Source organism: Anarhichas minor, unplaced genomic scaffold (assembly GCF_050575085.1).
Source record: "Anarhichas minor isolate MPS153535 unplaced genomic scaffold, ASM5057508v1 ptg000006l, whole genome shotgun sequence".
In the NCBI taxonomy this organism is placed as follows: Eukaryota; Metazoa; Chordata; class Actinopteri; order Perciformes; family Anarhichadidae; genus Anarhichas; species Anarhichas minor.
In genome coordinates this window covers 791,720-935,898 of record NW_027466452.1, presented here as the reverse complement: position 1 = coordinate 935,898, position 144,179 = coordinate 791,720, and the positions used below count along the sequence as shown (strand labels likewise).

The 144,179-nt window shown below is 42.2% G+C and overlaps 3 protein-coding genes and 1 long non-coding RNA gene across 4 annotated transcripts; 3 read left to right on the top strand and 1 right to left on the bottom strand.

The window, feature by feature from the left end:
• The first annotated feature begins 4,284 nt into the window (after positions 1 to 4,284).
• Positions 4,285 to 22,723, top strand: dnajb6a (DnaJ heat shock protein family (Hsp40) member B6a). The gene is made up of 8 exons (XM_076078910.1): positions 4,285 to 4,460; positions 15,156 to 15,262; positions 16,628 to 16,737; positions 17,652 to 17,717; positions 19,732 to 19,839; positions 19,939 to 20,085; positions 20,170 to 20,383; positions 21,740 to 22,723. The coding sequence occupies exons 2-8, from the start codon at positions 15,198 to 15,200 to the stop codon at positions 21,843 to 21,845; spliced, it is 816 nt and encodes a 271-aa protein (XP_075935025.1). The 5' UTR covers positions 4,285 to 4,460; positions 15,156 to 15,197; the 3' UTR covers positions 21,846 to 22,723.
• A 6,994-nt stretch (positions 22,724 to 29,717) lies between these two features.
• Positions 29,718 to 55,410, top strand: LOC142933775 (potassium voltage-gated channel subfamily B member 2-like). The gene is made up of 2 exons (XM_076077998.1): positions 29,718 to 30,293; positions 53,389 to 55,410. Exons 1-2 carry the CDS (start codon positions 29,718 to 29,720, stop codon positions 55,408 to 55,410), a joined length of 2,598 nt encoding a protein of 865 aa, XP_075934113.1.
• A 6,668-nt stretch (positions 55,411 to 62,078) lies between these two features.
• rnf31 (ring finger protein 31) lies at positions 62,079 to 121,048 on the top strand. Its single transcript, XM_076078899.1, has 24 exons — positions 62,079 to 62,297; positions 72,218 to 72,416; positions 73,537 to 73,683; positions 79,774 to 79,929; positions 80,309 to 80,365; positions 84,957 to 85,155; positions 87,804 to 87,984; positions 89,288 to 89,421; positions 89,891 to 90,063; positions 92,787 to 93,020; positions 93,115 to 93,300; positions 93,374 to 93,532; positions 93,625 to 93,810; positions 96,340 to 96,546; positions 96,635 to 96,808; positions 100,665 to 100,763; positions 101,402 to 101,491; positions 101,742 to 101,856; positions 104,397 to 104,509; positions 110,499 to 110,609; positions 111,565 to 111,613; positions 113,507 to 113,603; positions 117,484 to 117,649; positions 118,937 to 121,048. The coding sequence occupies exons 1-24, from the start codon at positions 62,236 to 62,238 to the stop codon at positions 118,985 to 118,987; spliced, it is 3,345 nt and encodes a 1,114-aa protein (XP_075935014.1). The 5' UTR covers positions 62,079 to 62,235; the 3' UTR covers positions 118,988 to 121,048.
• Positions 121,049 to 133,632: 12,584 nt separating this feature from the next.
• LOC142934204 (uncharacterized) lies at positions 133,633 to 134,090 on the bottom strand. Its single transcript, XR_012947693.1, has 2 exons — positions 133,960 to 134,090; positions 133,633 to 133,738 (listed from the first exon to the last, which is right to left on the bottom strand). It is a non-coding gene; the product is annotated as an uncharacterized LOC142934204 (long non-coding RNA).
• Between the last annotated feature and the right edge of the window lie 10,089 nt (positions 134,091 to 144,179).

Genomic DNA, 144,179 nt, shown 5'->3' with positions numbered 1-144,179 from the left:
GCCCAAAGTTAAATGTTTTTCGCGATTTTCGGGAAAACCGCTGTGCTAATCTCTCTAGAAAATACATAGCACACGATTCCATCAGGCCGCACGTTTTGATGTATTTTTTGAGCAGGTGTTGGCAACGCTGTATGAGGAGAAGCGCGGCAAACTTTCTGGTGGATAAAGATTATTAAACCCGATGGATTATATTCAGTGTGGCTTTGTAGCACAAAGGCAGTTTTACTGCAGTTTTACTGCCTTTGTGCTACAAAGCCACACTGAATAACAGTAAAGTCTGGCTAAATGTTAAAGTAACATAGAGCAAGCCCAACAGTTAATATGTGGCTTATTATATCTTGTAACTTTAGCATGGACGCATTCTAGAATTAGCAAGCTAGCCAGCTAGCTAGTCAGCAGCTAACTGTTTAACTGAATGCTTCATCCGCACTGTAGTGACTTTAACAAATATCCATTTTATATCTTAAAGCCACTGGGGGGTGAACGGGAGAACTTGTTTGGACGCGTGTTCCACAAACATTTCACTGTCCAGTGCGCTGTCTTTCTTTCAATCCGTTGATCCATTTATTCCATTTGCACATTGACACCCTAACACAGGGGTGTCAAACTCATCTTCACTCTGGGCCACATCAGCATCACGCCCTCAAAGGGCCGGTTGTAAATGTAAGACTGTGTAAATGTAACTACTCCTAACATATTGGTAAATAATTGTCCCTGCAGTTGATTATTGTTTATTCAAGTGTAAAAATATTGTACATGCAGTAATATAAATGTAAAAATATATTTAAGCACATTTCTGTTATAACTTAAATCCTTTTAATTTAGGGTTAAGAAACCCACATTACTCTATCAAAGATCTAAATATTAAAGAAAATAGCAAAGACAAATATCAAACACAAGTTATTACAATAACTTTGTTCAATGCTTAAAATCCTTTCAAGGGTGCGTTTGCACAATCCCACGTGAAGTGTTTCATCTGTTGTAAAGCCACGTTTAAAGTAGTCTTCAATGTACTCACAATACATTTCATGTCAAGTGTACAGTAACCAGCCAAAGAGCTGCTTCTGTGACTGTGTGTTTAAGTATCTCATCATTTTGAGTTTCTATTTCATAATTTTGACTTTCAATCTCATAATTTTGACTTTCTATCTCAGAATTTTGACTATGGGGATATTTTTATTGTCAAGTCTAACTTTAAAAAACAATTTAATTTTATTTTTTATTTTATTTTTTTTTGCTGGCGGATTCGCGGGTCACATAAAATGACGTAGCGGGCCGGATTTGGCCCGCGGGCCGGGAGTTTGAGACCCCTGCCCTAACAGAACACCACAGGATACTTGACAGGTCAATACAACACCTTGAAACTCCATGCTGACACGCTGGCTGACACGCCACATTGACACGGTCGAAAACTGTTAGCTTCCCATCTTCACACCTGATTCTCATTACCAGGCACTTACCTATATGTATTTTTAGGTCAATGTGCCACCCACTGTTCAATGTCAGAACTGCATGTGTAAACCCACCCCGTGTTTCCCTCAAAAACATAAGAAAACAAGAAAACTACACTATGGCTCCAACACGCACACTTGTCACATCATAAAAGAAAGCACATTGCTATTTACTTTGAGTCATCGGATTTTGTAATGTTTCATGTTCTAGAGCAGAGGTCTTCAATAGGGGGTCCGCGACCCTTAGGGGGTCAACGGAGGTACTGCAGTATTGTCCGCGAAATTTTTGGTTGATTAGACAATTAAACATTTTTTTTTTCTTTTTTTTTTTCCAAACATGAATCTATCCATTATTTTAATAGTTCAGTATTGTATGAAAGATAACAGGTATGTTTATGCACGCAGTGGCACTAATAGGCCATCACTCATTTTCGTTTCCAGATTTATGTTTAAAATAAAAACGTCAATTTGAATAGCTTGTATGCATGATTATCATGCATACAAGGCATTGGTATCAGTCAGTGGTGTATAGTAACGAAGTAGAAATACTTCGTTACTGTACTTAAGTCGTTTTTTTGAATATCTGTACTTTACTTTACTACTTATATTTCTGTTGACTTTCACTTTTACTTAACTACATTTTTCAAAGAAAACTGATACTTTGATCCCGATACATTTCCCCTGAAACCTTCGTTACTCGCTACAAAATCAAATCTATCTTTAGAAACAAAATGAATCATGAGACCAACGTCGGGGACTGTGGTGGACCACAGACTGCAACAAGCAGGTTTGGTGAATCAGTGGTCCTAGCTTGCAAGTTAAATCATTGGTTAATCACGTTAATGCGCAATTGCAAACAAGTGCTCTCAAAGCCACGGTGTTTTGATTCCCAGTGATGCCCAGGATGCTAGATAGCGAGCGACTACATTAGTAGAATTCCACTCTACGATGATTTCATGACGGAAGCAGAAATGGAAGCACCTGCTACTCCCGCAACAAACTACGGTGGTGACGAAGACTAACACCCGTGGATCGCTAGCGAGTTAGTGAGCTGAGGAAGTGTTGTGCAGCACTAGTTGGCTAACGTTAGCTAACTTAACGTTAGCTAGCCACCACACCATAGGATTGACAGGAGCCGCGAGAGCGCAGCATTAGGGTTAGTATTAGGGTTAGCATTAGTGTTAGCATTAGAGTTAGCATTAGTGTTAGCATTAGTGTTAGCATTAGAGTTAGCATTAGGGTTAGCATTAGGGTTAGCATTAGTGTTAGCATTAGTGTTAGCATTAGTGTTAGCATTAGTGTTAGCATTAGTGTTAGCATTAGTGTTAGCATTAGTGTTAGCATTATAGTTAGCATTAGGGTTAGCATTAGTGTTAGCATTAGGGTTAGCATTAGGGAAATCCTTCCCAGCTGTGCGCAAGCTGTCTGTGAAGCTGAACACACCTCTACCTGCCTCAGCGGCCTGTGAAAGGCTGTTTAGCATCGCAGGACTAGTCTTCAGCCCAAGAAGAGCGAGACTGAATTCTCGCAATTTTGAAAACCAACTTCTTTTGAAGATGAACAGGACATTTTTCAGGTTCAAGTAATGACTGTGTTGTTACTTTCGGTGCTGCTTTAGTATTGATCATGTTTTGATATTTGAGTCATGTTGTGGATGATCAGATGGAGTTATGGTGGTAGCAGATTCAGCTTGAGCAAAACCTTTGCCTATTGTGTTCAAATCAGGCCTATAGGAGTTCACAAGGCAGGTGTCCTTTCTCACAACACTGACCTGATGCATCAAGTGGATATGTTTTGCTGAACACAACATTATGCATTTGCCCTCTACATCCTCTAGTCGGAATGAGCATACTTATAAACACACTGTTACAACTCCATTATAGTGTCATATTGCTTTTCGGAGAATTATGATGATAAGTTCATAGTAGATGCAAAAGTATACTAATGTACAATATGTTATGTTGAACATTGTTGCTCCTGGATGGATCACAGCCAACACAATTATTTTCAACACAGCTCCATGTCCTTGGTCATGGTGCCACAGCACTTAAAAGAATAAACTTCATAATTCTCATAATTCTGACCCTTTGCTTTTTTATTAACAGCATTTACTTGTACTTTTACTTTCAATACTTAAGTACATTTAATATCAGAAAATTACTTTTGATACTTAAGTACAATAAATATCAGATACTTTAAGACTTTTACTCAAGTAGTATTCTAATAGGTGACTTTTACTTTTACTGGAGTCATTTTCCAGTAAGGTATCTTTACTTTTACTCAAGTATGGCTTTTGGGTACTTTATACACCATTGGTATCAGCTGATAAGGTATGTTTATAAATGGCAGTGGCACGGTCTCCCTACTCACTGTACCTTGCACATGTTTAAAATAAAAACATGAATATAGGAACCTGTGTATTATTTGAATAGCTTAGTATTGAATGCACAATAAAGAAGTATGTTTATACATGGCACCAGGCCCAGTTTAATTTAAAACACAATTTTATACAATATATATAGTCGGGGTCCCTGCTCCATCTCTCTATCAGTTTGGGGGTCCTTAGCCTGAAAAACGTTGAAGACCCCTGCTCTAAAGGCATTCTTTTGAGTTTCCAGGTTAGAGGCACTTCAGCCAAAAATATTGGATTTAGTTACTCTTTAATGTAAGAGTGGATAAAGTATCCCAACATGCTGTCAAAAAAGAAAACTTGTGTGTGCACTTTCAAACTCGGAAGGAAAGGGCCATGGGGAATATCAGGGCACTGTAGGAGTTCACTAACTCAACACCAGATGGCAGTAATGCAACACTAAGGACGCAAACTGCCATTGAATTTCGGAGAAGAAGAAGACGAAGAAGAAGATGGAGTCAGAAACAGGACGTTGCGTCTAATCTGGGAACCTGCAGACTGCTGAACATCAGTAAACCCGAACCTGTTTAGCTCCTGAACAACAGACCGTGTATCTGTCCTGGACGGCCGCGGATCACCGACAGCGGGACTCGAATTGGGTAAGTGTTTGATAGCTCAACGAATGTGGCTACTGCTGTTTAACGCTGCCAAGCTAACGCTGTAACCAGTTTAACGCTAGGTTCGCTAAAGTGAGCGGCTAACAGCAGGCTACCGCCTCAAGCAAAACAATGTCGGTGAGGTGATATTCTTCACTGGGTCAGACCGTGTCTTTCCCGTTCGCGCCGCTGTTCCTTTCTGCCCATTCACGTTTTGCCGGGTAGCAGCAGCGCCTCGTAGTCACAGAGAGATAAACAAGCTAACGTTAGCTAGCGGCACTACTAAAGCTGGAGTCGTCGGGTTTAACGTTCGGCGTTAAAGTCATTCAGTTAATCCTCAAATTAGCGTTCACGTCTTCACGCTAACGCTTTATATGACCTTAAAATGATGTCATGAAGTGATGAAACACGGTTCAGTTGTTGTTCATAAGTATGGAGATTCCTTACTGTGGTTATAAGTTGTTGGTAAATAATACCAACCAGGAGCATGTTATCATGTGAAATGTATTTCTCTATGATTTTGGACAGCATCAATCTTGATGTTGTATTTTGTTTGGCATTTGATTAATAGTTGGAATGCTGTTAAGCATTCCAACTATTGTTCTTCGAATCTTTATTGTTGGAATGCTGTTAAGCATTCCAACTATTGTTCTTCGAATCTTTATTGTTGGAATGCTGTTAAGCATTCCAACTATTGTTATCCTAATTGTTGGAATGCTGTTAAGCATTCCAACTATTGTTATCCTGTTTCTCTTTATTCAACTATTTCTTCCTTACGTTTTTTGCTACTTATCTCCTTCCACATTTTTTAAGCTACAGAAACCGTTCAACTATCAAAATGTTCAGCTCTTTAATGACATTTATGCTATGACTTTTCATATTTCTATCTCTTATGCTTTATGAATTATTAAGCTTTTTGCAATTTTTATTTTGAATGGGATTTCAATGGAGAAAATGTTCAAATCCTCTTAAACTTCTTCAACTTTCAAATCCTTCAACTTCCTCATACTTTCAGCTACAGACACCATTTAAACTTTCAAATGTTGAGAAAACCCTGATCTATTGCCGCATTATTCAGCTTAGAGTGCGTGATGTCACCGCTAGAGTGAAGAGCAGCTTGAGATTCTTGTGAAAAAAACATTTGTCTTTTGCCACTGTGTCCACAATCTTCACTCTTCATGCATCATTTCTGGATGTAGAAGTAGCTAATCTTGTCCTTGTCGTAGACAAATGACTGTGGAATCCCACAGATTTACACATTTGACACAGAAGCCTGTAATTGAGAGGAAAACCAACTTTCTGCTCCATAGAGACCAATGTTAAATTTAGCTTCAAAAACATCTTCCACAGAACACGGTACCCCATTTCTAAATCGCCAGTTCAGCCACATTTTTTACACTACAGACACAATTTGTACAGGATCTGTTCTTCAACTCATCCTTCCTCTCATTTATTAATATCGGAGCAATAGGAGCTACGGTTATGGGAGTTTTGAGGATTTGTTTGAGCGGTGTTTCCCTGTTTAATCTCCATGAAAAGGCTGCAAGGACACAGGTGTTTCTGATTAAGCTCATTAGTGATGTTGATAAACACACTCACAGACACACACGCGCTCCTCTATCTCTCTCTCTCTCTGTGTCTCTCTCATACAGTCATTCAGGTTCTTAGAGATCTTTAGAGGATCCCCCCCCACACACACACCCCATTTTAAAATAAAAGCCCCACAGAGTGAAATATAACTGAAATGCTTGTGATGAAGCCTGTCATTTAATAACCTCTGTTTATGTGTCAAACATTATGATTATGTCTCCTCTCCCCCTCTCTCCCCCACCCAGCCCCACCCTTTCAAAATAAAAGCCTCATGGATTAACTATTTAAACATTAAGCTGAAAATTAGGCTTTTTTTGAAGTAATGAATGCTCTTACTAATACTGCGACAACTACTACTATTGCTGCTAATATTTCTAGTATTACTACTACTACTGCTACTACTACTACTTCTACTACAACTTTTGCTGTTGCTACGATTACTACTGCTATTACTGCTACCATCAATATTATTACTACCACTACTGCTATTACTACCACTACTACTATTACTTATACTACAACTGCTATTCATGCTACTACCAGTACTAATACTACTACAGCTATTAGTACGACTGCTACTAGTACTACTACTACTGCTATTACTGCTACTTCAAATACTGCCATTACTATTACTACTACTTATACTACTACTGTTATATTAAATACTACGACCACTACTACAGCTATTACTACTACTACCGATATTACTACTTCTTCTAAATACTAATACTTCTACTACTAATGATACTTCTACTACAACTACAACTTCTAGTACTACTAATACTACAAATATCACTACTGCTGACATTTTTTAAGCCACAGAAACCGTTCGAATATCAAAATGTTCAGCTCTTTCAGGAGAGGGGTGCTTTGACTTTTCATATTTGTAATCTTTTAACTTTTTGAAATATTAAGCTATTTGCAATTTTCTTTTGAATGGGATCTCTATGGAGAAAATCTTCAAATCCTGTTAAACTTCTTCAACTTTCAAAGCCTTCTTCTTCTCATACTTTCAGCTACATATGACTCCATATTTGTAATCTTTAAATTCTTTGAAATATTAAGCTATTTGCAATTTTCTTTTGAATGGGATCTCTATGGAGAAAATCTTCAAATCCTGTTAAACTTCTTCAACTTTCAAAGCCTTCTTCTCATACTTTCAGCTACATATGACTTCATATTTATAATCTTTCAACTTTTTGAATTATTAAGCTTTTTGCAATTTTTTTTTAATTGGATATCTATTTTCAGCAATGTTTTTGAGATTCATTTCAGCTTTCAGCATTCCAACGCATTTTCAGCAGGAAATGCATTTTCTAGTTAAACTTCTTATATTTCTTCCGCCCGTATTTTGCTACTTAACTCCTTCCACATTTTTTAAGCTACAGAAACCGTTCAAATATCAAAATGTTCAGCTCATTAAGGACACATGTGCTATGACTTTTCATATTTCTAACCTTTAAACTTTATGAATTATTAAGCTTTTTGCAATTTTTTTTTTGAATGGGTTTCTATGGAGAAAATGTTCAAATCCTCTTCAACTTTCAAATCCTTCTACTTCCTCATACTTTCAGCTACAGACACCATTTTAACTTTAAAATGTTGAGAAAACCCTGATCTATTGCCGCATTATTCAGCTTTTTGATATCTTTTATACTTTTTGAACTGTCCCATTTTAACTTTTATGATTTTTTCACTCCTTTTCTGACTTTATAATGGGTGTGTATTGCGCAGCTTAGAGTGCGTGATGTCACCGCTAGAGTGAAGAGCAGCTTGAGATTCTTGTGAAAAAAACATTTGTCTTTTGCCACTGTGTCCACAATCTTCACTCTTCATGCATACTTTCTGGATGTAGAAGTAGCTAATCTTGTCCTTGTCGTAGACAAATGACTGTGGAATCCCACAGATTTACACATTTGGCACAGAAGCCTGTAATTGAGAGGAAAACCAACTTTCTGCTCCATAGAGACCAATGTTAAATTTTGCTTCAAAAACATCTTCCACAGAACACGGTACCCCATTTCTAAATCGCCAGTTCAGCCACATTCTTTACACTACAGACACAATTTTTACAGGATCTGTTCTTCAACTCATCCTTCCTCTCATTTATTAATATCGGAGCAATAGGAGCTACGGTTATGGGAGTTTTGAGGATTTGTTTGAGAGGTGTTTCCCTGTTTAATCTCCATGAAAAGGCTGCAAGGACACAGGTGTTTCTGATGTAGCTAATTAGTGATGTTGATAAACACACAGACTCACAGACACACACGCACTCCTCTCTCTCTCTCTCTCTCTCTCTCTCTCTGTGTCTCTCATACAGTCATTCAGGTCTTAGAGCTTTTTTACAGGACCCCCCCCCCCCCCCACACACACACACACACACCCCATTTTAAAATAAAAGCCGCACACATGATTTAGAGATATACGTGATGCAGTTCAGCCAATCAAATATGGGTATTCTGATAAGTTTCCTGATTCGAGTGACATTAACACACACCGCGACACAAGAGGGAGAGACGAGGAAAGACATGGCAGAGCAGGACAATAGTCATGTAAGCTGTAAATGATAAAACATAGGATAATCTCCAAATGAGAAAGATTGCCAGAGAAATCAGAGTCTCTCTCTCTCTCTCTCTCTCTCTCTCTCTCTCTCTCTCTCTCTCTCTCTCTCTCTCTCTCTCTCTGTCTCTGTCTCTGTCTCTGTCTCTGTCTCTCTGTCTCTGTCTCTGTCTCTCTCTCTGTGTGTCTCTCTCTCATACAGTCATTCAGGTCTTAGAGATTTTAAGAGGACTCCCCCCCCCCCCCCCCCCCCCCACACACACCCCATTTTAAAGTAAAGGCCCCACAAAATTAATTCTAACTTAAATGCTTGTGATGAAGCCTGTCATTTAATAACCTGTTTGTGTTAATCTAACAATATGAGCCCATCTCCTCTCCCCTTCTCCCCCCCACACCCCATTTCAAAATAAAAGCCCCACAGAGTGAAATATAACTGAAATGCTTGTGATGAAGCCTGTCATTTAATAACCTCTGTTTGTGTCAAACATTATGATTATGTCTCCTCTCCCCCTCTCTCCCCCACCCAGCCCCACCCTTTCAAAATAAAAGCCTCATGGATTAACTGTATTTAAACATTAAGCTGAAAATTAGGCTTTTTTAAAAGTAATGAATGCTCTTACTAATACTGCAACAACTACTACTATTGCTGCTAATATTTCTAGTATTACTACTACTACTGCTACTACTTCTACTACAACTTTTGCTGTTGCTACGATTACTACTGCTACCATCAATATTATTACTACCACTACTGCTATTACTACCACTACTACTATTACTTATACTACAACTGCTATTTATGCTGCTACCAGTACTAATACTACTACAGCTATTAGTACGACTGCTACTAGTACTACTACTACTGCTATTACTGCTACTTCAAATACTGCCATTACTATTACTACTACTACTACTTATACTACTACTGTTATATTAAATACTACGACCACTACTACAGCTATTACTACTACTACCGATACTACTACTTCTTCTAAATACTAATACTTCTACTACTAATGATACTTCTACTACAACTACAACTTCTAGTACTACTAATACTACAAATATCACTACTGCTGACATTTTTTAAGCCACAGAAACCGTTCGAATATCAAAATGTTCAGCTCTTTCAGGAGAGGGGTGCTTTGACTTTTCATATTTGTAATCTTTTAACTTTTTGAAATATTAAGCTATTTGCAATTTTCTTTTGAATGGGATCTCTATGGAGAAAATCTTCAAATCCTGTTAAACTTCTTCAACTTTCAAAGCCTTCTCATACTTTCAGCTACATATGACTTCATATTTGTAATCTTTCAACTTTTTGAATTATTAAGCTTTTTGCAATTTTTTTAAAATTGGATATCTATTTTCAGCAATGTTTTTGAGATTCATTTCAGCTTTCAGCATTCCAACGCATTTTCAGCAGGAAATGCATTTTCTAGTTCAACTTCACTCAACTATTTCTTCCGTACGTTTTTTTGAAACTCTTCTTCTTCTTCATTTTTTAAGCTACAGAAACAGTTCAACTATCAAAATGTTCAGCTCTTTCAGCTCATGGGTGCTATATCTCTTCATATTTATAATCTTTTTAAATTATTAAGCTTTTTGCAATTTTTATTTTCAATGGGATCTATATGGAGACATTTTTCAAATGCTCTTACTTCTTCAACTTTCAAATCCTTCTACTTCCTCATACGTTCAGCTACAGACACCATTTCAACTTTAAAATGTTGAGAAAACCATGATCTATTGCCGCATAATTCATCTTTTTGATATCTTTTACACTTTTTGAACTGCAGCAATTTAACTTCTATGATTTTTTTCAGTCCTTTTCTGACTTTATAATGGGTGTGTATTGCGCAGCTTAGAGTGCGTGATGTCACCGCTAGAGTGAAGAGCAGCTTGAGATTCTTGTGAAAAAAAGATTTGTCTTTTGCCACTGTGTCCACAATCTTCACTCTTCATGCATCATTTCTGGATGTAGAAGTAGCTAATCTTGTCCTTGTTGTAGACAAATGACTATGGAATCCCACAGATTTACACATTTGGCTCAAAGAGCCGCAGAGCGACATGAAGTCCAACCAACTGCTCCATTAGACTCCATGTTAAATCTGACCACTCATTTCTCAAAGAAAGCAGACGGTACCAGTTTTGTATATTGCTCTGGAGCTCACATTATTAACACCACAAACATAAAAAATACATCAGCGCGTTCGGCAGAGTCTTATCTTTCTCACGGTATCCATATTTTGGCACTCAGACTCCTGCTTTTTGTTAAAAGTGGTTTTGCTCAAAATCAGTTTACTGTAATGTTTCTTAATCAGTCTGCCTCTAACACCAGGTGCGTCCTCACCATGGCAACCAGTTACACACACACGCTCTCTCTCTCGCTCTGTCTGTCTGTCTCTCTACACACACACACACGACTTGGAGGCATTGTTAGACTGTCTGTCTCTCTGTCTGTCTCTCTCTCTCTTTCTCACACTCTCTCTCTCTCTCTGTCTCTGTCTCTGTCTCTGTCTCTCTCTGTCTGTCAGTCATTCAGGTCTTAGAGATTTTAAGAGGACTTTCCACCACCCCCACACTTCAAAATAAAAGCCCCAGAGAGTAAACTCTAACTGAAATGCTTGTGATGAAGCCTGTCATTTAATAACCTCTGTTTGTGTTTCATACATTCTGATTCTGACTCCTCTCCCCCCCACCCAGTCCCACCCTTTCAAAATAAAAGCCTCATGGATTAACTGTATTTAAACGCTAAGCTCAAAGTTAGGCTTTTTTGTTGAAATAATGAATGCTCTTACTAATACTGCGACAACTACTACTGCTAATATTTCTAGTATTACTACTACTCCTACTACTTATACTACAACTTTTGCTGTTGCTACTATTACTACTACTACTACTGCTATTACTGCTACCATCAATATTATTACTACCACTACTGCTATTACTACCACTACCACTACTACTATTACTTGTACTACAGCTGCTATTCATGCTACTACCAGTACTAATATTACTACAGCTATTAGTACGACTGCTACTGGTACTACTACTACTGCTATTACTGCTACTTCAAATACTGCCATTACTACTACTGCTACTACTGTTATATTAAATACTACGACCACTACTACAGCTATTACTACGACTACTGATACTACTACTTCTACTACTTCTTCTAATTACTAATACTTCTACTACTAATAATACTTCTACTGCAACTACATATTCTACTTCTACAAATATCACTACTGATGAAACTTTTTAAGCCACAGAAACCGTTCGAATATCAAAATGTTCAGCTCTTTCAGGAGGTGTGATATCACTTTTCATATTTGTAATCTTTAAACTTATTGAATTATTAAACTTTTTGCAATTTGTTTTTTTTATTGGATATCTATTTTCAGCAATGTCTTTGCAATTAATTTCAGCTTTCAGCATTCCAACGCATTTTCAGCAGGAAATGCATTTTCTAGTTCCCTTTCTTCTTCATACATAGTTTCTTGCCTAATTGTCCATTTTATTATTCAGTGTGCTTTGTAGCACTGTGCCAAAGCACACTGTATATAATCCATCATTAATAATAATAATAATCATAATGTTTATCCAGAAAGTTTGCCGCGCTTGTCCTCACACAGCGTTGCCAACACCTGCGTAAAAAATACATCAAAACGTGCGGCCTGATCGGGAATCGTGTGCAATGACTTTTCTCAGAGATTCGTCCAGCGGTTTTCCTGAAAATCTGAGCAAAGCATTTCTCCATTCACTTGAATGGGGTTTCGGGGTGAAGAGAGCAAAACAAACACTTAACTTTGGGCCCATATTGACTAGCCATATTTTAACGTAGAAATATGATTCAAAGTTTAAAACGTAGACAAAACGCTGGACGTTATTGAGCCAAATGGACATTTTGATAGCTAGCACAGTTTTCATGAAGTCACAGATTAAGTTTCAGGAACATTTTGGGTCCGTTTCAGATTTTATAATGGGTGTGTATTGCACGGCTCGTTAAGAGGTAGAGTGAGAGCATAACTGTCAGAGTGGAGCGGAGCAGGAAAATATTCTGTGATTTTTCCAAACAAATTGCTCCAGCTCCCATAATGTTTACTCTTTATACACCATTTTGGCCAAAAAGCTTGGAAATGTTGTGCTGTTGCACACAGATGTCTGTGGAACCCAACAGATTTACACATTTGGCTCAAAGAGCCGCAGAGCGACATGAACTCCAACCAACTGCTCCATTAGACTCCATGTTAAATCTGACCACTCATTTATCAAAGAAAGCAGACGGTACCAGTTTTGTATATTGCTCTGGAGCTCACATTATTAACACCACAAACATAAAAAAACGCATCAGCACGTTCGACAGAGTCGTATCTCTCTCATGGTTCCCATATTTTGGCACTCAGACTCCTGCTTTTTGTTAAAAATAGTTAGGGGGTTTGTTCAAAATCACTGATTACTGCAACGTTTCTTAATCAGTCTGCCTCTAACACCAGGTGCGTCCTCACCATGGCAACCAGTTACACACACGCAGGCTCTCTCTGTCCGTCCGTCCGTCTGTCTGTCTCTCTACACATGCACACACAAATGACTTGGAGATATTCAGTCAAAGGCATTGTTAGACCTCCTGTCTGTCTCTTTGTCTGTTTCTCTGTCTGTCTCTCTCTTTCTCCCCAATCTCTCTCTCTCTCTCTCTCTCTCTCTCACACGCCTGTCATTTAAAAACCTCTGTGCATGTGTGTCAAACATGATTATATCCTCTCTCACCCACCCAGTCCCACCCTTTGAAAATAAAAGCCCCACAAATACAAGATTCAATCCAAGAGTATGAATCTAAAATGCAGAAAAGAGAGTAGCGCTATCTCAATTGAACCTGAATGACACTACCGGTAACATTGGCGTGTGTATATATTGCGATTTCTTCGGGCAGTAGAAGCCACACTGTCAAAATTTCTTTAGGAATTTTCTCGTTCTTATTTCAGTGCGCCGTATTGGTTCTAAAATACTTCAATGCTTAAAATCATCAAACTTCACAAGTATTGTTCAGTTGATCGGTGTCCAGCACTGAGTTTTTGATCCGAGGGGTGTTTATATCGTGTACAGTGATTGTAATATACAGTTAGGCACATACAGAGGGAGTGAGTAGGGATCCATAGAATTTACATCAACACACAATTCATAATAACTTCAGTTACTGTGTATGTCATCACAGAGTTATGGAAACATGACCAGTGTGCAGTTAGTTTGTATTGTTTACAGTGATATAAATACAATGTATGTGTATGGAATTATTTTTATAGCGATTATTATTATATACAGTTACTAATAAGAAAAGTCATCGCACTCAAGAATCCCATGGGATTTTAGGACATTGACTCAGTCATCAAAATGGTTCTTGAATGTCCTCGTTGTCCAATTCCTCTGAGCTGCTGCTGTGGACCAGTTCAGACCGACTCGGTGAACAATAGGCTCCGTTCTATACCAGCAGCTACAAAGCACCCCTTTGTTAAACACATAACCATGTGAATGCACATCGAAATGAAACCATCTGAGAAGGAAGCTCCACTTTGACAGCTCACAGACATGGGCAACCTGTGACAAGGGGGCACAAATAGACTCAGCTAGAAAATATCACAAGCCAGAAATGTTGCTTTACCTCGCACACTTAATCATCTGCAGTCTTACATTTTCAATCTTGTAGTTTTGTTTTTAAACTGAGGGGGAGCCTCTCAGCACCCTGATCACATTCGCACAGTTACGTTTTTACTTCTGGCTCCACTGGAGCGATTTGGGTTAAGGGCCTTGCTCAAAGGCACCTCGGTAGTGGTAATGAGGGTCAAAGCGCTGCTTCTTCACTTTCCCCAACCGGATTTATCCTGCTGCTCACAGGCTCGCTTCTCTAACCTTTGGGCCACCACTGCCCCAAAGTAATGACTTAATTGTATGTGCATATAAGTGTAGGAACATGCGTTTAATGCCTGACTTTTTATTACATTTTATTTATTTACTTTCTTATTCTTATTGTATTTTATATAGGAGTCATTTGATTTGTTGATCAATTCAATAATACACTAATTACAAAATAAAAAACGCACAAATTAACTGCATATTCCTACATTAATATTAACCTCAATATATATATTGCAGTAATATTATTAATAATTGTTTTGTTTTTTAAATTATTATTTTTTAAATGTGTGAGCCATTTGATTTATTGTCCAGAAAGCATTGCAGGGATGGTGGTCCTTTATGTTCAGAACCAGTATTACACAATACTAACACAAATATCTTTCCAAGATATAATTATTACACAATGGTAAATGTATGCACATTCACATATTCCTGTGCAATAATCCAAGTTGATGCACAGTTGAACTAACTTTGTGTGTTTTGGGGCCTAATTTGAGCTCTTAACCTATATATTGATATTTATTTAAGATGTATATTTTACATCACTAATGTAGTCGCACACGCTGAAATCATATGAAAGGCTACAGCACTTCCTGTGTGGAACACTGGTCAGCAACTCTTTCTCTCTCTCAGGTTCACCGGGCTCACTGACGCTCCTCCCTTCATCCACTCATCATGGTGGACTACTACCAGGTTTTAGGAGTACGGAGAGATTCGTCCGCGGAGGACATTAAGAAAGCGTGAGTTGATGAAGTTTTTGAAATGTTCCACCTCTGCTGTGATCCTCTGAAACACTTCAGCAGACATCTTGTCCTCCGAATATAGCTGGCTGCTCTACAGCTGATCGATGGCTCTCTATCGGCTGGTCAGCTCTCTACGGAGCTTCATTAGCAACACAGCCACAGAGTGAGCTCAAACTACTGGAGTGATCCATCTGCATCTGAAGGGACGCATTTGCAAAGTTTACAAAGCATGCAGCAGTAAAGCGGCGGTGGTGGAACTGAGATTTAAACTTCAAGCTGCTCCCTCTCAGCTTCATGCAAACTGCACTGTATCTGAGTCTGGTAATATCAGGCTGCTTCCCAGTGCGTTCCATCAGCTTTAACCGTCAGAAAGAGCTGACGTCCAACAGACGGATAGCGATGAACGTTCTGCTGAAACCGAAAAAAAATTCTGGTGAAGTTGCTGAAAAATGTGTTTGGTCTTGATTTGCAGAGGGATTGAAGGTTATTTTGTGCTCATTGGTAAGGTTACTCCTCTACCTTCTGTACTTGTTAGCAGGTACAAAGTCCTTCAACTGTGGATCTTATACAAAACTTCCTTTGAGCTTTCTTTGTCAGCCTCCCTGTTGTGTTCGCTGTTGTTCCTCATCAATCACTGAGCAGCCCACACAATGTTCAGTCCTATACACAAACAGAGTTACAATATCCACAATAAACATTATGCTCAGTGCGGAATTTATAAACGTATATATGTGGACATTCTGGATTGGATGTCAGCGTTTTGGTGCCATTGTAGGTAAAAAAAAAAAAGAAAGTAAAGAGAATTGTGTTATTGTGTGTTTTAAAAGGTTAGTTTGGATTCACTAAAGTCACACAACAACACAAACAGGCTAACTGATGGAGGCAACGGTAGACCTCAAACTCCCCCGTAATACAGGGTCAAATTTGGGTAAAAAAATATTTTTTGTCAAAGGAGTGTACAGGCTTTGAGGAGAGCATGGATAACAGCTTCAGTTCCCCCATAACAAAGGACTGTGTGGCAGCAAGGTGAAGCAGTGAACATATTCTACATATAGCGTACACTTAAACTGATAATGATTCTTTTAAGTGTCTAAAATATGTCCCGTGCTGGTACTCCTCTCTATTCCTCCAAACTCCATCTACTGTATTAATACACTGACGATGGAGAAGAACCTCATAAAACCACACTTCAAATTTAAAAAAAGCAACCAAATGTCTGTAAGACTGTGCAGTGTGGGGCAGAACATGGCTGATTGTTCTCATCATTAGTCAGCAGCATCATGAGTTCTACATAAAAGCTCACTATTTGATCTCTTCAGTCTGGTGCTGTCAATCAACCGTCTTCCCTGTGTCCTCCTGTAGCTACAGAAAGCTGGCGTTGAGGTGGCACCCTGATAAGAACCCAGAGAACAAGGAGGATGCCGAGATAAAGTTCAAGGAGCTGTCGGAGGCCTATGAAGTCCTGTCAGATGGTTTGTATCACTACTCGGGCCGCAAACAAACACCAGTGGCCCTGTTCACACCCGATCACAAGCGGACAGCTCTGAGTACGCCGGTTCACTCCCGGAGAATGCGTCTCCATATACGTCTCGGCGACTAGTCTGTCAGAAATTAAAAGAGTAAGAACGACAAAGACCAGGTCCAATCCTTGGTGTGTTTCAGGCTTACGCAATTTGAGAACCAGCTGGTGGTGAGAAAAGGGAGGAATAGAAAGGAGAGCCTTCAACGTGGCTTCAACGACTCATTTCCCCCGTTACAGACGCCTTTACTCTACGATAAGTTTTGTGATCATGTTTGTCTCAGACCACCTCGGGCAAGCGGTTTGAGTGATCGGACCACGATTACACTCGTATTCAGAGCTGTTGTTACGCCCGATCCAGGGGCTTGGAAGTGCAGCATGAGAACATGTCAAACGAAGAGCAGATGAATGCTACAGTTAGCAATTTTATTTGCTGTCGGCGCTCACACAGCAATGTTGAAATGATTTACAGAGGTGAAGCTTGTGTTTCGGGTTGAACCGAAGGCCAAAACAATGAGCTAAACAAACTACTTCAGAATTCGGGCTCAGCCCTAAAACAAAGAGGAAGGACTAAACCTAACTCCCTCGACTAAGCATGAACAGGAGACAACGGCGTTGAACAGACGGCGATTCACCCCCACAGAACCTTTCACAGAAAGATACAAAAGGTCAGAGGTGGAATTAGAGCAACACAGTAATAGTACATGCAAACAGCAGTGAAAGTACGGCTGTCAACCCGAGACCAGTGTTATTGCCAGGTGTGAACAGGACCAACATGAAGTGAAGCTCATCGCAACAGCACAGGGTCTGAGTTCCTCATGTGTCTGACTTTCTTCTCTTTGTTGTGATTCTACTTTCCTCTTCCAGCCAACAAGAGGACCATGTATGATCGCTATGGCAAAGAGGGACTGACGGGGAGCAACGGAGGAAGAGGTAAGCTTCAAACTTCTGATGAATCAAGTCTTTTTGTTGTGTGAGAACAACTTGTTTTAGTTTGAACTTGGAGGTTAACTTGGGTTTGTGTCACTGACAGGCTCTGATTGTCATGAGTGCCTGACAACATAATGAGAAGAGCCCTACAGAGAAATGAAAGCTTTATCCGGTCATGTGACTTGATGCCTGCGACGAGACTTCTCCTTGAGCGAGACTTTGTAGAACACAATGACAAGCAGAGCAGATGTGGTGAACGCGTCAGGACGGCGTGTTGATGGTGTGCAGTGAAGTGAGGTCACAAAGTGCCAGAGTAAATGAGTCCCATTCACACATTCTCGATGCAGCGTAGGAAAGCACATTACTATCAACAGTTGAGGGACAACTTTGTTTGGATTATTTTCTGTTGCCAGTGTAGCATTAAAGCATGGTGGAATCACCATAGCAACAACACTCACCATTTTCTTCTGTCGTACTCAAATGACCGTGGAAACAGTTCAATGTTTCAATTCGAGATGCTCCTGAAACCATTTGATCTTTTTGCTGCAAATAGAGCTTTCTGATGGTGGATGATCCATACCCGCAGGTATAGATGGTTTTGTTTCATCATAGCAGCTGGTACACGAGGCTCCAGACCGTTATTCATCACCACGTCCAGGAAAACAATTTGAACCGCTGTGAAGTCAGTGTGAAGCATGAACGATTCTAAATATTATCCTTTTGCTTTGTTAGTCGTCTATAGTGGTTATTTGCATAGAATCACACAATTCAAATGATTAGGAAATAACAGATTGTATTATAAGTGGTGCTGGGCAAGTTAACTCGTTATTATCGCGTTAACGCATTCATTAATTGACGCCGACAATTATTTTATAGCGCGTTAACGCATTTTTTTTATTTTGAAAGTCCATGGAGGAAGTATAGATAAACAAACGCAAGACAAGCTAACAGATGCTACAGAGAAGTGGCTACAAACTGCAGCCGGTTAGAATACACGACGTTACAATGTGCACCAGCTGTTGCTCTCCCTGGAGACTACTGGACATCGCTGCGGTAAAGTCAGCAGACACTCAGATCTCCGTGGTCAACTCAGCAGACACTTACATGTTAGTGCACCTATATGCTGACATTCACGGTATACGCATTTAAACGGCACAGATCGGGAGCGAGCGAAGGACTTTGAAAGTTAGCGGAAACAACGTGAGACAACATCCGGTTTCTTCAGACGAACATCCGGTTTTCAGAATAAGATGCCAACAAAGTATGAATTATATTCACATTAAGTATAAAACATGCTACCTGCATCTCGTGAGTTAAAGGGAAAATATGCATATGATATAAGAATGATATAATATAAGAAATATGATCGCTACTGTGTAAAGAGAATACTGCTGTTAACAAGAACCTGATGTGTTTAAAGTGTTTGCAAACCAAATGTTATTGCACTTTTGTTCATATAGCAGTACTTTTAAAATAAAAATGCGCAATACACTACTTTTGAATTCATTATTGAACTTTGCCATAACAATGCGATTAATCGCGATTAAACATTGTAATCATTGCCCAGCACTAATTATAAGCTGTTTAGAGCAAGTGTTGGTGAGTTAATCAGGTCATATTATCAGATTTAAATTGCTTGTGAAAACCTCTTAAAACCAATACTCCATTTCACTGAACATAGCATGAACGCATCATGGTTCACTCAACTGAACCTCCGTATGTTAGCCTTCAGCTCCAGTGCTGCCAATGTCAAGCAGCTCGTCTCCGGACCATTTCAACACTGATTTGTTGTTAACAATGTAACGTTATCTGGGATCGGCGTCTAGAGAGCATGAATGCAGAATTAGACTAGTAGGACCAGTAGAGAGAGTGGGGTTCCGGTGCCAGTTTGATGGAACAGGTGGAGATGGCTGGAATGGTGACAGTAAACGCTTACCCCAGCATTATTGAATGCATCTTGTTATTTCTTTTGTTTTGGTTCGTGTTCGTGTGTTTATCAGTTTTCATCACGTTTTAGGGCATTTCCACAACGGAGACCATTTCCACGAACAGTTCACATTCCGCAACCCAGACGACGTCTTCAGGGAATTCTTCGGAGGCAGCGACCCGTTTGCAGACTTCTTCGGTAAGTCGTACTATATATCAGTGCGTTTCAGAACTACCATTCCTCATCTCCTGCACCAGTTTTAATAATACTTAAATACTTTACGTCCTGTTCCCTCAGGTACAGATCCATTTAGTGATGATCCGTTCTTCGGCAGCGGCCGGCGGCACCAAAGTCGGGGGAATCGCAACCGGACGGGCGGCTCGTTTTTCGGAGGCTTTGTTGGGTTTCCTCCGTTCGGTGCTGGCTTCTCACCTTTTGACCCAGGTAAGACCGGCACCAATGAATCAATAAAGTCCCCACACCACTGTCACCGGTTTAAATGACTCTCTCTGCCCTGTTTATCCCCAGGCTTCGGCTCCTTCGGCTCCATGAGCCACATGGGTCACATGGGTCATATGGGTCACATGGGTCACATGGCACCCATGGGCAGCCTGGGAGGCGGAGGCTTCACCTCTTTCTCCTCCTCCTTTGGGGGAGGAGTTGGAGGAGGAGGCATGGGCAACTTCCGCTCCGTGTCCAGCTCCTCCAAGATCATCAACGGCAGGAAGATCACCACTAAAAGGTAGAGACCTATGGAATGACACCACCTGCACTTGTAGACACACCTTTACCCTGGAGAGAAAACCCAAAGATCCATCCAGTATCGATGAAGTACAAACCAAAGTACACTACAGTACAGTGCATCTTCTGTCCCTTCAATATATTACTATTTTGAAATACATATCCAACAAACCCTGTGGTTTCAGCCTTCCACAGATTAAAACTGAAGCGAGAACAGCTGGTCTGCACTCATCCAGAGCATTAGGTTGTGGAATTTTAGGAATGTCCTCAGCTGGATGAACTGCAGAACAACTGAATGCCTTTTGTCAAAGCTGAGGTCAGAGTCAAAGATGAGACCAAAGATTTGGGCAGGAGCTCTGACAAATTACCCGTCAAGAAGTAGTAGTAGTAGTAGTAGTAGTAGTAGTAGTACATCATGCTGTATTGAAGAAGACTTGAAACTAGAGATTGAGACCATAAACTCATGTTTACAATGTTTACTGAGGTAATAAATCAAGAGAGAAGTAGAGTCATTTTCACTTCCGCATCGGCTTCACTCGGCAGAACCGGAGGTTGCCACCGTGGTGCTAATGTCAGCTCAGTATAGCAGCTACGTGGCTCTCACGCTAACGAGCCGCAGCCGTGCTCGGTTGGGGTGTGTTAGATAAACGTACCTGAGCATCTTTAGTGCCATTTCCACATCACCTTATAGTATCTTAAATGGGTACACCAGCCAATTGAAAGAGAAATACATCTGATAAATTACAACTTTGTTTTGTGCATGTGTTATTGAAAATGTATATACATGTTAAATATTTAATAAATGAGACCAAAAAAGCTAGCTAGCTAAGCATCAGTAAGAACAAACTAAATGTATGCTAGCCTTTCATATTAGATTCAAAGTAATACGTAGACTACAATTATCCGAATAATATGAATATTCAGGCTCCCTCATGTGGCCCAAAGGTGAACTGCACATATACATGTCCAAGAAAACACTATGGAAGAAAGTCAGCTGATTTATTTGGCGACCCTGATAAGATATCCTGCGACCCACCTGTGGCCCCCAACCAGTATTTGGGAATGACTGCTCTGTGTTGAGGACATTCTTCCCCCGTCGCAAAAGCACGGTGGCCATCGCACATCACTACTTAAGAGCACATGAAGAATATTTAGTCTTTTTTGTTGTGGTTTCATTCAGAAATAAATAACGCAACACAACAGCAGTGACGGCACTCACTGTGTGAATGAAGCCATTCAGGAACATTTGCTCAATAGAGACCTTTGTCCTAATAAACATCTCTTTATGGGATGGATCAGGAGGATTTGTGCCAATTAAGTAACATCTGGTTTGAACTTTGCCCCCCCCTCCCACCAGGATCGTGGAGAACGGTCAGGAGCGGGTAGAGGTGGAGGAGGACGGCCAGCTGCGGTCACTAACCATTAACGGCAAGGAGCAGCTGCTGCGACTGGAACACAAGTGAAGACGGAGAGCGCCCCCTGCTGGAGAAGCGTTACCTCAGCACAAACAGACCAACAAACTTGAGCTTGGAACGGAAGGAAGAGGAGGAAGAGGAAAAAAAAGCAACAAAACAATGTAATAATAGTGCTCTACTGTTTGGATGTACATAGTTAGGTTTGTGTTTATTTCCCCTCATGTCCTCTCTCCCTGCTGACTCATTTGTTAATCAAAAGGTCGAATCCCAGGATTTGGACGCAGACTTTTCTATGCATTTTTGTTAATGTATTTCTGAATTGGAGCTGTCCTTATATTTTGGCTCAGGGTGGTGTTATTGTTTCAGTGTTTGGGACCACAGTATTGCTCTGATGTATGTGACCCCCCCCCTCTCTCTCTCTCTCACACACACACGTTCCTGTATGCACTCCACGCAGTGTGTGATGGCACACACACACTGCGTTCAGAAAACAAAGCATGACTTTTGCTTTTTCATCTGAATAGTAAAAAAGAAAAAGTGTTGCGTTTGATTTTTTTTTTTTTATTTTTTTTAAGTGGGCAGAAATGACAGAAGCGCGCGGCCCCCCCCCCCCCTCTGTTTACTGCTTGACTAACCTCTTCTTAGTAATAATTCCTTTTTTATAAAAAAAAAAAAAAAAAATACAATGCTGGTAGGATGTTATGCAATTTTATATGTTCTAATAACAAATGTGTTTTTTTTTTTTTTTTTTTTTTAATTTAATTCTGCATGTACACCTGTTGATGTTGAGTCTTAATGTTGAAGCTGCATTATGATGCACAGATAATGGAAGGCATTCTATAAATGATATATGGATATAGAAGGAATTTTGTGTACTTTGTAAACCAATAAATCTTGAGTTTCATCCTGTTTTCAGGATGCGGAAATCTGACTGATCTCTGATCTGTTAGTCTGCAGCGAGATCGTGAAACAGTTCATGATCCAACCTTCAGTCATCGTGGGTCAGGACCGTGTCGGGGCTCACATTAGAGTTCACTTTGACAGATCTGTTATAAATGTTTCTTGAATCACTGTTTCACACACAGCAGAACAATATTACCAACATTTGTATAGCAATGAAATATCACTAAAAAAGTGAAGCTGAAGTGAAGTCCGATTTGCTGCCTTCTTGGTTGAAAACTTGGTTCAAGCGTTTTCTCATTCGCTCACACTATTCACGCTGGCTATGCAGAAGCCGCTGGTGAACCGGTTCGTGTTGTGGCTTTTGCGTTTGTCATTTTTGAAAAGTAAGATTAAAACTGCAAGAAGACCAACAATGATTTCTTCTGTTTTCTTATCTGCACAGTGCTGATGAATATCTTGTCATCTCATGCGCCAAAGACAAAATTATGGTATTGTCTCAAAACGTCAATAGAACTGTGTGAAATATCAGTTATACATACAATACTAGTTGTATTATAGTTGTGTAGATGACCTTACACAATGCTGAGGTGTCCCTGAATTAGTGAATCTGTCTGAATAAACATCTTCCTGGAAGCTCCACGAAGGACCTGTGGGTCACGTAATCAGGAAGCCTACTCTACCCCTCCCTGTGAAGGTGATCTGGATTGAGAGGAGGCTCTGGGAGGAGGTAGTGAACTTAATGAGGGAATACGATGTCTGTAACCGACCCTGAGGTATGAGGTAGCTTTTTAAGTGTCCATATTGCCATCATTACAAATCCATTGCACATACATACACAGATGTTTTGGGGGGTTAGACTATTCAAGAGAGAATCAGTCCCATACAGTTTGATCAGTGCAGTTGATGATGTAGGAAACATGCCAAAGCATTAGCAATTTGTTCAAAGAATGAGAAGTTGCTTCTATGATGTGGTGGAACAAGTCAATTTGAGAAGTTCAATTGTGATCAGAGAAATGTACCAAAGTGATTATTAGGCCTCATTCTCCCCAGCAAACAAGGCACCACCTCAAGGGGTCTGCAGGATGAGTTCAGTGACTTCATCCACGCTGAAACTTTGGGAAACCATGGTTCATATAAGGTAGGACACCAGAGGTAAAAGCATTGTTTTTTAATGCTATTTAAATGGTAAATGGACTGTACTTGTATAGCACCTTTCTATTCTTCCCACCACTCAAAATGCTTTTACACCCATTCACATGCATTCATACACTGATGGCATCAGAACTAACTAATCATTCACACCGATGGCAGAGCCTTCGGGAGCAATTTGGGGTGTCTTGTCATATTGACCGGTCCAGTGTTTATTTACTTTGTCTGTTTGTGTCTGTAGATTCCCCCTGAATTCACCAAAAGTTACCGATACATAATGCCTCCTTTGTATATTTAAACATAATATTTCAGAGAACTTTTTTTTGTAATTTTACAAAACATTGTTTTTCATTGACTCTGAGCCAGAATCTCCACTTCAGCAGCTCTTACATCCACCAAACGTTACATCATTCATTGCCTGTTTTTATAGCTGTTGACAGTATTTTCTGATGTATTTAAACACAAACATGTTTATATGATATATTCAAAATTATATGATATATTCAAAAATTACAAATAATTGTCTTAATGTAAGTTGTCAAATGGGGAAGTTTAATGTTGATACCGATTAGTTAAACATTTGAGCTTACTCACCTGTAGCAACATAATTGTCTGTCACTCCTGTTAAAACAGATTGAAGTCATAATAACAACGGACATTTGGCACCTTGCTAAAAGTTGCTGAGGCAGAAGCGCTAAAGAACCCCTCAGTCTTAAATATTTGTGTCAGATGTGTGTTTAGCTTAATTCCTTTCTCTCCAGCAAAGCTGACAATATGTAATATTTAAGAACTCAAGCCAAATGGTATGAAGATGCTGAGAGATCAACCTAACTTGTACACTGAAAAGAGATAAAAGTGGGAAATGTAATCTCAGTTTTAAAAGTCTAACAAACATAACATCTTATCTTCAGGGGTTATTATGAAACGCTGTATCATTTACACTCTGCTGCTCTTGGTCAGGTATCTGCTGACCACAGTGTGGAGCTTCTATTGGTGCTGAGGAGAGAAGACTGCTGGAGAACAACTTAACAACTGATGAAATCAAGACAGCTATTCATCTTTCGCACTCTGTAACCACAGACCACGATGGTCTCCCCCATAAACTCTAAACAATATTTCATAATAAACTCACTCCTCTACCTTTGGGTCATTGTTGTGATGTTTTCCAAGAAGGATCAGTTTCTGTAATCTCTAATACAGCATCAATCATTTTTGATTCCAAAAACAGTTTATCTGAGACCTGGCAAACTCTAAACATTTAAAATTTTCCACGAATGTGAATGCTGTAACCCCCCTACGTCATCCCTGCACCGCTCTATAGGAGACAGTCCCCATGGAGACCAATGAGATGGCACAGTTTATATGGGGGGAAGCTCGACGAAGAAAGTGGTCTTTATAATGATAACGGGTTTGAATCGTTTGCAGATAATAACTCAGACATCTCCTCAAAACAAAGACGTTGGTGAAGGTACCTCCACTTCTTCTAGGAATCAGGTGAAAGAAGCAGCCATGGCCTCCTGTTGGCACGACTGTAAAGAAGTCATCAACAAAGTATCATCAGCTTTGACAATAATCTCAGCTGTAGTTTGACCAGTGATGAATGGGACGAGGTTTGGAGAGCTGGAACTAACTCAGCAGGCATGTGTTCTAAAAATCACATGTTTAAATATGCAAATGAGGGATTATCAAATATGTGCTGATTTGCATGAATTTGATAACATTTCATTTTGTCAAACATGTTAGAGTCAAAGGTTTTCACAGAGGCAATTTTGGATATCTCTTTGTATCACTCCATAAATCGATGAGAAGAGGAAACCTCTACGACACAGGAGCGATAGAGCTACGGCTGCTGTCAAAGGCTGAGAAACTAAATACAGGACGTCTAACTTTGTTTTTTCTTCAATAGACTATATTCAAATAATGATGAAGATAGCGTCTTGGTTCTGTTAGCCTTCTGTCGGTCCAATATAGACACATGGTTAACGTGGTACATTCAAACACTTAGTTAGGTTTAGGGACAGCATCCTGGTTGGGCTTAAAACAAATACGTAAACCAAGTAAAACATAACATAAGTGCTGAAAACACTCAAAAAAACATATATATGTTTAATCCTTAATATATATATAAATATATATATATTTTGTTTAGATGAATTCACAGAGCTCTACGGTCAGCAGGAGTTCTAGGTGGAAACAAGCTGTTGATGTGGAGCTGTCCTTGGTGCTGAACGCCTCAATCCAATTACCTCTCTCTCTCTCTCTGTCTGTCTGTCTGTCTCTCCCCTCCCTCTCTCTCGTTCTCTCTCTCTCTCCCTCTCTCTGTCTCTCTCTCTCCCCCTCCCTCCCTCTCTCTCTATCTCTCTCTCACTCACTCTCTCCCACTCTCTCACTCTCTCCCTCTCTCTCTCATCCCTTTATTCTCTTATCCTCCGGGCCGGTAGCTGTTCGGTCCAGCCGGTTCACATTACTCCTCTCTTTCTGTATCTGCTGTGTGTGTGTCTCCTCATGGCTCTCAGCTCTGTGGACACATTTCCCGGGACATTTCCTCTCTTGCGCTGATAGATTTATTTATTTTATTTTTTACTTTTTATTTTCCTCTTTTGGGGGCCAAAATGCGGATCTGCAGCAGTCTGGGTGCTCTCAGGAGGCTTCGTGGATCAGTGGCCGGCGGGGAGACGAGGCAGCTGGGATAACTACCTGAACCGGGTGCTATGGTGGGACCTCCTGGAGGGGCAAGAGTTCAACTTTCACGAAATATCAGCATTGTTACCAGAGGTGGGTTACATGGAGATTCTGTTACTTTACAGATCCTTTTCTAAATATATATATTTGAATAACAGTAGTATAGGCTGCTATTGAGTGTTAAGTGGAAGTAATGGAATAGTGATTTGGTCCAGATATACTTCCTGTCTATCTATTTAAACTTGTTGTGTGCTCAGGTGCGTAATCACGGGTTAAGCCTCAGTCTCCTTAATCTCTTGACAAGGAACTGGACGCTCTCACTCCGGACTCTTGTTCTGTGTTGCATGTACGGGGTTCTACTTCTCTCTGCATATGGTCTGGTTAATGAAGAAAGTGGAAAGGGAAAAAAACTGCCATCTGTACTCTATCACACACTCATTTATTTGTGACAATTAAGTGAATAGTGTTTTTTTTTTTCAAAATCAATATATAAATGATATATATATAAATAGCGAGTTTATGAATCTAAATGTTCATGTTGCAGACATTAGTTGTTTTTTATTTTGGAGGGGAAGGACTGGCACTTTTTAGTGGTGATGTAGCAGCTTGGCTGCTGACGTAGCTGCGTGTCCTGTGTGTCCCAGGAGAAGATAGACGGTCTAAAATTAACTAAGGCAGACTTTAGCCAGGGGAGACGAAGCCTAATGCCACTACTGGGATTTGTGGAACTCCGTTACACAATCAGATAAAGGTCCCGCAGTCAGAGGACTTCTAATGGCATCGGGGGGGCCTTCATAGTCCAACGGGAGACAAACAGAATGCAGTTCACATTCCATTCTTTCTCTGAGACCAGGTTCACATTGGTATTCATTGCATAAGAGTGGCTGTTTAAAGATTATACAGTTTAATTAGAGGATTATATCTAATTAACATTTCCTGGCTTCTGATGAGTCCCCCAGGGTTTAACATGGCTGCTGGATATTTCCAATTAAGAGAAAATGAAATGAAAATACTCAGATTTTGGGAAATCTGATATATATATATATATATATCAATGGCAAATCGGAGTATTTCATATATACGTATATATATATTTTTTTAAATACAAAATGGTTGTGTATATATAAACACTGTATAATAATTACTTATATAATGAGTGCTTATAATTATAGTTATAAGCACTCATAAATATTCAAAATGCTTTGTTTCCAGAATCATAGTGTTTTATAATTCCCATAGTTGTAATATATTATATAATTATTATATAATTACATAATTATTGTTATAATGCATTATAATGGGAATATAAGTTACTCTAAGTGCTCATTGTTTGCTTCAAGTAAATGAAATTGTATTTGACGTGTTTCGTGTGTAAGGATGTTTTTCACTTTATTAAAGCAAACAATGAACACTTAGAGTCTTAGTAATATGTTATTATGATGTTTGACCTTATAAGTCATGATAAAATGCTTGATAATGTGTTGTGATTATTGTTACACAGGATTGTGGATATGTATGAGTGCTTTAACTGTAACTATACAGTGTTAGAAGCAGATTTTATATATACTATAGACATGGGCAATATGACACATTTATTGCACAATATCTGAATAATATGACTCTGAAGTGGAATAAAAAGCCATGGCATACATAGAACTGGGCAGGGCCGTAAACAGACTGTGGTTACACTGGGGCCCGTAGAGAGAGCAGGCGATCTAGTGCTGTACTTAGAGGAAGGCAGTCTCTTACAAGTGGGTCACACTGCGGATGTGGACGTGTGCCTGCGTTCCAAAAAGAAGGCTACGGCTACCTAAGGTGCCATTTGTTATATTTCGCCACTAAAACGCAAACCGATACACATTATGGTTTTCATTTTTTGGGGGGTAAAATAGCCCGTAGGGATTTATGATAAAATGATAGAATCTATAAATAAACTATTTAAAGAAAACGATTCAATTCAATTCAATGATTTCTCATTTGATTTGGTATTTTTGTCAGATACAATGAATAGTGTGAAGAATACAATGATGATTGCTGGGTAATATGTATGTTTATGTTGCCCAATGTCAAGTCTTTTTTTGATCACGTGACAGCACGATAAACAGTGGCTAGTTTTGTGTGTGTGTGTGTGTGCTTCATAACCAGTAATAGTGTGCACTGGGGCCCATTAAAACCAGTGTTACTGCGGCAGGTTCAATGTCTGAGCATGTAGACGGTGACCTCATGACATTGATTATGATATTTTAGAAGATTGGACCTTTTCCAGTGTCACCCGGCCCTCTAAGCTGTTAGGGGAACCCCAAAGCAAACATGTGGTGCTATGCCCCTGTTGACCTCTGCTCTCTCCACAATGTCTGTTGTAGTGGCACAATAGGAACTGATATCATAAGGGCCTTAAAGGGACAGTCCACCTCAAAATCCAAATGACATATGTTTCCTCTTACCTGTAGTGCAATATATAAATCTAGATGCTTTTGCTGTGAGCTACTTGGTTTTGGAGATATCGTGACCTTGTTACTCAAGATAATCCAAAGACTGTTGTTGTGAGCAAATGTCTCTAACTCACACAAACTATGTAGATTGATAAATAGCACAACAGGTAAGAGGAAACATATGCTGTTTTGATTTTGGGGTGAACTGTCACTTTAAGGTGGGCCCTGCTTATAGTCAAAAAGTTCAAGATCTTTGTTATTTCAGCTTTGTATATTGTAATGTATATATAGGGTTGGTGGTATGATCCCAAGCTTGTCCTTGAGCAAGACATAGAAGTACGACTTGTCAAGAAAAATGTTAGTCGCTTTAGTCAAGATGGATGTATGATAATGCACAGGAAAATGATGTGTTCCTTGGGGATCCCAAGTTAATTACTGTGATTGTAAAAGTCATTACCTTTAAAGATGTTGGTATAGTTGCACATCCTGTGGTCACTGAGAAGGAACGACGTCTGACGTATGATGTCTTGTTTTTCCAGCCATGGATCCGACCAGGAGACTAGAGGTCTGAACACAGCCAGGTGAGCTTGGTGGGCAGCGTTCCCCCAAAATCAACCACCGCCTTCAGAATCCCATTGAGCCTCTCGAGCTCCAGACACTCTCTCTCTCACACACACACACACACACACACACACACCACCACCACCACCACCACAACCTGTTCGAGGTAACCCACTCTCACGGCAGAGCAAACATGACAGACAGAGGGAACTTCAGCACGCCCAAACTCAACGCCGCGGCTCCCGTGCTCCCCCCCGAGCCCATCGACATCATCCGCATCAAGGCCCGCTGCCGGCGGGTCAGGCTCAATGTCGGGGGTCTCACACATGAGGTCCTGTGGAGAACACTGGACCGGCTGCCCAGAACCCGCCTGGGACGGCTAAGGGACTGCAACACACATGAGTCGCTGCTGGAGATCTGCGACGACTACAGCCTCCCTGAGAACGAGTACTTCTTCGACCGGCACCCGGTGGCCTTCTCCTCCATCCTCAACTTCTACAGAACGGGGAAGCTGCACATGATGGAGGAGATGTGCGCCCTGTCCTTTGGCCAGGAGCTGGACTACTGGGGGATCGATGAGATCTACCTGGAGTCGTGCTGCCAGGCGCGGTACCACCAGAAGAAGGAGCAGATGAACGAGGAGCTGAGGAGGGAGGCGGAGACGCTGAGGGAGAAAGACGGGGAGGAGGAGGAACATGGCTGCTGTCCCGACAAGAGACAGAAGCTCTGGGACCTGCTGGAGAAACCCGGCTCATCTGTGGCCGCCAAGGTAACGACAGCTGCACACACTCACTCACACACACACACACACACACACACACACACACACACACACACACACACACACACACACACACACACACACACACACACTATAAGTTTGAAAGACGTGGGTATTTACCATAGACTGCATTTAAGAAATAGACTGCCATTATGAAGCCTAGGGTTTGGCGATTTTGCCGTCGTCATCTTGTTTTTTTGCTACCAAAGAACAGAAGTTACCATATTTGGAATGCGGATAAGTGCCGTATACGGCTCTGGTAGTGGCAGCGACCTTTCATCCACAGTAGCCCCGCCCTAAAGCATCCCCTGCTTTATGGTCTGTGTGACTCTAAATGGACCATAATGTACTAAATGAACATCATGCTGTATTGAAGAAGACTTGAAACTAGAGATTGAGACCATAAACTCATGTTTACAATGTTTACTGAGGTAATAAATCAAGAGAGAAGTAGAGTCATTTTCTCATAGACTTCTATACAACCAGAGGAGTCGCCCCCTGCTGGTCAGTAGAGAGAATGCAAGTTTGAAGACACTTCTGCATTCACTCACCTGATATTTACCAGGCAGGGAGGATTTAATGAGAAGAATTTCTTTCCCTTTATTTTGATGGCAAGGCAGGGCAACTTTAACCCTTGCACGGTGTGTTTTCACTTCATGTAAGTTATTTGAAACATTTTTGGTCCCCTAAAAAAGTCTTATTCAGCATTTGGTTGTACTTAACTCCACCCTATCGTGTCACTTCCAGTTCAAAAAACCAAGATGGCCGAACCCGAGGCTTTAAAACCGTAGCCCACAGACCAATTGGCGACGTCACGGTGACTACGTCCTCTTCTTATAAGCAGTATCTGAGACTGAGACATCTGATCGGGTCCGTTTCCTCCTGCCTCTGTGATTAGCAGCCTCATGCAGGTCCAAGTAGAGGCATCAGAGGCCATTAGGGAGCCATGATGAGCCATAATCCTCCTTCAACTGCAAAGTACAGAGACACGGAGGAGGAGGAGGGAGGATTAGTGCTGCGTTATTCTCCTGCGTTCTGGCCTATTAGCACTGTACCAGACTGTGGTCCTCATTAGTGGACAGAGTGGGGGTTTTAAGCTTGAAGGGTCAATTGCAAAACAAACAAAATGTAACATATTTTCACTCTCCTGGTGCTGTAGTTATCCATGCAGATAGTTTGGGTTTATTTGTCCATGGTTTGAGATTTCTACCTCCAACTTAATGCAGTGAAGATGATTGGAGTTCTGCTGGTTGGGCTCACAACATGGAAACATAAGACACTTACACTTAAACTAGAGTGTCTCTGTTACTCTGGATAATCCTCAGAACCAGAGCCGGATCTACGCACACAGGCATTCTAGGGCTCCTGCCTACAAACACACAGTAAGCACTCATAGTCATTCTTTTTTAATAATATTATATTTTGTGACACCGTATCGTTTCTTAAAAACACTATCGGTTTTAACTGATAGTTTACATGAAAAGATGAACTCAGTCAATACTTTATTTAATTTGCAAATATATGCTCTCTCTCAAAGTAGTGCTGTGATGTTGGATCGTTTAATGCAAATCTGATTTACATTAAAAAAAGTCAAACTTTTACTCAGATTTTATGAACATGGCAGAGTGTTTATACTATGGCTGTTTTTTAAAATTAGATTAAAAGAATCACAACATATGGCCTTGCTTTAAGTGTCACATTATGTCTCAGTATATTGAATGCTAACCCCTGTATCATGATATGCATCGTATCACCACATTCTTGCCAATACACAGCCCGAATCCTCCATTATAATCCATTAATCCATTATAAAGCATTTTATAATGACTTATAAGGTCAAGTATCATACATTTCTTTCCAGGATGAGAGTGTATTACAATTCCCATAGTTGTATTACATTATAAACTTTTTACAATGCATTATAATAACTGTCGTAATGCATTAAAATATACTCAATGTCTGTCCTGACCCGTTGCAAACAAAACAAACGTTTTGAGTGTTCTTGTATAGATATACATATAATATATTCTTTCACTTTACGTAAAACACCCAATGACCAGTTAGAACAATCATATTATAACACATCATGACAATGATCATAATACATTATAATGTTATATACGTTTAATGTATTAGCACTTATAAGTATTTACATTGCTTTTTAACAATAGTCATAACACATTATAAAGTATTTTATAATGATTTATAAGGTCATAGTATTATATAATTCCCATACTTATAACTAAAATTACACATTGCTATAAGCAGATTATAACGCATTCTAAGTATGTTTATATTGAATTATAGATATGGGCGTTATAACATGTTACTGTGACCCCTACAACTTATGCTGTGATCTTAATCACAAGTTACGGCCTCGATATAGTTATGAATGATAAACAGTTCAAGTGTTTTATGAGGAAAAATCTGCTGTATAATGTGAGAAAGTCTGATGCATCTATAGCAACATAGTCTCACTGAAACTAATCTTTATTGCACAACATTTTATTGATAAAGAATAGTTTAATGGACGGTGAAAAGGTTCCCACTCACACATCAGTCTCAATAACGTGCCAGCTTTTGACTGTTTCTGGACAAACTGTAGGTGTGTGTGCTTCTTCATAATCCACACATTTGATATCAAATCCTGCAGAGATTTGTTTTTTTGTTACTTACAAATAAAGCTTTCAGCAATAATATCTATTGAGTTTAGTTTCTGTATTTTGGGATTGTTTGAAGACAGGTTCCTCTTGTCCTGGTGGAGTCCACGTGCTTCAATAGTTTCTGTATCTGATGAAAAGAACGACATGTTTTCTGTTTACATGAGTTGATCTTGTTTGTGTTTGTGTACTACAAGCTTTGTGTGGTAGTACACACTGCAAGCTTAGAGGGAAAAAACACATTTTGCAATTTGTTTACCACAGTGAGCTCACTGTGCTTGTTTTATTGTCTGCAGCAGAGCAGGCCGACGGCAGATAGACAGCTTCTAACAACACAATCTAAGCAGAGCATTTGTCCAGTCCTAATTATGGAACAGCATTGGACATTTGTAATCATTTCAATACACTGCTCATGGTAAATCTTTATCACGGCGAAGGAATACAATAAGTTTTACGGAGAAGAGGAGAGGAGAGGAACTATAGTAAGAATGCATTTAATCAGCCCAGTGTCTTGGGGAATCCCATTCCTACTGGAAGATTGAGGAAGATAAGGTCCAGTGTTTAGCGGGTGTGACGATACATGTGGAGGTCAGTGTAGTGAATGTTCCTCTGAATGTGATCAGAACTTTGTCTCTGTTGTTATGTTCAGTGAGTCAATTTGCAAAATCTCATATGATAAACAAACTGTTCAGCAGTGTAAATTAACTGGAGCAAAGGGAAACACTCGCAGGGGGGCTCAGCAGCATGAGTTTGTTTGACCTAAACCACCCTTGGAGGTCTTTCTCCTCTTGTAATACTCATGATTATACCACGTAACTTTCAATAACGCAAGCTCTATACACTACACCATTTGCTCTGATCGAATGCAAAAAAAAAACATCCACATTCAATGTATCCGTGGTATTCTGTTCGGTACGAGGGTTACGAACCGAACAATACGTTTGAATAATACTATTCAATAATAGTACTTTGGAAAATGCAGAAGCTTAATTTGTGGGAAATTAAGTCGGTGGACTGCCCTCCCGTAACAGACAACGGGCTGTGTGACCTTTTGAACCCGTAACAATAACAAAAAACAGCTGAGGTCCACAGGGAGGGAGCTAACTAGCTTAGCGGGGAAACAACAGCAGCAAACAAGCTATGAACTCTCCCCGCAGCGTTTAGCTGTTCCCTACTGATTCAGACAGGGCTAAAGCAATCGCCACACAATCCCCATTTCTCCAGACCACCATGCTAGCTTTGTAAAAGAAAACAGATTAAATTGTCTGGACAATAACTCCGCGATGACGGGATGCTTCGTCATTAACGGACAAGTCAGAATCAATGTAATTAACACAATGACAAGAACAAACTCACAAGAACCAGTCACATATATTTATATTACAACAAAGCAACACACCAATCCAGCAACACTGCAGCGCTACAACACGTATTCCGCCGCACACTGAAGAGCACGAGCCATTCAAATATTATTCATAAAAACGACACGTAACACTACTGCAGATGTAAAAACAAAAGCAGTTGACTTACCAAAGCTGCCTTCACTTAAAGACAAACTCCATCCTCCTTTCTTTGTTGACAAAGTCAGTAACTCCCAAATCCATTTCTCCTCCTTCAGCCATTGAGTGTTAAAAAAACAAAGCTAGGTAAATAAAAAATGAATCTACACCAAGCAAAATGCTAAAAATGTCATAATTTCTCTTACATATGTTTCAACATGAACTCTTACTAAACACTAAGATCTGCTAGCTAGCTTTCTGTTTGACAAAAGTCATGCTGGCCCACTGACCAATCACAGCGCACCTTAATGCAGACGTACTTAGGAGGCTACCTGGGTACCACTGGCACGTCAAAGAATACGCCCAACATGTCAAACTAAAGATCTGATTGGTTGAAGACTATGACAATCAACAATATCGTCCCCATTCACTTAAACTGCAAAGGCTCTCTAGTGGGCATCGGGCCTCTCTCCTTACATAGAGACATAGAGGCTGAATCTGATTGGACAAAAGCTCTCCTTAAAGCAAGTTGTGCTGGAAGCAGAGCAACAGAGGAAGACAGGAGCTGTGCAATGAGAAAATAAGATGATGGGAAAAAAATTATAATACATGTAGTGTATTTGTGACAAATGATTAAATTATAAAATAGCTATAACTTTGTGATTCTGTTTAGGCCAGCAGAGAAGTCTTAGCTGGCCCTGACGGCCCACCACTGACTACAGTGGGAGCTACCAAACTCGTTGTATGCCTACAATGACAATAATGTGTCTCGGATCTTGAAAACGAAAATTAAATTGTTGATAGTAAAATATTATTACCAGAGACACCTCAGGTGTATGTGAGCCACGTTAACAGCTCCCATAGTCTGATCTTTTGTGAATCATAAAAAAAACAGAGTATCTGACAATATGGCCAACAGCAGCACCAAATATATGTGACGTTATGTGATAATGTGAGTTTATAGATAGTTCATCGCTCTATAAATACAGCGGCGCTGGCCTTCAGAGGGCCATGTGACTGCGTTGGAACTGTGGTGTCAGCAGGAGGGAAGCTGCTTAGGCCACTCTGCACTGACACCAACCTGTGACACAGCTCATGTCCTGACCAATAGGAGCACCTCTTCCTGGTGACATTGACAGCTCAGTGCTACGGCTGATTAGAACAGAAGTATTACCTGGCCATTTGGAAAACATGGGACACACACACACACACACACACACACACACACACACACACACACACACACACACACACACACACACACACACACACACACACACACACACACACACACACACACACACACACACACACACACACACACACACACACACACACACACACACACACACACACACACACACACACACACACACACACACACACACACACACAGTTCAGAGTCCAGATGGGCAACTTCCCATTATAGTTTTGAGTTTTATTGGATAATATGAGTATTAAATGTTCCAATAATAGAGATTAGTGCCGTACACTTTACATAATCCATGTAATCTTCTTATTTTTGTCTCTGATTTTATTTATTTTTTGACATGTTTTCTTTGCAATATCTTTTGTGTTGAGGCTCACATACACAAATAGGTTTGTTTAACTTCAGGTCCTTTTCAAACAGTCGCTTAAACATATTTAATGCTTTTGGCTGGACAAGTTAGTCATGTCACAACTGGTAAAAGCAATATTTTAGACTATAGAACCAGCAGTGAATTATGGCAGCACGCCTGCAAACACGGTCACCTGTTAAAAGTGGATACACACACACACACACACCCTGTACTTCTGCCTTGTGAGGACCCACATTGACATAATGCATTCCCTAGCCCGTAACCGTAACCACAACCGAACCCTTACCTAAACCTAAGTCTAAACTGAAACTTATAACCAAGTGTTAACCCTGAAACAAACCTTTGAAGAAGTGAGAACCAGCCAGTATGTCCTCACTCTGTTGGTTAAAAAAATGTATCGTCCTCACTATGTAGCAAATACAAGAACACATCCACACAGTATGATTTAGGAGTATGGCTTAATCTCCTTTGGGGCTTTTACCAGGACGGCTGCTGCTACAAATAGACTAACTGTTGGCAGGGTGGATGGATAGTCTGTCCTGTCCACCTTCTGACCTGCAGAAACTTCCCAAAAAATGAATAATAACAAGATTATTATCTAGAATCCCCCCCTCTGATTAAAAGAGGCAGTCCTTAAAAATGACATCCATGTGGGCTAAACTTGAAACCCTTTACAGATTAATTTTGAATACTGATGAGAATGCCATATAGGTATGAGCTGGCCAGTTATCAGAACCCTATTCAGCCAATCAGAATCCACTGTTCTCTGGTATAACTGTAAAAGAAATCCACGAAATAAGGAACCGGTTGAAATAAATAACAAGACAAAAAAACTGTTTTGGAAGAAGGCTGAAAATTGTTTTTCACTTTAGTCACCTAGGCTACCACTAGTTTTATCTTTTAATATATTTACTCTTATTTAAATTGATTGTGCAAGTAAGCTGTAAAACATGGTGTTAAAAGACATAGGAATCCAAAAATAATCTGCCATAATCAAAACCGATCGAAAAGAGAAAAGACAGGAAGAAAAAAAAAAAGTTGGATCCAACCCGCCACAGGGCTCTGGGGGACGGCCGGACTGCCGGAGTTGCTCCGGGCACGGGAGCTCGGGGGGACGGCCCGACTGCCGAAGTTGCTCCGGGAACGGGATCTTGGGGTGACCGGACTGGGAACACGGGATCCTGGGGACACCGGACCGGGGACACTGGGGTTCTGGAGGACGGAAGTCCATAAACTGGGGCTCAGGGGAATGGAGTGACGGCCCAGTGGAGTAAGGGGGTGGGGGTCGCCGCGGGTCGGAGGCAGCGGCAGCAGGAACTGGGAGCGGCTGCGGCTCTGAGGCGCCAGCGGCCGGGTCCGGGGATAGCTGTGGCTCTGAGGCGCCAGCGGCCGGGTCCTGGAATATCTGTGGCTCTGAGGCGCCAGCGGCCGGGTCCGGGAATGGATCCAACCCGCCACAGGGCTCTGGGGGACGGCCGGACTGCCGGAGTTGCTCCCGGCACGGGAGCTCGGGGGGACGGCACGATTGCCGAAGTTGCTCCGGGCACGGGAGCTCGGGGGAACGGCCCGACTGCCGAAGTTGCTCCGGGCACGGGAGCTCGGGGGGACGGCCCGACTGCCGAAGTTGCTCCGGGCACGGGAGCTCGGGGGGACGGCCCGACTGCCGAAGTTGCTCCGGGCACGGGAGCTCGGGGTGACCGGACTGGGAACACGGGATCCTGGGGACACTGGGGTTCTGGAGGACGGAAGTCCATAAACTGGGGCTCAGGGGAATGGAGTGACGGCCCAGTGGAGTAAGGGGGTGGGGGTCGCCGCGGGTCGGAGGCAGCGGCAGCAGGAACTGGGAGCGGCTGCGGCTCTGAGGCGCCAGCGGCCGGGTCCGGGGATAGCTGCGGCTCTGAGGCGCCAGCGGCCGGGACCGGGAATAGCTGCGGCTCTGAGGCGCCAGCGGCCGGGTCCGGGAATATCTGTGGCTCTGAGGCGCCAGCGGCCGGGTCCGGGAATGGATCCAACCCGCCACAGGGCTCTGGGGGACGGCCGGACTGCCGGAGTTGCTCCCGGCACGGGAGCTCGGGGGGACGGCACGATTGCCGAAGTTGCTCCGGGCACGGGAGCTCGGGGGAACGGCCCGACTGCCGAAGTTGCTCCGGGCACGGGAGCTCGGGGGGACGGCCCGACTGCCGAAGTTGCTCCGGGCACGGGAGCTCGGGGGGACGGCCCGACTGCCGAAGTTGCTCCGGGCACGGGAGCTCGGGGTGACCGGACTGGGAACACGGGATCCTGGGGACACTGGGGTTCTGGAGGACGGAAGTCCATAAACTGGGGCTCAGGGGAATGGAGTGACGGCCCAGTGGAGTAAGGGGGTGGGGGTCGCCGCGGGTCGGAGGCAGCGGCAGCAGGAACTAGGAGCGGCTGCGGCTCTGAGGCGCCAGCGGCCGGGTCCGGGGATAGCTGCGGCTCTGAGGCGCCAGCGGCCGGGACCGGGAATAGCTGCGGCTCTGAGGCGCCAGCGGCCGGGTCCGGGAATAGCTGCGGCTCTGAGGAGACAGCGGCCGGGTCTGGGAATAGCTGCGGCTCTGAGGTGACAGCAGGAGTCGGCCGGACCGGCGGCGGAACACGGGGAGCTGGAGTCGGCCGGGCCTCCAACGGGACACGGGGAGCTGGAGTCGGCCGGGCCTCCGACGGGACACGGGGAGCTGGAGTCGGCCGGGCCTCCGACGGGACACGGGGAGCTGGAGTCGGCCGGGCCTCCGACGGGACACGGGGAGCTGGAGTCGGCCAGACCGCCGACGGGACACGGGGAGCTGCAGTCAGCTGCGGCCCAGCGGGAACGGGGAGTCGCTGCGGCCCAGCGGGAACGGGGAGTCGCGGCGGCCCAGAGGGAACGGGGAGTCGCGGCGGCCCAGAGGGAACGGGGAGTCGCGGCGGCCCAGTGGGAACGTGGAGTCGCTCCTTCCTCCTGTGTCTCTTCTTCTTAGGGGATTGAAGGCAGCTTAGCTCGAGGTTAGCCTTCTGTAAGCTCAAAGGTCCTCCCCTGGCCCAGCGGGTTCCCCAATACTGGGCAGACGGGTGTGGTGCAACGTGCACAAAACAGTGGTCAGCTGAGTCATTCATGGTGAGATCGTTCTGTCACGTCCAAGGGGCAGATCCGGGACTCAATTGCAGACACAGGAGCAAACACGAGGGAGACACAAGACTGGCACAGACAGGGGCACGAACGAAGACGATCTCACCACCAGAACAGGGAAAGCAGGGGAGTATATATGTGTGGGGTGATGAGGAGATTGAAGGCAGCTGGGTGGAATGGGCAGGTGAGAAGGATGAGTGCAATCAAGGGAAACACACACACACACACACAGACAGACACAGAGACACAAGAACAATGGGGGCAAAGCCTAAACCGTGACAGTTAGTGTGGCAGGGGTCTCTGGAGGGGGAGCTGGGGGGGTTAAGCTCGGGGATGGGGGGTGAGAGGGACGTAGGAGTCATAGGAGATGTTAACCCGGAACTCCACTGCGGATAATTAGAGGGAGTAGAGGAGGGAGGGGCCTCAGAGGAGCCTTGTCTCAGATTTCTGGCTGGGCCCAAGCTGCTACCCCTAGTTTTATGAACTTGATTCAATTTAGCTAACAAAGACATTTGATCATTAATGAATGGTTGACAACTATCAGAATTATAGACAATAGCTGGAATAATATTGTATAATATTTAGTGCTGGGCAAGTTAACGCTTTATTATCGCGTTAACGCATTCATTAATTGACAATTATTTTATAGCGCTTTAACGCATTTTTTTATTTTGAAAGTCTGTTGTTCACTGGCAGCGGTGGAGGAAGTCTTCAGACTACGATGATGCAGCGTGAGGGAGAAGTAGAGATAAACTAAAGCAACACAAGCTAACACATGCTACAGAGAAGTGGAGACAAACTGCAGGTTAGTGTTGTGGAAGATGTCGGTCTGAGGAACGTTCTCAAGGTGCGCAGATCGGGAGCGAGCGAAGGGCTTTGAAAGTTAGCGGAAATATTAACGTGAGACAACATCCGGTTTCTTAAGAGTTTTCAGAATAAGATGCCAACAAAGTATGAATTATATTCACATTAAGTATAAAACATGCTACCTGCATCTCGTGAGTTAAAGGGAAAATACATCTAAATTGTGCGTGAAGTGTCTTTATATTAATGAACAGTAGAGCTGCATTCACATGCTCTGACTGTCATGAAGACAGAAGACAGACATGTAGATGAAACGTGCTGAAACATTGTATTCCTGTTGCACAGCAGTGGAACGTTTCACATACAGTCACACACTGAGCACAGATAGTGAAGAGATAGAACTGCTGCTGTGTAAAGAGAACACTGCTGTTAAAAAGCACCTGATTTGTTTTAATAAGTGTTTGCAAACCAAATGTTATTGCACTTTTGTTCATATAGCAGTACTTTTAAAATAAAAGTGCAATATACACTACTTTTGAATTCATTATTGAACTTTGCCATAACAATGAGATTAATCGCGATTAATCTCAAAAATTCCATGCGATTAATCGCAATTTAAAATTGTAATCGTTGCCCAGCACTACTAATATTACATAAAATAAGATGAGATAGAACTCTATTAATCGGAATTCATTAGGATTACAACAGAAGAATAGCAAAGTCCAATAGAATAAAAATATAAACATATATGAACAATAGAATAACAATTATTAAGAGTAAAGAAATAGAACACTAGCAATTAGAGTTAATAATGAATAATCTAAATAATTTGACAAAAACAGAAAAAGTAAAATTCAACAACAAAGATTGAATACAAGAGTAAAAATATGAAGTGTATAAGAAGTGATACTAACACCAGTGCCGAGGTGTGGTGCACCTAGTGGTCTCAGTCTACAGCTGAAGGTAATCTGAAGTGACCAGTGGTATTGTCTATCCAGTTTCTTTGCTTCTTTCTATTTATTTATTCATATGATGTTGCAACACATTTTTAACCCTAACTAGTCAAATACGTGACCTATAAAATAAGATATAAGGTCAATAAGCTTCAAACTATGACGCTCTAGGTTCCCCTCTACTCTCAGGGACGGCGTGTTAGTATTGGCTCATTACATGCATATAGTCTCTTTATAAAATAAACTTCCAGCGCTGGTTTACTTTGATTTTAGGTTTACTTGTGCAACCAAAGTACGTGGTTAGGTTTCGCCAACAAAAGTACTTGGATAGGTACATGGATGTATAAAGAAAAGTGAATACAGCGCTGAAGGCGGGCTCTCCTTCATTACTATGAAAGTTGCTCAGTTGCGCACAAACAGCGCAACAGGACACAAACAGCGGCCTCCTGGGTGAAAGTCCTGTGTTTTTAAATCAACATGTTGTAACCAGCCTTTTGCTGAGCAGAAGATCACTTGTTCATGTTTCAGTCTCTTGCTATACTCATAATATAATAATAATATTTAGGTCACCGTTCACTGGTTTGCACATGTTTAAAATAAAAACATGAATATATGAACCTGTGTATTATTTGAATAGCTTAGTATTGAATGCACAATAACAAGGTATGTTTATACATGGCACTAGGCCCATTTAATATAAAACACAATTTTATACAATATATATAGTCGGGGTCCCTGCTCCATCTCTCTATCAGTTTGGGGGTCCTTAGCCTGAAAAACGTTGAAGACCCCTGGTGTAGAGTCTACATGTGTCTCATTGTAATGTCACACACTTTACACACCTTCAGCATACCAAGATCATTTTTAACTGCAATAGATTCTTATACTGTCTTTAAATGTCATAAATGTATTTGAAGTACAATAATGTGGATTCTACATTCTGATCCCAGATTACAAAGACCAGCAGAATCACATATTATGAACGTTTAACTTTGTCAGAGGCTTTCCAGCACTTGGAAATTCCGTTTTTCAATGAAGATAAAGTTTTACTGGAGCGTCAGTATTGTTTCGATTACTTTAAAAAAATGTTTTTTAAAACAACCTGCCTTCTGTTTTATAGTTTTGGCCATGGTTTCTATAGATTATGGTACCTAGAAGCTTTATTATTTAAGTCTGGGAACAGAGTGACTCTACCAAACAAAGCTTTACAACAGAGTGCATCAGTAAGCCCGTGTGAGGTAGTGAACTAGTACAACAATATTCACCTAAACCACTATGTGTATGTTCAAATTAATGTGAATATTACAGTTATTACTGAGAACTGAGAATCTGTTAAAAATGTCTATTAGATTTCAGAAGGCCACTTCCTGCTTCACCTTTGACTTCATACTATTATTTTGTGCGAATGCACAAAGGGTGAGGGTCTGCTTACATTGTCATCTGCACATAAGCAGTTTATGTAATGTGGTTAAATTAGGGGATTAGTGTGACTGTCTGACTTACTCGCCCTATTAAACTGTGACGATGTTGCGATGAGATGAGGCAGTAAATCTCGCATCAGATTAAAGTGGCCACAGGCAACTTTTCAACCCCCCCCCCCCCCCCCGCCTGCAAACACAACTGCTCATTTTAGAAAGACCACTGCAAAAAAATGTGTCCTTTGCATAGACTGTAAATAAGATGTGGACGTAGTAAAAGTGACGTCTCCCATTGGTTTGCGGACTGCCGCTTGAAGCCTTGAGTTTGGCCTTTTTGGCCTTCGCCATCTTGCAACCAGCAGTGATATGAGAGGGTGGAGCTAAGACATTTTAAGGCAACCAAAAAGGTTACAATTGAATGAACTGAAACACTGAAGCTCTGAGAAAAAAACGGTGAAACGCCGTAGTAGCAACCTGTCAATCACTGTGTAGCCCCGCCCTAAAGCATCCCCTGCTTTATGGTCTGTTTGACTCTAAATGGACCATAATGTACTAAATGAACATCATGCTGTATTGAAGAAGACTTGAAACTAGAGATTGAGACCATAAACTCATGTTTACAATGTTTACTGAGGTAATAAATCAAGAGAGAAGTAGAGTCATTTTCTCATAGACTTCTATACAACCAGAGGAGTCGCGCCCTGGTGGACATTAGAGAGAATGCAAGTTTAAAGGCACTTCCACATTGGCTTCACTCACCTGTCAGACGGAGGAGGTCACAATGAGTCAAAGACGTTTGCTGCTAGTGTTAGCAATAGCTAGTGTTGTTTTGATTCCCAAACGGACAATGACTCATAAATGTTTGTTTATGATTGGTCCCGGCTTCTCCCTGGTTTGTTTTCTGGCTCCTTGCGTTTGTTTGAGTTAGCGTTAGCAACATGTCCGCCGCTACCAGCCTGGCTCTGTCTAAAGCAGGAAACAACCATAAGAATCCCAGTTTGAACTAGAAATCCCGATCTCATTGCTATGAGTAAAACTAGTAAAACAAAAATCAAACCTTCATTTTCCTGAGAGACAGCTCACAGAATTGCATGGAGAAAGGGATGCTTATAAGGAACCAATCAAAACATTATTCTATAGCCATTACATTGTATTATCAACATTAATTTCATAATATTACAGCAAAAAATAAGTACTTTTTACATTACTTTTAAAATGTACTCCTGGTGTTTTGTTAATACCTGTGATCCTATTGTGCAGTTGTGTGGTTTCCCTCATGTAGGCTGTACTGTGCATCCTCTAATGCATTGTACTACATGCAAGGAGCTACAAGCTGTGAAAGACAAAGAACCGTCTCAGCAGTCCAAGTTGGAATTGAGCTCTCTCTCTCTTTGTTAATTTACTAATGAACAATATTTTCAACACTTGCAAAAGTTTTAAAATTCATTGTGAAATCCTGAGTGGAATTCAGGACATTGTAAAAGTCAACAATGAGTCATTGGTTGTGTGTGTAAAGTGTCTCCTTCAGCATTGTGCAGGAAGCATGTTTTCAGCAGTAAGTAGCTACTCAGAGGTCTTTAGTCGACTGGCCCTGTGCCGAGGTACAGTGATGTTTATGCACTGATGTACTGTAGCTTCCCAATAGTGAATGCTTTCATTTAAATGGGAATTATGTATGACTCCAGCAGGAGAGAGGCTGATCCAAAGTGCTTTGCTGTCTACAGCAAAGTTCATCCTGCTGACTGTAAATCTTTTGTTGGCAAATGTGTGTGTAGACTGCTCTGTGGGTATGAGTGTACCACAGCTCCCAAGCTGCTGGGCTGTTCTTTTCTTGTTCACTTTATTTGTCTTCAGTACAGGAGAGACATCAGGGATATTTCCTGCAGCTGATTAATGTCCAACTTTTACTGGGTGACTATGCAGAAGCATAATAGTTGATTAGTATTATTCGTTTTTTGTAGTTAGAGTTACAGCTACCTACACGTTCATTTTAACTGACCTTTTTGTCAAAACTGGACCAAACTTTTCTATTGGTGTCGGTTTTTTAAGCCACGGCAAAGTGCAAAATGTGGCCTGTAACAGACTGGATAAGGCTTGTTTTGTCAAGGAATCACATCCACCTCATCACACCATAGATGCTGCCGCTTGAGGAATATTATGCCTCCTGAATTTTTTGATGAAGTGTCAATTAAAGTTGCATTCGCCATGGAATTTAACAGAAACATCAGCTGTATCATCCAGAAGCTCCATCAGGTTCATCTCCTGTGTTCCTGCGTTCAGCACCACATTTCTTTACCCAAGCAACCTTTTTATTAAAAGGGACAGTTCGAAGTGTGGTTGTATGAGGTACTTCTCCATAGTCAGTGTGTTACTACAGTAGATGGAGTTTAGAGAAACAGACAGGAGTACCAGCACGGGAACAAAGTAATGTAGTGCTGTGGACGTATTTTAGACAGCCAAAAAAATCAAAATCAGTTTACAAAAGTGTAGACTTGTTTCCTGACTGGGAGCTGAAGCTGATATCTATGCTCTCTTCAAAGCCACCAGACTCCATTTGTCGGAAAGAGTCATTTTTCCTCCCATAACAAGGGAATTGCTGGTCTACCTTTGCCTAATTCCATCCGTTTTTTTGTGTTATTGTGTGACTGTGGTCAATCCAAACAAGCAATTAAAACACCAAAGTCACACAATAACACAAACAAATGAGGATCGAGGCAATGGGAGACTAGCAAATCCTGTGTAACGAGAGGTAAAATGACTGTTTTTGTCAAAGGAGTCTCTGGTTCTGAAGAGAGCATAGATCACGGCTTCAGTTCCCCATCAGAAAGGGCTGTCTGACAGCAAGGTAAAGCGGTAAAGATATTCGAAATATAGCGTTTACTTAAACTGATATCGATTTTTGGAAAGCATTTTTTGTCTAAACATATTTTTATTAAAGTAAAAAAATCTGGATTTCTGCTCTGTAAATGTTATGTTTGTCTTTGGAATCAAACATTGTTATAAGGACCATGAATACAGTCTCTGTGACGCAGCAACAAAGATTCATTAAATGACTTTAAACCAACAGAACCAGAGTGGAGTAGCTTCCATTGTGGTTCAGTGTAGCTGTGGTGGCAGTGATCGTCCTGCCTGGAAGGCTAATAAAATACCACATGTGGCTAATTACAGCCCAGTGTGTCACACAGAACACCAGAAGCTTCTCTTTGGAGTAATTACTATAATTCTGTCTTTATTCTGCTCTGTCTCTGTCTAAGCCTGAATGCCATGGCAGTGTTCACATTCTAATGATACACAGACTCTGGTCTCAACATTTACCAAGTAGTCTCCATTTCTCTCAGTAGCAATAAAACCCGTAAAACCACATTTCCTGTCCATAGTCCATCTTGAGTGTGGTGCGCCTGAAGACAAGTCCCCACAGCAGTCGTGAGAACTTACAGGTTATCTGAAAATAACGTATTTAAGGACATGTAACCACAGAGGGTATTTAAAAAGACATGGTTCACGGTTTTGCCTCCGAGTCAAATTTTCCGAGTGTAATTTTGTTTGCTCACCTTTGGAAGCAAAATGCTTTCACTTGAGAAGATAATATACATTTGCAGTTTTTTTCTGAATTAGCGAGATACTTTAAAATCCCGAAGGAAGCTTTGATTTATTTACTAGCTTGATTAAACAGAAGCAAACATGTCCTGCCTGTTCAGTTTAATCCAGCACTGAATGACGTCAGTGCAACTGACCACATAGATCGCCTGAATGCATTTCAGATGCATCATCTTATATCGAGGGAGCGTGCCATTACACTGCAATATCCAGCAGGTCAGAACGGGCTTTAAGTCTGAGGTGCCTGCGCAAAATCCATAAACTGATTATAATAATCTATTACTTTAAGACGTTACTTACAGTATCTCCCAATGCCTCAAACCCAGAGCCCAAAAAAACGATTTAAAAAAACAAAAACCAGCGGGACATGAAATTGAGTGCTCAAGTAAAAGGAGCTTCTCTTGGGATTTTAAGGTATATCGTTAATTCAGAAAAAAAGAGAAGAATATATTTTACTTTCATGAAAACTTTTCACAGAATTCTGAGATAATAATCGAATTAAGTCAGGAAAGCAGAACAGATCAAAATGTCTAAAAGACTAGCTTAATTAAATGTTTTTAAATTGCTCCAATACATGCATATAGACGTTTAGAAGTCTCAAGACAATCTCAGCAAAAGTTCCATGAAACTCTCTTGAAAACACAAGAACAGCTACAAAATGATCAATGGTTCTTTTCAACTATTGCCTCAACTGTTTCCAGGTCCACAACAAAACCAACATGTATGAGAACTCCATGAAGGCCTGCAAATGCAAAAGAACTCAATAAAAAATGTGATCACTGGCCAAACAGATTGTAGCTTTATAGATGAACTGGGATGCAGAAACAGCAGCGGTCCAATAGTTCCTGTCCCTGTTGTTCCAGAAATACCTCCACGTATTGATCAGGGCTTGGGTTTCTCTGGCCAGTCACTCCATCCACTCTTTCATTCCATTTTGTCTTTTCTCTCCCTGTCAATTTCTCAGATTTTCTCTCTTACTCTCGATCCACCCCTCTTCTTTGTCTATGGTTCAGATGTAGATACTGTGTGTCAATATCTTGTTGTTGATATTCATTGTCCCCGGGGGATGAATGGTCATTTTTGTTGACAATAAGACAATTCGACAATTAATCATTTTTAACATGCCGTGTGACCTTGGACAATCACAGTTATGAAAGGAAGTTATGAATATACATGTGTATAGATAGAGAGACGTATAAAATGGCTGGTTCATATGAAGTTTCCATGCAATTAGCACAGGTAAATATAAGGCTGCATTTAAATACCAGTACGTCCTTGGTCCTTGGGCAAAAATGATATAGTTTTTTTTGCTCCAGAAAAACATCAGGATTCATCCTCTTGCAACCATGCATATATATATATATATATATACGTATGTATAGATAGAAAGAGGTCACAGGGTCACCAAAGTCACGCAGAAGTCCACAGTAGATTGTGGGACAGTGGGAGGGATTGAAGCAGCTCCATTAGCATTAATTAAATCCATTTTCCTCAGCTTTTATCTCTATTTAAAGAGCTGCTTCATGACACCTAAATGTGTTTCAGCTGAGTCAAGTTCATTTCTTTGTTGGTGACTCACTGTGATACGAACTCAATTGCTATTGAGCGGTAGAATCTTAAATGTGGAGTCTCCATTAATTCTTCCTCCACTGCACAGCTTCTAAAGCAGCTTGTGTGTTCCTGGTACTGCTTTAAATCTGCCCCCGCGAGTGCCAAGGTCGCAGCATTTGGCAGCCATTAAGCCATTAAGACGCTGCAGGGTGGACACACTTTGATACACCTGTCCTCCATGTCCGTCTGTCCTGTCTCTCCTTGGCTTTCCGTTTGTCTTCTCTCTCGTTTTTCACTTTGTTTCCTTCTGTTTTCTTTGTCTTGCTGGTGTTGCAGTTTTGTCTCAAAAGTCTATGTTTTTTTTGTCTTAAACAAAGGACAAAGTCCCTCAGTGAGAATGAGGATTATGAAGCAGCAGAAATACTGTACACGGTGTAATGCTGTAATGCGCTGTGTCCTTTGACGTGACTCTGATAGGCCAGACGGTCCATCATCCGGAAATGGCAGAGACAATCCTTCCATCAGATGATTTCACAGAAGTTCTCTTGAGTCTGAGGGACAGATGTCATAGCAAAATAAAAAGATATAAAGATTAGTGAACTTAATTAATGTTGATCTTTTGTTCACTGATCATTTCCTGCATATCAGTCACACAGTATTTGCTATCACTGTTGCTCAATCCATCCCAGTAGCATCTAGAATCTAGATGAATAACTGACTCCTCCTTTAGTCTTTGAGCGGTACATTATCAGCATGTCTTTAAATTAAACAAAGGCATATGTATTCAAGAAACAAAGTACTGGTTGTAACTTATTCTAATTAATCACAGTGTAATAAGTACGCTTGAAACAGTAACATATATGATGCATAAATATATGAAAAAGAAAAAGATGCACAAATTCTGCATATTCTGCTGTTACATTATTAATATTGGAATTGGTTCTGGATCTCGTTTGATTACATTTTTTTATATAAAAGAACTCTCTTGGCATTAAAATGATCGAGGAATAAAAACTAAATGTCAAAGTAGGGGTAGTATGATAGTATGATAGGAGTTGAAAAGCCAAAGACAATATTTCTTTTTTTTTAAATAAATTTAATTTGTGATTCCATTTTTAATTGAAATTATTTATTTTCTACCTTATTATATTGATATGTTATATCATTTTAATTATTACAATTTATCATTGAAGACAGAATAAAGAAGTTCAATGAATAATCAAGGTACCGAGTATTGAAATAAAAAGTGGCATCATTGAATATTAGAGCAGTGATGTCATATAATTTCACTTTTTTACAGTTTATTGTTGTTACAGATATAATGTGATAATATGATATTTGTGTCCTGACTTGAAAGTGCAGGTTAACGTAACATAACGTAACATAACGTCACATAACGTCACATAACGTAACAACATAACGTAAAAATGTGACATGACAACTTAACGTAACCTTGTAATATAACAACGTAACATAACAACGTAACATAACAATATAATGTAAAAATGTAACCTGACAACTTAACCTGACAATTTAACCTGACAACGTAACGTAATGTCACTACGTGATATAACAACATAAATAAACACCGTAAATAAATAATATCGGCCCTTAGATGACTTCATGACATAATATAAAGTAACAAGCGTAATATTGATATGTAACATGCTTTAAGTCAATGGTTAGTTTTATTTTCACGCAATATAAGACCAGTGGTCTCCTTGGTGAAAAGCCTGTTTGTTTGAGCCACCCGCTGCATCTCCCACCCACGCTGTGTGGAATTTATAACTCGTCATTTCCTGTATGCAAAAACTTCCAGAGTCAAACAACAGAAATGTCCACATTCAACGTTGCAATGGTTTTCGGAAAAGCAAAATGCAAAAAATGTTTCTGCCAACAGGGCTGTACTTATTATATCTTTATGTAATTGACTTTTATCTCCAAACCTATCATCTTGTCTGGAAAAAAGCAGCCGTATTTAAGATTGATGCTCATTTCATCGCTTATACTTGTTTCCTCTAGTTCAGTCGGAAGTTCTGACAAAATCATGGAGTGTGTCTTTCAATTCCTAATACAATCACTCTCAGTTGTAATCAACTCACCAGGTTTTCATAATGACTCACCAGCACACAGTGCATGAGGCACCACAGTTTTGTTTCATTTAGAAACAGCATGTCTCAGTGTTTCCTGTCAGTCATTATCAGTCTCTTTTGAAATTTATATTTATTTTTGTTATTTTATTTTGGTATAAAGCTTTTCTTGGGGGTGTCCACCTATTGATTGATTCTTCCTGTTGGGGGAGGAAAGAATGAGTAAACACTTCTAACCTCACTCTATCCGTTCTATAGATAGCAACACAATCCTATTACAATTATCCTGAAATGTCCTAGCAAGGGCTGCAGAGAGAAGACTCTCTGCACATCCTTCAGATACCTTGCCCCTGTGAGGACATTCAAGTTTAGCCTTTTGAACAGAGTCCTCCCCAGTCCATTTTCTAGGTGAGCCATCCTGTGAAAAGTACTGGGGCTTCTGATCAGCCATAGCAGGAACGAATACGACTGGGGCAATCTCAAAGGTTCAATAATCACCTGTAACTTAAAACTGCAGTTGGTAACTTTCATAAAAATAACTTTTTGTCATGTTTGCTCAAACTGTCACTATATCCTGACAGAAGTACATGAGACAGATAATCTATGAAAAAAAACAGGGGCCTCTGCCTCCTTTTAGATCTCCTAATGGCATTTACAAAATTCCACCACGCCCGAAGAAAAACAGCCAATTAGAGCCGAGTTACCAACTGTAGCTATAAATATGTAGTACAACTATAACTCACTCTATTCTCATTTTACTCAGCAAGTTGCAAAATATTCAGCAGTTGACACACAAGAGACAGACAGAGAAGGGAATACTGACGTCACAGAAAAAAAACAATAGTTCAACAGAAATCTCATTCAAAATGATCACTATTGGTAGATTGGATTTTAAAGAGATATTCCAGGGATTTAGTATTGTTCTCTTATTATTTCGGGGGACTCACATGGGACAGATTAAAAAAGGAAATGATGCAACAGAAGCCAAAAAACAAGATTTTATTAAATTCCCAAAATGCTGAGTCCTACACTTTCATTAGACCCTCCTTGCCTGGTAACAGTCTGGTCACATCTTTCAAACCCCACACCTTCAGTTTGTAAGAAAGGTTTGTACATGTGTAGTCTCCAAGACCAAGGTGAGCTAATCCTGATGCCATAACCATGACATCAGCAGGGGTATTTTCTCAGACTTGACAAAGCTCCGCCAGAGATACAGTGAACACTTTATACAACTCTTTTCACCTGCTGAGGAGTACTAACCATAAAACTGGGCCATATTCACAAAGGATCCTAGATCACTAGGAGTCCTCCTACATGTCATTAAATCCTGTAATTATGTATTAATTGCAGTTGGTGATTAATTGATGTGCACTTAATGAACTGTGGACAGAGGAGCATTATTTGGTTTGATAAATTCTGTCAGTGCTATTAACTCTATTTTTCCTGTTATGCCGTGTTCATACCAAACGTGAACAATTCGTGCCGCGTTAATCGCGCCATTCTCGCTGGGGACTATTTGTGTTCATTCGCGTGAATCGCGCTGGACACGCCAGAGAGGGGGCGTGGCTGCCGTTCAACTGTCCGCCATCAACCGTGGAAAAAATAACCTCTATTTCTGCTTAGTACGTGTTGTGGAAGTCCCAGATATCCCGGGGAACTAAACGCCGTCATGTCTGGTTCATAACATTGTCCAGAGGAGCTCTGTGGATTTTATCGAGCTGTATTCACTGTGTCTAGCAAGCCACAGGTCGCTGTTTACTACAGCTGTATGAACACAACATAAACTGATTTGGCTGTGATTTAACGGCAATAAACCGACAAAAAGGGACTCCGAAATAACTACGTAATGATGCCGATTTGTAAAATGTCTGAATTCATGTTTAGTTAGTTCTCTCCGCAAGGTTTACACACACACACACACACACACACACACACACATTTATACACATAGTTTGGTCCGGTCTCTGTTGATATGAGGTATCGTAGAGCTCTGGGTGAACACAGACGGCTACAGTATTTATTTCCTGATTCAACAACGGCAGGAAGTCAGTGATGACAGGAGAAATATCTCAACGCTGATAGGCTATCGCGTCGCAGCGTCACGCCATTTTTTCGCCGAAGTTGAAAAATTTCAACTCACACGTTTGGGGCATTTTGGCGTTTGATGCAAATTCGCGTGACTTCGCCCGAATTCGCAAATTTGCGTCAGTCCAGTCTCATCGCGTCTGTGCATAGACTTTGTATGTAATCTACTCGCGCGAATAATTCGCGCCAGGTTTGGTGTGAACGCAACATTAGTAATATTTTTATAGTATTATTTTAATTTTATTTTCTTATCAAAAATATACTGCTTAGTAGTCCTGAGACTTAGTGGCCATCTGCTTATCGGCCGTAAGTCTTACGTGCCTCTGCTCAGCGATCCTAAGACTTATTAATCAACGTTATCATGTTATTTAGCTCTTTTTATTCCACCTACAGGAATTTCAATAATCTCACATAGGAATTTTCACCTGTAGGACTTTCACACACACACACACACACTCACTCACTCTGCTCATTCACTCTGCCTCGTGCACGAGGTTTGCGCTTCATGACAGAAAATCAATCTCCATGCAGTTCAACTCTTTATTTATTCCCTCTATGTCTTTTAAACTTTTAACAATGTGCCAGTCCAATCAGAATTATGTCACTCAGAATTATACTAATTCAAACGTGAATTAGTTAGTGGGGTTCAAAAACACTGTTACTGAATACAAGTTCCTTTCTTACGTTCTTAGGACGTCGCAGGGAACATTTGACACCTTCGCAGCCGCCCTTTCCTCCTCACAGACCGACATCACCAATGCAGAAAGTTTGCTTTACCTTTATGTTGAGCTCATGGCATGTTCAGTCTGTGAGAGAGCAAACGTCGCCCCGCTCGGGCATTGTCCCCGTGGAGTCCTCCTCGTGGTGGCTCGCCAAATGTTGTGTTTTTTTTTTCCGTGGATGAGCCGCTTCTTTGACTTTACCTAACTGCTGGCTCAGTAACTGTTATCTATCTGACTCCTGGTGAGACACCACAGGATCTCACTGTTAGGAACTCAGTAACGAACACCCACAGAAAACAAGAGAGATTGGATTTTCTTCAGTTCACGCAGATTTCTTTGTATCACAAAGTATACAAGTAAACCGAGCTGTCCGGTGTCAACTAACTTCACAATAGCATTGTACATTATTTTATACCTCCATTCTACCCTAAGTCTCTCCCCCCTTCGGCGATGTCCTCCTCCTCCTCTGAACTTTCACCTAGACAAGTTAAACTGTGCACCTCGGACAAGTCATAACATATATATATGGATACATTTCAAATTATGGATATGATTGATTTTACACAAATATACTTCAAGACAAATATATTTTTCTCCCACAGCATCACAGAGCTGTGCAGACTCATCTCCTGTGTAATTGGATTCTATGATAAATTGGTGAGCCTTATCATATGGTCATCATCAAAATATTGGAGTCCCCTGGACTGCTTCTAACTTTTCTTAGAATTCAAAGTTTTTGTGAAAAACTCTAAGACTAAACATTTCGGACTGATACAGCTCTTATTTTTAAGAATTTGTCCCAACTTGGCCAATTAAGAGCTAATTTTAGTTCTGTAAGTGTCTAAAAACACTTACAGAACTAGCTTGTTGCATGCCATACTGGCAAACAAATTTGACCAAGAATCACATGCTCTGCATCATTTGATTTGTCTTTGTACAGATATAGAGTTATGTACTGTATGATACAGTAACCCACAATTTTGTCTTTGTCTTGCAGGTCCTGGCTATGATCTCCATCCTATTCATCATCATTTCCACCATCTCCTTGTCCCTAAACACCCTGCCGGAGCTCCAGGTGGTAGATGAATTTGGCCAGTTCAATGACAACCCCAGCTTAGCCCATGTGGAAGCTGTCTGCATTGCCTGGTTCACCATGGAGTATGTACTACGTCTGCTCTCAGCACCCAACAAATGGGATTTCATCAAAGCACCACTAAACATCATTGATTTGCTGGCTATCCTGCCTTACTATGTGACCCTCTGCCTAACTGAGTCAAACAAGAATGTAATGCAGTTCCAAAACGTGCGCCGTGTGGTCCAGATCTTCCGAATTATGAGAATCCTGAGAATCCTGAAGCTGGCCAGGCACTCAACAGGACTCCAGTCTTTGGGCTTCACTTTGCGAAGAAGCTATAATGAGTTGGGTTTACTTATCCTCTTCTTAGCCATGGGCATTATGATCTTCTCTAGCTTGGTGTTCTTTGCTGAGAAGGACGAGGATGCCACCAAATTCACAAGTATCCCTGCCTCCTTCTGGTGGGCTACCATTACTATGACCACTGTTGGTTATGGAGACATCTACCCACAAACCCTGCTGGGCAAGATTGTAGGAGGACTCTGCTGTATAGCAGGTGTGTTGGTCATTGCCCTTCCCATCCCAATCATTGTCAACAACTTCTCTGAGTTCTATCGAGAGCAGAAGAGGCAAGAGAAGGCCATCAAGAGGAGGGAAGCTCTTGAAAGAGCAAAACGGAGTGGAAGCATTATTTCCATTAACCTAAAGGATGCGTTTGCACGCAGTATGGAACTTACAGATGTGTTGGTGGAAAAGAGAGAGGACGGTAAGTGTCCTGTGGACAATAACCTGTCACCCAGCCGCTGGAGCTACCACAAACACTACTCCAATACAGAAGTGGGTAGCCCAGGCAGGTCCCAACATTCTCAATACCTGGAAGTGGCTCAGCAAGGCTCCCCTGAACGAGTCAAGCCATTGTCTAATAAAACTACCCCTCAAAACCTCAATGCAAAACAGCTGGAAGACGCTTACAATAAGAGAGCAGCCATCCAGAAGCAGCAGGAGAAAAATATAGATGAGCAGATGGAGACGAAAGCATTGACTTCCACTCAAGCACTACAAACTTCACCTGAAGTCAGCACTGCCAGCAAATTCTCCAATGTGGCTGATGATTTTACAATGGAAAGAGGAGAAAGAAGTTCTCTGCTCCCCAGTGCTGAAGGACCTGAAACTGGTGCTAGATACCAGCACATCCCCCCTCCCTTGGATCTAAGTCAGATCAGCACCAAGGAGGTGAACAGGGTCACTGACCTCCAGCCACTGGCCATTATTAAAGAGGGTTTGTATGAGTTTGTGTCCACTCCTAGAGGAAGTGTGACTGGAGATGTGGGTTTGGTGCAACAGAACGTGGAAAGCTTTGGGGTGACCGACAGCATTTGCAGCTCCATGCAAGATCATAGTAGCCCTCAAAAGACAAGAGCCCTCAAGGTTGACTTCATTGGATCCCAAGATGATGTGCTTATGGCGGTGATGACACCTGTAGGAACCCCAGCCTCTGCTGGCTCAGCCAAGCTTGCTCAACTACTTTCCGAAGACATCATGCCCAGGTTTTCTCCTTCTCCTAGCTCAGTAACCCAGGAAGCTAAGTCTCCGCTGGCAATCCTGCAATCTCCGTTTCTGGCCCAGCAATCTGTCAGTCCAAGTCCTAACTGCCAGGGGGGAGGTGAGGGCTCAGCAGCCAGGAGCTTAGAAGGTGAAGGGCAGCTCACAGGCTTAAAGCACCAGGGAAAGAATCACATGGAAAGGTCTGCTGTCGGCTCAGGTAGCAGTGCTAGCCCACTGTCGTCTAAAGCCAGCCCGTTTAACTGCACCCAGGAGCTAGTAACTATGGACGCAGGGGATAAAGGAGAAGGAAGGGGGGGAGCAGAACAGAGTGGGGAGAAACAAGAAAACCACATTGTTCTGCAGAGAAGCGCGACACCACCATGTGAAACAAGCATGTGAACCAGAGAAGAGCTCACAGACAGCGACACCAAATAGATGAGTTGAGGAAAAAAGGGGGATGACGGGATGGATGACAGCAACTACCCAGAATAAACCGCAACAAATATCGCCTAGTGTGAGCACTGTACCTGTTGACAAAGACAATGTGGAAACACACCAAAACAGTTGTTGTAGTTTTTCTGGAGCGATGCACTTGTCACATCCTACAAGACTTTTGGGTTCTCATCACTTTTTTGACAACCACGTCCATCCAGAAACAGACATCTCTGCAGTGTTGTTATTATTATCACATTGAAGGAAGTCAGAAGCACATGCCCACTGTCTGGGTACTATCGGAAAGACACTGTCTCATGTCAGTGATAATTGACTTATTCTTTGAAGACTAAACTGATATGCTGCAGTGCAAAACAGTGACAACTGATAAATATTTTAGGGCTCAGATGTGAGCATAAACGAAGCCTTGTGTGAATGAGGGTGTTGACGACTATCCTGAGAGAGTTTTTGTGTACAGCTCGACAGTTTCCTATTGCTTGCTATTTAGGCCTATTTCTAATAATGGACTAATAACACCTAAGAAAGGCAGAGGGTGGAAGGAAGTCATATTTTTTACAATTGTCTTAGCAAAATTCATCTTTGAAAAAATGTATCTTTAGTCTTTATTCCGTATTGTGGGTATGGCTTACTCACCATTCTCTTAATCAAGGTATTACGTCATTGTAATGATACCCAGGTAAAACACAGCACTTTTATCACTACATTGGACACAAATAGCATTGTATAGTCCAAGATGACATATGCATCTGCTGTATCCTGAACACTGATATGTGTCTCAGTACTTCAACAATGTATGTTCTCATTTTTCAGATTTTTGCTTTTCATTTTTGTCTCTCCTTTTTCTACAATACCTGAAACAGGATCTTGAAGGTGAAAAGGGAATAGAATAGGGATGCAAAGGCTATCGTATCTACTGCTAGACCACTGTTTGTACACACCTCTAGAATGAAAAAATAAATATAAAATGAAACAACTTAGGAAACATACCTATATACTCATAAGGAGACGGGTGAAATTATCAGATATAAAGACAGAGAGGAAAGCGCACAAGGACAGGGGACAAGTTCAAGTCCCTGCTCAGGGACTCCTTCGTCAGTGTCATGCATTTCTACACTGAATGTGTAATAACAGGCTGATGAGGCTTGACCCATTTTAAAGGAACCTCCAAACATGGCTGAGAAGTGTGACCTTCTTTGCCCATCTTTTATCGAAATATTGACTGGCCACTTGCTTAATGGTGTGTTCAGACAGACCTCCTGAATTTAGGAGGTTGACGAAGAGCGCCCAAACATACAATCTGTTTTAGTCTCTGTGAGACTGCTGTCTTATTAAAGGATAATTCAGGTTGATCACAACTTGGGTCTAGTTTTGACATTAATTTATATTGGTAATAATAAAACACTCGACATTCTAATAACTGAGATCTAGAAACACTCTGACATCAATAAAAAGACCAACAGGTCAAGAAACATGAGCAGTCAAACTATCAGAGAGGTTGGAAACAAACCAGCATGCTAGTCACACATATTTGGAGGAGAAAACAAAGACAAATATCCCCTAAACATCCATCACAGTTTACAGACCTACCACATGTAAACCTCGGATATACTCCCAATCGGACGCGTGGTAATTCTCTTTATGCTACTTTCTGGAGTCCGTGTTGCACACATGCGCAGTAAATCACTACGCTACCACTTGTAGCATAGTGTAGTGTCTGCGCAGCAAATTGGGGGTATATGCGGATGTCCCCACAGAGCCTACGATATAATTTTCATCACACAGACCCTGGCGGACCATTGCGTACTTGCGGATGTGGAAAGCATGATATCAGCTTTAGGCCTTCAGTATGCTTCAAACAGAGTACCTGTCTAACTTGAATGGGGGAGGAGGCTGCATCCAACCATTTTGGTAACTTTTCCAAATTGCCAACCCGACAATCACTTCCACAGAGAGGATGGCTTTCTAGTGTGACCATTCAGAACAGAAGAAAAACAGTTTTGTTGTACAAACCAATTTCTTTCAAACCGGTTTTACCTCCAAATAAAGTGGTTTAGTTAATCTGGAACTGTTGGTTTGTTTCTAACCCGTCTGATTATCTGACTGCGTTTTTCTTGACTTGTCAGACTTAGTTCTAGCATTGTCGCCATGTTCCCAGAAATCAGCAAGTAAATTGGTGAGTATGTTATCATAAACAATAGGAAAGATGGAAAAAACTACCAATATAAGACCAAGTGGTACACAAATACACTATCCTTTGAGAAAGGAGGTGCAGGTTCAACCTACTGCCCTTCAGTCCTGCAAAGGCCACACCTTTGGAACCCACTGAGGGAGGTGGCCCCTGAATTGAAGTGAGTCCACACACAGTTTGTACTGCTCTTCCCAACGTATATTCATTTATGATGGCTGGGGGGAGTGTGTCTGTGCGTGGCTGCTGATTGTATTGTGAAGGTAGTGTAAGAGTGCCCTCTACAGGCATTCTTCAGGCACTTGAATGAAAGGACCTGATGCCTCTTTAGCAGTCTGTGTAATCGTATTTAATGGCTATATTTGTATTAGATAAGCTGTGCATTCATTTTAATGCATGCTGACACGTTCAAACGCGCACATTTAATTGTGTGCACAATGTATTACTCACACACAGTGCAGACAAGTCATGAGAATGTGAAACATGAATTCTAAGTGTGCTCCCAAGTATACTTACTCTTTCTAGATGAATATGTCATATTTTTGTTTGCAGTTAAAACAAATTAATTGCACTTTTATAAGAGAAACTTGGAGCTGTGTATTGTTAACATCTCAGTTTATTTAAAAAAAGGGTGCCTTTTCATAAAAAGACAATTTATGAGAAGATGAAAAAGAAACTGTACATTATGGCCAGATTTGTTTTTGTTCTTATTTTTTCTCATTTATCTCTATTTAGCTGATATGTTGACATGCAAATCCTCTGATTCTCAAGTTGTGCATACCTTTACTGCTTTGTGTTCTCTAATCAACTTCAGTCAGTCATCTAAGATTTCATCTTTCATCTCAGAGCTTACAGTTCTAACCTCACTGTGCCAGGAAATTCATTTTTTTGTGGAAAGCAGTGGCTTTGGTTATGCTCAGTAGTGACTTCAGCTTGGATCAGTTTGGTGCTGCAGCACTGTACTAAATGGACAGTGACATTTAATAGGTGTTGGGTAACCACAACAAAGAAAGTCGCCACCCCAACATGTGGACAAATAACAAAGAACCTGACTCCTGTTTTATAGGTCCTGTAAGTGGAAGTGTTGGGGAGCGCTAATTCCTAATTTTACTTACACTGTTTTGTGGGAGCCAATATCCCAAGCAGGTCAGTCGAGGCTGTTGATTAAATAAGAGTGCTTCACTGGGCACAGCGTGATCTCACTGGAAATCCCTTCAAATGATAATGGAGAATATTTTGACATTGTGACGCACAATGCAGCTAAGGGTGACAAATGCTACCCTTATGGCCTCTTTGTACATCCAAAAAACACTGAAAAATAACCAGTAAATAAGCTTCCAAAATTCTTCCACGTGGTCATGACATTTTGTTTTGATCGGATGAGGCTCTGTGGTACGGAAAAGTGTTGCTTTTTCACTGCTGCAGATCAGTGAACATAGAGACAGAGACCAGCGCATACTCGGGAAAACCACGGCCACCGAAGGGAAAAAACGATTAATGCTGCTTTTAGAGTGCTGCCAGAATGAGTCCTTTCAGCACGTCAAAGAATTATTTTAGCACCCTATGTCTACCAGGGAAGCAGTTGATACCTAAAATGATGATGGAACAAGTTAGCTGTCAGCGAGCTAATGTTAGCTATGTGTTAGCAAGTTACTGTAGTTAGCTAAGGCATTGGCAAACACGATACTGCATGGCTTTCTAATGTGACATTATCCACTATAACACAAGTTGCATGCTGTCGAAATGTTTAGTTCAACTCACATACATATAGGTAGCCTAAAACTCACATTTGGACAAAATGCTTGCTGCACACGTACAGATAAGCATACTGAGTGTCAGGATCCCAATGTCTCCCATTCTTCCTGATGATGCCTCATGTCTTATTGCCTGTATCCTCAGTTCTTCAGTTCAGAAGCTTAGATCTGGGTTCTTCACTCTGTTGGTAGTGCATCCCACCACACAGCAGCTTTTAGGCATTTTTTCTGTTGCGTGCTAGCAGACGAAAGAGACAAGGAGGCACCTTCACACAATATGAAGTCAATAAGGAGCAAGAAATTGTTGTTGTATTAGTTGCTCTGTCTCTATGAACACTGCTGTTGCTCTCCTTTGCACAACTTCATCTCATCAAAATCATCCCGAAAAATGTCCCAAAAAAAATCTCCTTTTGTAGTTGTTGTAATCATTTGGGTTTTGTACAGTGAGACACAATCATACAAACCAGACTCTAAAACCTTCTCTCCATCTCTCTGGCCTGCTCTCCTTGTTTTATCATTTCTTTAATGTTCCACTCTTCCTCCATCCTCATGTACTTTTGTTTTGTTTAACAGTAGGCTGTGTGCTGATTAGTCAGTTGCATTATTTGTAAGACAACATAATAATAGTGAATGATAGGGACTTTTGTTTCATCTACCAATATGCAAGACAAATAAATGTGTTCATGTGACCTACTTTTCTGCGTGTGTTTTGTGTCATGTGTATGCATGTGTGGATGTGTGTGTGGATGCAGGCAACTTGGCAAAGTGGGCCCCCAAAAGCTGCACTGTCACGGCATGTCACGTAGTGTTGGCAATTTGATTATTAGAAATGTGTTACATTTGCACCACTAACCTATATGCACAAACATTAGTAAAGTATATGCCACTACTTCATACTCCACTACACTTAACTGTCAGCTACCTTTTAAGTATACTTTTCAGAATAAGAGAAAAACAACCTATGATGAGTTTATAAAAAATGATACACTGTTGAAGATCACAGTAGATTACTACTGTACAACGACAGTCTACAAAGTAGTTAATGTTAGGCCATGACTTGCTGCAACATTATAGTGCTGTTAATATATGATACTGCAGTAATAAACTGACGGGGCAATACATTTTGTAGCATGAACTCAAAATACTTCTTAAGTATGTGCATAGTTGTAGTAGTCCATTAGTCCTAGGATCTGCTTCATCTTTAGCAACAGTGTCCTTCAGCAGGTTTATAAGGTATGAGCAGCCAGCAGTGATTCTCCATCATAAATCACAGCACCTGCTGCGCTGGTTACTCCATTGCTTTCTGATTGTGCTTTCTCAAAGGCGCATAAAGGCCATTGTAAGTTAAAAAAAACAACAACAAAAAAACGGAGAAGGGGAGAAGGGAAGTTGGGGAAAATCCAGAGAAAAAACTCAGAGAAAAAAAACTTTATATTATCTGAGATATTTTCTAAGATTAAAGTCACAATTTCACAGTTTTTTTGTCAAAAAACCTCATCGCTTCACTTTGCAAGATTCAACCTAGTCTTTATTTTAAGATCACAATCTAAGTGAAGATACCAGGAAACAACATCTACAATGTTCAAAACAGATTATAGTTTATTCAGGTATATGAATACACACCTATACACACATTTACACGCCTCCGGTAAACACTGTGGCAACTGGAGACGCAGAGTGCAAAATATATTTATTATATTAGTATCTATTCATAAAAGGACACAGAAAGAACTTGAAAGAAATGCGTATAAGTATCCTTTAGGACCTTCATCTCACGCTAATTTATGACTGTAACATCTCAGAGAATATTTGAGTTTTTTTGCTTCTAAAAATTTTACTCCGTAAATATATATATATTTATTTTAACCTACAATGGCCCTAATTTTCCATTGTAGCTTTGATCGCATTACTATGGCAGATTTAAGAATAGGAATTGAATTTATGTTCCCTGGGTGGGTATGGGTGAATAGGGGGTTAAAACACAACATCCCTCCTCACTACATTTGCTGTAGGATGGTATGTATGCGTGGGGATGGGGGGCTAAAAGGGGCCAAATAGCAAATTATTTGCCCCTGGGCCCCGAAACAGGATTATCTGGCCATGCATGCAGGGAACCAGCATCTACACAACGCACTTCGAGTACAAGTTGTTAAAAACAACAAGTTATTTAAAAAAATGTATTATTTATGTTGGTTTTCTAATTGACCAACTGAGTTTCCTGCCCTGACAGTTTGGATTTCCTGACATAAGGTTCCTCACTTGATACTGTAGAGATGAGCCTTTCTATTTAACCTATCGTAAATTGATACAAATAATATTATTGACATGATAGATAAGAAGGAATACCACATATTTATAATTGGACAAAAAAATATGACTTGCCTTTAATCTAAAATCTAAAATTTGAAGATATCAGTAAATAATATCTAAAATATTCAACTATAAATATGACTAACTGCAAAATAACTACATATCACAGATTTGCATTTTAGCTAGGCTAAATATAATCAAACAATCTAAAATATTTAAATGACATAGCCGTAAAAACGTCCCTGGAGAAACAAATGGGTGACGTCACCCAAGCTGCGACCGTGTTTTGCCCCAGCTCGAGGTGTTATGTGACAGAGTATTCGACACAACACCGGTGTGACCTCATGATTGGGGTTCTCCTCATACATCCATGGATAACACGCTGGACATCATCCACTACCGGTTTGTGGTCACAGTACGTTTTACGTCACCGGCAGACGGACAGACACGTTACTGCTGCAACACTGACCACCTTACATTACGTACACGTTATTTACCGTAGCTCGCCGTAGCTGGGTGTGAATGAAGGAGGACCTGCGAAGAGCAGCACCGGGACTTCACCGTTGCGTTCCTGCAGACTACAGGTAGGCAACGAAACCGACCGCTGTCACCTCCCGTCATACTGCAGACGACACCGATATCCGGAGAGCACAGCGGTACGAGTCTCAGGTGGAACGACGTGTCGGTGTGCAGCTACACATTTGGTAGCTAACCTCACGTGTTTGGACGTTTCTACTAGGATACAGCTTCATATTGTTTCAGAACAGCGAACTTTAATGATCGTTCCAGCGGGTCACTGCGAATCCACGTCCGTGTTGGAGGCAGTGTCTGCTGTTACAAGTCTAGCATTGCAGACTGAGGTCAATCCTATTCAGGGTGGCGGGGCGCTGGAGCCGATCCCAGCTGACATTGGGCGAAGGCAGGGTACCCTGGACAGGTCTCCAGTTGATCGCAGGGGACATGTAGAGACAGACAAACATGCACGCTCACATTCACACATACGGGCAATTTCGAGTCTCCAAATAACCTAAGCTGCATGTTTTTGGACTGTGAGAGGAAGCCGGAGAACCCAGAGGGAACCCTCGCTGCCACGGGGAGAACGTGCAAACTCCACACAGAAGGTGACAGTGCTATCCACTACACCACCGTGCAGCCCCAAATTCATCTCAATTATCATAATTTAAAGATTGCATAAAAGGAAAAAAACGCTCTTTCGTTTTAGCATTAAATCATTAATGCACATGGCACAGATGGGATCTGCTGTATTACAGGCCTATACACTTTATTACAAAGCAACATATTTTATGTAGGGATGCATAGATACTGCATAGATGCATCTAACCCGGCAAATTACTCTTTCATTCATTCATTCATGTGCAATATCAATGTATATGTGCAATATAAAGACGTCCTACTTCCTAGCTCATATGTGCAATAACGTGTATCCAACCACTCAATCGATTCAATTGTATTTGTTTTGTTTTTATTTTCCTGTTTTGTTTTCTGCTGACTTCTCTTGTTGCACTGTCCACTTTGCTGCTGTAATTCTGCCAATCTCCCCGCTGTGGGCCTAGTAAAGGATTATCTTGTTTTATACCGATACTGACCCAAAGAGCTAGGTTGGGTGTCGGTGACAATGAGGCTTTGAATAGATATTCAACGCACTTCTCTGTTTAAACACCTTACACTATTAGATACTGGAATTAAAATTTTCTGTTTATAATTTGACCATTCTGGTGCTGAGTTAAAATGATATACACAATTGTAATTGTAATTATAACATTTTTTAACCAAGTTAATGGTGCATGATTTATTATTTTATAATTAATAGTAGCATGCAAATAGTTTGGAAAATGTATAGCTATGTAGGGTTCTTTCCACGATGTTGTCAGACACTTGTAATATCAGTCTGAGCCTGTCAGTGGCAAAAACAAGCACTTTTCGTGGACGTACATTTATGGTGAAAAGTTGCCCGATATAATTACATTGCAGACCTTTTATCGGCTGCTGGCTGCAGCGGCCTTTCTCAACATTGGACCAATTTCAGAAAATGTTCTCCCGATTAGTCACCTCGACACAATCACATGGGACAGTAGGATCCAGGTTGTGAAATACCGAAGTAAGCCTTTACCTTTTCTCCGGCGCAATCATCAGGTCAAAATCTCAATTAGTTTAGTTTATGACCATGGTCAATGACATTCATTCCCATCAGCAAATTTGTGTTGAGCTGTAATTAAGAAGTGCTAGCATGACAACATACAGGGCGGACTGGGGGAAAAAAGTGGCCCGGGAGTTACTGTCAGACCGGCCCACTCAATACATTTTTTTATAACATTTGGATCCACCAATTTGCCTGGATGGACACATGGAATAAAATGATACTGGCTATTGTAACACTCCAAGGTAGGTGTAGTTTGCGAGATGAATATGCTTAACTCTGCGCCAAAGGTATAGCGCATTAGTCTATGTAAGAGACCATGAATAAACCGAAATGCGCCCTAATTGCGCGGTATCGAATCCTGCTCGTGCCGGTTTTGACTCGTGATCATCTAGAAATATGTACGTCAGCAACTAAAATAACCATAGGCGGCCTATATTAAAGCATTGGTGGAAAGTTGATTATATTTTCTTTTATTAATCTGAATCTTCAAAGTAGTCGAGTAAAAAGTACAATATTTGCATTTGAGGTGAATTGGACTAGAAGTATAAAGTAACATGAAATGTAAATACACAAGTAAAGAATAAGTACCTCAAAATTGTAATTAATTACTGTCCAAACTAAGGACCTTATGTGATGATGAAGCAAACAAAGAATGTGACTAACAGGAGGATTATTATTTATGAACATAGTTTAGAGTTCAGAAAATCCTCTCTTGGGTAGATATTCAAAGTTGTAATTTTTTTGAGTGAAGTTGTAATAGCTAAATAATAATGAGGAAGAAGATGAAGAAATCAACACAGAAAAGTCAGTTTTATATTTTTTAATATAGAAAAACAACAAAAATGACGATAATAAAGTGTAACATAAAGGACTTAAGGTATTCAATTCAATTTATTTTCGTACAGCCCAAAATCACAAATTTGCCTCAGAGGTCTGTACACGTACGACATCCTCTGACCTTTGACCCTCACAGTGACCGTTGTAAAGCCAAATCATTTAACAGTGCAAAGAATTTGAAAACACACACACAGTTCCAAACATATTAAGTTGTTGGAGGGTTTTCACGTCCTGGCTTTTTTTTCCCGTAACCCCGCTTCTTCAGCATCGCCCTCCATTCTTCAAATGAGTGTCAGACTCTGGACAGTACCAGCTCCCAAAGTACTGAAGGTGTGATGTGGCTTTCTGTCTTTGTTGCACTTTCTGCAAAGGATCACGTCTGTCTTCTTCACGTACTTTCTCTTGACGGTTCCACTTTGCTCCATCTCTTTTCTTCTTTTCCTGTACTGTTGAGTACTGTAAGGAACAGCTTGACTGGATGTGTGAGTTGAAGGTGGCACAGCTGAAGGTAAACTGGGGTTGGGGGAGTGGAAAAACATCATCTGTGAGGGTCCAGGTGCGGCCATCACCTGTGAGGGTCCAGGCACTACAGGAAGCCCCATAGATGGGAAAAAGAAGGGGAAGGAGACGGGCGGTCTCTTCTTGAGAGTTGCTTCTCCTGCAGTGTTTGGTGGCAGGAGGTAAAGGTGGGGCTCAGCCAAACTGCCAGAATGCAGAGATGGCCCTTTCTGCAGAGCCGCAGGAAGCTTCTCTGGTCCTGCTGAGGGTGCATCTGGAGCTGGGATACCCTGCTGCAACATGTTTTTTTCAAGTGATTGTACCTTTAAGCAGTAATACACAAGAGTGATCAATTGCTATGTGATCATGACACAGCAATAGATCACACCCTCTTATGTATGCTTGCTTTTGTAAAATAGATTCTTCATTTAGATTTCCATTTCATGTGTTGAGCCAGCCATCATGCTATGAAAACAGATTACAGCTGGAATGCAAAACTGACTAATGGAAGCGATGCAGAAAACATGCTCTGCATAAAATATTAGTATATGAAGCATGCTCATATACTCACCACTGTGTGACTGTTGCAGCAACCAACTAATCAAGGTAGTTTAATCTTTAACAATGTATCTATAATGCAATATATATATATATATATATATATATATATATATATATATATATATATATATATATATATATATATATATATATATATATATATATATATATATATATATATATATATACTGAGCTTTTTTGTATCCTCGATCTTCAAAGTAACAGGTAACTGAAGTTATTAATTACATGTAGTGGAGTAAAAAGCACAATATTTGTTACTGAATTGTAATCGAGTAGTAATGAAATGAACGTTACTAACAGGTGTCCAGTAACGTTGTTACGTTATTGTAAAGGTTACGACTCACAGACAAGAGTACCCTTTCATTTTATTTTAGGTCTTGTCATGCTGTATGTAACATTACTTTATTGTAAATGAATGAATACATAAAAAGAAAAGTAAAATAACAGTAATGGCGGACAGTCCCACTTAACGTTAGCTCGCTACGGTAATCAACAAGCGGGTTAGTTTGTTAACTCTGTTAGTTAACGTTAAAGTAACCCGACACAAACGTAATATCAGTAACGTTAGACCAGCTAAGTATCCTGAGTACTAAAATCGCTATCTGTAATGTAATACAGTGATGACAGGTGACGTTCGTTAGGACGCGTTTCATCGTTAGTAAAGAGTTACCGAGCCACGGGTCATTCATTCAAATATCGATATATCTCAATTCATTTATATTGACAGTAGCTATAAAGGATGGACTTACTTTCGAAATGTTGTTAAGATGAAAAAGAATCAGGCGGCTCGTCCTCCACCGCCGAATATAATCATCTTCGGTCGTCCTCGTCATTCACCGTGAGTGTTCGCGAGCTCGAAGACGCCGATTGGTCAATTCTTGGTTGATTCTTGGTTGATTCTTGGTTGCGATACGAGCACCGATTGGCCGCAGCGGACACTTCCTGGTTGATTTGTGGTTACAGACTGAACGGTGATTGGCTTTCACAACCAAGAATTAGGTCGACTTACGAGCTACATGGAGCGCCAGTATCAGATGGTTATACGTATAACTACAGAGCCTTAAGGAATGAATGTCAGCAGAGAAAGACCACACAATAAAGAAACTGGAATCAGAGGGTAGATTTAGTATGAACTATATTGTAGAAATGAACAGAACAGAACATACGATGGGGTGTGAACATCAGTGGTATCAGTAGTGTTGCATGCTGGGTGTGTGTAGGGGTGTTGAAGGTGCATAACAAAACAATAAGTTAAGTAACAGAACCTAAACTAACTCTGCCAGCCCAGGTGCATTATAGTCACATGGTAATAAAAAACAATATCAGTATACTCATGTGTTATTATTACCTCACTACATGAGTCGTTTTTGCAGCAGCTCACTCTTTTCTGCAACACCATCTATGACTTTCTCACTGTCCAGCATCTGCAAAACATTTGTCTGAGTGTAGCCATCAACATAAAAGCCTCCAGGTGCTGTTGAGATAGTGAGCTCCTGAGCCTGTTTTTGATATATTTCAGCGTCGAAAAGCTTTGCTCGCATGCTACCTGTGTGACAGAGGGGGTAAGCAGGAACCTGTATGCAAGGCCTATGATGTGGTATGCATCTGTCAGGAGGTTGTACTGCTTCAGAACTCGGTAGCAACAGATTAGACAGTCCTTGCAAGATGAGCACTTTTTGTAAACCATCTCTGCCTCATCTTCAGCATCCTCCGGCCCGGGTTCTGTTGTCTTGGTTGTGTACTCCTCAAATACTGATGCCTTCAGCCTATCCCACTGTCGTGCCAGACTTTTGAGCTCGCTCTGTCATCAAATGGCAGCAAACATTTGCTCAACTCTTGGAGTGCTGCCTCTGGGAAACTATCGCCGTAAGATGTTACCTGGCTGAAGTTTTTGGGGTCCAGAAGTGCCAGATCAGCATACAAAGTGCCATTCTTGAGGAAACGCTGGTGCATGCTTCCTGCGACTGTGTCCATGATTCGATTGTGGACCTCAATCTTGTATGATGTTTTGGCATCAGTCACAGCCTCATCTTGGGACATCTCTCCAGGCATGGATTTCTTCCCCGTTTCTGTGGCAGAGTGGTCTCCACCTCCAGCTCAGTCTCCTCACTCTGCTCCTGTAGTTGATTGTTGGCCCACTGGACAAATTTGTCGGCCGCTGTCTTGACACTCTGGAAATCTCTGGTCATATCCTTCAGCTCTGCTTCTGCAGCCGCAACCATCCGATGAGCTGTCAGGATGTCCATTCCACTTGTCTGAAGGTATTTAGAGACTGGTGACGTGACCTGAAAAATTCGCAGGAAGATCTGAGCTGTAAGTATAGTCTCATACTTCAGAAGCTGGCCGATGTCCGTGTGCATTGACTCGTGCCGTGGCATTGATGGTCTCTCCATCTTGAATGGCTGAGAGGGTGTGGAGGACATCAACACATAGCCCTGTCTGGCTTTCCAAAAGAGCCAAACACCTTTGTCACAGCTGCATCTTTGGACCACCAGCGCGTTTCTCCTATCGAGGTGAGACGTCTGCGTCTTGGGTCTTTGCTCTCCTTCTCCCAGATATTCATCCTCTGGTAGGACTCTCTGAAGAAGACAGCGATGTTGTTCATCAGGGAAAAAAGAGAGCCACTTGCCAGTACACACTGTGTTGTGTCTGACAGCACAAGGTTTAGGATGTGTGAATAGCACCACACATGGATTTGAGTCGGGCACTTTTCGGAGAGCAGTGCAGAGAAGCCTTTATAGTGGCCTTGCATATTGGAGGCCCCTCAGTGGAATTTCCAATACACCGCTTCACATCCAGATCCATGGTCTCCAGCACGTCATTCACAAGTTGGGCAAAGTACTGCCCAGTGGATGCCTCACATCTGATCACAGCAACTAGTCGCTCATGAACAGTGTCTGTCACATACCGTATGACAACAGAGCACTGATCGTGGGCTGTGATGTCCTGTGTGGTGTCGATCTGGACCGAGTACATTCCAGATTCCCGGACTTCAGCAGCGATGGTAGTTTTCATTAGGCGTTGAATGGTGGTGATGATGTAGTCGATGGTCGTTTTGGATAGGAGAGTGACAAGGGCACCTCTACCTCCTCTTGAACCAGACTGGTCTATCTGCTTGCTCTTTTCGATGCAGAGAGTGAGGTGTTCCTTGAGACAGACGTCATACTTTCCCAGTAAAACTATCATTTCCAAAAAGTTATCATGGTCAATGGTGTCGTCATCAAGGGTGTATGCTGCCTCTCCCTGCTTGCCTCTGTACCTCAAACCTCTTTTGCCAATGAGCTTCATCACATCTATAATGCGCTCCAACACTTGTCACCTCCTGCGGACTTGCTCTCTGTGAAGCGACATCTGAGGTCCCATGAGAAGGTCCTGGATCGTGCTTCTTGAGGATCTGAGGAAATATGCCTCAGCGCAACCTCTGGTGTAGGTGACTCTTCTCATGCTCTTCAACTCTCTGGTAGGGCTGCACAATTAATCGAATTTTAATCGCGATCACGATTTTGGCTGCCACGATTAAATGAGCATGATCATCTGCGATATTGACGTTTAAAATGCGTGCTCTGCTACACATCAAATCAAGGGCTTCCTCAACTAACAGTCAGCCGACCACCAGGGGGCGAACGAGATGGGAGGTGTCATGCGCGCACCCTGCAGACTCCGCTATTAGTAGAAGAGTAGAGAGACAGACAACAGAGCAGACGGTCACGGGTGTCGTGTGAAAGCTAAATCTAATGTCAGGAGCAGAAGGGGAGGAGCTAGCCCCTCGAAAAGGATCATCATCCGTTGTCTGGAAGTTTTTTGGATTTAGGCCAAGTGATGTTAACCAAGAACAAATCATATGCACAGAGTGCGTTAGAGTTGTGTCTGCGCCGCATAGCAATGCAACTAACTTGTTCAACCACCTGAAAAACCACCACAAACCACAGTACGACGAATGCATTAAGACCAAAGCTAACGTTACCTCACTGAATCTCCGTCCATGTCCAACGTTAACCCAGAAAACCATAACAGCGACCCTGCACAGCGCGACAGCGTATCCATCCACCTCCCAAAGACACGCTGGAATAACGGATGCAATCGCATTTCATTTGGCCAAAGACATGTGTCCAATAAATACTGTGAGCAACACATATTTATTTTTTGTTTGCCCTTTATTTTGGGTAAAAATGTTATTTATATTTTGCTTCAGGTGAATAAGAACCGTATAAGTTTTATTTTGATGTAAAGACGTGTACATTAGCTGGAATGTAGCACAACATGGAAGTGAAAGCAGTGCTCTGTTGATTTAATTTTGGGTAAAAAGTGTTGATACTATTTTATTTATAGTTTCCTTCTACGAGATGCACTGTGATAAGGACCAGTCTGATGCAAAGATTTGTACATTAGCCAGAATGTAGCACAACAATGGAAGTGGAAGCAGTGTTCTTGTTCATTTAAACGTGAAAGTGCAATAAAAAGATGTCCCTAAAATGAATGAATAATCGTGATAAATAATCGTGATCGCAATATTGATCAAAATAATTATGATTTTGGCCATAATCGTGCAGCCCTGCTCTCTGGTGTACGTGTGTGAGGTTGGACATGCCAGTGATGAAAGAGCTGCTTTCTCTGGGATTAGCAAAAGCCAGACAAAGGGAACAGAAGAGGGCTTCTTTGTCTTGACTGTATGATAGCCATTTTCTGTTTGTGCCATCTTTGCAAAAAAAAAAGCTCTGCACTACAGCCTTGTCTGCCTTCTGTTGGGGGTGAAAACAGAAGAAGAGGTCTAATGTGTCTGACTTCGGCCTGGTGAAATAATCAAAATCTTGGCCTTCACTTTCTGTGTCATCATGCCCTTGGCTTTCTCTGTCATCCTAGCTGCTATCCCTGTCGCTGTCATCTTCAGCCTACATGAGTGGTAAGTAGGGATTATTATGTTAGTATGTTAAACCATTGACACAACACTATCAGCAAACTATGGTAGTATTTAGTATTAGTACCCCAGGTGAAAAAAAAGTACACTTAAGTACATTCAATTTAAGTGTACTAAGTATACTTTTTTGTACTTAACTTTCCACTATTGGTTAGTACACTCAAAGTGTATTAGATAAGTATACTTGAAATACATGTGCTAAATTGAAATACACTATTTTTGCACTTAGTATATTAAAGTACAACTTACGGTGTACCATAAGTTGTACTTTAATATACTAAGTGTACGTTTTTGTACTAAAATTGCACACACTGAAGTTGTACTTAAGTACATGTAAGTATACTTTTCTGTACTAATTACTGTGTGGCCCTGGGTATTAGCTTGGCTCTGGGGCCCCTGGCTGCTGCTTCCAGCAGCAGAATCATCAATCTAGATAACATATTAACATTGTTTATAATGTTAGTGTTGTGTGTAACATGGTGATTTTAGCATAACAAGCTAGCTGGTTAACTTAAGTGTTATTTGACATAAGTTATTAGAAATTATAAGGTTGCCCTTTTTACAATTACCACCATGGATAGCTTGCTCATCGATTGTAAGCAGGTGACTATGGCTAACATGTTAAATTAGATAATCTCGATGATGACAACAGCGCCAGCTTGGTTATTTGACCAGATCATAACGGTCTCAATTTTGGACATTTATCTAGCTAACGTTAGCTAGGCTAGCTTGTAGGGAATGTTACCTCATCTGTGAAAAGCAAGCTAACATTGGCCAAGTCAACGCCACAACTTACCATCATATCACTGTCACCAGTCGGTGGTTTCCCAAATAAGTCAGACATTTTTAAATATTTTGATGCACCTTCCTCCAGACATCTCTTCTTTTTTTTCCTGAGCTTTTCAGCTCCACCTTTAAAGGATTTACATTTTGGTGCCGGTGCCATGCTGTCGGCTCGCGCTCAAAAACGGCTTTGTCTGCGAGCGAGTGACGCAAGTGTTGAGTAGGCTAGAGTGATTGACATTTAATAACACCTAAAACAAAGTTAGACTGACGGAAGAGATTAGATGAGTAAAGAAGATGGAAACCATGAGTGTGAATACAGATCGCGAGGAGTAGTATAAATATCAGTCAGTGATTATTGACTTTAGGTATTAGAGTAAATTTAACGTGTTCTGTGAAGCATAGAATATAGTCGTGGCCGGCGATGTCAGAGGGAGGGCCGGTTGGTGATGGAGGTGGGCCGGTATTGGACCAGCCCAACCCCGTCGGCCTACCGGGGATTTCCCCGGTATCTCCTATGGCCAGTCCACCCCAGACAACATATATATTAAACCTGCTGATCATTCGCATGTCACTGTTGTTATTGTGAGCACATTAGCATGCTGATGTTAGAACTGTCATTTCTCTGATATTTAGATAACACAATCTTTTACAAATGTATGTGACTTACTGTAGATGCATACAGCCACTGACTCTGTGTGTGTTTGTTTACTCGTGTGTGTGTGTAGAATGCCATCTCTGTCGGAGCAGCTGCAGGAGGTGCGGAGTCGGGCTGAAGTGTGTCTGTTTTCCGGTGGCAGTGTGGTGGAGGTGCGGGTCGGGGTGATGGCTATGGCTAATCTGCCCTTACCGTCCTGCTCCAAATACTGTCACATCGCCGCAGAGACCATGGTGATAGAAAACAGCTTTGGCAGCAACAGGAAGGAGGTGAGAGAGAGAGCAAGTACACAATAACCCAACCTGGATATACCTGTTTAACTTCTATCCAGACAGAGAGACCAAGGTTGGGATTAGGAGTGTGGGTAGGGATAAAACGATTAATAGGTCGGCCGAATAATGCCATTTTGAGATATTCGGCATCAGAAGATGCCTGCGCTCAGGAGGCCGATTAGCAAACAATGACTGCCCTCAGTGTGGCTGCTGTGGAACAAACCAGCCAGAACCACTGAACAAACAGTGTTTATTTGTTTGTATATGTAAGTTTGCTGAATTTGGGATTTTCCTTAGTTGTCAGTTATAATCGTCAAAATTAAAAGAAATAAACATTTGAAATATATCAGTCTGTGTGTAATGAATGAATATAATAGACAAGTTTCACTTTTTGAATGGAATTAGTGAAATAAATCAACTTTTTGATGATATTCTAATTATATGACCAGCACCTGTATATATACAACTTTATAAGCTGTGATATCAAATAGCTTTTGCGGTTCCAGACAAATTGTATTTGGTGGAAAATAGCACAAAATGGCTCTTTGGATTGTAAAGGTTGCCGACCCCTGACTTAAGCAAACAGAGACAGTGCAGACAATAACATTCATTTAAGTTCCGCAATTTTTCTAAATTTTATTCAATTGTTGTATTTTATCAGATGCAAAAAAAAGAGAAGAAAAACATGATATCGGCATTATACATCGGCTATCGGCTGTATTGCCTCTCTCAATATTGGTATCGGACCAATTGGGTATTGAAAGAGCTGAGCTTACCGGAGCTTCATGGGGATCAACGCAAATCCAGTCAGAGCTCTGAGGAAGCGCTAGCGGCACAAAAAAGAGGGCACAGAAATGATATTTATGTATATTCAGCGCCATCAATTATTTTGATTTTTTTGTTTGTGTTGACTGGAGGAATCCCAAGCTTAATTGTAATACACTGTACAGTATGTATTTTATGAGACACGGGGGTTATTACTATCATCTTACATTTTTCATGTGGCATGTGGAGATGAATAAGGGACAAAACCACTGTGGGTGCGGGCGGATGAACTATGAACTTGAACCTTACAACTTTTTAACTTGTGGACAAATTTCCTGTGTTTCTTCCTCAGACCCTCGCATCTCTCCAGTGCTTGTCTACAGCATTGAACATCCTAGAAAAGTACGGCTGTAATTTGACAAATCCCAACAGGCCAAAGTACTGGAGGACCGTGAAACACAACAACCCAGTGTTCAGGGCCACCGTTGATGCTATTCAGGTAACATTAGAAAGTACAGTAGAGTTATAAAGTACAGTAGAGTAAGTGTAATCGACTTAGTATATCTTTACGTACAAGCCTTCATCACATATTAATGGCATGTCAGTCTACCAGTTGCTTGTATTCCCAAGTCTACTATATTGACTGACTGACAAATGTAAATAGTTAGCAGAGACATGAGCTTGTTCATTGTTCTCACTGACTCCTCCATTTGGCACCGAGCGTTCATTGTTCAGATGGTGAGCAGCCCTGAAGATGTTGAACCTCCCCTGATCTTGTTCCAGTCCTGTCCTGAACCTGTCCCATTCTTATCCTGATCCTGTCCTGATCTGGTCCCAAATGTGTCATTATCAAGCAGCGACCTCTGGTGCTGAGAAATGAAGCCACCGCTGGAAGTGCCTGAAACTGCAGTTCCTCAAATGGCCACTTGAAGCTGGCACCAGAAGGGAGTCAATCCCATAGACCAGGGGTCACTAATAGGCAGGCCACGGTCCGGATCCGGACCCAGACGCCGTTGTATCCGGACCCTGGACCTAAAACCGATTGATAATTGATAATTATTCAATTTTGACAGAGCGTTTCTATTTTAACCGGCACAGCTTTTACAGCCTTTACAGCACTCCAGTGGTCCAGGAAACACACCGACCAATGGGTTGTAAATCACATCACGTGATGCAGCTCAGCCAATCAAATATGGGTATTCTGACAAGTTTCCTGACTGATTTACACGCACGGCCCGGGGCTGAGACGAGGAAAGAGAACGAAGGGCAGGTGAATAAATACGTGAGTCAGAGCAGTTATTTCACATGACGTTCTCCAAAGAGAGAGAAGTGGTCAAAGAGACCAGAGTCTTTAACCAAGAATGAACAGACTCTTATAGGTTAATTATTCCCAGGGGCAGTTTATAACCAGTGTGTCTCATATATTCAGAGACCGTGACGATTATTAAAAGCGGTAAATGAAGCGACACTACGAGACAAAGTACAACTCTTTTGAGCAAACGTTCCCACTCACATCTAAATGAAGACACAGAAAATAAACCTAAGAGCCCAATATGATCAGAATCCTAAGGCATGAATTCACTGTCCAACAATGATGTTAACAGAGAGAATAGAGCTGAAACAAGTGGTTTAATAGCCACAGATAAAGTCCATGAACACTAATTTCTCTTCTTAGAAGATGAGAAAAATATAATTTTGTGGCTTTTTATTGACATCACTTCACACCTGAATGAACTGAATTTAAAGCTGCAGGACAATTCAGTGAAATGCATTTTTCTAAAATGAATTACTTTATTTTAAGATGCACATTTATTAATGTATTTCTATGTATTAGTTAAATTTGAAAACTGAGAATAATAATTGTTAAAATATAATTGATGTGTACTTTCTTTATTTGATTTGACAGTTGTTGACTACACAGAGACGTTACTACTACTAGGCTTCTTGGATATATATATATATATATATATATATATATATATATATATATATATATACACAGTTGTGTGAAAAAGTGTTTGCCCCCTTCCTGATTTCTTATTTTTTTGCATGTTTGTCACACTTAAATGTTTCAGATCATCAAACAAATTTAAATATTAGACAAAGATAACACAAGTAAACACAAAATGCAGTTTTTAAATTAAGGTTTTTATTATTAAGGGGGAGAAAAAAAATCCAAACCTACATGGCCCTGTGTGAAAAAGTGATTGCCCCCTAAACCTAATAACTGGTTGGGCCACCCTTAGCAGCAACAACTGCAATCAAGCGTTTGCGATAACTGGCAATGAGTCTTTTACAGCGCTGTAAAGGAATTTTGGCCCACTCATCTTTGCAGAATTGTTGTAATTCAGCCACATTGGAGGGTTTTCGAGCATGAACCGCCTTTTTAAGGTCATGCCACAGCATCTCAATCGGATTCAGGTCGGGACTTTGACTAGGCCACTCCAAAGTCTTCATTTTGTTTTTCTTAAGCCATTCAGATGTGGACTTGCTGGTGTGTTTTGGATCATTGTCCTGCTGCAGAACCCAAGTGCGCTTCAGCTTGAGGTCACGAACAGATGGCCGGACATTCTCCATCAGGATTTTATGGTAGACAGCAGAATTCATGGTTCCATTTACCACAGCAAGTCTTCCAGGTCCTGAAGCAGCAAAACAGCCCCAGACCATCACACTACCACCACCATATTTTACTGTTGGTATGATGTTCCTTTTCTGAAATGCCGTGTTACTTTTACGCCAGATGTAATGGGACATACACCTTCCAAAAAGTTCAACTTTTGTCTCGTCAGTCCACAGAGTATTTTCCCAAAAGTCTTGGGGATCATCAAGATGTTTTCTGGCAAAACTGAGACGAGCCTTTATGTTCTTTTTGCTCAGCAGTGGTTTTCGTCTTGGAACTCTGCCATGCAGGCCATTTTTGCCCAGTCTCTTTCTTATGGTGGTGTCATGAACACTGACCTTAATTGAGGCAAGTGAGGCCTGCAGTTCTTTGGATGTTGTTCTGGGGTCTTTTGTGACCTCTTGGATGAGTCGTCGCTGCGCTCTTGGGGTAATTTTGGTCGGCCGGCCACTCCTGGGAAGGTTCACCACTGTTCCATGTTTTCGCCATTTGTGGATAATGGCTCTCACTGTGGTTCGCTGGAGTCCCAAAGCTTTAGAAATGGCTTTGTAACCTTTTCCAGACTGATAGATCTCAATTACTTTGTTTCTCATTTGTTCCTGAATTTCTTTGGATCGCAGCATGTCTAGCTTTTGAGGATCTTTTGGTCTACCTCACTTTGTCAGGCAGGTCCTATTTAACCTTCTGGCTACGAGTCTCCCCCATTTGGGTGCAATCTGGCTCAGCACCCCTGAAAATATTGTTCGGAAAATAGCCTTATTGTTCGTCAATATTGTGGATCTGTCCAGTTTTTTTTCCGGATTAAACAGCAACGTATGGGCAACACTATCATATAAGTCACTTTTGACACACTCCAAACACAACTATAGGCTACTCATATAAGCATCTATAAATCGTGGCATAAAAGCATGAAATCCTGGGCAGAAATCAGCGTTATGTCTGCCTCAAATCAATATTTTCACCACGAAGCTAGCAGCTAGCCGGCTTATCCGTACATCGTTTAGCATTAGCATCAGGCAGAGAAGACGTACATACCGTCGGCTCTTCTCTCCGTAGACGCACCGCAACGCTGTGACCGTACAACGGTCCAATGCCACTGGTCTTCACCGGAAAAAATCCATGTTTTTTGGTCAGGTTTTATGAAATATTAGTACAAAAACATCGAAAATGCTCCGGTCCCGAGCTACCGTCATGGCCGCGAAGCGCATCCTGTTTATGCCGAGCCGGTTCCTGTGGAAGGGGGGTCAACCCAGCTCGGGCCAGCGGTCAGACTTTCGGCCAATGGAATTTTACGCACGGGGAGACGCCGCACTATTATTGGCTTCATTGGCTGAAACTTATGTCAATCAATACCAAACTCGTCATACGCCTTCCTGAGACTATGGCGCGTCGAAAGGAGGGCTTATTCACTGAAATCGACCGATGATAGGCTGAGATAAGTGCCATACACACACAGGGACTGAGAAAATCCTATGGCTGAGAGCTCTGATGATGTCAGGAATATTTGGATGTATTGAATAATATGAGTGATAAAAAAAGTGAAATATATAGTTATATAGTATATAAAATTAGAATAGAGCATGAGTGAGTACAGAATTTCAAGCCGAATGCTCATTTCTCTGACCTCCTATTATGCTGGCCTGCTTCACTCAATCTAAGTCAAATGAGCTTAGAGAGACCACAACCCTGTTTGCTATGACACAGTAGTGTTTGTAGGATTCATTCTGCAATAATTCCAAAGAAATATCAATGAAAGTGCTTTTTTTTCAGTCGAATCTGAAAGTTTTTCAACTTGAGCTGTGCCATTAGTGTTGCAGTGTTTAACCAGTAACATATACACAATATTTACACAATATTTACACATCTCACAAGTGTTACCTGTATAGACCATCAAAATTATTAAAATAGACCTTGTAGTTTGGGTAGTTTACTCAAAAGAGTAGGAGTATGCAATTTTCGAGCAGGGGGCTAAAAATAGGCCTAGTAGGCAAAAGGTATTAAGTGATTTCTTGATTGAGAACAGGTGTGGCAGTAATCAGGCCTGGGTGTGGCTAGAGAAATTGAACTCAGCTTTCCAAAGATGTGATAAACCACAGTTAATTTATGTTTTAACAGGGGGGGGCAATCACTTTTTCACACAGGGCCATGTAGGTTTGGATTTTTTTTTTTCTTAATAATAAAAACCTTCATTTAAAAACTGCATTTTGTGTTTACTTGTGTTATCTTTGTCTAATATTTAAATTAGTTTGATGATCTGAAACATTTAAGTGTGACAAACATGCAAAAAAATAAGAAATCAGGAAGGGGGCAAACACTTTTTCACACAACTGTGTGTATATATATATATATATATATTAGTGCTGGGCAACGATTACAATTTTTAATCGCAATTAATCGCATGATTTTCTGTGATTAATCGCGATTAAAATTTTTAATTGTTATGCGGAAAATGCATTAATAAGTAATGTAATGTGCACTTTTATTTTAAAAGTACTGCTATATGAACAAAAGTGCAATAACATTTAGTTTGCAAACACTTTAAACGAATAAGGTGCTTTTTAACAGCAGTGTTCCCTTTACACAGTGTGACAGAACGCTGGAGACTGTGCAGGGAGCGTGTTCAAAAGGCAGATGTCTCGCAGCAGCGATCATATCTCTTCACTATCTGTGCTCAGTGTGTGACTGTATGTGAAACGTTCCACTGCTGTGCAACATGAACACAATGTGTGTCTTGTGTCTTCATGACAGTCAGAGCATGTGAATGCAGCTCTACTGTTCAATATATCAATATCAATATAATGCTGTAACTCCGAGGTGATGATGGTGACCCAGCAATGTCCAGTAGTCTCCAGTGAGAGCAGCAGCTGCTGCACGTTGTAACGCCGTCGCTTTAGTCGTCCTCTCCTTTCATACAACTCGTGTATTCTTCTGGTGACGGTGCGTCTTGAGGCTCATACGTGACGTCATTCGTTGCGATCCTAACAACGTTCCTCAGACCGACATCAGAAACAGACGCCACTTCACGTGACGCTACAGAGGATGTACCCACAGTATACGTCTCTGGTAGCGAGCGACCTGTCGATCACTGTGTAGCCCCGCCCTAAAGCATCCTCTGCTTTATGGTCTGTTTGACTCTAAATGGACCATAATGTACTAAATGAACATCATGCTGTATTGAAGAAGACTTGAAACTAGAGATTGAGACCATAAACTCATGTTTACAATGTTTACTGAGGTAATAAATCAAGAGTGAAGTAGAGTCATTTTCTCATAGACTTCTATACAACCAGAGGAGTCGCCCCCTGGTGGACACTAGAGAGAATGCAGCTTTAAGGCACTTCTGCATCGGCTTCACTTTTCAGAACTGAAAGTTGCTGCCTGTTCAATCCCCATAAACCTGCATGTTAAAATGCCCAACCTTACAGCAGAAATAAACATGTTTACAGCCTCGTACAAAAAACGGTTTTGGTCTCTATAGCTAATGAGTAATAAGTCATTTTTATTAGTTCATTTTTAGAATTAGAATTATTGATGCATAATTAAGGGTGTAGCCGTTTGAGTGCCAGGTGGGTGTCGTCTCAGGTCACTAGCTGTCTGCACTGCTACACACACTCTGGATCGCCTCAGCTCCCACGACGACCCACGTCTTTGCCTATTTTTAGAGTTAGCCTGTGTTGTCACTGCCAAGATTGAGGAGCCCCCACTGGTGGCCACCTATGGGTGACATTATGGAGACTACATCCATATTTCATACAGTCTATGCTTTTTATACTGGCCCGTAACTGCTACAATTTTCTCACAATCCTGTCCCTTTTACTCCCGATCCCAAGAGAAGATTCCTCGTGCTGACTGACAGAACCTCTACATAAAGAACCTGGGGAGGTCCACCTTCATACTCAACTGTTTGGGAAAGTAAACCAAAAACAAGTTGAGGTCACATTACATCCCTTTTGTTCTTTCTGCACCCAGGGAGGACGAGCAGTGCTCTGTCTCTATGGTTACTCCAATCAGCAGCCAGACGGGCTCAGCTTCCCTGATGATGTCACGGATCCTGATGTGGGCTGCGTTGCTGCGGTAACGCTAGAAGTGATGAGTCTGAGGATGGAGCTCGAAATGCTTATTAAGGTGTGTGTGTGTGTGTGTGTGTTTGCGTGCGTGTGTGTGTGTGTGTGTAACTCATGCATGTCTATTAACTTCTTACACTTGATTGGTTTTCTTGGGGAAGAATGATTCCTCTGCATCTTCTGTCGCCAGCAATGGCATAAGCATTCTTAATAATTGCGCAATTGTTTGCTGCAGCAAAGTTCTTACTTTGTCAAACTGTCCTCAGTTTGCTGTAGAGCCAGAGAAGGCTTTGAAATCTTTATATTTTATGTAAGTTTGTAGTCATGAACTGCTTTATTCCAAGGCACTGCTCTGGTATGTGTGTATGCAAAGTGCAGTGACTGTTTTGCTTGACTTTGAATACAAAGCATTAATGATAACGTATTTGGTCTAATCCCAGGAGGCTCATCCCCACCCTGAATTCTACGAGAGAATCATTCCTACACTAAGACACAAGGTAGAGTCATTCAGATTACCATCATATCTATCTTCAGTTACATGTTTCAAAGAATATACTTTGTATAGATTGGATTATGGGATAAATCAATACTGCATCAGACTAGGAATTGTATACTTACACCTATAATAGATGCTCTTCTCCAAATATAATGATTGAGACTGGCAGGGAACGGAGTTCAATACGCTCGACATGACATGACCACCAAATGTCATTTCAGTTCATTGCAACTGACTGAAACTTTTTTTTCCAGTTACATACAGCTTTGTTTTACACCTATTTCACAAAGAAAACAGAAGACCGGACGTGTTTCTTCAGACCAAATGATTTATTTTTCATCTACCACTCCTATTCAGCTGTAGAGCATAACACTGAGGATCTGAGGGCTCAAATTCCTTCCCAGTATCACAGGGTAAACCCAATAATGTCCACTACTGATTACTATGTTACATTGTTATTAATGTACATGTTTATGTTGTCTAGATGCAGGTGACCAAGCTCTGTCCTCCAGCTTTGAAAACATAATTTCATGGACAAAATTTTAATGGCAGACAGAAGAATAAAAAATGCATAACAATTGGGCCGTCCTTGTTTTGTGCAAAAATGTGTTGTGAAGTTTATCTGAAGTTAATATGAGGCACCAGCAGTCTGAGTTGGACAAATCAAATGGATATCTTCCAAAGTAACAATCTTTTTAGAATGAAATTGCTTTTTTTTCCTGGACATTACATTACAGTCATTTAGCAGACGCTTTTATTCAAAGCGACTTACAATAAGTCTATTCAACATAGGTATTCAAGAAAACTACTAGTCACCAGAAGTCATAAGTGCATCTCCTTTTTTAAACAAACATCTAAGAACCAGAGCAAAAGTACAGTGCAGAAACAAACTAATACAAATACAATAAGTGCAACAAACTAATATGAATACAATAAGTGCAACAAACTAATACGAATACTATAAGTGCAACAAACTAGTATGACTACAATATGTGCTAAGTGGAAGGCTCAGGGTAGTACTTCTTGAAGAGGTGGGTTTTCAGCCTGATGAAAGATGGGCAGTGACTCTGCTGTCCTGACGTCAGTGGGGAGTTCATTCCACCACTGTGGGGCCAGGACAGAAAACAGTCGTGACCGGATCGATCGGCCGCAGGGACCTCTGAGCGACGGGGCAACCAATCGCCCCGAGGCAGCAGAGCGAAGTGGCCGGGCGGGGGTGTAGGGCTTGACCATGGCCTGGAGATAGGAAGGAGCTGTTCCTTTCACTCCCCTGTAGGCTAGCACCAGAGTCTTAAACTGGATGCAAGCTCTTACAGGTAGCCAGTGTAGAGAACGGAGAAGGGAAGTTGTGTGGGAGAACTTGGGGCGATTGAACACCAGGCGAGCTGCAGCTTTCTGGACAAGCTCCAGAGGTCTGATGGCCGACACCGGGGTTCCGGCAAGTAGAGAGTTGCAGTAGTCCAGGCGGGAGATGACAAGAGCCTGGATTAGCACCTGCGCCGTCTCGTCAGTGAGGAAGGGGCGAATCCTCCTGATGTTGTAGAGCAGGAATCTGCAGGAGCGTGTAACCGATGCAATGTTTGCTGAGAACGACAGTTGGTCGTCCAGGGTCACACCCAGATTCCTCGCAGTCCGAGTTGGCATTACCACGGTATTGTCAATGGTGATGGACAGGTCTCGGTGCGGGCAACCCTTCCCCGGGAGGAACAGTAGCTCGGTTTTGTCCAGGTTGAGCTTGAGGTGGTGTGTCGTCATCCACTTCGAGATGTCAGCCAAGCACGCAGCGATGCGTGCCTCCACTTGAGAGTCAACGGGGTTAAATGACAAGACCAGCTGGGTGTCATTGGCATAACAATGGTAAGAGAAGTCATGCGAGCGAATAACAGAACCCAGAGATGTTGTGTAGAGCGAGAAGAGAAGGGGGCCCAGGACTGAACCTTGTGGAACCCCCGTAGTCAGCATGCGTGGTTCAGACACGGCCCCCCTCCATGTCACCTGGTAGGATCGACCCGTCAGGTAGGATGCAAACAGGGAGAGTGCAGAGTCTGAGACTCCCATCCCCTCGAGGGTGGAGAGGAGGATCTGGTGGTTCACTGTGTCAAACGCCGCAGACAGGTCCAGGAGAATCAGGACAGAGGAGAGAGAGTTCGCTCTCGCGGCGTGAAGCAACTCTGTCACCGCAAGGAGGGCTGTCTCAGTCGAGTGACCCACTTTAAACCCGGACTGGTGGGGGTCCAAGAGGCTGTTCTGGTGGAGATAGGAAGACAGTTGATTAAAGACAGTACGTTCAAGTGTTTTGGATAGAAAGGGTAGAAGAGAAACCGGTCTGAAGTTCTTGACATCAGAGGGGTCAAGTGATGGTTTCTTCAGAAGGGGGGTGACTCTGGCAGTCTTGAAAGCCGTGGGAAAGCATCCTGAAACAAGAGATGTGTTGATGAGGTGGGTGAGGAAAGGAGTTCAGTCGCAATAGACTGAAGAAGAGGGGAGGGGATTGGGTCGAGGGAGCACGTCGTGGGGCGGTTAGATGTAACAAGGTTGAGGACCTCGTTAGGGGAGAGGGGAGCCAAATAGGGTAGGCTGGGGCATGGCGAGGGGAGGGAGAGCTGGAGAGGGTAGAGAGGGAGAGGGTGGACAGGGACTTTGAGAGAGGGAGGGAGAGGGTGGACAGGGACAAGGAGGCTGAGAGAACGAGGATCTGATATCGTTTACCTTCTTGTCAAAGAAGTTGGCGAAATCGTCAGGGAGAAGGGAGGAAGTAGGAGAAGGGGGAGGGGGGGGGGGGTTGGAGGAGTGAAGAGAAAGTTTCGAAGAGTTTTTTAGGATTGGAAGCAGAGGTTAGGATTTCAGAGCGGAAGAAAGCAGCTTTAGCAGTAGATGGAGAGGAGGAAAACGTGGAAAGAAGAGATTGGAAGTTAAGAAGGTCCTCCGGGAGTTTGCCTTTTCTCCATTTATGCTCAGCCTCTCTTAGGGTCCGGTCCGTCTATCAGTACGCACTGAGTCCGACAGACATGGGGCAGGTGGAGTTGGCCGTGCAGGCCTGGAGGTAAAGGGACAAAGGTTGTCCAAAGAAGAGGAAAGGGTGCCGAGGACAAGATCAGTAGCAGTATCAGGGGATAGGAGAGAGAAGGATTCAGGGTGGGCAGAGGTAACAGAAGAGGAAAGATCAGCGGGGGAGAGGGAGCGGAGATGACTACGGGTAGAAACCATGTGGGTAGGTGGAGGAAGTAAGGGGGGAGAGGGAGTAGGACATGAAATAGTGGTCAGAGAGCTGGAGGGGAGTGACGGAGAGGTTAGCAGTAGAACAGTGTCTCGTGAAGATAAGAGCCAGCTGGTTGCCAGCCTTGTGGGTAGGAGGAGAAGAGGAGGGGTAAAGGTCAAAGGAGGAGAGGAAGGAAAGAAGAGGTTCTAATTTATCAGTCTGGATGTTGAAGTCGCCGAGCAGGATGAGTGCGGAGCCATCGTCCTGGAAGTGCGAGACTAATATGTCTAGCTCCTCCAGGAACTCACCAAGTGGTGAACTCACCTGGTGGGTGATACACAACAGCAATGGTGAGCTTGACTGGATAAGTGACAGTAACAGCATGAAATTCGAAAGAGGACGGGGAGAACTGTGGAACAGAGACAAGAGTGTATTTCCATTTTGGGGAAATTAGCAGGCCAGTACCACCACCTCGCCTCGCAGCTCTGGGAGTGTGAGAGAAAGAGTACACATCTGATAGAGCTGCGGGTGTGGTGGTGTTTTCTGGTGTGATCCAGGTCTCAGTTAGAGCAAGAAAGTTGAGGGAGAGCAAGGATGCGTAGCCTGAGATGAACTCAGCTTTCGGCACTGCCGACTGGCAATTCCAGAGCCCCCCTGCCACCACTCGCTCGCCATGAGCTGAGAGAGTAGGACAGATGAGGTTAGTGGGGTCACGGCACCTGGTAGTGGCCCAATGTCTACGTGACCACCGGACAGAGGAACGGACAGAAATAGGATGCAAACACATGGTAGACAAATAGAAACTCCCCAAGTACACACTCGAGAAGTCAGGCTTGACAAAGTCGCCCTGTTGCCTTTGTTCGCCTGACGCTTCTTCTTCTTCTTGTTTGAGGTTTATTGGCGGTTGGCAAACAATGAATTAGTGCACGCCTGACGCTTCAACCACCAGCAGTGGTTAATTACAGCTACTTACTGATTGCTCATTGTCTGCCAGGAGTGCAGGCTCCTCCTTGGCAATTGGCAAAGCTATTCACCAGGTGAGACTCAATCACACCTTCCTCAGACAAGCAGAAACTCACAAAGCATTCACAACTGAGTACAGCTATAAAGACCACTAGTAAAAGCAAGAATAAAATACTTATTATGTTCCAGGTGAGTCAGGTGGACAGTGTTGAGCTGCAGTGAAAGGAGAAAGGAAATGGTCTACTAAAAAGTATTTTTAAGATACTCACACAGTCGGCTGAGCTTTGTCTAATGAAGCCATTGTGTCTGGTGAAATGTTGGTAATAGTATTACATCACACTGAACGGAGCCATTTCTTATTTGGAAGTTAATGATGACCCGTCGTGCCGATTTTTCAAGTCAGCTTTGCCCCTCTCTTCTCTCCTCTTAGGATGTAGGTCTCAACACTGATGCTGTGATCTGCCACTTCTCCTCCACTTCATGCCACTCAAGTGGTCAGACCAAGTCTCTGGCCTTCCCCCTCCACCATCACTCTTCCAGGGTGAGCAGTCGTGGCCAGTCCCTGTCCACCAACCACCAAAGTCTCCGGTCCATTCAGGTCTTTCCCACCTCCTCAAACAAGCACCCAGGTGAGGAGAGAAAACACGCTTTTACTGCATCAACTATCTTGGTTAGCTATGGATTTATGTATGCTTGTTTATCTGTCCATTTATAGACAGACTGCATACTGTAATAACTGCCACACACACTTATCAGACATTTCCCCTTGCTAATTAAGAACGTGGTTTTGGTTTTACACATTGAAACATCATGATGAATTACATAACATTACATTACAGTCATTTAGCAGATCCAAAGCGACTTACAATAAGTGTATTCAACATAGGTATTCAAGATAACTACTAGTCACCAGAAGTCATAAGTGAATCTCCTTTTTTAAACAAGTATCTAAGAGGATAAACCAGAGCAAAAGTACAATGCAGAAACAAACTAATATGAAGACAATAAGTGCAACAAATTAGTATGACTACAATAAGTGCTAAGTGGAAGGCTCAGGGTAGTACTTCTTGAAGAGGTGAGTCTTCAGCCTGATGAAAGATGGGCAGCGACTCTGCTGTCCTGACGTCAGTGGGGAGTTCATTCCACCACTGTGGGGCCAGGACAGAAAACAGCCGTGACCGGGTCGATAGGCCGCAGGGTCCTCTGAGCGACGGGGCAACCGATCGCCCCGAGGCAGCAGAGCGAAGTGGTCGGGCGGGGGTGTAGGGCTTGACCATGGCCTGGAGATAGGAATGAGCTGTTCCTTTCACTGCCCTGTAGGCTAGCACCAGAGTCTTAAACTGGATGCGAGCTCTTACAGGGAGCCAGTGTGGAGAAGGGAAGTTGCGTGGGAGAACTTGGGGAGATTGAACACCAGACGAGCTGCAGCTTTCTGGACAAGCTCCAGAGGTCTGATGGCCGACGCCGGGGCTCCGGCAAGTAGTGAGTTGCAGTAGTCCAGGCGGGAGATGACAAGAGCCTGAGAGAGAGTTCGCTCTCGCGGCGTGAAGCGACTCTGTCACCGCAAGGAGGGCTGTCTCAGTCGAGTGACCCACCTTGAACCCGGACTGGTGGGGGTCCAAGAGGCTGTTCTGGTGGAGATAGGAAGACAGTTGAAGTGTTCAAGTGTTTTGGATAGAAAGGGTAGAAGAGAAACCGGTCTGAAGTTCTTGACATCAGAGGGGTCAAGTGATGGTTTCTTCAGAAGGGGGGTGACTCTGGCAGTCTTGAAAGATGTGGGAAAGCATCCTGAAACAAGAGATGTGTTGATGAGGTGGGTGAGGAAAGGAAGGAGTTCAGTCGCAATAGACTGAAGAAGAGTGGAGGGGATCGGGTCGAGGGAGCACGTCGTGGGGGTGGTTAGGGGAGAGGGGAGCCAGATGGGGTAGGATGGGGCATGGAGAGGGGAGGGAGAGCTGTGGGGGAAGAGCTGGAGAGGGTGGCGAGGGTGGACAGGGAGAAGGGGGGCTGAGAGAAGGAGGATCTGATATCGTTTACCTTCTTGTCAAAGAAGTTGGCAAAATCATCTGTCAGTAGTTCAGTATCCCTCCAGAAGCAAAATACACACTGGAGTGAAAACTTTGACTGGACTATTTATATCCTTGAGATGTGATAGCCACTCCCCTGCCACTTAGCAGAGCAATTGACCAGGTGAAACCAAAATCACACCTACCTTGCACAGACAGGAACTGCAAAAGTATTAACACTGAAGCAGCCTAGGTACAGCTAATAACAACTTGTAAAAGCAAGAACAATAACTTGACGTGTCGTAAGCCTGGTATATATTCCCCATTCTGCAGACAGCTGCGGACTTGTACTAGTTGCGTGGATTCGCAAGTGGTTCCACTCATACTCCAGTTGAGGGTCCGCATCAGTCTGCACAGCAGCTGGATTTTCGCAGATCAGACGAGAATCATGTAATTACAAATCACACCAAAATCCATCTTGTCAGGCTTCAAATAAGGCATTTGTGTCCGGCAATCCTGGACCAGTCGGCATCCTGTGAGAGGCTACAGGCTGCTGGGGGCGTTGCTTATGTGCTTGTGAGGACACGCAGAGGATAATATTTGTTCTAAACAACAATGGCGGTTCGTGAGAGGGTTAACGTGGATGCTGCAATAGCGTCAGTTATATCAGAAGTGGAGGGTATTTCTTCATCGGGAAAAGAACGCAAAGAACGACACTGAAGGCTTCTCTCCATGGAAAATATGTTATAGCTCTTCTTAGGCAAGAGTTTGATTGACAGATGGTTCATCCAGTCCCCCGCCAAGTATTTTCTGAAAATACCTGCCTTTTTCTAATCAAGGTAAAGCACCATAATGTTGTTTTACCAGGAGTTCGACGTCCTTTGGATGACTTTGTACTCACTTAAAGACAAACTTTATAAATGTAGGTAACGGCACTCCTCCTAGCACAACCTCTTTTCAAAACAGATTGTCATCATCTGGAACACACACTCACCGTCCTAACACCTAACACCATCATCCAGCAGCTAGGCCTGTTATATGCTGGCCAACGACTACATACTGTAGATATACTTTAGCAACCGGAGAGTATTGGCATGGAACAGAGAAGATATCCACATATACTTCCTGTTTGTGTGTTTTTTCCAGTGTTTCTCTTTTTCACTAGAAAAGTATCTTGATTTTGTGGCAATATAATCTGTGATTTGGCCAAGATTCATAGTAAAAAATGACGCGACAGTGTTTGGTTGAGCAAATTGTTCTCTCTGTTTCAGAGAACTGCACTATCTGTGGGATATTCCGCATCTCTGCCCACTGCCTCACCTGCCTCCAGGGGCTCTGCTCAGAATGTGACAGATTGTACCACTCCTACCCTGAGAGGGCCAACCACCGGCGAACAGCTGTCTTGTCATTGTCATCAGTGTCAACATCATCCCAGAACAGGAAAAGTCAAAGGTATGAAATATAAAATGGGAATACTCTGATTCCACTGTCCACAGCAGTGATGGTTCTGAATACTTGACTTGAAAACTAAAAGTTCTCAGCAGGTGTATGTCATCATTGCTGCTCAGCTGCCCTCTTTCCCCATCTGTGGTTTGGTGCAGATCAGTTGTTGTCGTTTCTATGCTGGTTAGACAGGAAGTTAATCATTCAATTATTTTTATTTAGTGCATTTAAATTAAATTATATTAAAATGAAATGCAAATTGCTGATTTACATTTTCATCTGAATTATGGTTGGCTAACCGAGCTGCCAAACAAGCTCAACCAATCAAATGATGTGGGTTACAGACAGGAGCGGTGTTTCCATTCAATTGACCCTTTTTCTAAGCCCCGTCCCCTGCTGCTACTCCATCAAGCTGTCAGAGCTACCATGGAGCCCACACTGTCACTACCTGCACTCACTGAATACATATATAAAGTGATTCAGAGAGAAGCAAACGTATGGGTCAATAATATGCATTTGAAGGAGAATCCAGGATGTCTAAGTGATTCAGCAGTGAAGACATGTTAAAAAGATAAAGATAGAAGCTATAGCTACATGTCACAGTGTAAACGTGAACCACCACATCACCTGGAGATCCAGACAGACGACAATGAAATAAAGGAACAACTGTTCCTCTTTATTCACTGTTACAATCATTAAATAACATTCAGTATATGTTTAGTAGCTAGCATAGCATAGAAGTGCTAACATTAGTTTATGATATGCTAACATACTTTGCTAATGCTAGATCCACAGCTTTTTAAGGTAGAAATGTAAAGTTTTAGAACTTTACGTATATCTCTTTCCAACCTCTCCGGGTAACGAGTATCACTATCACACGTTGAACCATGACGAGCTCCAAATCCACTAAACCAGCCTGAAGATGAAGAACATCTGAAACCACTGATGAGAGTCTCTGGAGCAGAGCTGAGTTATCTGACCCTGTTCAGAGCTGGCAGTCTGCATTCGGGACTTTCGAAGGGTCAATTGTTTAAATTTAAGTGAACTTGTGAAATGCCACAAAAAAGGACCTCAATCAAGCGCTGTTGAGGAAGTCATTTAAAATATGTGAATGGAAACACGGCTAGTCAGGAATATGGTTGATGTTAAAGCTGATCACAGCAAAGTCTAACAGTGTAAGTCAAAGTGTTGGAACTGAGTGCTTGTATGACTGATAAGTGTGTGAACAGAACCGATGTGTATGGATATGCAGTATAATTAGTCCATGCAAACTGACACAGCAGTATAACTGTCCCCTCTTCCCCTGTTTCAGTTCTTCCACCTGGCGTTGCCTCCACTGCACCAAAGTCAACTCCATCCAGGATGTGCTCTGTGAGGAGTGTGAGCGGCCTCGCCTGGAGCTGATCAGCTGTAAAGCAGATGAATCTCAGCCTGCCACCATTACTGGTCTGTGCTGTCTCATGGTGCATCCCACAGCTATCCCAACCAGTCCAGTATCCAAACCCACCTCCTTATTCTACTGCACTCTAGTTGCATCAGTACCATGGAAACTGCGATAAAATCAAATAAATACAACTAATACTAGATTAAGTGAGTTGTGTATATATATATATATTTATACAGTCTATTGACTTTGAAATGCTACATCTTTGCCAGCAACCGGTACATTTTTTTCCTGCTCTTTTTTAACTGCCTGTATATGTTTGTGCATACCGGCCTGTTAAAGGAGACTATCATTTGAATACCAGCTGTTATTTTTGAATTTAAACTTCATCTTTAATCTCTTTTAACCTTTTATTGTCACTTGACAATGGCCAAAAAATTGCCACCACAGCCAAGGTACTTTTAAGTTGAGGACGTGATTGAACTGAGTGAGGTTTGTGTGTGTGTGTGTGTGTTAATGTGTTCTTCTCAGAGTGGCAGTGTAAGAGCTGCACCATGGTGAACGCAGCCAGCAGTATTCTGTGCAAAGTGTGTGAAAGACCTCGTTTGGCCACACGACCTCCAGTGACCCCGTCACACCCACCCATCACCCCCCCCAGACCACCAGCACCAGTACTGGGCATGCCCGGTGACCCTGACAGCCAGGTTAGTTCACTGTTTGTGTGTGTAATAGTCATCGAGCTTGGTCTTAGTCAGGATATGACTTCTAAATAGTATCTCTATTTTTATATTGTTTTATGTTCATAATTGTTTGATTTAACCCTTTAATGCGTATGATCATACCGGCGGGATCATTCTAGTAAATGAATCTGAGTTTAGATGGAGCCTTTATGACATTTTCATATTCAACATGATGCTGATGTGCTGATATAGTCTGGCACTCTGAGGTGGTCTGCTAATACTTTGGAGCAAAATTGGTTTGTGGAAACAGGAAGTTTCTCAAAGACACTCTGAGGTGGTGAACTGACATTTTAAAGTCAGATTGGACTATGGAAATCTATTCTTTATTAATAACTAATGATTCACACAATTCAAATTTTTCGCTGAAATACAGTTGTTTATTTTTAGTTGTATTTATTTATTTATTATTGAATGCATCTGAAATTGCCTATCATGTTCAGTGGAAGGTGTCTTTTATTTGTAAGTCTCTTTTTTGAAGCGCTCTGATCTGCGATGCCTCGTATACACACTAACTCACGTACTGCAAAGCAACGCGAGGGCTAGTTTGTCGAATCTTCCATCTCTGTTCCCGACCTCAACACGTAGATACTCGCTTTGGCGCTCCACTTCTTGTGTTCTCTTCAAGGTCATTTCATGTTAAAAAAAACACAGGCCTCATACGTCATACACCCATATGCGCAGGAGAGCAGTCTGGATGGATGGGGGGCCACTACTACAACTTGTACCCCATTTTTGCGTTATTTAGTCATTTACTACATCCAACTCAGAAGAAGCCGCAATACATTGAGTCTGTTTGATTTGACCCTAGAGGCTAGCAGTAGCATCACCATGAAGTTTACATTCATGGTTTAGCATGCCTCGTCAATTATTGGACAGATTGCCTAATTTGGTAAACACATTCATGTTCCTCTCCAGATAAATTGTAATAACTCTGACAGAACCTCTTACGTGTCAACATGTCCAATACTTTGGTTTAGTACCTCAGTTCTGTACGTTTAGTGCAGATTAGCAACTGTTAGCATGCGAACACACAAGACTAAGATGGTCGACATAGTAAACATTATACATTATACACCTGCTGAACACTGAACATTGCCATTGTGAGAAAGTTAGCATTTAGCTTAGCACAGCTGCACAGAGCTGCTAGCATAGCTATAGACATTCAGTGTTGTTATCAAATCATGTGTGTCTCAATCCAATCAAGTAAACATTTAGAGGTAAATTCAGTCTATCAGTGGCATTATACCTTGACCGGTTTTGTGTTTTACATTGAGTTTTCCTCCCCAGACAAGTCAGACGAGTCCATAGTGTTGATATTTGGTGCCTGCGTTTTGAATTTCTCACTTACTGCAAGCATGAAAACAAAATGTCAGGGCAGCTAGTGGCACAAGAGACTGTCTCCCAAAGCCACATTACATACATCCAGTGGCTGTCAAAATGTCAGCTTTTATTGTTCCTTTAAATCAGAGTGGATTAATTAGGCTTTTCTTTTACATATAATTAACAGGAGAACAATCTTAAATGTCATTGTGAAAACCATTTAATCTGTACTACCCACAATTACACCATAATATAAAGCCTGCATACATTGCAGCAAGGGAAATTCAAGAAAGTCATAATATCTTATTTTTGAGATGATTAAATCATATTTCTTCTTATCCAAGAAGGTAAATGGACTTGCATTTATATCGCACCTTTCTAGTCTTCTGACCCCTCTAAGCTCTGTACACTACATATCTACACTCACCCATTCACACCCATTCATACACTGATGGAAGAGGCTGCCATGCAAGGTGCCACCTGGTTCAGTGTCTTGCTCAAGGACACTTCAAAATGCGTTCAAAATGTGCAGTTAACACGAAAAGATTTTCCGTATACTGAGTGCCTCTCTCTCTGTGTCTCTATGGCTCTCTCTGTGTCTCTTTGCCTCTCTGTGTCTCTTTGTCTCTCTCTGTGTCTCTATGGCTCTCTCTGTGTCTCTTTGCCTCTCTGTGTCTCTTTGTCTCTCTCTGCATCTCTCTGTGTCTCCATGCCTCTCTGTGTCTCTTTGTCTCTCTGCATCTCTCTGTGTCTCTATGGCTCTCTGTGTGTCTCTCTGCCTCTCTGTGTCTCTTTGTGTCTTTTTGCCTCCCTCCACGTCTCTTTGTGTCTCTCTGTCTCTCTCTGTGTCTCTCTCCGGGTCTTTCTCCCTCTCCGTGTCTCTCTACATCTCTGTGTCTCTCTGCCTCTGTCTCTGTCTACCTCTCTCCGTGTCTCCCTGTGTCTCTTTGTCTCTCTCTGCGTCTCCCTGTCTCTCTGCGTCTCTCTGTCTCTCTCTTTGCCTCTCTCCGTGTCTCTCTACCTCTCTCTGCCTCTCTGTGTCTCTCTGCCTCTGTCTCTGTCTACCTCTCTCCGTGTCTCCCTGTGTCTCTTTGTCTCTCTCTGCGTCTCCCTGTCTCTCTGCGTCTCTCTGCCTCTCTCTTTGCCTCTCTCCGTGTCTCTCTACCTCTCTCTGCCTCTCTGCGTCTCTCTGCCTCTCTCTGCGTCTCTTTGTGTCTCTCCATCTCTGTCTGTGTCTCTCTGTGTCTCTCCATCTCTCTCCGTCTCTCTCTGTGTCTCTCTGTGTCTCTCTGCCTCTGTCTGTGTCTCTTTGCCTCTCTCTGCATCTCTTTGTGTCTCTCCGTGTCTCCCTGCGTCTCCCTGCCCAGTGGGTGTGTCAGTTCTGCACCTATCTGAACTACTCTCCTGCTACGGTGTGTGAGATGTGTGACCTGGCTCGTCCGGAGCCCGCCCCCCTGCCCGCGAAGCTCCGTCCTCCCTCTCCGGTCAGACGGGTCCCCGCGCTGACGATCAAACCCAAAGAGCCCGCCCCCGAAGACCTGGACTCCTGGAGGCAGAGGCTGATGAAGGAGGAGGGACTGAAGCTCATTCAGCTGATCAGAGCAAGTCAACTTCATCACCTGTCAATCAACCTCGGATCTAGAATACAAGTAATGTCTGCATTCTACTGCGTCTGTCCTTTTCTCTCTGTGTTAGGATGGGGAGAAGAAAGGAGTGAGTCCAGAGGAGGTGTACACAAGCAGGACAGTAGCAGGGGACAGCAGCATCCTGCCGTGCAAGTGGTTAAAGACGGAGCTTCCTCTGCTGTTAGACCTGATCAGGACGTCGGTGGCAACCTCTCCCCTTCAGTCTGCCTGTGACCAGAACACAGCAGAGCGCACAGTCAGTATGATTCTCTCTGTACAATTGAAGGCTTTATGTTCCTCTGTTAGCGATTGACCTTCCTCTAACACAGAGCAGGTCGTGTGAAGCTCCTGCTGAGGATGCCGGGAAAGAGGCGGAACCTGTGAATGCAGTCCAGCTGTCCAGAGCGGAGGCCAAGCAGGCCTGGCTGACAGCAGGGGGCGACACCGAGCGAGCTGCCAGTCAAGCTCTGAGAGACAGACTAGCCAAGGTCTCCGCGACAATTACAGTTTCACGACAACATTCGGTCGGTCTCCCTTTACTTCGAGAGATGGTGTGATGTTTTTATTCCGTACCGCTCAGGTGAAGGAGCTGTGTGCGCTGGGCTTCAGCGACGAGGCTCGCTGCCATGAGGTCTTGAGGCAGAGCGGCGGTGAGGTGAGAGGGGCTCTGGCCCTGCTGCAGCGACCACTCCTGGAGCCCTTCCACAAGCACATTTGGAGTGACAAGCCCGAGCCTCCCGTGGACATCCATCACCCTGACAAACAGGTGCAGGCATATTCATCAGGCCTGGGTCCAGTCCCGTTAATCTTCTGTACTCCAAACCCTCTCGGCTGGATTGAAGAGCATGATTGCCAAAATTACACCTTTTTTCCAAGCAAGAAGCTGTGAAAACCGACATTATTGTCAGATTTCCATCTTTCCGATGGTACACATCATGTATGATGATCGCTTGCTTCAGAAAAGGCAGCCAAAATCTAGCTTAAAATTGTGATATTTCATCTAAAACATTTTATTCTACATGTCTCATTTAAAATCTGGCCTTAAATAAATCGTTAACTCAAACCAGATATTAATTCTGCACTCCTCAGTGCAACTAGGAAGCCATGATTGAGTCGGCTAAGACCTACAGTCCCATGACAAAAGCTCTGTAAAGCTTGAACTGCTGGCTGCTGAACACATGCGTTGAGGAGCTGACAGGAGAGGCTGTTAGGAGAGGAACATGTTGATGGGAATGGAGGCTCTATGTGCTATGTACATTGAACTAACATTAGTAACACTTGTGGGGGAATAGATTCCATTGATTTCCCATTTTTTAAGAAATTCAACTTTTTTATGATGTATGCTAATATAACAGCCTTAATCTGCACAAACAACATTTCTGAGTTCTCTCTGCTTCTAGACATGATTGTGCTGTTTCCATAGAGGTGCAGGACTTATATGCTGCAGGCAAATATAATATTTGCAATTGCAATTCAAGGCCACAGAGAGTGAAATGTGAAAAAAAGCTGATAACGCATTACAATTTCTAAAAATGACTAGACCTATGTTATATATTTTGTTGAGTTGTGTACTTACACTATCCCAAATTCCATTCCATTCCCCAAACCGCTTATCCTATTCAGGGTCGCGGGGCGCTGGAGCCGATCCCAGCTGACATTGGGCGAAGGCAGGGTACCCTGGACAGGTCTCCAGTTGATCGCAGGGCACATGTAGAGACAGACAAACATGCACGCTCACATTCACACATACGGGCAATTTCGAGTCTCCAAATAACCTAAGCTGCATGTTTTTGGACTGTGAGAGGAAGCCGGAGAACCCGGAGGGAACCCACGCTGCCACGGGGAGAACGTGCAAACTCCTACCCAAATGTTTCCAACAATCTTCAAACCCAGAGAAATATGTCATCTTTACTTTAAAAGGCCATTTTACTAACATTAGCATTAGCAAGTGATAATGTTTGCAGGTTTCGGAGCACTCGTTCATCGAATGCTTCCCTTAACATGAGTATAATACAGGACAAGACTTGAAAACACTGTGGATAGATTATTTTTGATGACTTTAAAATACTAACTCAGAGGATTTGCATTGATTTGAGGATTTAACATAATTAATAGGTGTTGAAATCAGACTCAAGCTCCGGATGATAAAATGAAATCAAGGTAACAGTACGTTTCACTTGGTGGCCAATCCATGGTGTCAAATCCCCTTTGAGCAGGCGCCAGCGTAGTGGCTGCCTGCCAGACTTAAGCCACATTTCTACAATACACTTTTTAGACCGTGGTCATTTTTATGCCTCCAAGCCGGCAAAAGTCGTGGCCAGTGACTTTTTGTCGAGCGACGCAGTGCGACGCTAACTTCCGGGATGGCCTGCAAAAAAATGTCTTTCCTGCAGCGGTCCTGTCTATCTATCTGCCTGTATGTATGTGTGTGTCCTACGTGTGTAGGCTTGGGTATTGCTGGGGACCCAAGGACTGGCAGTGTCAAAGTTGGTGCAATTTGACAAAATATTAGCAAGCTAAACATGCGTCTTGTGCTCTGTGTAGCAGCGGGGGCGGGTCTTCGGGGCTCTGCGGACAAATCAGTCAGGCGGCGGGTCATTGACCACAGTTAACTTTTGCTGCTGGATGCATATACTACCATAACAACCTTACTCTTTTTCTGCAATCGTGCCACAAGGAGGGAAAGTATTTGAAGTCCTTGTTAATGCCAAAGGTGTCACTGTAGAGCTATGTTTGTATGAAAGTACAACACGCTGCAGAGGAGAAAGCAAGTTAGCCATGCTTTATCATGCCAAGTTCATCCATGCTTATGTATGATTATTCAGTCATCCACCTGAAAGTCCCAGTGAAACGGAAGTCAGAGCGTCCTGAGCTCCAGTGCTCACAGTGAAATGGAATATTTGAGTGTTCTAGAGGCATTTAAATCAAATCCTGTGCATTTGATTGGGCTGCTGAAAAGTGGGCGGGCTTAGAGTTTAGAGCGATAAGGAGATGCAGATGAACACCGCCTCCCTCCATGCCGACCGAGCTCGCCGCTGACCTGCCAGCAAAACTCCGCTGGTCGGGAAAATGCAGGGAAAATGTATTTATTAAACATTAATGTTGCACTGTGTCTGTGACATGGGTGAAACTGTTCACTAACACGGTCAACCCTAACAACTTTATGATAATATGTCAATGTTGTGTTCTCAGCATCTTCTGCTGCCCCAAGTGGTCATGGCTGGGATAGCTGATTGGATTTGTGAAGTCTGGCCTCGCTGTAGTACCCTACATAATTCCACTACGTGTCTTCCAGCGCATATGTCGGAGGTTACTCGCGGTGTACGATCTCCCCAGCTGGGGTCGCTGTGAGCTGGCACTGTCGCTGCTCCTGGAGCACAGCGCCCCCTACTCACTGGAGGACGTGGTGCAGGCTGTGCGAGAGTCCCACGACAGGGAGTTCATCAAGCGAGTGCTGGCTAAAGAGTGTCCCATCTGCCTCTCCATCTTCCCCCACAGCAAGGTACTGAGACGGCAACAAAAAAATCTTTGTATGAGTTCTACAGCGGTGAAGCATGTCTGAAGTCATGCCCCCCCCCCCTCTCTTTCAGATGCAGTCTCTGACGTCGTGTCAGTGCTCCGTGTGCTGTGGTTGCTTCCAGCAGCACTTCACCATCGCTGTTCGGGACAAACACATCAGAGACATGGTGTGTCCGGTCTGCTGGGAGCCTGACATCAATGACCCTGAACACCTCAACAGCTACTTCTCCACCCTGGACATCCAGGTAGGGTGGCAGACCAACCAAGGATTGTATGAGGGAGGATAAGATACAGACTACTGGTGCCTGGTCACGCCAGAAAGTGGCACGACAAAATTCTGTTTTCTTGTGTGCTATTTGCACATGTGATTTTTTGCTCACGTGCAAACATTTGGTGAAAAATCTTCCCCATTCCATGTAAATGAGCCTCCTTGCAAAAACAGTCCAATTCACAAAGATTAATAGCCACATGCAGTCAGTGAAATGATCAGCTTCAGAAAGTAACTGAAGAGCATTTATACTGACAGAAAAATATATTAAATCCCACATCAATGTTCTCATTCACGTTTAAAGTCCTTGCCTGACGTTTGGAGGAATGCCTCTGCTCCTCGTCGGTCAGGACTTGTAGCTCTCCATCTGCAAATGTCATTTTTCTTTTTCTCTCTCTATTGTTCTGCCTGCATTCTTGGCGCAAATGCAACATTCTTATTTTGCCACATGAATAATTGCACTCAGCTGCAAACCCTTATGTTTGTGCTGTGATATTATTAACCCTCATGTCTTTATGTTTGTGCTGTGATATTATTAACCCTCATGTCTTTATGTTTGTGCTGTGATATTATTAACCCTCATGTCTTTATGTTTGTGCTGTGATATTATTAACCCTCATGTCTTTAGTGAATCAGACATTGACACGGGGCAGATAGTGGTTGCAAGTAATGCCCAATTCCTGTTTCTATCATTGGCCGCAATTCCACTCGTGATTAGTCGTCGTTATTTTTTTTTTTTTCAGGAGCAGCAAATGCTTTGCACAGTACATCAAACTGTATTATTCCTACATATAGATAAGGAAGAAATACAAGAGATTTAAAAAAGCAGAATAGTTCAAAATAGAAGCAGCAGTTGGCGAGATATCCTCACTGTCATTCCCACGGTTTAGAGCTGGGCTATTCAATTAAAGTTCAGCCAGGTCATGTTGGAGAGAATTCCCTCATGCAAAGGTTGGGAACATCACAATAATGTCTAACTTGCGCTATGATTTAGTCCCATATTAAAGTAGCCAACAGTTGTATTAACATCTGTATGTAGTCAACAACTTCCTTTCAAATCAAATAAAGAAAGTTCAATTAAATCATATCTCATCATATCTCAACAATATTCATTGTCAGATTTCAAGTTGAACTGGATGAATTCTAAATAATACATACTTTAATAATAAATAAATGCTTTTCTCTCACTTCAAGTAAAATAAGGGCTGGATTAAAGAATAAATTACACAACAGAAAGCTTATAAAAAATGTGCTTCATTTTAGAAACATTTATTTCAGCTTTAAATTCAGTTCATTCAGGTGTGAAGTGATGTCAACCAAGAAACCCACATTATATTATTCTCATCTTCTAAAAAGAGAAATGAGTGTTCATGGACTTTATCTGTGGTTATTAAACCACTTGTTTCAGCTCTATTCTCTCTGTTAACATCATTGTTGGACAGTGAATTCATGCCTTAGGATTCTGATCATATTGGGCTCTTAGGTTTATTTTCTGTGTCTTCATTTAGATGTGAGTGGGAACGTTTGCTCAAAAGAGTTGTGCTTTGTCTCGTAGTGTCGCTTCATATTACTGCTTTTATTACTCGTCACGGTCTCTGAACATATGAGACACACTGGTTATGAACTGCCAATGGGAATAATGAACCTATAAGAGTCTGTTCATTAATGGTTAAAGACTCTGGTCTCTCTGACCACTTTTCTCTTTTTGGTGAACGTCATGTGAAATAACTTCACTGACTCACCTATTATTCTCCAACTACTCAATCTCTCTCCCTGTCTCCACCGTGTGACAGGGAGATAGAGTGTGTGTAAATCTCACTTGAGTCGGGATGTTTATCAGGAGAAAAAGTCTTCAATAGTACAGAGTGAGTCGTATAATACCGAATACTGAAACAAGAAACATTGAGGAAAGAAGTCTGTCTTTAAAGTATTTAATGTCTGGCCAGAGAAGGCTTTCATCGTATTGCAGACTGCAGCGCAGACTGCAGCATCATTGTGTGAGCTGAAAAGAGTAACCTAAAAAAAAAATCTCCAGCAATTGCAGCATTTCCTGTTCAAGAGAATTTAATTTAATTTTTTTAAATGTATTATACTATATTGATCCCTTTAAGGGGGAAATTTGTCTCTGCATTTGAGGGAGCAGTGGGCTGCCAATGACAGTTCAGTGTATTGCTCAGGTACACTTTGACACGTGACCCATCCCAGTCCCAGTCAAGGATCGAACCGTTGACCTTCCGGTTGCCAGACAACCCTCTTAACCCAGTGAGCCACGGTCACCCCTAACAACATGTTATGCATCTCTCCATCCTTATTATCAGAGTTTATCAGGATCCTCTGTGTTTCTGAAGTCAGTGCATTGAGTCTGAGTGAGCTGCTAGTCAGACATGTCCTTCACACCATTCCTGGGCCTCGTACCAGAACACATGTGGAATCTCCCCCTTTAACTCTGATTGTGTGGGAGACAGAGAAACAGAGACAGCAGCAGTATTTGCTCACTATACCATTATACATAACTTCTCCACTTCTCTAAACCATACTTCCTCTAACCTTTCATCGAATCCACCTAACACATGTGAAGTAAATCAGCCTGCATGTGACATTCTGAACATTTTTACCTCTAATAGTTAACGTGGCTTGTGGTAACTTTCTAAAAGTGTGAGTGATGTTTGTCTAGTTTCTAATGTGTGTATTAAATGTACAAATTTGTCATCTAAAGAATCTAAAGTTAACTCACCCTCTGTGTTACAACACAATCATATCTCACATATATAGTTTCATTAGTGAGTAAGGCACATAAACTAAGTCACAGTAGAAATGTACTAGCAGAGGGAAAACTCTCCATCACAGAATACACTTATTTGATTGGCTGAGTAGCATCACGTGATGTGATTTACAACGCATGTAATTGGTCGGTGTGTTTCCTGAACTGCTGAACGAAGGCTGGAAACACTGCGCCGGTTAAAATAGAAGCCTTCCGTCAAAATGTAATAATTCTCACTTATCTATTGGTTTTAGGTCCAGGGTTCAGACCGCGCTCCGCCTACTAGTGAACCCTGGTTTAGAGCATTAATATAGCAGCAACTATTTTACCTTTATGTTCCGTTTGTAACTACGTTATTACGTAACTATCTTAATGCATAACTACGTGAATATGTAACTACGTCAGTACATAACCACGTCAGTACGTGACCACGTTACTTACTATGTAACAAACACTTATTACAACCCTACAATGATCTTTTCTAACAAACCCATAACTTTTACTCACAAAACCTGGTGTTGAACGAGGTGAACCCTAACCCTTGTTAAGTTATTTATAAGCTGCATACGTAACCACGTCACGCACTATGTAACCTTAACATAACCAAGTGGTTTCCTTACCGAAACCTAACCAAGTGGTTTCCTTACCTAAACATAACCAAGTGGTTTCCTTACCTAAACATAACCAAGTGGTTTCCTTACCTTAACATGACCAAGTGGTTTCCTTACCGAAACCTAACCAAGTGGTTTCCTTACCGAAACATAACCAAGTGGTTTCCTTACCTTAACATGACCAAGTAGTTTTGTTTCACAACTTAAACCATGTGTTAAAAACTGCCACCGTGACCATTTCACAACGTTAAATACAACTGTCTTATATGTCACTTTGGGAGTCACTGGCAGACGACCTATTCTGTTGTTCAGGTATGAGGACGTGTTTGATTTTCATGAGTAACATCGGTGGAGTGTCCCTTTAAAATATCAGCCCATCTACAAATACATTTCTATGCTGACTGGGTCCCTGCTACCTCTCAGGGATTCATCTCTAGGTTGTATTGTATTATGTTCTTCAGCTGCGTGAGTGTCTGGAGCCAGAAGTCTATGAACTGTTCCATAAGAAGCTGACAGAGCAGGCTCTAATCAAGGACCCCAAGTTCCTCTGGTGCTGTCATGTAAGTACACAGTGAGTCGCTCTTAGATTTGTCAACAAAAAGTCACATTTTTAGACTTTGAAAGCTTCGATAACATTCAAATCTCTATTTTCATGGCGGTGCTATGACCAGCACAAGCACTGCTCAAACAGATTGGTATTTTATACCTATTATAGTATTTCAATATAACATTTCCTAACCAGTAGATGTGTCTGAACTGGCGTCAAAATGTTATGTTTAATGTAGTTAAAGCAGCAATGTCAGTAAATCAGATGACGTGACAAGGTTAAGTGGGACCCGAAGTAGATTCAGTGACACTGTACATGTTTGTTATTTCACCAGTGTGCAATCAGTTTAGTAAAGTGCATATTTATATTAAAATAATTAGCTTTTATTGTAAGAATGTTTATCTAACACATTTCCTCTATTGTTTTAAATCACCACAACTCAACTAAATACCGGGACCAATTACCCAGGCATGAACTTAATGACTTAAAAGATGATATTTAGTATATTCTCTATAGTCATTGTTTGCAAATTTAATGTAGTTAACGACAACAGTTAAAACAATGTTTTCTCAAAGCAAGTGTATTCATATTAGATCATTCTTCTTTCTCCTGTGTCCTCTTGTATCCTCTCCTCTTGTTTCCTCTCCTCAGTGTTCATATGGGTTCATCTATGATGGAGACCAGCTTAAAGTCACCTGTTTTCAGTGTCGTAACAGTTTCTGTGCTCAGTGTAAGAAGCCTGTAAGTATAATGTGTCTCTCTTTCTCTTCTGTCTGTATCTGATATAAAATAATATAAAAGATATCACTAACCAAAAAATCGACTGAACTGCCCGGAATATGTTTTTAGTTTTGTTACAATGTTCAACACAGTGGACCAATTTAAAACTAACGTAATATTGACTTCTCTTTAAAGCTTTGATTTCACCAGGAGGAGGATAGTTGGTGACCGTGGGAATTGGTGTAAATGCATGTCTCTGTATCGTCTGCAGTGGGAGTCTCAGCATACAGGTCTGTCCTGTGAACAGTACCAGTCCTGGAAGAGAGAGAATGATCCGCAGTATCAGAGACAGGGCCTGGCTGGATACCTCAGAGACAACGGCATCAGTAAGCACACACATCTCTGGAGGAATATTTTTTATCTAGCAGCGGATATGCTGCTCTATTTTAGCAAGGGGTGCACTTTTTAATAGATATGTGATCCATGTAAAACAAAATAGCATGTAGTAGACACTATTATTTACTCTAACCACCTCTCATTGAGTCAATGTGCAGGGTTTGTACAATGCCTTGAAAGTTGAAACATTTTTTTATTTTAACAGTTATATTAGGATTATGCTTGAGGTCAGATATACTCCTTGAAAACCGCTTGATGCTTCAGCATAATCTGGTGTTTCATGTTCACTCATATAAACCAGAAATCTTTTATTTTTGAAATCAAACAATCCCGTCTGCAGACGCGCAGCGGATCCGAACCCTAAATGAGAAAGTAAAAGAACTGAATGAGTTTCAATGAGCACTAACATTCTCTAATGTAAATATTCTTCTGGGATAATCTGATCATTTTGTTCATTTGATCATTTCTGTTTGAACAGATACAGATATTGCTTTACTTTAAGGCAAATACACAAAGCGTTTTTTTAAATGATTTCAAGGCTATGTGTTCTTTGACCCATTAAAGATACAAACAAGATGAAGTTATATTCTTGTGTTCACTCGTCATTAGATTAGAAATTAGAAGTCCTCTGTTGACCCTTATTTTGTAAATTACCATTCGTTAATGGTGCAGTGTGTAGGATTTATCTGACATGATCATCATCGGTCCCACATCCCTCATTAAAACCAGTCACAACTTCTCCTCACCATCGACAACTCCACTCTGTCTCCCTCCCCACACATCCGCAACCTCGGAGTCATGTTTGACAGCAACCTCTCCTTTGAACACCACGTCAAACAAATCACCAGAACTGCCTTTTTCCACTTAAAAAACATGGCCCGTCTCCGCCCATCACTCTCCTTATCTGCTGCTGAAACTTTGGTCCACACCTTCATCACCTCCAGAATCGACTACTGCAACAGTATTCTTCATGGCACAGCATCCAAAATCCTAAATAAACTCCAGTACAGCCAGAACTCTGCTGCTCGCCTGCTCACCCACTCCCGTGATCACATCACCCTGTTCTCCAGAATCTCCACTGGCTCCCCATCCAACAACGAATCCAATACAAAGTCCTTCTCCTCACTCATGAAGCCCTCCATCATCAGGCCCCCTCCTACCTCACCGACCTGCTCCACCACCACACTCCATCCCTTCGGCTCCGCTCCTCTGATGCCTCCTGTCCCTTCCACTCAGGACCAAGTACCGGACATGGACAGAGCCTTCTCCATAGCTGCCCCCTCCCTCTGGAACTCCCTCCCCAAACACACTCGAGACTGCACTGACCTCTCCATGTTCAAATCACAAATCAAAACCCACCTAATCAGAACTGCTTTTAATGTGTGACCGATATTATGTGTTTTATGTTTTTAGTGTTTAGCTTTTTATGATGATTTTAATGTTTGTAAAGTGTCTTTGAGGATTTTTAAAAGCGCTCAATAAATAAAAGGTATTATTATTATTATCTAGCGGTCAGGTGGCAGATTGCAACCAACTGAAACTTCTACCATTTGCCAAGTGTGTAGGAGGAGAGCCTAGAGCGAGTGTTTAGTTTGTCCATTCTGGGCTACTGTAGAAACATGGCGGCCGGCCCAATGAAGAGGACCCACTCTGTAGATATAAACGGCTCTTTCTACGATTCTTATTTTTAGGTAATTATACACTAAACAACATACTAACATACTTATTAATATCATATTCCATTCATGCCAACAGATCCCCCTAAATGTTACACACTGTACCTTTTCAATAGAAATGTTCAAAGCATCCCGTCAAATTGTCAATGTACATCGATTGCTGTGAGTATAAATGTATTCTTTATTTTTCGCAATTGCATTCATAGTAACACTTAAGATGTGATGATAAAGGTTTTGAGAATGTTTGGTTTAGGTGACTTGAAAGTGCTCGACTTTGACTCTTGAAAAGCCGTGCGAACCCTGAATACAGTTTGTAAGCGTTTGCTTCATAGAGGGCGGGTCAGGTGAGGCTAAACAGATGGCGGTCAGGTGACATGTACTGGTAACTCCTCCCTTTGATCAATGCCTGGCTCAGTTTTGGTAGTGAGGCAGCTGGCCCTCAATTTCACCTTCACACAGGAGTCACAGTGGTTCATATCACAGCCCAGTTTAGTCAGTAAAAGAAAGAACTTCAACTTTTCATCCCATAATCATTACTTTTTATTTTATAAGTTAGATCTTTTCATCTCATAATATGACTTTTTATCTCATAATTGTGACTTTTTATCTCATAATTATGATTTACCATGCATGGGGATATTTTTATTACCAAGGCTAGGTTTTCCTCTTATTTTGTTTTACTAGCGGACATGGGCTTCCGTAGTTTAAATATTCATTCGGTGAATAAATAATCTGCTTATTGTACACTAGTTTTCCTCGATGTGCTGACACTGCCTCCCTCCTCTCTCTGTTTTCCCTCTTCCTCTTTCTCACCATTCACATCCTGGCTGTCGCTCCTCCACTCCTCCCTTCAGCCTGTCCTAACTGTCGCTTTCAGTACGCGCTGTCCAAAGGAGGCTGCATGCATTTCTGCTGCTCACAGTGTCGTTACCAGTTCTGCAGTGGCTGCAACAACCCGTTCCACACTGTAAGTCGGACTCATACTGCAGTCCTGTTTCACGTTTTCGTACTGTAATTATCAACATAGTGATGGAGAAAGAATTGTGATTTATTAGATGTAATGGTGGTTCACATAGCACTGTTTATTACTACCCAGTACGTATTATTAACGCTTAAATTGTGTGTTTCAGTCAATTAATCATCAGAATAAGCAAATGCCTAAATCACCCCATACAGAGGCCGTTATCCCAATTAGTGTGACTAACACATTTCTGCCTGCAGGGATTATCATAAAATATCAAAAATAATTCATGAATGAATTAAGTCTCAAATAATAGTCAATTCCAAAACAGATATCTACGGAAACCCAGAGAGGCAAGTGAGGAAATCAGAAATAAGATTTCCTCAGTCTGACCTCTGCGCTGTTCATGACTTAAAGGCAGGGTTGTGAATCTTCTTCAAAAACATGTTTTGATACTTTAGTTGAAAATCTCATTCACAAACCTGCCATGCTTGATAAAAGTCATGGCTTGATGATGTCTACAAGCCAATTTTCACTCTAAGTCAAAAAGCCACCTACTGGCAAAAGGATATCAGCATTATTTGACAAACAATATCCGATTTACATGACATTCACATGATGTTGTCTCCAGTTGATATAGACCCTATTAGAGCACTTGATGTGGAGCAACATAATGCATGTTCTATTTCATCCTTACTGACCGCCAGAGGCCCTGAGGAGACTCTGAGGCCCGATGCCAGGTGCCCTCGACCCCAACGTCGGGTCAAAGATGAACTGCTATCCAGGGCTTATGACACAGCAGCGCTGTGGACCGTATCGACAACTCCCTCTCCCACCTCATGCTTGCCCTCGCAGCTTCTCTGCAGCAGGCTACTTTCGACGCTTCCGCCTCCAGCCTCAGTGATGCTTCATTGCAGGCGTTTGCGCTCATGTCGAGGGAACTTGGATGTATGATGTCCACCCTGGTCCAGACTCGCCGCCAGGTTTGGCTGGCGCAGTCACCCCTGTCTGAGACATGTAGGAGGACCCTCCGTACTGTCCCAGTGGAACCTGGTGAGCTGTTCGAGTCAGCTGCTATACAGGAGCTTCAGCGAACTGTTGAAGCTAGCCAGACCAGGCAGCAGTTTTCTGGTCTTTGCAGGGACATGCCTACACCCCGCAGACCTAGGGGTCCCACTTTGGCCCCCCAAGGCCGTTTTTTCAGCCTCCAGCTTACCCTAGTAGCCGCCACAGGCCTCGCCGGACCGCTACCCATACAACCCTACCTACGTCCCCCCCAGACAACCTCCGAACTTGGGGACTAACAGTCGCCCCCCGCCCCCCCCCCCCCCCCAAAGCCTCCAAGGCAGGGGGGCCAGGAGATTTCTCCAGGCCGGATTTCGTTTTTTTCTCCCAGCAGCAGATTTCCAAGGGAGAGTGGTTCACGTCTAACGACGCCTATTCCCATGTTCCCATGGTGCATCACCACAGGCAGTTTCTTCATTTCGCCTTTTAAGGCCGCCACTTTCAGTCCAGGGTGCTTCGATTCGGACTCTCCCATCTCCCCATGGGTGTTCACAAGGTGTGTTACTGCTGTCCTTTCCCCCTGCAATCACAGGGCGTGAACATACTGCCGTACTTAGACGACTGGCTGACCTGGGCGCCATCCCGGCTTCAGGCGCCACAGGACACTGCTTGCCTTCTCTCACGTGGCCCGGTGGGGCCTCAAGGTGAACATGGAGAGGAGCTACCTGAGCCCTTCTCAGAGCATAACCTTCATTAGTGTCGCCCCAGCATGTGGACAACAACCCCCACAACCTCTCCCCCTTCCGAGGGGGCAGACGGTTGCCCTACATCCTTTTCTCCGACTATTGGCTAAACTGACAGCTGCCTCAACTGTCGTTCCCTTGGGTTTGCAGATGGCTGAACAGCCTTCACTTGGATGCCAAGTGGCACAGATACAGGGCAATAATAGTATCAAAACAGTGCCTACTCACTCTATCCCCATGGAGGGAGAGTGCATATCTGGCAAACAGTGTCCCCATGGGTTCGGTTCCATTCCGCCGGGAGATTGTCACAACAGATACCTGCCTCTCAAGGCGGGGTGCAGTGTGACAGAACAGGGCTGCTTGGGGACAGTTGTCTGCTGTGTTTTCACATAAACCATCAATGGGGCACCAGATCTGCAGAAGTTACTACGGGGATCACCGTGCCCTTCTGACTTGGGCGGCCCCTCGCCTGACAGCCTGCGGGCAACGTACCCACCAGGAGAACGGAACCAGGTTGTGGTTTTCCTGTTTCGTCACAAGCCTCCACCGGGAGAGTGGCGGCTGCATCCAGACGTGTTGTTGATCCACTGCCCCCACTGGGTCTCCCTGACGGAGAGGACCGGTCCTCTGGGTCAAGATGCCCTGGCTCACACGTGGCCAGAGGATCTTCTTTATGCCTTTCCACCATTCCCTCTGATCTTGCTAACGCTTGTCAGAGTTCTTCACCAACAGGAGGGATCTCCTGTCGCAACTAGAAGGTCAGATTTGGTATCCCAATCCCTGCTGCCTTCAACTATGGGTCTGGCCACGGGAGGGCCCGACCGGATGATGAGTGGCTGCATAGAACCAGTCAGACTGACTATTCTGAATGCCAGCGCGCAATCTACCTGCCTGCAGTACAAAAACAGGTGGAAGCTGTTCTCGGACTGGTGTGCGGCTCAGAACAAGGTCCCAGTACAGTGCCCCGTGCCTGCTGTACTGAGTTTCTACAGTCCCTCCTAGATAAGGGCCGGTCTCCCTCTACCCTTGGAGTGTACGTGGCCGCTATTTCGGGGCAGCATACTAAGTCGACAATGACACAGGAGAGAGCCACAGACTGGTGTCCCTCTTCCTAAAAAAGGGGCTCTGCGGTTGCGTCCCCCGAGTGCCCCGAAGGCCCCTGCATGGGACCTACCCTTGGTACTGGACACCTTATGCTTGTCTCCTTTTGAACCCCTGGCACAGGCGGAGCCGAGATGGCTATCGGCCAAAACATTTTTCTCCTTGCCGTCAATTCAGCTCAACGTGGGGGCGAGCTGCATGCCCTGTCGGGGTACGAGGTGTACGAGGTAGTTACTGTGCTTCCTCGTGACTCTGTTGCTATAAGTCATCCAGTGTTAAGCACTGCCTCTGGCGGTCAGTAAGGATGAAATAGAACGAAAGTTACTAATGTAACTACGGTTCTATGAATCCTGGATGACCGCCAGAGTTCTTGGTCACTCGGAATCCCGTGAACTCGCGAGAAGATTCCATAGGACTGAACTCAGGATGACACCGGAACTTATAGACGACGGGGGTCATCCGAGGTCACAGGTGACTTTGTTGATATAAATATTCGACCTGCGCATGCGCGAGACAGAAGATATCCAGTGTTAAGCACTGCCTCTGGCGATCATCCAGGATTCATAGAACCGTAGTTACATTCGTAACTTTCGTTTGTGTGTGTTCTCTAGCACCACATAGTGGATACAGGAACTAGTCGAATATTTGCACTACATCATTTCCAGTGTCACACAGTCCACGCAGGACAAATATGTTGAACTCTGGGACGCGTTGTCTGATGGTCGAAGACATTCGCGCCCGCGTCTGCCAGCGTCCCGCCAGTTCCCCCGAGACGCGGGAAGTTGCGAGGGCCGCTCATCGCTGCTTGCAGATTTAATTTTATTTTTTTTTCCAAAGCTGCCTTTTTTTGTTCATCTGTGAAAACAGTTGAAATAAAAACTGTGTTGGCAAGTTATGTAACATTACATATTAATCATCATAAGTCAGAGGGTCTCTCCACATTCTCTTTGCAGTCCATCCAAAGAAGACATTTTACCCAAAAAACACAAATGTCAATGTGGTGGCACGAGATGAAGAGTCTGTAGAATTCATCGTCCATGGGATACAACTGTCTGTACAAAATGACATGGCACCCCCTCCAAACGTTTTTAAGATATTTCAGTCTGGACCAAAGGGGTGCACCAGCCGACATTACCAGAGTTGTTGTACCAAATCTTTAGACCTGCACAAATATTTTTACCCACCAGTAATTTAGCCCAACATGAAATTAGTTTCTCTAATTTTTGCACATTTAATTTGAGGCAAAAGATGTTTATGAAAGATGACATGGGGTACACTTGTTAACAATTAAATATATAAGTATTTCAATAACCATCATTTTTATTTTTCTGATTGTGTAATAAATTAGCAAATATCTTTGTATTTTTTACTTAAAAGTATAAGAATAAATTAAAGCTGCAAGCAGCATTGATCGGGCCCTCGCAACTTCACGCACGTCGAGGGTACTGGCAGGACTCTGGGTGAACGTACTGCGAGGGCTGCTTCGTCTAAATTTTGTAGTGGGCGCTATTGAGCCGATTTGCCACTCTGAACCAATAAAATCATATTATATAACTACATTTTGGCCTTTAAATCTGTTCGCCAAGTTTGCTTATGTTTCGAGCATTTCTAGCCTCTCAAAATGACCTTCGCTTTTCACGGCGAAGACTGCATCGCCATGGCAGCGGCATTCCACGAAACATCAAAAGCTTCATGAACTGGCATTATGAACTTCTTATATTTGTGTGGAACTAATTTGATGTTGGTCTGATTTACCTACTAAGAGAAACAAGCCAAAGTATAAAGACTTTAACTTCCTGTTACCAGTAGGTGGCGCTATGACTATGATTCAAAATTGGCCTGCAGATGTCTTCAGGCCTGGAGTCTAATCAAACATGTGAAATCTGGTAAAGATCTGATGATGTGGAGTCGAGTTACATCAGTTTATTTCGTCATGGCGAAGGATCGAAATTCGCCGAGCCGCCACGTCGCCACCCTTCGACAACTTCTTACAATCTTCACAATGAAGCATTATCAAGGTCTTAAGGCTTTTCTGACAAAACTTTAGGGGGATCTGATTAATCTGTGAGGAGCAGGATGTCAAAGTACAAAACTTACAACTTCCTGTCGCCAGATGTGTTCCGGGTCAGGATGTTATGACATATGAGAGATTTGGAGCAGATTAGACAATGTACGGCCGAGTTACAACAACTTCCTGTTTCATGGCGAATGGTGTTTTTTTGACGCCACGCCACGGACACATAGTTGGATAACTTTTTGATCTTTGAGTAACTTTTCACTGCCAAGGTCTCAAGAGCATACTGACCAAATCTGAAGTCGATCGGGTCAAATCTCTGGGAGGAGTTTGTTAAAGTATGACGCCTTGAAACGGTCACAAAACGTCATAAAATTCAAAATGGCCTGTTGGGTTTAGGGCATACTTTTTTGTACGTCCCATCAAGTTACATATACCAACCAAATTTTATACAGCTAGGTGGAACCGAAAGTTGGGGCTACGCTCTAGGTGGCGCTATCGAGTAATTTTGTCCGACCTTAACCCAACGGCCCAATTTCCTTGTTATTTTCACCGATCCTAAATTTTGAAGAATAGACGTGTAGACCAAGCACCTCTTTTTCCCCTTGAAAGACGCAGAATAATAATAATAATAATAATAATAATAAACATTAGAATAACTATAGGTCCTACGCTCGGGCCCTAATAAACATGTGTAATGAGATATAGACACAACGTTATTAAGTTCTTAAAAGTTCAAGACTCAGAGGGAAGTCACATGTTCAGGCTACAAACTGCAAGCTGGTACAAATGATTAGGTTTATTCAGATTTTTTCTTTTGGCTATGTTGTCGGAGTCTCTAAACATTAGTCCTTAATTTAAATACATTTAACATTTGTCTAATCATTACGTTGTGCTGCCATGAATGACAGTGTAACCTACTTAAAGGTCTAAAAGAACGTTGGTGTATTGGGTCTGGAAAGGCGCTTGAAAAATATATTGTTATTAAAAGAAGTGAACTTTTCACAGTTGGTTTAAATGCTTCAAACACATTTGTTGTAAATGCAACTTGAGGTTACCATAGAGATGATTGATCTGACTTCCCTGAACAAGTGACAGGTGTCTCCTCCTCCCTCTCCTGTTGTCCTGTCAGACGTGCGCAGTGGACGAGTGCAGTGTATCTGGATTACATGCCCATCATCCCAGAGACTGCCTCTTCTATCTGAGAGACTGGGAACCTTCCAGACTGCAGGCTTTACTGCAGGTACACACACACACACACACACACACAACAACAACCGAATTGATGGCAGAGAACTCCGCTGCAGGGAGAGTGACAAGTGTCCTAATAGCAAATGTTACTTTACTTGATGTAAACAAACCACGTCAGCTGTGAGCTCCACATCAGCCTAGTGATGTAACCGTTTAAGAGAAGACTGACTTGTGCTTGTTATCTTCTGATTTTTGTACTTTTTTAAACAGCAAAACACATGATTTGTATTGTTTACTAAAAATGACGTACAATATTGCCACCAGCAAGTAGGAAACTTTCAGGTGATCTCCCTCCAGCCAGCTGCCACCTTATTTAGGGGTTCGTATTGATATGAGAAGTTATCGGATAGAGACCTCCTCTTTCCATCTTCCCGTCAGCTGTTCCTCGTCCATTGCCGGCTTTAAAAGTGAGCTACAGGAATGAATAGAAACAGTGCGTCCTAGAAAAACATTAAAACATCATTTCTGCCTTCACCCCAGTATTTAAAAAAAAAACTTTACAGTGTTACACAATTCAGCCATTGTTGCTTCAGAAAACCTTTTAAAGGTGCAAAACACGACATTTAGAAAATGCATTGACGAATTAGAAAAGAACAAAAAACATGAAAAACAATATTTGACAAAACACAACAAAACAGAAAACAATATTTCAAGTTCCATTTCTTTTCTGTAGTGTTGTCTGTTTTGTTTTATTGTGGTTATTGGAAAGGTCACTGTGTTTTCTGTTTTGTTGTCATATTTTCCAAAATGTGGTTGTTTTTGGTTTGAATGTCTTTGTAAAATGTTATTTTGCTTTATATGTTGCTGTTTTGTGAAATGTTGTGTTTTTGATGTTGTGATTGTTTTTGTCCAATGTTCTTGTGTTTGCACCTCAGGGCTCACCGTAGTGAACTGTGTAGAACAGATTAATGTGAGTAACCTCTGCTCTCCTTCTCTATGACTCACAGAATAACGGAGTGGCCTTCAACACTGAAGCCCCACCTGGAACACAGACAGGTAGGCCAGAGGGTTGTACTACGACATAGCCAGGCCTTCTTTGCGTTAGCTGGCTTGACACCTAAAAGCCACAAAGGTGGTTATGAACTTCCTCAGTTAACCAGGCTGTTTTCATAAAAGGCTCATATATCTAATCATGTACAAGCAAAGTATATTTATATTGAACATCCAAATTGCACCAACTTCGACACTGCACATCTTCGGGTCCCCAGCAGTACACCCGCCAAGTGTGAAGTAGATCCCATGAGCGCTTCTCGAGACATGAGAAGGACACGCATACATTCCTTGCTTTAGAGTTAGATGGATTGGTACACATTTGGAACAGACATTCATTCATTCATAGACATTAACATATTTAAAATGCCCAAATAAAGAATTAAATAAAGTGAAATGCAATACATGTTGTAATATGTATTTCCTTTTATGCATGCATTTACTTTGTCATCATCAAAATGAAAAAAACTGTCAACAATCACAGCTTGGGGGCAGACCATAGATGTAAATATCTATCTGTAGTTTATCTGTGCTGACATAAAGTGATGGCAGCCATGATAGCCACTCTTTCTATATCAGGTGCAGCCTGATCCATGTCCGATCCATGTCCCCACTCAGGATTCATTTTAACTAGCGTTATCATCAGGTCAACATTTTAAGTCTAATGCTGCGTTCACACCAAATGCGTATTCGCGTCGCCGGTCAAAACGCCGGGGACCATTTGTGTACATTTGCGCGGATCGCACTGGACGCGCCGGAGAGGGGGCGTGGCTTATTGCCCTGAAAGCCGTTCAACCGTCCGCCATTAACCATGAAAAAAATAACCTATTTCTGCTTAGTACGTGTTGTGGAAGTCACAGATATCCCGGGAAACTAAACGCCGTCATGTCTGGTTCATAACATTGTCCAGAGGAGGTCCATGGATTTTATCGAGCTGTATTCACTGTGTCTAGCAAGCCACAGGTCGCTGTTTACTACAGCTGCATGTACACAAAATAAACTGATTTGGCTGTGATTTTATGGCAATAAACCGACAAAAAGGGACTCTAAAATAACTACGTAATGATGCCGATTTGTAGGCTACTTGTCTTCTCAATGGAGCGGACGGATCGGTGCTAGGCTATGCTAACATTGTAGCAGCTCCACCAACAGTCAGAATAACGTCATGTAGACGTAAATACGGCAGCGTCTATTCATTGTTTGTACCATATGGTTTACACACACACATTTATACACATAGTTTGGTCCGGTCTCTATTGATATGAGGTATCGTAGAGCTCTGGGTGAACACAGACGGCTACAGTATTTATTTCCTGATTCAACAACGGCCGGACGTCACTGATGACAGGGGGAGCAACTCAACGCTGATAGGCTATCGCGCCAGGGCGTAATGCGAATATCTCGCAGAAGTTGAAAAATTTCAACTTGCGCGTTTGGGGCGATTTGGCGAATTTGCAGCGCGATTGACGCAAATTCGCGCCATCGCAAATTCGCGCCGCGCCAGTCTCATCGCGTCTGTGCATAGACTTTGTATGTAATCTACTCGTGCGAATAATTCACGCCGTGTTTGGTGTGAACGCAGCATAATACTTAAAATACCGTTTATGACCAAATACCTGAGAGGGACATCCCCATCAGCCTCAGCTGTACTTTGTTAGCATTCTAACATGCTAAACATCTCACCCATTCCCATTCATCTTCATTCTTAATTAAGTGTAAATGGATAATTAATCTTAACCTAGGCCATAAATACATGTCTCTTTTAATAATGATGAGAAACATAATATCCTTTCCAGGGCATTTGCTCTGTGTAAGTCCTTCTTTTGTTCTTCCTGTTTCCATTTACTCCTCTGGTCTTTGTCTCTCTATTTGTTTTTCTTCATGCCTCTCTTTCTTCAGGTCTGTGTGGAGTGGTAGAGCAGAAGGATGAGGGAGGCCAGCAGCCAGATTCAGCTTGCGGAGCTCAGACCCAACCTGGACATGCTGGTCTCTGCGAGTAAGATTACTTTATACAGTATTATCTCCAAACAAGGCATGTTATATGTGCTACAGTACAGTATGTATTTTAGGGCCCTGAGTTGCCGCCTTTGGTCTCTCTGTGAACTTTTATAATGTGCTCCACTTACTTACTTGTGTGATTTGGCACAGACTTGTTTTTGTAGTAAATATTACATACAGCAGGTCTGCTCTGTCAGCGTTGCAGCTGATTACTGTTTGTACCAGCTGTTCCTCAGTTCAACAAAGCCGATCTCTTTACATGATTAACACATTGCTAACTCAAAGAGTTGCAGCACGTACATTAGTTCTCACACAGAGATGAGTTGTTCCTAAATATTTACACCCAGGTGTAACTGTTGAGTAGCTAAATGAGCGCTAACTTGCTAATATCTCAGCCGTTTAGAATGAAGAAGAAGAATTGGTAAGATTGAGTATGCCTGACTGGACTTGGGCGATATGATGAGATTATTGTTGAATAGCCCAAAATCACAAATGTGCCTCAGAGGGCTTTACAATCTGTACACATTCAACATCCTCTTGTTGGTAAACAAAGAGGAGCGTGTTTGAGTTCTCAGCAAACATGAAAAACTAAATTATTGACATCAATAGAATTATTAATGTCAGTAAGATTATTAGCAATTATTAATAATAACGGGGCTCCACCCTGAGAACAGGGACCAATAACCAAACGATAAACTAAGTCTCATAATTAGTGTTCACTCACAATGTCAATAGTCTGAGTACTATGACACATTCAGAGTGAAAGTGAAGGTTTAAGTTCGAGCACAGACCACATATACAGATATTATCACAATACATGCACAAGGTAATCACAGACAGCTGCTCTTTAAAATATAACAGAGTTTATTACGTTCTAATAACATTGATCAAAATCAAATAGTATTTAAAACTAACAACTACTATATATTTATGAGCACGCTATCTAAAATCAACAAACAATATGTGGTCAGAGAGAGTGTGTGTGTGTGTGTGGTAAATGGACTACTTGTACAGCGCTTTTCTAGTCTTTCCACTCAAAGCGCTTTCACACACTACTTGTCATCATTCACCCATTCACATACTGATGGCAGGGGCCACCTGCCTATCAGACTAACTCATTCACACACAGGATCCAAAAACAGAGTCTATGGCCAAGAGTTGGGGGTGAATCAGAGTTGTATGGTTTCAGGGACAGGCAGAGCTGGAGCACAGGAAGTCATGTGGTGTCTGTCGCTCTCGTCCAATGAGATCGCAGCCCTGGTGTTTCATTGCTATTCAGATCTAAGTGTGGTTTTTCGTTTACCGGGGGAGGCTGTTATCTTAACTGCAATCAGGCTGCTGACTGCTCTGCAAAATAAGAAGGCCGAAGTCTCTTTGTTCCAGCCACATGGCAAAGGCCCAACACTCTGTCCCGCTACAGAAAAAAGACTCCCCCAAAAACCCTTCAACAGGGAGAACAAAGGGGAGAGACCTCAGGGAGAGCAACAGAGGAGGATCCTCTATCAGGATGGACAGAAGTGTGATAGATGTCATGTGTACAGAATGAACAGCATAACAGTTACAACACATCCAATGCATATTACAGAAATGATTCATATATTGTTCAACATGATGTTGGTTGGCCTCTCTTTCGTTTCTTCTCTTGCTTTCTCTATGCATCGCCTCACTGTTGTAACAGTAAGAGCATGCTAGCATACGTCCGGCGCGGTACCTTATTACCATGTACAGAAGCCCTGACTCCAGCCGGAAAGATGTCCGCTCTCGTTAGCTCTCGTTATACAAGAAAGCTAATGCGACCATTTGCCGCTTCTTTAGTTCTAAACAAAATGACAAAAGAGAGCGAAAGAATGTGAAGAAGTGATTTGTAAGCTGTGCCATTAACAAGTAAGTAAAGATGGAAACACCGCAAATCTCCTGCTCCTTTCATAAAAACCCAACATCCAACAGAATAGGAAAATCTGCCAGTAAACCCGTCCACAAAGAGCAGCCGGACCGAACCTCCTCCCACGACCATCTATCAACCCTCAGTCATCAGGGCTTTGGGAAGGCAAACGAAATGTAAACGTGACAGTCAGCGGTGGCGAGACTGTACATGGAAAATAAATGGTTTCCATCCGTACAATTGAATGGGCCCGTTTCAGCCACTTTGTGTAAAATTGCCAAGCAGTTGTTTTGCTCCTGTCACATTTTACTCTCTCACCTTGATTTTCACTGCAATATATAAGTTCTTCACCTCTATGGAAACAGAACAATCATGGCTAGAAGAAGAGAGAACTCAAAAATATCTTTAGTGCAGTATAACACATTTACCATGCCATGAATAATTTTAAAAAGAAACGAACAAGTTGAATTTATTTGATAATACATTTGAGCAAAATTGGAAAACGATGAAATCTATTATACTTCCAAAAGTGTTACCAATGATGGAAAAAACATGGAGGCTCCACATGCGATTTACATTGAAATATTTCCATTTTTACAACCTCTACGTACATACAGCCTCTCCTGTACTCTCCTCTCTGCTCTGTGTTCAGCAACCTGCAGTTTAGCTAAAGTAACTCTTGGTCTATTATTACTAGTGCTGGGCAACGGTTACAATTTTTAATTGCGATTAATCGCATTGTTATGCGCAAAAATTCAATAATGAATTCAAAAGTTGTGTATTGTGCACTTTTATTTTAAAGTGCTGCTATATGAACAACAGGTCAATAACATTTGGTTTAAACACTTTAAACACATCAGGTTCTTGTTAACAGCAGTATTCCCTTTACACAGCAGCAGTTATAACACAGTTATAATGATTCTGATCATAGATATTCAGCCGGTGTTCACAACTTTATCTTCATGTGTAATAGATGATATTTAAATGTACTTCTTGAAAACTGCAAACCTATCTATGTCATGTTGTTATGTTTGTTAAATTGTCAGTAGTGATAACTAAATGATGGTTATTATACATATTACAAACAAAACACTTTAAAACTCTAAAACAATAATTTAGATGAATCATTTATTTTTTGCTTTTTTGGTATTTTGGTCAGACACATAAGCAACGCTGGTTACCGTAATATGTGTGGTATTTGTTATGTGCGTTGGTACATAGAGGGTGATAAGAAGCTGTACATGGAGGGACTTAGGACCCAGGGGAATGTAGGTGAAGCATGGAACCTGTAGTCTGTACCATGGCAGAAACCTGCATGAGGAAGTTATGCTCATACAGAGTTGCAGTTAAGAGCAGTTTGTTCTCACGTGCTTATATGTTTATTTAAAAACACGACAATATGTATTTTGATATTGTCTCGATCCTGTAACGAGACGATCGTGCGCACAAACACAGCTGTTCACCGCTCGCTGCCCGGTTCTTGTGGTAAAAATGTCCGCTTAATAATAAATATAAAAAAACTAGCGATAATAACGCGCTAACTTGCCCAGCACTAATTATTACCTATGTGCGTCTCTTCAGCACCTTTTTATAGGACTACAATGTTTTATGTCATTTTGCAATATCATCAGTAAGGGATTCAATAGCAAAACAATTAATATCTTTTGGTTTCATTTATTTTACAACCAGTATTCTGCCGCGTTTCAGCACAAAGCATTTAACGGTTGACACATCTTTCTCGACGCCTGATCAAAATTCAGTGTAATAACAATGATAACTGGCAATATTTAAAATGACAATTCACAAAACAGCACAATATACCTCTAATTCCCAATTCTCAATAAATAATGTTGGTAAGGTAAGCAAACAAAGGATGGCCAAAACTACAAAAAATAGTTGTGAAAAGAATACAAGGAATCACTAAATCTCATGCTGACTAAGTGTTAGCATCACACACAGCTTCCTGGTGATAACACGGTGTTGCACTTGTGTCCAGGAAGCATTACCGGGAGTACCTGGTCAGCCTGATCAACAGCCACTCCATCGACCCCGCCCCCCTCTACAGCTCCAACGAGCTGCTGCTGGCCTGCAGGAGGTACAAGGTGGACGACAGCCGCAGGGACGGAGAGGACGGCTTCACCTATTTCAGTCGGCTGCTCCAGGTGAGTGTCTGTGTGCGCACACATGTTTGCGTCAGTTGGTCCACCACTTTGGTGCAGACGTAAATATCTTAACAACTAGATCCCCAGAGAATAATTCCTAAAAACTGGTGATCCCCTGACTTTTGGTGAGGTTGATATTTTGAGTCAAATGTCTGGACAATGACTGTTGGATGGGTTGTCATGGCATTTAGTCAGACATTCATGTTACTCTCGGAATAAATTGTAATCACTTTGGTGATCCCCTGATCATGATATGAACGCAGCATCTGTCGGCAACGGGACAGTATCGCCTTATCGGGTTTGAGCGGGCTTTGGTTGCAGGCAGGTGAACAAAAGGAGAGCAAAGAGCTGAAATGCAATCTCAGAACCCGACAGGTATTGTCTGACGACGATTTCGCTTTTTATCAGCTTCAAAATAAACAGCTAACTGAGTGTAAACTGGCAACTTGTGAGACAATCCAGTCATATCCAGAGACTGTATATAAGAAGTGGACGTAGCCATCGTGAGGTCACCCATTGGTTCGTGGACTTCATGGAGCTTCGAGTTCTGCGATTTGGCCGTTGTCATCCAAAATGACGTCCGTTGTCATGTTGTTTTTTTCACAACCAGTAAATGGAAGTGACCATATTTGGAATGCAGAGGAGTGACTTACAGGCGCCGTATACAGCTCTGGTAGTGGTAGCAACCTGTCAATCACAGTAAGCCCCGCCCTAAAGCATCCCCTGCTTTATGGTCTGTTTGACTCTAAATGGACCATAATGTACTAAATGAACATCATGCTGTATTGAAGAAGACTTGAAACTAGAGATTGAGACCATAAACTCATGTTTACAATGTTTACTGAGGTAATAAATCAAGAGAGAAGTAGAGTCATTTTCTCATAGACTTCTATACAACCAGAGGAGTCGCCCCCTGGTGGACACTAGAGAGAATACAGGTTTTGAGACACTTCTGCATCGGCTTCGCTCGGCAGAACCGAAGATGCTGGCTGGTTATAACTCTATTCTCACGTTTCAAGTTGCCAATTGGAGTACAAAAACAATGCATGAGCAGACAGCTATCACTGGATTACTTTGGTACTGACAAAAACTTCAAAATGTGAATATTCTCAGGCATTTTCTGCACTCGATCATGATGATCGCCTGTTTTCGTAATATCTTGTTCCTACATGGTCATAATATTGTTTTCACCAGATGAAACTACCATTTTTGTGGATACATGCTGTTCAATCTATGATATTTAGTTTTGATACAGTGACACTGACATCCCTTCGTGTCCTTTTGCAGAAACTGATGGATGAAGTACCGCTCGGTGACAAGGTGCCACGCAAGAAATAATGAATCACTTCCTGTTTCCCGACATTGACCTTTCAATTGAGCGACAAGACACTGAAATGGCAACAGTTTCCTTTAAGATCTGGAACTGTAAATGTTAACTTGTTTCCAATGATCTCTGAAGCTCTGAGTGCTTTTGATGAGTTTCATGTACACATTTGGTTTTCGCTGAGATGTTTAATATAAATCCATCTGGTCGTCAACTGGCTCAGTTAACTCCAGTTTCCTGTTCCAGCTTTGAGCTCATTCACATTAATGAGGCAGCTTTCTTAACTGCAAACCAATCACGTCAGTTCAACATCAACAGAAAAGGGCAGATTATTGTATATAGGACAAGATGAAACGGTTAAGATTAAAATAAGCAGCTAAAGGTAGATATGAAAAATCTTTGTTTCTACTAAATTATTCAACATCAATTTAGCAATGTTGCATTTTTAGTTTACTGGGAGCTAAAGAAGAAATAGTTTACAATCAGTATCCAACAACAATTGTGATCTTCAGTGGTGTTTTAAACCCAGAGAAGCATTCCCTCTGTCTCTGATACCTTTATCTTGGACCTATAAATGTCTCTGTTGCTCTTTATTTCTCGTCACTTTATTGTAAACTCAGCACTTTTGTCATGATTTGTTTTTCTTAGGGTGGAGAAGTCATGAACCGTCCTACTCTACCTCTGATTGACTTGTTGCTTTTGTTGGCTGGGTGGTTTAGGTCAAAGATGCTCTATAACAAAGTGTTCACGTTCACTTCTCCCATTGGAGTTAATAGAATCAGGCAGGGGGCGGGGCGGTGGAGAAAGCCATGTGACACAGAGGCAGGAGGCTGACTCCCAGTGGGCCGTCTCCTCTGAACCGTCTCTGGTTAGGTTTAGGCACGAGGAGTGAGATTGGTTAGGGTTAGTGTGGGTCATGCCTTCGCACTCCTGCATCCTGTAGACATGGACAGCGATATGACCAGTCAGGCTGTTGGCACATTTTCATCTGATCCTCTGAACTGAATCCTAACTGGAGCGTTTAGCCATGCAGCATAAGGTTACCGTGGCCATCTCCTGAAGCAGCTCTGTGGTACCAGAGAACCTGTGTTGAGCCCAAAGATAGCTCACTAACCCACTCATCTCACTCCATGATACAGGCTCCAGGTCTCCAATCACAGGCCTGTGTTCACTGCACGGTTTTTATTTTTTATTGTGTGTAAAATGAAATGTATTTATTTATTGTGCATGTTTAAACTTGACATGTGAGTATTGTATCGTAATCGGTTTGAAAATGTTCACAGCATTTACGGATGACTTTGTTTTTTGCATTAATTGTAATTGTGTAAGGAAGAGCTGCTCAATGATACTCATTTGATTGGGTGCTGCAGTAGTGAACTCGTGTTGAACAGGTTTGTCATTTGCTGAAGATGTAAAAACGAATGATTTCAATGACTTGCTTTGTTTCAGGAGACTGTTATTCTGTAGAATAGTTTTTAGAGTGGTAGAAATGTAGCTCTAGCGTAAGTTCAGACAGGAAGACGATACTCTTCATGCCTGAGCCCGTAGCTTATTCACCATACATCTGCCATCACTCCTCATGCAGGCACACACATTATGTCCTTGCTGTTATGGTTCAGGGCTGTCAATCATATCAGCTGTCTAGATCAGCTGGTCTCTCTATCCAATAGCACAGCGGCACTATTACATGGTTATTCTATCATGTTGCTGCTGTCTCTTTAAATATGATTGTCTCTCTACCTTCAGTACGTTCATGCCGCTGTTACGCAGCCCTCCACCTCCCCATCTCCTCCACTCTCTGCAGATTCATCAACTCATCTTCCATCACCACCAGTGTCTGGACTCCATGGGGGGGTTTATATTGTTGCCACTCAGGGCAATCACAACTCGATCACAAATCTCCTCGTCGAGTTCAAGCGCCAAAGAAATTCTGTGTAACTCATTAACGCATCATCTGTCATAATAAATGTTAACCACTATTCATTGACTTGTCTCTCCTGATTGAACTGAGAGATGAGCCAGAGTGCATGTGGTGGTCTGTACTGTATTGTAAATAAAAGCTCTTTCAGGCCATATCACACATGGTTGACTTGTCATTGTTGATGATTTGTGATGGTGTGCTATGCGACTACATTTAATCAAAAAAGTGTTATTTGCTCAACCTCTGTCCATAAGGCAAGTAACGATGTAACAGGAACACCTACAACATGGTGGTCAAAAGGTCAAAATCTCTACATGTGTTCTGTGTATGGCGTTTTTTTAGTCACTCAGGTTGTTCACGTTGTGTACAAGGCAGCAAGGAAATGGACCCACATGCAGAGAAGCAGACAGGAACAGTTGAGTGATGTTAGTGGTGAAATGATGATGCAAAAGCTTACAGGCAAAGGCAGCAGGTCCAAGCAGAAGTAGCCGAGAACCCACAGGTTCACACAACATCACGGTTGCTCCTCAATTGGTCTATTGAGCTTGTAGGGTTCCGGAGGTTCACCATCAGGGGAATCCAGGCTGGGGACCATCAAGAGAGACGGGAGGTGGCCTAACCGGCCTGGGATGGCTTATGGTACCTCGAATATAACCCTCATATATTACATCAAGTCATTTCCCAACATTAATAACCTTTCAGTGACACCGTAAGAGCCGTAATCGCTTTGTCACATGTTTAGTACTTTATACATTTAGGCTGAGGAAACGGGCTGTGTCATTTTTTTCACTTCCTCTCATCAGTAAATCAATCCGAATGTACACTAGCCTTTCAGATTAGATTCAATATTATACGTAAGTTACAATGATCAACACAAGAACACACGTTCAGGCTCCCTCATGTGGCAACGGTGTACTGCAGATATACATGTTATATAAAAGACTATCGAAGAAATTCTGCAATCTTATTAGCGACCCTAATAAAATCTCCTTTGACCCACCTGTGGGTCCTGACCCAGTGTTTGGGAGTGACTGGTTGAGACGGATGCAGGAGGACTGGTTTTACACAGTCAGTGGGAACTTTGAAAGAGTCTTTAAATCTCTCCAAATCTTGCGATTCTTTGTCATTTTATTCATGAACATTATGTAATTCTCCACTTTCCACTGTTATCATCATCTTCTTTGATTCGTTTTTTGGAAGATTGCAAAGCCAACTTTAGGGTGCAAACAGGAACAGGAACAGGTTTACGTTAGTCTGAAATACACTTTCCAATGCTGACTACAAATATATCTAAAATGTCTATAAAGCATATTATTGTTTGGTTTTTGCTTCAACTGTCAGTTGTGTTGAATGTTTAGACAGGAGCTTCTAACTGTCACACACATGAAGAAAAGGATGTTAAACAGACCAACTGAGAGAAAATATTCTGTGTGCTGAAGTCATCATATAGAATGCTGTAAAATAAAAATAACACATCATATAATATGTCATATAGTCTAGTGTGGCTCAGTGGTAGAGCAGGGTCGTCCTTCCATCAGAGGATCGGCGATCCCCGGCTCCACTAGTCCATGTCCATGTGTCCTTGGGCAAGACACTTAACCCAGAATTGCTCCCGCAGGCTGTTTCTGGTGTATGAAACAGCCTGCGGGAGACTGGTGTCTGGCCGATGCCCCGCAGCGAGTCTGAAGCCCTCCCCCAATTCACAGCCCTTCTGTCCAAGCAAAGTCAGGTAAAGTCTCATGTTTCACATACTTCTCCCCATCGATCAGCTCAGTGATTGGCTGAAATCCGATAGGCTCCTCCTTGGCCTATGACCCGTTGGTCCAGCCTCCTCAAAGCAGCACACACCAACATCCTCGCTTGGCCACCCTTCACTCATTCATATGGGCGTATCTGAAAACCCTATCTCCCCTAATACTTAATACATTTCAGCAAATCTTCTTCACAGTGTTTAATTCATTCAGTGACTATACTTTTTGGTTTAAAACTTTTACGAGTAAATATACTGTAACATATAACATCCACCACTAGGGGTGCTATTAAACATACTAGAAATGCTTTTGAACTTAAATTGCTCACACTGGTGAGGGCCGACACTGAATCACTACATGCTAAAATGTTGCGTCGACTAACTCGCCCACTCCGGTCTAATTCCAATTCAACAGTATACACATTCAAACAATGAGTTGTTCTCTTATTAAACGCCTCTGTGTAGCTCAGCTCAGCTACTGCAACAAATAAAAATAAAAAGAAGGACCTCCTCAGGTTTGCTCCTTTAATTGAGGGTCCTGCTGATGATTGGCCAGCTGTCTGTGGGAACCAATGAGCAGCATGACTGGACCTCACAGGTGGAAACCAATCATCTCGTTAGCAGCTGGAGAGAAAACATGGGAGGCAGAGAGAAAGAAAAGAAACACACACATAGTGCTGGGCGGTATGACCAAAAATGTGTATCACGGTATTTTTTAAGATTCTGGTGGTTTCACGGTATTTCACGGTATTTATTTTTTTCCTTGACTGTGTTTTTATACAGGTTTATAGAGGCTTACTCTACTGTCAGGAGTACATAGAATATAAAACATGTTAATGTCATCATGTATGAAGGCTTTGCTTACTAGAGGGTGTGCTCGTTTGTTCCTATAATGTTGGGATAGCAGTTTGGCTGAAGTAGTGTTGCTCCGGTCAGACGTGAATCCAGTGTTTTAATCATTGCTCTGAGTCGTTCTCCACTGTCTGTAGCGGGACCAGGTCCTTGCATAGATGGATAGTTATTGCGTTCGTAATGTCGCTCCACCGCTTGCTTTTCTTGTCATATGCTGCCTCGAGCTAATGCCTCTACAAGCGATGTGTGACCCTTTGGCTTCACTGTTTCACTCGCGTTAACGTTACTGGTTGACGGCCTCGAATCCGACGGCCGTCATCCCACTCTTGGTATTCCAGCACATGTTTTCTGCTGAGGTGATGGAGTAAGTTGCTCGTGTTACCACCAGCGGCAACAACAGTGGCTCGACAAACGTTGCATTATATAGTCTTTTGGACGTCGGACTTTTTAAAACCCAAAGACTTCCAAACAGCAGACCCAGCTCCTCTCTTGGGCTCAGACTCTATCGGTGCATCTCCGGTCTGTCTGTGTTCACCCTGCATCGCTCCTTTCTGTTCTGTAATGTAGCGTTACTGTAGCGACGGAGCCTCTCCCAGCATGCAGTTCAGCGGTGTAATTTTATAAATGTACAATTATTAGTGTTACAAATTGTTAATGTGTCACAAACTGTTGTGTCATGGTGTTTTGCTCTGTTAAAGAGCGTTAGTTGTGGGTTATTGTTGTTATAAAGTGATAACCATGACTAGGGGTCCCTCTCAATACGCATAAGACGACTAGCTCCGACCGCAGCACCCTTAGCAGCGAACAATATATTTTGCTGCCTGTTGAAGAGCGACAGCAGTTGTTTCGGCTGTGCGTATGACGGTGTGTGAAAAATTCATATCATACGAGAAATTAAAACCGGTATACTGCCCAGCACTACACACACACACACACATAGAGGCTCTTTGCTCTGCCTGGAAATGAAACACACATCAACATGAAGCTGTTCTCTCGTCCACTGACTGAATGATGTTAACTGATCTGTCGTCTCTGCTCTTGTTCTCTTGTCTTTTGTCTTTAAGAAATAAAAGATTCTATTTTCAAATGTTGTCACTTTCTCATGGAAGTTTTAAAATCAGGAGCCGAGCATCGACGCTGGGTTACAAACCACTTCATATATCTTTATAACATGTTGACACATAACAAGGCATCCTATAATAGACTCACATCACTGGCGATCAAGTCATCTGTGTCACCTGCATTAATGTGTCACCTGTGTGTGCTTCACATATCACGGCACCATCTGTGGTTGAAATGAAAAATACAACAAGTTGTATCCAAACTAACTGAAAGAATTCAAAATGTATTTGAACAGTTTGATGCCAACTCTCCCTTTTAAAACAAATTTCAGTTCTGGATCGATCAACTTTTTAAATGTTAAATGAATAAAAATGGTAACAAACTACAAACAAGTATCCCAACCAAACCCACTGACAGAAAGACTCTGATGACGGCAAGCAGTTTTAATCCAAGACCACCGAGAGAAGCTCTTTCTACGGATTGTGAAGAATTGAGAGACTTTGATATGAAATCAGTGGATCTTCTAAAAAAGCAGTTTTTTCTTCTGACCGGACTGATTGTTGTTTCTCCAGAGATCCAGAAGAACAGATCTTAAAGATGTTCTACTTTCTTCAGGTTTGGTCTCACAGGAGTCACGTTAATGCAGGAGATACATGTGATGAGATTCTCCTATAGGAAGGATTGTTATGAAGCCTTATAGATACATTATAATGTGTTATGATTGTGCTTGTAAAGCATTATAGACATGACCTTTATATAAAGTGTTAAAGAATTCTTTATTAATGATTTATTAAATATTGTTCTGGTTGGCTGGCAGCCTTCAACAACCTTTGCCTACTAGGCCTATTTTTAGCCCCCTGCTCGAAAATTGCATACTCCTACTCTTTTGAGTAAACTACCCAAACTACAAGGTCTATTTTAATAATTTTGATGGTCTATACAGGTAACACTTGTGAGATGTGTAAATATTGTGTAAATATTGTGTATATGTTACTGGTTAAACACTGCAACACTAATGGCACAGCTCAAGTTGAAAAACTTTCAGATTCGACTGAAAAAAAAGCACTTTCATTGATATTTCTTTGGAATTATTGCAGAATGAATCCTACAAACACTACTGTGTCATAGCAAACAGGGTTGTGGTCTCTCTAAGCTCATTTGACTTAGATTGAGTGAAGCAGGCCAGCATAATAGGAGGTCAGAGAAATGAGCATTCGGCTTGAAATTCTGTACTCACTCATGCTCTATTCTAATTTTATATACTATATAACTATATATTTCACTTTTTTTATCACTCATATTATTCAATACATCCAAATATTCCTGACATCATCAGAGCTCTCAGCCATAGGATTTTCTCAGTCCCTGTGTGTGTATGGCACTTATCTCAGCCTATCATCGGTCGATTTCAGTGAATAAGCCCTCCTTTCGACGCGCCATAGTCTCAGGAAGGCGTATGACGAGTTTGGTATTGATTGACATAAGTTTCAGCCAATGAAGCCAATAATAGTGCGGCGTCTCCCCGTGCGTAAAATTCCATTGGCCGAAAGTCTGACCGCTGGCCCGAGCTGGGTTGACCCCCCTTCCACAGGAACCGGCTCGGCATAAACAGGATGCGCTTCGCGGCCATGACGGTAGCTCGGGACCGGAGCATTTTCGATGTTTTTGTACTAATATTTCATAAAACCTGACCAAAAAACATGGATTTTTTCCGGTGAAGACCAGTGGCATTGGACCGTTGTACGGTCACAGCGTTGCGGTGCGTCTACGGAGAGAAGAGCCGACGGTATGTACGTCTTCTCTGCCTGATGCTAATGCTAAACGATGTACGGATAAGCCGGCTAGCTGCTAGCTTCGTGGTGAAAATATTGATTTGAGGCAGACATAACGCTGATTTCTGCCCAGGATTTCATGCTTTTATGCCACGATTTATAGATGCTTATATGAGTAGCCTATAGTTGTGTTTGGAGTGTGTCAAAAGTGACTTATATGATAGTGTTGCCCATACGTTGCTGTTTAATCCGGAAAAAAAACTGGACAGATCCACAATATTTTCCGAACAATATTTGCAGATCTCCTGAGCCCGAGCGCCCCCTGGCTTATGTGAAGTTGAGAAACTCAAGGCTGTTTATTAATGACTACTAATATTTCTAACTGCTGACATGATGATTTATTATTATAAAGTGAGACACACAAGCATTTTTAACCAATAAATAATCCTTATAAAATGATTTATCAGAAAGTAAAAAGTAAGTAAATATATCTGCTGACAAACTGAAATAAAAAAGATTCACACACAATAAACCTGACGAGTATCTGTGATATGAATGTGTCTGTTAGATGTGAACTCTTGTGGACTCAACGACTGATCCGATGACTGCAGAGAATGATGCACTTTAATGAGCAACAGAGCAACATTGCTGGAAACGTGAGGCTCTAACCTCCGTAGTCTTTCATGTCACATGGACAGACTGTTGATTTCAGGCTATCAAATACGACTTCTCCATCACTCCTTTATCAGGTCATCATCATGCAGCTAATGAAAACTGACTTCATTTTTAAGTCTTAATATTTAGCTAAATATAAACTTTATGTCACGGGAGTTCACAGGTAGGACCCAAACGCAAGACCACAGGAGACAGAGTCCGATGTAACAGATTTTATTTTGAAGGTGTGTGAAGGTGTGGAGCCCATGGCTCGACACCGGAGGGCTGGTAGCTTGGCGGTGTGATGTCCCGTGGCTCGACACCGGAGAGTACGCAGATCGACCAGTACTCGAGGCAGAAGACAATACGGACTGACAACCCAGGCCTGCAAGACCAGGGTTGATATGCTGCTGGGTAACGAGCTAGATTGTCCGCAGCTGTGCATCCATCAGGGCGGTGGCAATGGGAGGTGTCTGGAGGCAGGCCCGAGAAAACAACACCAAGCACATGGCACAACAAAACAAACAGGGGAATGACAGACACATGAGGAGAGGAGATTGGGGGGAAACAGAGGTTAACACACAATGGGTCAGGGATCCTGACACTTAACTGTAGCAAATCATAAGAAACTCATTGTAAATGAATAGTTTGTCAAAAAAAACGTATTTTTTGCAGAATATTAAAGGAAATGTGTTTTTATTTCAAGGTGAAGTTAGTGGCTGTGACAATAGGCTGGATCTGCAGTGGTAAGAATCTGCATGTCACAGTTCTTTCCATATCACAAGATTGTATGAGACTGGCTTGTAACGTCTTGCTGTCAGTTGTTGCCTTATTGACAGCCCCTCTGATCCATTATCTTGGGTTCTAATCTGAGATGCAGTCTGCATTGTAACACTGCAGTGGTGGCTAAAGAGCTCCGTTTTCACACTATTGCTTTCGGATGGTATCAGCTGTCAGCGCTCCTTGCAACCCTTAACAGGCTTTCAGGAAACATGTGGAGGAGACTTTGACCCAGCTGAGAGGATCTTCCTGCCGTCAGCAGGTTTTTCTCTACAGGACGCTGGCAGCTGATGGAAAAAGCCCTTCAAGTGACACAGAACAACACAGATCCCATCTCAGCACTCTACATTCTCCCAGAACCCCCCAGCTCCTCACCTTGCCTGACTTTCCTCTATTCCACGGGTATTTAATACAAATTCAACGAGGTCCACTTAGAGAGAATTTCCTCATGAAACATCACAATAATGTCTAACTTAACGTCTGTTGTCAACAACTGATTATCAAATCAAATAAAAAAGGTTTGATTGAATAATATTGCAGCAATATTCATCTTCACTTTTCAAATTGAACTGGGTGAATTATAAATAATACATAATCTAATAATAAATACATGTTCAAGTAAAATAAGGACTGTATTTAAGAATACATTAAATCACAGAAAGCTTTTGAAAAATGTGCATCCTAAAATAAACTACTTCATCTTAGAAGAATTCACTGAACTGATTTGTCCATGTCTGCAGCTTTAAATAAAGTTCACTCAGGTGTGAAGTGATGTCAAGTAAAAAAGCCACGATATCTATATTTTTCTCATCTTCTAAAAATAGAAATGTGTGAGCATGGACTATCTGTGGTTATTAAACCACTTGTTTCAGATCTATTCTCTCTGTTAACATCGTTGAACAGTGAATCCATGCGTTAGGATTCTGATCATATTGGGCTCTTAGGTTTATTATCTGTGACTTCATTTCAGATGTGAGTGGGAACGTTTGCTCAAAAGATTTGTGTCGTAGTGGCGCTTCACATTACCGCTTTTAATCATCGCCACGGTCTCTGAACATGTGAGACATACTGGTTTTAAACTGCCTGTGGGAAGAATGAAGCTAGAAGAGTCTGTCCATTCTTGGTTAACGACTCTGGTCTCTCTGGTCTCTCTGTCCACATTCCTCTTTTTGAGAAATAACTTCTCCGATTCACGTACTTCTCCTGTTGGGTCTGTCTCCCCATCTCTCTCTCTGATGTGTGGGTGTAAATCTCACTGGAGTTGCAACGCTAATCAGAATACACGTTTGTTTCTCTGAGCAGCATCACGTGATGTGATTTACAACGCATATAATTGGTCGGTGTGTTTCCTGGACGGCAGAACGAGTGCCGAAGTGTTCCGTCAAAATTAAATCATATCAGTTTTAAGTCCAGGCTGGACTTGTTACACCCTTCCAATAAATCACCACCGTAACGTCGTTTAGGGCCGTGTGTGTGTGACCCTGTGAGCTGTTTTCTCAGATCAAGAATTCACTGACCATCTGCCAGAAAGAAGTTGTGGCAGCTGGCCCGAATAAAGAAACTGGGGCCCCTTTCTGGAGCCAGACCTGGGATTAGAGCTGGCTGGTGAGGCTCTGGTTTCCGGGACATCAGACGGTTCGACCAGGAACAACCCGAAAAATCGGCATAGGGCCGCTGCCCTATGGGCCCACCACTAGAAGGGATATGCGGAGGGGTGATTGGGTAAAAGGGCTAAAGGGCATTCTGTCCTGTGTGAGTTTTCATGTGTACCTTTAGATCTGCGTTGCGCATAGATCTTTTATCACAAACTGAGCAGCTGAAAGGTTTCTCTCCTGTGTGGGTTCTTATCTATTCCTGAAAAGTCTGTTCAGTCAGGAATACTCTCGTCATAGATTTTAACCATTTATTGCAATAAGTGGAAATACAGTTAAACTTGGCGATGATGGCTCCGATGCAGGAAAACAGTAAACACACACAGAGATGTTACAGAGAAATTGTAGTATTGAGCAACTAGTCTCCTGTACGTACACTTTTTGTTCCTGCCATCATTCCCTCTTACTCTCCCTGTGCACCAGGGACATGCGGCCAGGGGAGACAGGAGAGGCAGAGCCTCACCTGTCATCATGAAAAGTAAAAAACAAATAATGATAAATAATATTTCTCTACTGATCTGTGCTATAAATGTAATTTCTGTATGATTTCAATCATTTTAAGCATTTTTATAGTCAAAATCGCTGAATTTGCGCATGTCCTGTGTTAAACAGAGAGGAGACACGTGAGGTGAGGTTGAGCTGGCAAACTGGGTTGAGCGCGTGGCTTTTGCTTTCTCATTGTTTGTCACCACTGTATTATTTGTTGACACTTGTATTATATGTCCTTTCTTTCCATAGAATAGGTCATGTATTTCACGTATGTGTAGAATATATTCAGTCTTGCTGATTTGACAGAAACCGCAGTGAAACAGCACAGAGGGGAGGCACACAGTACCTCTGCCTCAATGAAGGGGGCGTGCGAGAGCCCACGGGTCGGGTTCATGCTTGTAGTTCCGTTACTCTTCTTCTACACTTCTCTTCTTCTTCTTCTTATATTTTGCTTTGACCGCAAACATTTAAGATTAAATATCTAAGCTTAAACAATTCTCAAAAAACAGGGAAATATGACCAAATCAACAGCAATCCAACGGCGGACAGGTAAAGTAACCTTTTATGTGTTTGTTGTTCTCTTTATAAATCCGTGGTTGTTACACAGATTCTCGCGGGTGGTGCCCGCGAGCGCTCCGCTTCTGAAACAGGTTGGTGGGGCAGGTCGCAGATCGCGGCGCACACGCTCCTGGTGCATTCAAATATGTACCTTACCTAAAGAATGCTGATATGAAATATGAAAAACAACCAGTAGTCAATGTGCAAGCTGCCAATTGAATGGTGATTTAAGATACTCTATATTGGGTTCATATATTTGTAAATCTGACTCTGAAAGAGTCAGTGCCTCACCAGCCACGAACCTCATCGCACGTCACTGCTGTGCACAGTTACCAAATAGACATGCAGACACAAAATGTAAAGACACAATGCACCAGCAGCAATGAGGTCATCAATAGTTTACATGGCAAAAAAGTGTGGCACTCCCCAACATTGTTAAGTATTCAAAGAACCTGCATCCTCCATAAAGTGCGGCTGAGATGTGATCATGTGGGCAGTTATAGTTGACTAATGTACGTAAACCTGCCACCGTAGAAACAGTGGATAGAACCTTCAGAAGCAGCCACAACGTAACCGTGGATGTGCATCATCGGTGCGCTCCGTTTCTGAACCAATAGCACTCCACCTTGGTAGTCAGCCGTAGAGAACATCCATGTGAAGATGATGAAACTGAAATGTGACGATAACAACAACTATAAAATTCCTAAAGACATTTTGACAGTGTGGCTTCTACTGCCCGAAGACGTCGCAATAAATAGCTACACACGCCGATGTTACCGGTAGTGTCGTTGAGGTTTGATTGAGATATCGCTTTTCTCTTTTCTGCATTTTAGATTCATCCAATACTCTTGGATTGAATCTTGTATTTGTGATGGACAGTCCACAAATGGCTCCCGTCATTTCTGTGCTGGACATGTACATCTTTGTTTGAGAAGTCTGGAAATGATGGGAGCGTCAGCTCTGTACGAACCTCATTCTGAGCTTCATGTTAAGATACAGTTACTCTATGGGGCTTTTATTTTGAAAGGGTGGGACTGGGTGGGTGAGAGAGGGGGAGAGGAGACATATTCATAATGTTTGACACACAAACACAGAGGTTATTAAATGACAGATTTCATCACAAGCATTCCAGTTAGAATTCACTCTCTGGAGCTTTTATTTTGAAATGGGGGGGGGGGGGGGGGTTCTCTAAAAATATCTAAGACCTGAATGACTGTATGATAGAGAGAGAGAGAGAGAGAGAGAGACAGACAGACACAAAGATAGAGAGAGAGGAGAGAGAGACAGAGAGAGAGACACACAGACAGGAGGTCCATGCTTCCATGTCATGTGTGTGCGTGTGTAGAGAGAGAGAGAGAGAGTATAATATAATAATATAGATATCATATAATAATATTCAATATAATATAATAATATATATATCATATATTAATATTCAGTATAATATAAAACACACACACACACACACACACACACATATATAATGATTTATTTATAACTATATATCCATTTCTCAGACTTCATGCTTCATGTCCCTCACTCCCTAACTGTCCGTGCTGGATCTGTCCCCGTTGTTTTAAAAAGCTAAATACATTATTAGCATGACGTCATCCAGCTAGCCAAACCTGTCTGGTGTACAGCTAGTACAGAAGCTTCGCATGTACTGCTTCCCTTTCCTGCTAGTCTGATGTCTGATTGTGGGGTCAGGCTGATCTGGGATCAGCAGAATCTCCGCCAAAGTTCTCCTCTCAAACGGGTCTTGGAGGAGTAGTGCTCGCGCTGGGGCACGCGCTCGCCTGTAGAGACTTCTCCTGACGAGAATGCGCAGCTTTGGGCCAAATCTATTTGAGGGCGCTGATTGGCTAAATTGTATGTCACTCATTTATATCTTTAATCAGCAATTGGCTAAACTGCTTCATAGACCCCTAGCTGCGCGTTCTGAGACGTGTCGTGCACATAGGCGGAGAGGACGAGCAGGAAAAGCATATATTTTGCGCAGATATCATATTTTACACATATTACTGGGTACATGTGGTGTATGTGTGGTGTGTGACCTTGATGAGAGAGTGCAGTCGCTTTGCTGCTTGCTCTTGCCTCTGCTTGCATTTTCTTGCTTCAATTTGCCAGATATATCACATATATCACTCTTCAACGTTTGAGTGAAGACAAATCCAGAAAGTCGTCGAGATATTTGGGTTGTTAGCTAATGCTAACTAGCAGCTAAGCTAAAGCTAAGTAGCAGCAAGATGCCTCCCTTCTCCACGGACGACTACTACAAACTCCTGCAGGAGATTGCAGTCTTGGAAACAAAAATCCACCGACTAGAAGTGAACGTGGAGGTAAATGGACTGTGTGGGAACGATACCACTTTACCATGGACTCAAAACACTGGACAAACGCAAGCTAAGACACAGCTAACTAGCACCACCAGGCCTACCAAGAAACAGGAGGAGAGAGCAGATAATGAATCTTCAAATGGTAGTCCTCCCTGGAACTCTCTCGGTGCAAAGCCGAAGAGAAAATCATACCCTCAGGATGTGGGAGGACGACTAACAGGCAGAGCCCAGCGCCCTGAGATTTGTGATGCGACTGGCTGGCCTGCACTACCACACAGGCAGAACTCCTCCTCAACCCCTGCACTCAGACGGACAAAGCCAAGGACCGCTGAGAAAAGTAAAACCTGCAAAAAACCTCCACAACAACCAAGCTTACAACTTCAAAACAGATTTGCTCCATTGTCGCAGGATCCTAAATCTCCATCTGATGACCTGGATAAGCAGCTATCTCCTCAAAGCAGGGTAAGAACTGAGAGTAAATGTGAGAGTAAAAGGCTGCAGGCAAAGCTAATGACTGGGCCTGAGACTCTGATTGTTGGTGACTATGCTGTAAAAGATGTCAGAACATTGTGCAGCAAGAATACCAAAATACTCTGCTTTCCGAAAGATATGGTCTCCAACATGAGAGACAAAATCCTGGACATCGTGGCTGACCATCCCACGGTGAAAAACATCATCGTGCATACAGGAAGCTGTGATATTGTGAAACAACAGTCTGAAGTTCTGAAGCGAGACTTTATTGATCTGTTAAACACAGTCAGCTCTGTGAAGGCTGAGGTGTTTATGTAACCTCTGTTAGATGTCTCCTGGCTAAATGAATCTCTTGGAGCTGGTCAGGCTTGTGGTAACAGCAGGTTTATTCCACATCTGCATCTGCATTTATGACAAAGGACAACATAGAAGAATGGGTCATCTTGCGGACAACTGCGCATGCTCTGTCTAGAAAGACGGCATCAAGTTAGTGTTAGCTAACGTTAGCTGTATTGGAGACATTTTTACTAGCAATAAAACACATAAAAAACGTATAGTTAACTTAATAAAAACATGGAGAATATTATCTAAGACACATAATATTCAACAAAATAAAGCCAGCTCAACCGTTATGTACTTTTAAAGTTAGTTATCATTATATTGTCCACGGACATTCACGGACCCGTTACCTTTCAGTAAATCCTCCGTTGCGTTCAGGATTACCCATAGTCCTTTGCGTCTACCATTCAGTGCAGGTACACATTTACAACAGCAGGTGGCGTACTTTTCCCATTTAGCGGGATTTAACCTGAACCTCTTCAACTATGTTACATTTATCAGTGGCCCTCTTCCACCAGTCAGAGGAGGAGATGAAGGATTCAGCAGGCTGTTTGCACTGAACAAATGGCTGTCAACTGCATGTACTGACCATTCAGTACATTTTATCAACAATTTCTACCTTTTCTGGGAGCGCAGACATCTTTTTAAGGCACATGGAGTTTGCTTGAACAAGTCAGGGGTGAAACTGTTTACCTCTAACCTATTTTTCTCCCTGCGTCATCTGTTCCCACTGCCAAGGACAAGACACAAGAGGAGTCTAAACAAGAGATAACCACACAGCATCACCATGGAGACCTTACGGGAAGGATGCCCCCGCCTAGCGACAGCCAAAAGGAGGAGTCTCCAACCTCATCATCAGGGACCGCCTCCGATCTCCCACTTTCCCCACCCTTCCGAGACGAGGAGTCTTTACCTCCCTCCCCAGCACCTACTTCCACCCCCCAAACTCCATCCAGGTCCCTTTCCACTCTCCCCATCCTCCCCCCACCTGGAGTTCACTGACCACATGAAAGAGCTGGTCATTGCTGCAACCAAACACACTCCTCGCCCCACTCCTCGACGTACAGCTCCAGCCCCACCCCCGAAACTGGCTCCTAGTCCTCAGCCAGTTTTGACACAATCGGCGAAGTTAAAGCACCCTGCCCTTCCCCCACCTCCACCTCGGCTCCACAACCATCCTCTGTCTCCCCTACCTGATAAAGGCAGGGCAAGGCAGGGCAGGCCGGTGCGGAGGACTCGGAGCTGGAGTGATGTGATCCACTATCTTGGATGCTATGATTGATATCTTCTGGGTCCAGGCTACAAGGCTAATGACACCAATGACTCTCTCCAGGAAAAGTCGGGGCCCTGTATGCAGCTAGCCTTCTCAATTCCTGTCCTGATAGTTCATAGAAAAAGAAAGGTGAGGCTGCGAAGAAACAATAGTAAACCTGCAAACTTATCAAACTTAACATACATTCCTCGTCAGCCTGTCCAAATAAATTGGGCAAAGAAAGCTTTAACCACATTAAACTTAGCTTTATTAAATGTCAGGTCTCTGCCAGGAAAAACATTTTTAATCAATGATTTTATTGTTAGGCACAAACTAGATATTTTGTTTTTAACTGAAACATGGTTAAATCAAGATAACAGTGCAGCTGTTCTTATTGAATCAACACCTCACAACTTCAGTTTCATGAGTGAAACAAGAGCACATAAGAAAGGAGGTGGAGTTGCTATTTTATTTAATGATTCTCTTCAATGCAAGCAGATGTCCTTTGGTCATTTTAGTTCTTTTGAATATGTGGCTCTGAATTCCACTCAAGCTTTATTCCTAAACATTTACAGACCGCCTAAATACTATGCAACCTTCTTTGATGAGTTTACTGAACTGCTGTCTATAATCTGTATTGATTTTGACTGTGTTGTTATTGTTGGTGATTTTAATATCCATGTTGATAATCCCCAGGACAGAGGGTCTAGAGAACTATGTGGTGTCCTTGATAACTATGATCTGACTCAACATGTGACAGGATCCACCCACAACAGGGGGCACACTCTGGACCTAATCATCACCAAAGGTGTAAACATTTCCAAGGTTGCTGTGACTGATGTTGCACTCTCTGATCATTTCTGTGTTTTCTTTGAGAGTGCAATCTCCTTGCACACAAATGTCCAAATCGAGGTTGTGACGAAGCGTTACATCTATGAAAACACCAGTGAACTATTTATTCAGAAGTTCTCCTCCACACCAGCCCTCTCTGCATCTCAGTCAATGAGCTTGTAGATGGCTTCAATTTTAAAGTTAAAAATGTTATTGATGCCATTGCACCCACTAAAGTGAAGGTTGTCTCGGGTAAGCAAAGATCTCCTTGGAGAAATGCTTCACTGGTCAAAATAGAGAAACGAGAGTGTCGGAAAGCTGAGCGCAGGTGGCGAAAAACTAATCTCCAGGTTCACTGTGACATCTATAAAGAGAGACTTCGCAATTATAATTTGGAACTTAGAAATACAAGGCAGTCCTTCTTCTCTGACATCATAACCAAAAACAATAACAATACACGCGCATTATTTGCTACCGTCGACAGGCTAACAAACCCTCCAGTGTCGGTAGCTGCTGAGCTCCAATCCACCTGGGCATGCAATCAATTTGCCTCCTTTTTTACTGACAAAATTCAGAAAATTAGACAAGCAGTCAGTGCCTCCACACCAACCACAGGATATGTGTTGTCCCCTTCTCTGAATAACATCCATTCAAATGTCATGACACAATTTCATTCAATCGACCGTAGAAGCCTGGAAGACATTATACAACATCTGAAGTCATCCTCCTGCTGCTTGGATATTCTACCAACACACTTTTTCAAAAATATTTCAAACTGCGTGACCACTGATCTTTTACAAATTGTAAACACATCCCTTCTCTCAGGTGTCTTCCCACAAGCCCTAAAAACTGCAGTTATTAAACCACTCCTAAAGAAGGCTAATTTAGACTCCGCAACAATGAAAAATTATAGGCCAATATCAAACCTCCCATTTTTAAGTAAAATAATTGAAAAAGCGGTTTTCCAACAGCTGAACAACTTCTTGGCCGTAAATAACTGCTTTGATGTTTTCCAGTCAGGCTTTCAACAGCACCACAGTACTGAAACTGCTCTTGTTAAGTTTTTCAACGACATCCACTTAAACACAGACAATGGCAGAAGTTCAGTCTTAGTATTACTGGATCTCAGTGCTGCATTCGACACGGTCGACCATGCCATACTCCTAGAAAGACTAAAAATCTGGGTGGGACTTTCTGGCACAGCACTTAACTGGTTTGAATCCTACTTGAAGGACCGAGAATACTTTGTGTCTGTAGCTAATTACACATCAGAGCTGACTAAAATGACATGTGGTGTTCCCCAAGGTTCAATACTGGGGCCTCTTCTGTTCAATATCTACATGCTCAGATTATGGAAAACAACTAAGTGTGTTATCATAATTATGCAGACGACACACAAATCTACATAACTATGTCACCAGGGGACTATAATCCCATAAAAGGGCTGGGTAACTGCATTGAACAAATCAACAACTGGATGTGCCAGAATTTTCTTCAATTAAACAAAGACAAAACAGAAGTAATTGTTTTTGGTACCAAGGACGAACGATTGAAAGTCACCGCTCAGCTTCAATCACTGATGTTAAAACCCACAAACCAAGCCAGAAATCTAGGTGTAGTTATGGATTCAGACCTCAACCTGAACAGCCACATCAAGACCATTTCATAATCAGCCTACTATCACCTGAAGAATATATCAAGGATTAGAGGACTTATGTCTCAACAGGATTTGGAAAAACTTGTCCATGCATTTATCTTCAGCAGACTGGACTACTGTAACGGTGTGTTTACAGGTCTCTGTAAAAAGTCTGTCAGAAAGCTGCAGCTGATTCAGAACGCTGCAGCTCGAGTCCTCACTAAGACGAGGAGGGTGGATCACATCACTCCAGTTCTGAGGTCTTTGCATTGGCTTCCTGTCAAACAAAGAATTGACTTCAAAATCCTGCTGTTGGTTTATAAAGCACTGAATGGTTTAGGGCCAAAATACATCTCTGATCTGCTGCTACCTTATGAACCATCCGACCCCTTAGGTCGTCTGGGACCGGTCTACTTTCTGTTCCCAGAGTCAGAACTAAACATGGAGAAGCAGCGTTCAGGTTTTCAGCTCCACATATCTGGAACAAAGTCCAGAAAGCTGCAGGTCTGCTGAGACCCTCAGCTCCTTTAAATTAAGATTGAAGACTTTTCTGTTTGCTGCCTTTAATTGAACCAGATTCAATTAATATATTAATCAATTTCCTGCATTTCTGCATTTTACTACTGTATTTTATTTCTTACACTGTTTCTTAATGTTTCAATGAATGTTCTTAATCCATCCATCCATCCATCCATTTTCCACCGCTTATCTGGGGTCGGGTCGCGGTGGCAGCAGGTCAAGCAGGCCGACCCAGACCTCCCTCTCACCGGCAACATGTTCCAGCTCATTCTGGGGGATCCCGAGGCGTTCCCAGGCCAGCTGGGAGATGTAATCTCTCCAGCGTGTTCTGGGTCTTCCCCGGGGTCTCTTCCCAGTTGGACGTGCCTGGAAAACCTCCAGTGGGAGGCGTCCAGGAGGCATCCTAATTAGATGCCCGAACCACCTCAGCTGACTCCTTTCGACGCGAAGGAGTAGCGGCTCGACTCCAAGCTCCCTCCTGATGACCGAGCTCCTTACCCTGTCTCTAAGGCTGAGCCCGGCCACCCTACGGAGGAAACTCATTTCGGCCGCTTGTAGCCGCGACCTTGTCCTTTCGGTCACGACCCAGAGTTCGTGACCATAGGTGAGGGTAGGAACGTAGACCGAGTGGTAAATTGAGAGCTTTGCCTTCTGGCTCAGCTCCCTCTTCACCAAGACGGTCCGGTGCAGCGCCTGCTTTACTGCTGCAGCTGCACCGATCCGTCTGTCGATCTCCCGCTCCATCTTACCCTCACTCGTGAACAAGACCCCGAGATACTTGAACTCCTTCGCTTGAGGTAGGCACTCCGTCCCCACCTGGAGGGAGCAATCCACCGGTTTCCATGGCCTCAGATTTGGAGGTGCTAACTCTCATCCCCGCCGCTTCACACTCGGCTGCAAACCGCCCCAGTGAATGCTGGAGGTCACGATCCGAGGAGGCTAACAGGACCACATCATCTGCAAATAGCAGAGAGGCGATCCCGAGACCCCCGAAACTGACATTCTCCGCCCCCAGGCTGCGCCTAGATATCCTGTCCATGAAAATCACGAACAGGACCGGTGACAAAGGGCAGCCCTGGCGGAGGCCAACACCCACCGGGAACGTGTCTGACTTATTGCCGAGAATGCGGACACAGCTCCTACTGCAGTCGTACAGAGACCGGATCGCCCGTTGTAACGGGTCCGGCACCCCATACTCCCGCAGCACCCCCCACAAGACCCCCCGAGGGACCCGGTCGAAAGCCTTCTCCAAGTCCTCAAAGCACATGTAGACTGGTTGGGCAAACTCCCAGAGCCCCTCCAGTAGTCTTGCGAGGGTAAAGAGCTGGTCCACTGTTCCACGGCCGGGACGGAATCCGCACTGCTCCTCTTGAATCTGAGGTTCGACAAGTGGTCGGAGCCTCCTTTCCAGCACCCTGGCATAAGCCTTCCCCGGAGATGGACCTATAAGCAAAAATGTGTCCAATTTGATTTAACAAGTCAAAAACGTAATTTCGTACATTATATGAAATTGTTATTTTAATAAAATCTGAAGTTATACTACTGTACTGTTTTTAATTGAAAAAGGGGGTTCGAAAAAATTACAATATTATCAAATAATAATCTTTGATCTGCAAAAATGTCCTTCATTGGTTAGCTAAAAATTAATCTATCTGTCTGTTGTGCACTTTATTTTCTATTCTATTGTAAATTTTAATACGTTTCTATTTCTTGCACTGTGTTGAATGTTGTTGATTGTTTAATGTTATTGTTTAATGTTATTGTTTATTGTTAAATCTTACGCACCACCCGCCATGACAAATTCCTTGTAGGTGCGAACTTCCTTAGCAATAAACGGTTCTGATTCTGATCCTCTACTGCACACGTGTCAAACTCAAGGCCCGCGGCCGAATCCGGCCCGCCACGTCATTTTATGTGGCCCGTGAATCCACCAGCAAAAAAAAAAAAAATATATATAGTTTTTGTTTTTGTATTTTTTTTTGGAAAAAAAAAAATTAAGTTAGACTTGGAAATAAAAATATCCCCATGGTCGAAATTATGAGATAGAAAGTTGAAATTATGAGATAGCATGTTGTCTGTGTACCGACATTAAAACTATCACAACAGGTGGACAGGAGAGGGAACAGCCCGTAAAGAGGTTTTCCAACAAGTGATTGAGTTGAAAAAGATCGACAAATAATCCCAAAATGTCCACGAAGAGAAAAATGAATGCAGAGGGAAGAAAATGTAATTTAAGATGGGAAAGCGAATACATGTCTGTGCTTCAGGGAGAAAAACGGGTTTGTCTTCTGTGTTATGATGCGTGTCGGTGATGAAGGATACAATTCATGTCGGCATTTTGACACCAAACACGGAGCTAAATTTAGCCTACAAGAAAAACATAAAATTGTCCAAGAATTAAAAGGCAGACTGCAATCACAGCAGAATATATTTACAGAAGCTACAGCCCAGTGCTGCTAAAGGTATGTGAGCAGGTGAGCTCCGACCAGATACAGACTTTTACAAATGTCAGTTTGTGAAGAAACACCATCGCAGACCGAGTTCAGGAACTAGCAGCAACCTAACAACACAGCTAGCTAAGAGACGAGATACATCATCTATCAATGTTTGTAAGAGGCTCAAGGCAGACCTGACTCTCAGTGAGGAGCTCTTGGATGTAGCTGCCATGCACGGGACGACGGCAGGGACATTAGTGATGCAGAGAGGTGACAAAAATAACTTTGAACAAAGTTAATGTAATAACTTGTTTGATGATATTTGTCTTTGTTATTTTCTTTAAAAGTTTGATCTTTGATAGAGTAATGTGGGTTTCTTAACCCGACATTAAAATGATTTATGTTATAATAACAGAAATGTGCTTAAATATCATTTTACATTTATATAACTGCATGTACAATATTTTTACACTTGAATAAACAATAATCAAAGGCAGAGAGAGTTATTTAACAATATGTTAAGAGTAGTTACAGTTATACAGTCTTACAGTTACAACCGGCCCTTTGAGGGAAACCATGATGCTGATGTGGCCCGGAGTGAAAATGAGTTTGACACCCCTGCTCTACTGATTACTCTACACCAGGGGTCTTCAACGTTTTTCAGGCCAAGGACCCCCAAACTGATAGAGAGATGGAGCAGGGACCCCGACTATATATATTGTATAAAATTGTGTTTTATATTTTAAACTGGGCCTAGTGCCATGTATAAACATACCTCTTTATTGTGCATTCAATACTAAGCTATTTAAATAATACACAGGTTCATATATTCATGTTTTTATTTTAAACATGTGCAAGGTACAGCGAGTAGGGAGGCCGTGCCACTGCCATTTATAAACATACCTTGTCAACTGATACCAATGCCAATATCAACATTGTCAATATAATCATGCACACAAGCTATTCAAATTGATGTTTTTATTTTAAACATAAATGTGGAAACGAAAATGAGTGATGGCCTATTAGTGCCACTGCCATGCATAAACATACCTGTTATCTTTCATACAATACTGAACTATTACAATAATGGACACATTCATGTTTGGAAAAAAAAATAATAAAAAAAAATAAAAAATTGTCTAATCAACCAAAAGTTTCGCGGACCCCCTGCAGTACCTCCGCGGACCCCCTGTTGAAGACCTCTGCTCTACTGTTTTGTGTACATTTTAGCATGGTAGTTTCATTAAACTGAACATGTCAAATATATTCCGATGTGAATACTCATCAAGTTTGCAATATTTTAATTGATTTCTCATGTTATACATGTTATTTATGTTTCTTCATGTCATACAATATTTTTGCAGACCATATTTATACACTTATATTCAATGCATAGCGTTCTTTTATTAAAATAGAATTCAAGCTGCATTACAGAATGTAATACTATAAAATCTCATTTTATCTAATTTTTCATTATAATAAAATAGCACTATTCTGTTAGAGTAAATTATTAAAAGTTTTGCTTCTTACATTATTTGTTGGATCTTCTTGGTTCTATTAAGATATTTGCATTCTACAATACAGGTCATGTAGATTTTGTAGATGCTCGAGATTGTCACATTGTTCATTAAAAAGAGGAAGTCGATCAAATGGTCACAGCTCTGCCCCTTCTCTCCTGCCACTCTATCTCTCACTCACCTCATCAGCTCATTCAGTGCACCTGTTAGTCACACCCACCTCATCAGCTCAATCACTCTCACCTGCTCACTCTGCTGCACCTACTATTTAAACCCCAGGCTCACACACACACTCACTGCCAGATCGTTCTCCGCATTATGCCAGACTTTCCCGTGTTTACCCTCTGCCTGTTTGGACTGCTCCGCCTTGCCTCTGCCCCGGGAAATCGCCATAGCCTTCTGTCCCCGACCACGAGTATAGCCTCTGCTTCCTCTGGTTTCTGTCTGCCTTCTCCCCTGACGGCTTGGCGGTCCACCGAGTGGATTTTTCCACGTGAGCTGATCCGAGCCTGTTGTATCTTCTGCCTGGAATAAAGCTTCGTTCAACTATTCCGTGTGTTCGTTGAACTGCTTCTGGGTCCTTACCACCCTGTTACACAAATAATGTAACATTGTAAATGCAAAATTAGGTCCGAAAATGTGTCCATAAAAAGTTGGACTTGTTAAGATTAGATTAAAATATAATGCCAAGGCAGACACCACAGTTCACAAGGGTGTCATTCAATATTGGTCAAGTTGAATTATGCTTAATTATCAAAAATATAACGTGTTTATGGATAAAGACCTCAAATTTGGTTGGTTATTACATAATGCACCTCATTATATCATTTTATTAAAAAAGTTGAGCAACTGTCTGAGCCCCAGTCTCTAGTGTCCTGTTCCCAGTCTGAGCCCCAGTCTCTAGTGTCCTGTTCCCAGTCTGAGCACCAGTCTCTAGTGTCCTGTTCCCAGTCTGAGCCCCAGTCTCTAGTGTCCTGTTCCCAGTCTGAGCCCCAGTCTCTAGTGTCCTGTTCCCAGTCTGAGCACCAGTCTCTAGTGTCCTGTTCCCAGTCTGAGCACCAGTCTCTAGTGTCCTGTTCCCAGTCTGAGCCCCAGTCTCTAGTGTCCTGTTCCCAGTCTGAGCACCAGTCTCAGACCAAAGTCCAACGGCCAGACTGAGCATATGAACCAGGAGATAGGGACAGCCCTGCATTGTATCTCATGCTGTGAAATATTCCTCATCTCGATAACTACTTTTGGTAGTACTCTCCCAATGTCTGCTCCACAGCAAGAACTGGACGCAAATGCCCTCTTGGTCCAGACTTTTAATCATTGCTGCCGCTGGATGCAGGCCCAACCTACACTCCTCCACACCTCTGACCACTAACAGAAGCGCACCGGTCGCTGCTACAGTCTTTCTCCCCACTACATCCCTGGAGAGAACATATGACTATACATGCGAGACTTGACCCTCAGAATGGTCTCCAGGGATTTAGCTCACCGGTTTCTGGGTAATCTCCAAGGTCATCAACGCTGCAGTCAGCCTCCACTTTCCCAGATCCATGCAGAATCGCCCTACCTTCCATGTCTCCCGGTTCAAATCTGTCAAAGAGAACTTGCCTGCCTTTGAGTTGGACTTCTGGGTTCAAGTTCATCATTTTCCAAAACCTAACTAAGTGTTTTTTTTTTTAATTCACAACGTAAATCCCACATTTACCGCAATAGTAGTGGAGCAATTTTTAAGTTTTAAGTGTCTTGCTCAAGGACACATCGACATGCAACTAGGAGGGTGATGGACACAAAACGGAGGACTTTCCTGTCCTTATTAATGCTTATTTTGTTCTGCACAACTATTGGGAAGTCCGCAGATAAAATGTAAAGGAACAAAACAGTAATTGCTCTCCAGTAGGAGAAAAAAACTTCCCACGAAATGTGTGTTTGAGTTCATAGAGGAAGATTTTAGAGAAGATCTTAAGTATCAAACACGACCTTTCATTATTAAAGACTACTTTATTACTCTGTTGTATTTTTTTAAACTAAGCAACCAATCTACTTCCTGTTTACATCGGCATCTTTCATCTTTCTGTAGCTCCTCACTCACCTAATCAGTTCATTCAGTGCACCTGCCAGTCACACTCACCTCATCAGCTCATTACTCTCACCTGCTCACTCTGCCCCCTTCACTATTTAAACCCCTGCCTCACACACACCCACTGCCAGATCACTGTTTGGTGTTCCTACCTACCCGCCCGTTTTGCTCGTCCTGTTTCCCAGTCTGCCTGCCCTGCCTTGTCCTGCCGGATTTTCCCCCTCGTCTTTTGTCTTGTCCCTGGATTCCCTGTTTGTTTTTGGTTATTCATTAAATCCCTTTTTTTCACTACACCTGACTGTCTGCGTTTGA

Coding starts and splice junctions, on each gene's coding strand:
- dnajb6a (XM_076078910.1), top strand. CDS start 15,198: ATGGTGGACTACTACCAGGTTTTAGGAGTACGGAGAGATTCGTCCGCG. Junction 16,738..17,651: donor CTATGAAGTCCTGTCAGATG/GTTTGTATCACT, acceptor TTCCTCTTCCAG/CCAACAAGAGGACCATGTAT. Junction 19,840..19,938: donor CCCGTTTGCAGACTTCTTCG/GTAAGTCGTACT, acceptor CTGTTCCCTCAG/GTACAGATCCATTTAGTGAT.
- LOC142933775 (XM_076077998.1), top strand. CDS start 29,718: ATGACAGACAGAGGGAACTTCAGCACGCCCAAACTCAACGCCGCGGCT. Junction 30,294..53,388: donor GCTCATCTGTGGCCGCCAAG/GTAACGACAGCT, acceptor TTTGTCTTGCAG/GTCCTGGCTATGATCTCCAT.
- rnf31 (XM_076078899.1), top strand. CDS start 62,236: ATGAAGGAGGACCTGCGAAGAGCAGCACCGGGACTTCACCGTTGCGTT. Junction 80,366..84,956: donor TTCCTACACTAAGACACAAG/GTAGAGTCATTC, acceptor CTCTCCTCTTAG/GATGTAGGTCTCAACACTGA. Junction 93,811..96,339: donor TCCATCACCCTGACAAACAG/GTGCAGGCATAT, acceptor CGTGTCTTCCAG/CGCATATGTCGGAGGTTACT.